This window comes from Eucyclogobius newberryi, unplaced genomic scaffold (assembly GCF_026437365.1).
Source record: "Eucyclogobius newberryi isolate DKJ021-1_F unplaced genomic scaffold, fEucNew1.0.hap1 SCAF_1, whole genome shotgun sequence".
Lineage (NCBI taxonomy): Eukaryota > Metazoa > Chordata > Actinopteri > Gobiiformes > Gobiidae > Eucyclogobius > Eucyclogobius newberryi.
In genome coordinates, this window is record NW_027315723.1 from 16,821,830 (window position 1) to 16,966,008 (window position 144,179).

At 42.8% G+C, this 144,179-nt stretch overlaps 1 protein-coding gene across 1 annotated transcript; it reads left to right on the forward strand.

The window, feature by feature from the left end:
• The first annotated feature begins 24,122 nt into the window (after positions 1-24,122).
• On the forward strand, positions 24,123-116,678 carry syndig1l (synapse differentiation inducing 1-like). Its single transcript, XM_072439796.1, has 4 exons — positions 24,123-24,294; positions 44,624-45,200; positions 83,097-83,234; positions 116,225-116,678. The coding sequence occupies exons 2-4, from the start codon at positions 44,700-44,702 to the stop codon at positions 116,381-116,383; spliced, it is 798 nt and encodes a 265-aa protein (XP_072295897.1). The 5' UTR covers positions 24,123-24,294; positions 44,624-44,699; the 3' UTR covers positions 116,384-116,678.
• Positions 116,679-144,179: the final 27,501 nt, after the last annotated feature.

Below are 144,179 nucleotides of genomic sequence, written 5' to 3' on the forward strand. Positions count from 1 at the left end.
ATTTTTTTTAATTTTGCAAAAAAATTATAAAAAATATTTTCCCAGAATAGCACATTATTAGATGTATAATTTCACTTCCTGTTTGTAATTGATGACATCACACTAGGAAATTACCAAGCAAACACTGGGGCAAAACTCATTTAATTTATATATTTGACGAATTAAAATATATGTGAGCGATTTTATTTTTGTTGAATTAATGTTTAGAGTTTAAAGTTGTTTTTTGTGTGTAAATTCTTCATAAACTTTGACTGGAACGAGTGTCCCTGGTGTGATGTCACTTCCTGTCATACAGATTTTCTTTTCTCCACAAATACCTGCTCAATTGGTGTAAAACTATCATATGTACAACAGGTACAAATACACCAAATAAAGTCAGAAATAGAAAATCGTAAAAACCTGTCATTCGCACTTTAAAATCCGGATTTCAAGTCATTAAAACTCCTGTTGATCTTCCTTTTTTGCAGTGTAAAGAGTGCACGGACGAGTGCATTTCAAACTGGTCGTCGTGCGGTCATGGGGCTTCTGGGTGATGGAGAGTGCGTCTTCGCGTGTCAGGGCTTGTCTCGTGTACTGTACATGATGGAAGATGGATCATCGCGTACAAATCCCTCGGAGGGTTCAAAAGTGGACTCGCTCGGTTCAGGATTCCAGAGTTCACAGGTGAAAAGAATTCACGTGGAAGACGGCGGCGCATCTCAAACAAACTGTGACCGGGGCATCGGGCTGCGCTCACTCGTGCCCACGCACCATAAATACTACCCATCGATTGTGTTGTAGAGTTTGATGAGGTCATGACAGATTGGAAGAAATATCCACAGTTATAATCCACAATTGTTGAACCTGATCATCATTAATTAAAGGACACGTTTTATACATGACCTGGATTGTTATTGGCCTTTAAACATTCTCTTGACAACCTTTGCGTTGGCTTCTTCTCAGGATCAATCAGGATCCTGTGTTAGCGCTCCATCTACTGGCAGCAAAGGGAATTAACAAGAGGTAAGTAAATAAAATCTAGTGTGCAGCCGACATGCTAATACAAACGTGCAGTTGTTTTTTAATGATTTGTGGACTCAAAACGAGTACAGGAGACCTCTGGATCTGTATGTGCAGGAAAAGTATGTTTTCATATATTTCCGTGTATTTATATGGTAGGAAAAGTTTAAACAGTAGTCATCTGGACATTTTTGTTTTTATTCTTTTATTTTCTTAAACAAGACATTTCGAATGTCATTGTCTTTCTGAGAAAATGATTTGAGAAACGAGCAGAGAAACTCCTGAGCTTTATTAGCCCTGCCCAGTGGGAGGAGTCACTGAAACTAGTCTGCCAGTCTCACCTACAGCTCAGTTTGGTTCTATTGTTAAGGCCTATTGTTGGGGTCTATTGTTGTCCCTCTCTTCCTCTCTCCTCCCTTTCTCTCTCCTCTCGTCTCACTCCCAGGCCTTCCTTCCCTTTATTCCTCTCTCCTCCCCTCTTCCTCTCTCTTTCCGTCTCACTCCCGGGCCTTCCTTCCCTTTCTTCCTCTCTCCTCCTCCCTTCCTCTCTCCTCCCGTCTCACTCCCGGGCCTTCCTTCCCTTTCTTTCTCTCTCCTCTTCCCTTCCTCTCTCCTCCCGTCTCACTCCCGGGCCTTCCTTCCCTTTTTTCTTCTCTCCTCTCTTCCTCCCTCCTCCCGTCTCACTCCCAGGCCTTCCTTCCCTTTCTTTCTCTCTCCTCCTCCCTTCTTCTCTCCTTCCGTCTCAATCCTTCCTTCCCTCTCTCCCTCTCTCCCCTCACTTCCTCTCTCCTCCTCCCTTCCTCTCTCCTCCCGTCTCACTCCCGGGCCTTCCTTCCCTCTCTCCCTCTCCCCCCCTCACTTCCTCTCTCCTCCTCCCTTCCTCTCTCCTCCCGTCTCACTCCCGGGCCTTCCTTCCCTCTCTCCCTCTCCCCCCCTCACTTCCTCTCTCCTCCTCCCTTCCTCTCTCCTCCCGTCTCACTCCCGGGCCTTCCTTCCCTCACTTCCTCTCTCCTCCTCCCTTCCTCTCTCCTCCCGTCTCACTCCCGGGCCTTCCTTCCCTCTCTCCCTCTCCCCCCCTCACTTCCTCTCTCCTCCTCCCTTCCTCTCTCCTCCCGTCTCACTCCCGGGCCTTCCTTCTCTCTTTGATTCTCTGTCTTCATAGTGTCTGATGAACATTGGAAGGACTTAAAGGGCACGTTCTGCTCTTTATCTCCACCAGCCTGCAGCCTGTCTTCTGTACATCACACGCACAATGAGCCAAACGACGCCCGTCCCTTTAATAAACTAACTAACTGCGTGTTTGGAGTCACACAACGGTTCATCAGCGACTACAAACGACTCTCGCTCCAGCTTTAGAACCGTATCATTAAACGAATAACGCTCACTTTGAGTTCAGAAAACATCTATGTGTTTTGTTTTTTTCATATTAATGAGCTTTTGACCAATTATTTTCCAACATCATTAGCTTACTCAGAGATGTATTGTCACGTTCCATCCTTCGCGGTCGCTGCATCGGACTGTTGTGGTAAAGAAGGAGCTGAGTCGAAAGACAAAGCTCTCAATTTACCGGTCGGTCTACGTTCCTGCCCTCACCTATGGTCATGAGCTTTGGGTAATGACCCAAGGACAAGATCATGGATACAAGCGGTCGAAATTAGTTCTCTCCGCCGTGTGGCTGGGCGCTCCCTTAGAGAAAGGAGGAGAAGCTCAGTCACAGGGGAGGAGCTCGGAGTAGAGCCGCTGCTCCTCCAGCTGAGGCGGCTTGAGCATCTGTTCCGGAGCCTCCTGGGCACAAACATGTTCAAAAGTTTGGCCTTATGTAACATTCATTTAATAACATTTTATCTATTTTTTGCTAAAAAAAAAAGACAAAAACAAACTAGTTTCACTTGCTTGTCGCCATGGAGACAGATATGTTTAATGCCATATGGTGGAACATACCTTTAATCTTCATTTCAATAATGATAACAGAAAGAAACATTATTTCCTGTTTCAAAGAAATAAACGTCACATTTTAGTACAAAAGAGTTAATAGCAGTTGCAAAGCGCTCCTGAAATAGAACAAATGCCTCTGTGAACGGGCGTGGCCTTGATGTGGCGCAAACGTCACACAATGTGCTGTAAGTGTGAGCGAAAAGGAAACCGTGAAAAGAGATTGGTTCTGTTAATTGCTGCATCTATTTATAATCTTTTGGCATATATATGGATCATTTAGCGTGTAAAAGACTGTGTAGCTGTGGGACTTTTTACACATAAAATGCCTTAGTTATAATCAGAGTTGGGGGAAACGCTTTAGCTGGTTAGTTTGCTGGTTAGTTTTGTGCTGCGTTAGGTTCAACATTTTTTAAATCAGTTAGTTTTGGTTACGTCATCATCTCTTTGCCGGTCTCATCTCGTCACCGCAATCAAAGAGAAATCAACTTTAAGATGCACGTTTGGAAAAACTCCTTCTCCTTTGTTATAGCCACAATTTTGTATCTGGAGAGTAAATGTAGGTGACAGGATGTGGTGTGTTTGATCTAAATGAACAGTACATACTAAAACAAGTGCGTTCTGTTGTGGTGCGTCGCTGCTTGAGGACAGACCGGCACGTGCTTATTGTATCTGTCAACATGAAAGATAAATGATGCTCAAATGCATTTACTTTGCTTCTTTATTTGATATTTTAAGGATTATGTTACTGTGTTTATAGGAAAGCCAAGCGGCCAGGCTCGTGTTTGCATCAGTCGTGTTATAGAACAGTAATGGCCGTCTCGTGTTCGGAGGAGAAACTTCCAAACCAATTAAGGTCTCCCTCTGTTTTGCTGAGCGTGAATGAACAGCGCAAAGGGAAAGTTTATACAACCATGTTAATTACTGGCAACGCAAGAGTACTCTAACACGTTACTTTTATAACAAAGTAGCACAGTAACGTAACACATTCATTTTCCAGTTTAAAAAAAAACGTTTTTCCAGTAACGCTACCCAACACTGATTCTAAAAAAAGAAAAAGAAATTAAGAAAACATTGATAATAAAACACTTTTCTCGATTTTAAGCTTTTCGCGTGCACGGTTTTGCCTTAAATACAGACAAACCAAATCAGACGTTGTCACATTAGGACATCAGCGTGGTAAACTTCTCATGTAAATCAGAATCTTTGGCTCCAGAGTGTGTAATTACCACAAACGAGCTTCACAGTTGACCCTCTGACCAGCTCCTGATGAATAATGTATGAATTAAAAACCTCTCCGATGCTAATGCTGTCGCTCCATTAGGCGGTGAAACCTCTTTGACACCGCGCCGCGCCCCTGAAACAATGTCTTGTTAAACCGATCAGACCCACGCCTGTTACCATAGCGACACGTGTGACAAGTCCATTCCACGCCCGTGTCACGGATGTGTTCAAGCACCACTGTCCGTTATCAGAGCGTCACAAACGGCACGGCAACAGCGTCCGAGCGCATTAGAATGTCCGTAAATGTTCTTTTTGTAGTGAATGTGGTTTTAGGAGGTGCGTAATGAGGTTTGTGTGTTGTTTCAGTGTCCTGTACCTCTTTAGTCTCTTGTACGATGAGCACAGCAACATCTACAGGTTGAAAAGACACACAAACCTGCTCCTGTGACAGACATAATGTGTATGTAACTGTTATACAGGCAAAATGTTCCTCTTGAAACATTCATTCAACCTGTTTAAAGGGCCCATGACAAGTTTGTACAATTTTCTAATTTTGACTTTTTTTGGTGTGTTTGGACCTGTTGTACAAATTAAATATAGTCTTATACCAATCGAGCAGGTTTTGTGGAGAAAAGTTGAAACATCTTCAGAAATCGACAGGAAGTGACATCACACAAGAGAAACTAATTCCAGTGAATGTTTTGGCATAAAAACAGATTTACATTAGATTAGTTTTTTTCTTAGTATTATCTTAGTATGTCATCAATTATAAACAGAAAGTGTAATTATAAACCTAAAACATAAGCTTTTCTGGTATGATTTGTATTTTATTTTAGCATCATTTTAAATATAAAACTTAACTGCATTTTAGTTCAACGAGTCGACCGACCTGTAGGGGGCGCTTTAAATAACGAAACAATTAAAAGGGAAACAACTAATGTCGAAGTTTAGTCTATACAGACTGCGGGAGGCGAGGATCGTTCTCAAGTTCTTTATTTGATGAAAACATGGAAAAACAGGCAAAACAGTAGCGTGTTGTTCGTCTTGCAGCTGAGATTGGACTCTTCACAAGATTTAGCTGTGTTTTATATCGCTGTTGCTTGGGTCTGATAAAAATGGCCTGACCTTCGCTTTGACGTCCGCTTTAAGATTGTTTAGACTAGTCCACAGATGATTAGAAAATACACAGAATAGTTAAAATACACAGAATAGTTCATTGTGACCCATATGCAGCAAGATCGTCTTGACTCATGATAAGTAGGACACAGACATGACAATAATTTGATCAATATCCACAATTCCCCCTTTTGATCACATCCACATGTGATCACACTAAAGAGGCGCCAGACACAACCTCACAAAATAACAGAACGTAAACCCCCCAAAAACATATTAAATGTTTAAAAATCAAATCATTATATAATCAAGCAAATCCTTAAAAAACGTTTAATAAAAATCGGTGTGAGACAAGGAGCATCCCCCGTTAGCGTAAACACATGGTGGGATGTAGTAATCAGATTAGTCAGATTCAGGAAAAAGTATTGGAGTCTTGTCACTATCAGAGTTAGATTCGTATTTGGCAGAGTAATAGCATGTGTAATCAGGGTCAAAAGATAAGCAGGTTGTCTAGTAAGAGCAGATGCAATCAAGCGTTCTATAAGTGATCTAAGACAGCACAGCATCCAATCATAATCAATACACAGGCAATAACAATAATATTGGTGAAAAACAGAAACAGTGCCAGCCCAAGGCCCAAAGATGTGGTATAACCAGGGAGACCACAAGGGGCAAGGGTGGTGGTAGATGGTTCTGGCTTGACATGGGTGGGCTCATATTCATCATTTGAGGTATTTGAAATTGGCCAGGTTGGTTTGGGGCCATTTGGTGTTGACCTCTTTGTGTTTTCCCTATGGGGCAGTCTCGAGCCCAATGTCCAGTTCCAAAGCAGTTAAAGCACTGATCAGGAGTCACTCGTCCAGCTCCTGCCCCACGTCCTCTTCCATGAGAGAATGTATTACGTTCACGTCCTTGATTGTAGATGATTTCTGAAGCAGGTGTGATGTTCTTTGGTCCTGTGGCGGATGGGACGGCCTTTGGTTGTACCATAGTGGGTTGTACTTGTCCCAGGACCATTTTAACCGCCATAGCAATCTGTTGGGCACTGTCTGACACTGGATTCTCTTCTGTTGCCACAGTCATTACCTTGGCAGACTTATTTTCCTTCTTTTTATCATTCACCTCTTCTTGGAGCTTTTTGAGTTGTAATTTGATCTTTGCCATTTTCATTTTTTCCATATCCTCTTTCCGTCCCTTTTTTCCCTTCAGGTACTTAGCAACGTGATGTTGGCAGTTGGCATCAAACTCTTTTTCTGTCTTTGAGTAAAGACCAACAACATCAGCCAAATGAGCCTGGACACATTTAGGTAGTCCTTTTACCAGAGTAGAAAAGAACATGAGAGTGTTGCCAGTACCAGGTTGTATTGGTTCTCCAGTTGCATCATGGAACTGTGCTTTAGCTCTTTGCTTATATGTAAAGTAGTCTTCATCATTTTTCATTTCCAGAGCCAACAGTGCGTCAGGAAGGCAGGTGGGATACATTCCTTTAAGTACCTGAGTTAACTGAGCCTTTAGGGTGGCAAATTATGTGGATGCTCTAACTGGAGCATGAATCTGTTTGGATACTTCAGAACGGATCCTGGCCGCCGTATTCTCATCTGTTGCTCTTATAAGAATTGCAGACACATCTCCCCAGCAAAGTGTTTCTCTCGCTGTATTCGTGGTTAATGCTCTGAGGAAGGCCGGCGCACCTTGTGTCAGTTCGGGCAATTTTAACATCAGCCCTTCTAGATCTTTCAGTGTGAATGGTTGGTACACTTCTTGGTTACTTGCAGTCATTCAGAGAGGTGCAATGAGAGGAGGAGCTTCTTCAGCGCTAGAAACCTCATCATCTTCTTCCTTGGTACCTTTGTGGACGAGAAGCGGGTGAAGTTCTCCACTCAGGAAAGCGTCATCGTATCCATGCTCATCCACCATTCCTGTGAATGCTCCCACCACATATTGATTTGGTGTTGACACAAATGGGTCTAAACCCGTTTTCTTCTGTTGCTCCACTCCTCTTTGAATGTGGAGTTTCTGCTGTGCTTGTTGCTTACTTTTAGCTTCTATTAGCCCAGTTCCTAGGACTGTGACTGGTTCCCCCTTTCGTCCAAGCTGTTTTTCTTGTTTCCTGCGTAGCTCAGCCGCCACTTCCCGTTCCTTTTCTTCCAGTAGTCGTTGTAATCTTCTTTCTTCATCTGTGTCCGAAGCCAATCCAGGTGGGGACCATGCATTGGTGGCAAGTTGTTCTTTTTGAGCCACTGTTTGCTCGAGCATGAATTTGGAGATGTGATTTTGGCTGGGAAACCAATGTTGTCAGAGCTAACACCTGTTACTTCAAATCCTGCATCTGTCTTTGTTCTTGAGTGGGTTCTGACGGGACCATAGTCAGAGGACCCGAGACTACAGCATGTTTCGATGGCAGCAGTGGTATGGTTCTGGTTGTACCTCTTATCAGAGATGAATCCATGGATGAGTACTGCAGGGGAGGAACCGCTGGAGTAGAAGTGTGGGGAGCTGGTTTTTCTTGTTCCGTTTCTGTCATAACACAGCTCTTAACGTCCTTTGTGATAAATATTATTTATCACAAAGGACGTTAAGAGCTGTGTAAATGCGCAGATAAGAGAGGGATGTCTCTAAAACCGACAGATGGCCTGGTGTCTGCCTTGTACGTCTCCTGTTTGACAAGAGAGACTTTTTATCCCAGACATTACTTTATGATTTATGAAAATTTCCCATAATGCTATTAGAATAATTCGCATTCGTGAGCGGACGCCAAAAAGCCTCGGCAACAAGACCAAAATGTTCAATATTAAATTAGCAATTTTAATACACCAACAATAAGGACAATGAAGTCAAAGCAAAATCACTATTTTTATTTATATCCTGTGTCATAAAAACGTGTAGCGACAGGGGCATAATCGTAATTCAACAAACTACGAGGCAAAGGAAGTTGTGTCAGGAGGAAACCCGCTGAGAATAGCTCTTCATATTCAATTCGATAATAAAAAGAAAATATAGCCGCAAGCGGCAATGATCGGCCCTCGCCACACCGCCGCCACACCGCCGCCACGCCGCAAGAGGAGGGGGCGCTAACGTGCCCCAATTGTCCTTTTATTACGCCTACTGCTGAATCTGTGACGCTGTCACATCTTCTCCCCTTTGTTTTACCATCAAAAAGCTATTTTATTTTGAATTCTTGGCAAAATGTGCGGCTTTGCCGCACAGACACCGTGACTCTTTGAATAAAAATGTGAATATCTTTTGACGGTTCACCCCTGAAGATGAGTCTCACCAAATTTCAGGTTAATAGGGCTAACGCCCTGGGAGGAGTTTGTGAAAGTCTAAAGTGTAAACATGTTCTGGCAATTTCCCCATTGGAATAACATGGTAGGTTTTGGTCATCGCTACGGCAAAACCAAAACAATTATGACATGGGTCTCATTGACTTTTTTGATGGGGATGCCAAAATTGAGTTGTGTGTCAAATTTCATAAAATTTCGCAAAACTAAACATTTAACCTCCATATAAAATCTGTAGGGGGCGCTGTGGTGCCAAATTAATTTATTTCACTTCAAGTACGTTTAGCGCAAAGAGTTTAACAACTGATTCTAATTTGACGCAATTCGGACTTTATCTGCGCAAACGGCAGAAATGTTAAATTTGGGAGATTTCTGAAATTCTAGCTAAAGTTTGCGGCTTCGCCGCTCAGAGACCGTGACAGATATCAATGTAATTTGATTAACTTTTGATGTCCCACTCCTCAGTAGCATTTTCACCAAATTTCAGCTTTTTAGAGCCAACACCCTGGGAGGAGTTCGTAAAAGTACGACGTTTGGAAAAACTCCCGAGTCCTGCTTAGCCATTTTTGAACCAATATGGCCAACGTTTGGTTGGGTGGACGGCGTTGCCGTAATAATATTTTTTACTTCTCTTGTCACCATCTACCTCTGCGCCAAATTTCATGATTCTACGATCAGATTTCTTTTGGGTCATTTCCTATCTCTCAATGCATTTTGGTACATTTGGGAGCGCTGACGCGCCAATTTTTTTTATTTTAGAAAAGAGAAATAGCCAGAATGTAGAGAGGCACGATTTTTAGAGGTGTGCAAATTTTTGTGACTTTTCGTCAATGTTCACTGGGTGAAAAATAGGGGGGTTGGTCCCGAGAAGAAAGAAAGAAAGAAAGAAGAAAGAAAGAATAATATTCCGATGCGAAAACAATGTTTCCCATTTTTCAAATATCATAAACTATACATTTTTGGAAAGCGCTCGCGCTTTCCTACCTCATGGTGTGGGTCCCTGGTCACTGACGGGTACTTTCGTTAATTTTGAGTGGGCTCCGCCCACTTTGTGTTTTTGGCCCTCTATACAGTAATAATGTTCAATTTTTGCATTACATGCTTATATGCACGGAACATGCAAGAGATGGGGAACGTATTCGTGAGCTACTTAGGGCAAATGAGTGCTTTATATGGGGATGACGACCGCTTCGTGGTTGTCATCCCAATGTAAAGTGCTCGTTTAGTGCGCACTTTTGCACGGGCTTCGCCCGTTTACAACGTAATGTTCCATTTTCCCACTACTAATTAGTATGCACGGGGCGTGAATGAGTGAAGGAGTGCGTTAGTGAGTGTTTGGAAGTGGGCGAGCGCTTCGCGCTCGATTTCGTGCGCACTACGTGCGCACTTTCGCAGCCGTGCTTCAGGCCGGCCTTACGAGATTAATAGGCCTCTCGCCAGCTTGTGGCGCTCGGGCCTAAAAAGTGCCTCCGGAAATAAATATATAAAATGAAGAACAAAGACGTTACAAAGACGTAGAGGAAGGAGAGGCAGGAAAACGAGATGCCTGAGAGTCTGCAGTCGCCTCATGAGAAGATATTACCGTTGCTACTCAAAAATGACATGTTTTAAATTGTTTCAGAAGCACAATATATGGATTTGGATGAGCTGTGGGAGGAATAATAAGGTGGTGAAAGGAGGAGATACAAACCACAGATGTTAAGACGTGAAAGCTCCTGACCGGGCATGGAGGGTCCCACGAACATCCAGCCCCCTGAGACTGTACGCTAGCCTTAAGGAAGGAGGCCGGGGACTAGTGAGCGTGAGAGCCACTGTCCAGGACAAAACACCCAAGATCCACGAGTACATCGAGGACCGTTTGCGTCCTATTCAAGAGCGATGGCGTTGTTCTCCTCTTAAAAGGCACTGAAGGTCAAAGGCCTTTTTAAACAAAGCACATTTTCATGATATTTGTACCTTCACGACCTCACGAGAATCCATTCAATCCCCTCCCCTGCCACGCCCGAGCTCAAACGCACCGTCCCGTCGGAACGTTTGGGGCCAAAGTCGATCATGGCAACTCGTACGCTCCAAAACACTTTTTATTAAAGAGGAGTTAAAGAGGCTATTTTTGTTAAAAAAGAAATACTTTAAACAGGAATGGAGGGTTAAGGTTCAACCTTCCTGTTGTTTATAATGGAATTTTGAATCCGTGGAGAGGTCGACGTCCAGGGTCTTCGGATGCTAATCAGTTACACAGGGAGGAGAGAGTGAGCCAGGGAAAAAAGGGAGGACTGATAGTAAACAAGAGGCTGGCTTGATAGAAAACAAAGAGGTGAAGTTTCTGATGATGGAACAAACAACTTTTTCTTTTTGTTCAGGAGGGCCCGCCCGGTGGAACAGAATAAATATCTGAGTTCCTGGTCTAAATTTGCAAGTTGACAATGAATCTTGGATAAGAGTCGAAACGTCAGATGAAACAACTGAACCTTTTTCTACAATGGAACACTCCTGGACTCGTTTTATTAAATTAGCTTCAGGTTTGAAAGAGGAATTGTCAAGACCCAACACATGCCCAGCCTACAGTCGGTCAGACCATCCTCCAGACACCAGCTTTACTCCTTATATTTACCAAAAATAAATAATAGGATGGATTTGACCCTAACCCTAACCTTCACTCTAACCTTATCTCTAACCCTAACACCGAATGCATACACAAGACGCCAAAACTACAGGCTCAGACACAGCTTCAGCTTGACTTGATGCAGGCGTTTAAAGAAAAATAGGCCCTCTTCATAAAGGGTTTAAAGTTCTTTAGTTGGGCGGATGAACTTTTTATGCCATTTGTGTGCGTCCTTCTTTGATTCCTCACGCAACCTTTGGACCAAACAAAAGGCAGCATTGTGATTCGGACACCAAACGAACAAAAACAGGACAAAACCATCCAAACAGTCGACAGAAACGCACACTCTAATCCTGAAGTGATTTCGAACAGAACTTGCGCCGCCGTCGTTGACACGTCGCCCAATCGCGCCGAAGCAGCCGTCGGGAAAGTTACGCCTTTTTCCCGATCGCCGTGGCTAAGAGATGTCCCAGACTGATTATGTGTCGAAAAAGTGTGGATTCTGCAAGAAGATGAAGTGTCTTTCCCAAAACAACAACTCGAGCAGAAAGAACGTCTGACCTGGATCGACCGACGCAAACGGATCTGTAAATGAAATGGAGCTGGAGTGACAGACTGTATCTATAATTGAGATACACTACAGAACTACAGGATCGTCGGATGGTTCCAGAAGACAACTTACACGACAGAGCAGGGATTGCTTAAAAATATCTCTGTGTAATGCCATTCATAAAGGCTTGTTTGTGCCTATTCTTTTAGCGTGTTCAGCTTCTAACAGACTATAATGGAAAGACAATGATCCATTGTCCCAGCGCAGGGACGGGGATTTAGACCACAGCGAGGCGAGGGGATGAAGCTGGCAATACAAAAGTACTCTGGGACATGTTCTTAGTATCATTGTGGCGCAGAGTGTGCAGAGAACACATGGATTTGAAGACGTGCAATATTTACAGAAGTTAAAGGCTGAGAGTCGTGAGGGTGGGCAGCTGGGGGCTCAGGTCGGGCCTGGAACAACTGTAAACATCAACAAACAAATATGAATATGGAAATATTATGGTGTATGTAGTATATTTCTTCAACAAAAATGTCATGTCTCTGGGGGTCTCTGGGGGGCCCCTGTGCTCTACAAATGGTGATGATATTCCACCTCATTTTTTCTGTTTATTTCGCATAAATATTAACGTCCATCCACCTTCTTCCGCTTATCTGGGGCCGGGTCGCAGGGCCAGCAGTCTAAGCAGGGACTCCCAGACTTCCCTCTCCTCAGACGCTTCCGGAGATGGAGGAAAAAGCCCAGTGTAAAAGCCCAGGGTGTTCATTCAGGGCATCTGAGTTGTGTTTTACAGAAATGCATTAATTTAAATGTAAGAAACCTGATATTTCAACTATTTGTCGACCTTCGGGGCAATAATCAACAGATTATCGTTTATCAAACAAATAGTCGTTAGTTGCAGCCATAGTTACTATAGGTATTTAGTAAATGTGGTCAGTTTATTCCAGGAAACACACAAAACAAACAAGATAAAATACTCAGCATATTTGCAATGTTAAAGAAGCAAAGTCAGTCAAATACTGTATTTTCCGGAGCCAAAAATGTATAAGAGAAGAAAAAAACATTTGTAAGTTGCACTGGAGTATAAATCTCATTTTGGGGGAAATTTATTTGATAAAATCCAAGACCAAGAACAGACATTTCATCTTGAAATGTAGTTTAAAATAATAACAGATTAGAGAACATGGTGAATAGGTGTACGTATGCTAACGCTAACACCTTCAGCTACATGACGCACAGACAGAACTGTGGTGTCTGGTATGTTAACGTAACATATTAACAGTTATTCAGATAACTATAGCATAAAGAACATGCTAACAAGTTTACCAAAGCATCAGTTTTACCCCAAATCACTAAATCCATTGAATTCTTCTTCCTCTGTGTCACTTATAAACAACTCCACAAACTCAAGAAGTAGAGGAAGTGCTGATTCTTCTTCTGCGTCGCTTAGAGCCTAGAGCGCCCTCTTGCGGCTGTCATGTGAAAATAATTAATAACATCACAAATAAGTCGCTCTGGAGTATAAGTCGCACCTTTTTTCAAAGGTGCGACTTATAGTCCGGAAAATACGGTAAATCATTTTTCACATTAAGTTGTTTTTCCTCGATTTTATGAATGTCAATCCTGATTTTGGTCCAATCTTTTCTTGTTCAGATCAAATAATACACTTGTTTTTGCTACGGCCTTGTTTCTTTTCTTCTTTCTTTTCCACTGCGCACTCCAGCATTAAGACTTATTAGATGAAACGATTGTGTGAGTCAGTGAAAGCGGACGTCGCACCTAACACGATCCTCGCCGGTGGAAATGCATATTCAGAATTCCTCTCATGTCGTCTGTCCTTTTGCATTGTCCTCGCCGCTGAATCAAACCTTATCTGACGCGCTACATCCTCTCGTCTCTGTAACCTCATCCCTCCGTATGTACCAAGAGGAAATTGATTTTGCACATGCATTTATTACCCGCTGGTATCCGACGTGAACTCGTTCCAACTTTTAAACGGTTTTGAAAAGTAGCAATTCAACTTCACCGCTGTTGTATTCATCTCCAGCTCGTTGCAGTTTCTGTTGAGTGGGAAAAAAAGAAAAATAGATTAGAAACTTGAATAAGAAAGTCATTGCAGACGCAACCTCGAACCGACACTTATCTGGCGTATACTTTCATATTTTAATAGAACTTACGCAGGTGATGTCGACACAACGCTCGTTACTTCTTGCATATTGATTATTTATACCGTATTTTCTGAGCTATAAGTCGCACCTTTTTTCATAGTTTTGGCCGGGGTGCGACTTATACTCCAGTGCGACTTATATGTGATGTTATTCATTATTTTCACACTGACAGCCACAAGAGGACGCTCTAGGCTTCAAGTGACGCAGAATCTGCACTTCCTCTACCTCTGGAGTTTGTGGAGTTGTTTAGAAGTGACACAGAGGAAGAAGAATTCAATGGATTTAGTGATTTGGGGTAAAACTGATGCTTTGGTAAACTTGTTAGCATGTTCTTTATGCTATAGTTATCTGAATAACTGTTCATATGTTACGTTAACATACCAGACACTTCCACAGTTCGTTGTCTGTACGTCATGTAGCTGAAGGTGTTAGCGTTAGCATACGTACACCTATTCACCATGTTCTCTAATCTGTTATTATTTTAAACTGCATTTTAAGATAAAATGTCTGTTCTTGCAATTGGATTTTATCAAATACATTTCCCCCAATAATGTGACTTATACTCCAGTGCGATTTATGTTTTTTCTTCTCTATTATGCTTTTTTGGCTGGTGCGACTTATATTCCGGAAAATACTGTACTTTTCCATTAACTGCCCGTCTCTCTTTTTTGAGACGGACGTCGAGTGCTTTTCTGAAACTCGCTCGGACTGAATGCTGTGGTCGTGGCCTTGGAAAAGACACACGTTGCCGAGTGTGAATGTGAAGAGTCTTGCGAGTACTTAGCAAACGAAAGGCGAGCAAAACAGACGGCGATAACACGCAGCGATTAGCATTAGCCGCCAATGATCGCAAACGATGTCGAAGCATCTGAGCTTGATTGGGAAGTGTTGGCATCTCTAAAGCCATTTATCCATTTATTTAATCAATTAGAAGCCAAAACTATTGTTTTTTGTGACGTTCTAACAATTTTGTTTGCTCAATAAAGACAATAATCCGTCTGCACATTTGTCCTCATGATACTACTCTTTATTTCTGTTTTTTTCCTTCCACAGAGATACGTCGAAAACCTTATGAACTATAAAAATATTCATACATCACTATGTATCCAGCAGCCATAACCTTCAATCTAAATTTAATAGTCACACTGTGAAAGATTATAGCGGCACTTATATGTATTTATGAGCATAATGCGGGATAATGTCTGCACTTCATAGTTCATATTATGCCAAATGGAACTATATGAGCTTTTAAAATGGTACAATGGTACAACCTTGGATATTATCAGACAAAGTCGTGTGTCTAGCGATTAATGCATGTTTGATTCATCCAAAATTGTCTGCATTTGAGGCTTCAGGGGCCAAAAAGCAATAGCGTTTTTAGCTTCGCACGAGCTTCTCTTTGTGTCCTAGTTTCTATACACATAATTTCTAAACGAGACTGCAAAAGTTACAACCTCGAATTCCTGCGTTTATCCAATCGTTTGCAATCCATTTTTTATACATTGCATATCCGGCAGTGCCTATTCTTATGTTTTCATCTTTTCATTTGAGGACATTTACCTTCAACGTTAACGACTGGAAATGCTTCTATGTAACGGCCCACGAGAGGAGCAAAGACGGGAGAGGAGCTGTGAAAAGGGAGCGCCCGGCGGGGGGCTGGAGCGTGTGATCGTTATGAGTCACACCAAACGGCTCTTTTGGAATGTCCTTTTTTACCGGTTTTTCACTTTCCCCCTTTTACTTTTTTCCATGTGTTGTGTTCCCGAGAGTGTTTAACCGTCTTCTTTGTCGTGTAATAACATTGTTCATTATTACCTGACATTGTCAAGAACATTCTGCAGTTGTATTCTTTGCTCCGTTCGTGCTTGTTTGATGAATCCGTTTAAGACCCTGATGAATTTTCCAGTTTTGTGTTGTTATAGGTCTGCACTTTCAAAGTAAAGTTGCTTTTCATCACGATGATAACGTCACGTATGTGTAGTAGTCTTATTTTTCACACTAATAGCCCGACTTGTATACAGTCGCAACACCAGCACCGCCCTGTTTTGTAAGTGACAAGGAACTCAAAGAAGTATTTTGATCCTGTTCAGTCCATGGGCAGTACTGGTCACTCTGAAACTGTAAGACAATGTCTCAGGGGGCCTCTTTGTTTACTATCGGTCCTTTAATGGGCCAACAGCCTCCTATTGTCCCTGGCTCACTCTCTTTCTCCTCCCAGTGTAGCATCCGAATGCCTCTGGGCGTCGACCTCTCCAAGGAAACTAAACAAACTGTCCCTGTTAAATAATACTAACAGATCAGGCAGTGGCGGGAGGATGTTAAAAATGCACAGATGAGGGCGCTCTTGTGTGTTTTTAAAGTTAAGGAGTTTTATACATTTTGACAAACGCAACAAACTCAAAGCTTCACATAGAAACAATTGTGTCGTCTTTACTGTAAATGTGGCTTTGTTTTTTTTAAATTGTATGCTAAAAAAAAAGGTTATCATTTGTTTTTACACACAAACACCACAAAAGTGTGGTTGTGAATTCCTCGTCTGCTCCCCGTCTGCTCCCCGTCTGCTCCCCGTCTGCTCCCCGTCTACTCCTCATCTGCTCCCCGTCTGCTCCTCGTCTGTTCCTCGTCTGCTCCTCGTCTGCTTCTCGTCTGTTCCTCGTCTGCTCCTCGTCTGCTCCTTGTCTGTTCCTCGTCTGCTCCTCATCTGTTCCTCGTCTGTTCCTCGTCTGCTCCTCGTCTGCTCTTCCTCTGCTCCTCCTCTGCTCCTCGTCTGCTCCTCGTCTGCTCCCCGTCTGCTCCTTGTCTGTTCCTCGTCTGCTCCCCGTCTGCTCCTCGTCTGCTCTTCCTCTGCTCCTCCTCTGCTCCTCGTCTGCTCCTCGTCTGTTCCTCGTCTGCTCTTCCTCTGTCTGGCTCTACAGTCTCTACAAATGGAGGAGCGTCAGTCCTGGACCATCTGTTGCCTGTGGGAGGAAGATCTCTCTTTCACTGTGGTTCTCCTCCAGCTTTACATTTTCCTTGCTGAGACTGATTGTCTAAGGACAGGGGGCGCTCTGGGACAGGAGGTCTCACTCTGGGACAGGGGGCACTCTCCCAGAGTGAGACCTCCTGTCCTGGATAGGGGGTCTCACTATGGGACATGAGGTCTCACTCTAGGACAGGCGGTCTCACTCTGGGACATGAGGTCTCACTCTAGGATAGGGGGTCTCACAATGGGACATGAGGTCTCACTCTAGGATAGGGGGTCTCATTCTAGGACATGAGGTCTCACTCTAGGATAGGGGGTCTCACTATGGGACATGAGGTCTCAATCTAGGACAGGCGGTCTCACTCTGGGACATGAGGTCTCACTCTAGGATAGGGGGTCTCACTATGGGACATGAGGTCTCAATCTAGGACAGGCGGTCTCACTCTGGGACATGAGGTCTCACTCTAGGATAGGGGGTCTCACTATGGGACATGAGGTCTCACTCTAGGATAGGGGGTCTCACTATGGGACATGAGGTCTCACTCTAGGATAGGGGGTCTCACTATGGGACATGAGGTCTCACTCTAGGATAGGGGGTCTCACTCTAGGACATGAGGTCTCACTCTAGGACAGGGGGTCTCACTCTGAGACAGGGGGTCTCACTCTGGGACAGTTCTCCATTTGCTTGATTTCTGTGAACGAGGAAACTGCTGTTATGATCTTGGGCTTACAAAAATGATTTGAATTGAATATATTTGTTTGACACCATGTTCGGAGTTTGTGGTACTTTCTGCTCTTTATGGTATTACGTAAGCCACAAAGTAATTTCAGAAAACAGTTTAAACACTTTGAACCTCTCTTTCCTCCTCCTTCGTCTTAGCATCATTTCCATATCAACCAATCCATATTATCGTTGGAGTTTATATTAGTCATTAGAATTTCACATTAAAAGATTCCATTTAATAATTAATAGGATTTGAGACGTGATGTCCCCTGAAGCTCTTTATAGGGCCCAGTTGAATACGAGCGCGCTGCTTCGTTAGTATGAATGACTCCAATATGGCCGCCTTCATTATCTTCTGGCATCATGTGATCACGGTTTTAATTTGGCTCCACTGCACCTGTTCAGCAGAGACACTTCTTTAATAGGCTTTTAATGGAGAAGTGAACCACCAGTGCTTTCTCTGGCGCTTCTCTGTCGTGTCGCTTTAATTCAGAGCCTTTCCATGGATCTTTAGAAATAGATGCTGGTAAAGTCTGCTGAGTTCTGGATCTGGTTAAGATATGCAGTGATTTTCATTGTCGGTGCATTTCCACTGTGAGAGACGGAATCTAAAAAAATAAAAAAAAATAAAAAAAATCAAATTGTATGATTTCTAAATTATTTGTGTGTTGCTGCTAGAACACCTGGGAAAATCAGTTTGGTACAGAAGCCTTTGTTTCCAGTTACAGAGGTCAAATGTCTCCTGTAGTTCATGACCAGGTTTGCTCACACTGCAGCAGGACTTTGGTCGCTCCTCCACACAGATCTTCTCTAGATCTGACAGGTTTCAGGGCTGTTGCTGAGCAACACAGAGTTTCTGCTCCCTGCAAAGATTTTCCATTGGATTTAGGTCTGGAGACTGGCTAGGCCGCTCCAGAACCTTGCTATGCTTCTTATGGAGCCACTCCTTGGTTCTCCTGGCTTCAGGCCATTGTCGTGTTGGAAGACCCAGCCACGCCCCATCTTCAACGCTCTGACTGAGGGAAGGAGGTCGTCATGGCCACATCCATTCTGTCCTTAAAACAGTGCAGACATGCGCTGACCTAAGCAGGAGAACCTTCTGTGCGATGCATGATTTTAAACCATGACGGCGCAGTATGTTACCATAGTAACCTTTGAAACTGTGGTCCCAGCGCTCTTCAGGTCATTCACCAGCTCCTCCTGTAGTCCTGGGCTGATTCCTCACCTTTCTTATCATCATTGAACCCCACGAGGTGAGATTTCATGTAGCTCCAGTCCGATTGTCTGGTGTTCAAATACTTATTTGCAGCAACAACATACAAATAAATTCGATGAAATCCAGATTTTTCTTTTTAGATTCTGTCTCTCACAGTGGAAATGCACCTACAATAAAATGTCAGATCCCTCTAGAACAGGGGTGGGCAATTATTTTCCTCCGAGGGCCATATTCGAATCCAGGCAAGTAGTGGAGGGCCGGCCCATGATCATTGGTGTGAGAAAAAAAAAATCAAAAAAATTAAATATTAAATAAAATATCGGGGCCCCATCCTGGAGCCAGGCCTGGGATGGGTGCTCCATGGTGAGCGCCTGGTGGCCGGGTCTTACCCCACGGGGCCCGGCCGGGCACAGCCCGAAAGAGCGACGTGGGGCCGCCCTCCCGTGGGCCCACCACCCGCAGGAGGATCCATAAGGGGCCGGTGCAGAGAGATCTGGGCGGCAGTCGACGGCAGGGGCCTCGGCGACCAGATCTCTAGACACAGAGACTAACTCTGGGGACATGGAATGTCACCTCGCTGGGGGGGAAAGAGCCTGAGCTTGTGCGGGAGGTTGAGCGATACCGACTAGATATAGTCGGCCTCACCTCCACGCACAGTTTGGGCTCTGGAACCCATCTCCTCGAGAGGGGCTGGACGCTCCACTTCTCTGGTGTTGCCCGTGGGGAGAGGCGGCGGGCTGGTGTGGGCTTGCTGATAGCCCCTCAGCTCAGCCGCCACGTGTTGGAGTTTACCCCGGTGAACGAGAGGGTCGCGTCCCTCCGCCTTCGGGTGGGGGACAGCAGTGCAGAGTACCCGGCCTTCTTGGAGTCCTTGGGAGGGGTACTGGACAGTGCACCGACCGGGGACTCCGTTGTTCTACTGGGGGACTTCAACGCCCACGTGGGCAATGACAGTGACACCTGGAGAGGGGTGATCGGGAAGAACGGCTTCCCCGATCTGAACCCGAGCGGTGTTCAGTTATTGGACTTCTGTGCTAGCCACGGATTGTCCATAACGAACACCATGTTCAAGCACAAGGGTGTCCATCAGTGCACATGGCACCAGGACACCCTAGGCCTGAGGTCAATGATCGACTTTGTTGTCGTGTCATCAGACCTCCGGCCGCGTGTCTTGGACACTCGGGTGAAGAGAGGGGCAGAGTTGTCAACCGATCACCACCTGGTGGTGAGTTGGATCCGCTGGCGGAGGAGGAAGCCGGACAGACTTGGCAGACCCAAGCGCATTGTGAGGGTCTGTTGGGAACGTCTAGTGGAGCCCTCTGTCAGTAGGGTATTCAACTCGCACCTCCGGGAGAGCTTCTCCCATGTCCCGGGGGAGGTTGGGGACATTGAGTCCGAGTGGACCATGTTCTCCGCCTCCATTGTTGATGCGGCTGCTCGGAGTTGTGGTCGCAAGGTCTCCGGTGCCTGTCGTGGCGGCAACCCCCGAACCCGGTGGTGGACACCGGAAGTAAGGGATGCCGTCAGACTGAAGAAGGAGGCCTATCAGGCCACTCTGGCTTGTAGGTCTCCGGAGGTCATCGACGGGTATCGGCAGGCCAAGCGAGCCGCGGCTCGTGCTGTCGCAGAGGCAAAAACCCGGGCCTGGGAGGAGTTCGGGGAGGCCATGGAGGAGGACTATCGGTCGGCACCAAAGAAATTCTGGCAAACCGTCCGGCGCCTCAGGAGGGGGAAGCAGTGTCTCACCAACACCGTTTACGGTGCGGGTGGAGGCCTGCTGACCTCAACTGGGGATGTCGTCGGACGGTGGAAGGAATACTTTGAGGATCTCCTTAATCCCTCAGTCACGTCTTCCGAAGAGGAAGTAGAGACCGGGGACTCGGAGGCTGGCTCATCCATCACCCAAGCTGAAGTCACTGAGGTTGTTCGCAAACTCCTCGGTGGCAGGGCTCCGGGGGTGGATGAGATCCGCCCTGAGTACCTAAAGTATCTGGATGTTGTAGGACTGTCTTGACACGTCTCTGCAACATGGCGTGGCGTTCGGGGACCGTGCCTCTGGACTGGCAGACCGTGTCCCTCGGGGTGTCCTTTGGGGGGTGCTCCGGGAGTACGGGGTCCGGGGCCCTTTGCTCAGGGCTGTCCGGTCCCTGTATGACCGGAGCAGGAGCTGTGTTCGCATTGCCGGCAGTAAGTCAGACCTATTCCCAGTGCATGTTGGACTCCGCCAGGGCTGCCCTTTGTCACCGGTTCTGTTCATAATTTTTATGGACAGAATTTCTAGGCGCAGTCAGGGGTCGGAGGGTGTCCGGTTTGGGGACCACAGGATCTCATCTCTGCTGTTTGCAGACGATGTTGTCCTGATGGCTCCATCAAACCCGGACCTGCAACATGCACTGGGACGGTTTGCAGCCGAGTGTGAAGCGGCTGGGATGAGAATCAGCACCTCCAAATCCGAGGCCATGGTTCTCGACCGGAAAAAGGTGGCTTGCCCTCTCCAGGTGGGTGGGGTGTCCTTGCCCCAAGTGGAGGAGTTCAAGTATCTCGGGGTCTTGTTCACGAGTGAGGGAAGGATGGAGCGTGAGATCGACAGGCGGATCGGTGCAGCGGCTGCAGTGATGCAGTCGCTGCATCGGACCGTTGTGGTAAAGAGGGAGCTGAGCCGAAAGGCAAAGCTCTCTATTTACCGGTCGGTCTACGTTCCTACCCTCACCTATGGTCATGAGCTTTGGGTAGTGACCGAAAGAACAAGATCGCGGATACAAGCGGTCGAAATGAGTTTCCTCCGCCGTGTGGCTGGGCGCTCCCTTAGAGATAAGGTGAGGAGCTCGGCCACACGGGGTGAGCTCGGAGTAGAGCCGCTGCTCCTCCACGTCGAGAGGAGCCAGCTGAGGTGGCTCGGGCATCTGTTTCGGATGCCTCCTGGGCGCCTCCCTCGGGAGGTGTTTCAGGCATGTCCCACCGGGAAGAGGCCCCGGGGAAGACCCAGGACACGCTGGAGAGACTATGTCTCTCGGCTGGCCTGGGAACGCCTCGGGATCCCCCCGGAGGAGTTAGAGGAAGTGTCTGGGGAGGAGGAAGTCTGGGAGTCCCTGCTCAGACTGCTGCCCCCGCGACCCGGCCCCGGATAAAGCGGCAGAAGATGGATGGATGGATGGATGGATAAAATATCACTTTTCTGTCAAATATAGGCTATTTGAATCTATTACTTAATTAATTTCACGTCATATTTATTAAGGATACAAGTGCAGACAGATGCCCGAGGGCAAAAAAAATAAAACATTACTTGGCATGTTTGGCGGGCCGGATTATAAAGACCAACGGGCCACATGTGGACCGCGGGCCGTAGTTTACCCAGCCCTGCTCTAGAATGTCTAAGTGGTAGAATCACAGGATGTTCAAATACTTTCCTCCCTGTACGACAAACAATGGAATAATCATTATTTTACACATGACATTCTGCGATACATCACTTTTTTTAAAGAGCCAAATAATCATAAAAATATTTTTTTGTTGGACCACGATCTTCATGGACTTAAAATGAAGTGAATGATGTTTTTAGTCCACTTCATATTTCACCTTCATAAACAGAAGTATTTCCAAAGTGCTCCACAGTTTTCAGCATTTGCTCTTCCAAAGCTTTAAATGTAAATATATTATAAACCAAAAATAATGAATGCTCTAAAACAGTGGTCCCCAAACTTTTTGACTCGAGGGCCACATTGGGTTCTAAAATTTGACCGAGGGGCCGGGCCAGGAAAATATGGTGTGTTTGTGTGAACAAATGAATTACTATAAATTACACGCAAGATTTGACCTGTAACTTGTAACAAAGCAACAAATGCAAGGCTCAATGTACAAATTGTTTTTCAAATGCATTAAATAATGATTATTTTATTACATTTCAGTTGAATAAACACAGCAGGAAAATTGACCGAGCAGTGCGCAGCTTAGACGGAACAGTGAAATCTCTTGGGGAAATGTGGACATTACAGGCGAAAGGTAGTGACCGGCCAGCCACAGTATCATGAGTTTGACTACGACAATTGCTAAAAAAAAAAAATATATATATATATATATATATATATATATTTTTTTTTTTTTCAAATTATTTTTTTAATATAACTTGGACAAGCTTGGCGGGCCGAATTGAAAGGCCCAGCGGGCCGGATGCGGCCCGCGGGCCGTAGTTTGGGGACCACTGCTCTAAAATAATAAATAGTGATTAAAAAAACTGTAGAAGATAATAGTGATTTTAGCACTGTCATAAACTATTTATGTCAAACATACTAATGTAACAACACTGTATGTTTTTTGTTTTAAGTAAAAGCAATGCATTGTGGGTCATTTGAAGCACTCCGAGGTGGCCAAAGATCCACAGGTGCATCCTCGGTAATGGAGGAGTCGAGCTGCGAGGGACATGAGGGCTTTACTGGACACGTTTCTGATGAAGTGGAAGTGCTTCAGTGCAAGAGGCCACTCCCCTCAGGCAGGAGGCCACTCCCCTCAGGCAGGAGGCCACTCCCCTCAGGCAGGAGACCACCCCCCTCAGGCGGGAGGCCACTCCCCTCAGGCAGGAGACAACCCCCCTCAGGCGGGAGGCCACTCCCCTCATTACCGCCAGACTTTATTCCTCAGACTTTTCCTAGTCTGAGGACTAGGAAAAGTCTGAGGAATAAAGTCTGGCGGTAATGCAACAATTGGATGCCAACCGCCATAAAACAACAACAACAACAACAACAGCCACTCCCCTCTGGCAGGCCACTCCCCTCAGGCAGGATGAACAGTTTCTTTCCCCCTGCCGTTGGACTCATGAACACTTCTTAAACACTGTCACTTTAACCATAATTTAATCACTCACTGTTAACTTGCTGCACTACATAATAAACTCAACACTACATTTGTGCACATAGTAAGCCTATTTTTATTTTTATCCTTAAGTAGATTTTAATTGTTTTTCTTTTTTGCCTTATATAGGCTGTTTTATCATTGTTCATTGTTTTATGTTGCACTGAATCACCCAAACTTGTGTTTGTGAATTCTGTTCATTGACAATGACAATAAACTCTCCCTCTCTCCTCCCCTCCCCTCTCCGTCTCTCTCTCCCTTTCCTCTCCTCCTCATCTCTCTCTCCTCCTCCTCCCTCTCCTCCTCCTCTCTCTCCTCCCTCTCTATCCCTCTCCTCCTCTCTCCCTCTCTCTCCCTCTCTCTCTCGCGGAAGGCACCGTAACTTTACCGTAGCAGACCACATCTCCTTCAGTCTGAGTGGACGCGCCGGGAGCACTTAACGGACAAAAGACCCGCGGTTTCTTCGCGGTTCCGCCGCTTCACGCGCCCGCCTCACGCGCCCGCTTCCAGCGAAACCAGTTCGCTGAACATGACTGGAGTTTTTGGCTTCAAATATACGCGTTCTTTGTGACATTTCTGGGCAATAAACGCAGTAGAAATTATAATGATCAGGCGGAAAGGCGCGACAGTTTGCGTGTTTCAAGAAATAGCGGGATATGTAACAACTCAAAGGTAAGAAAACGCACTTTTCACGCATTATATTTGCGCTTTTTCCACCGCGTCATTGTCGCGGCAAACGGAATGTATTGCAATTCAAGTATAATCCCTGTGAAACACGAAGACGTTCAAGATGTTTAGTTTTATCAACGAGACGCGTTTTCCGCCACGTTGCCAAATGCGCTCCTTCTACAAGATCTTTATTCTCACACCTGTCACGTAAAAAAAGAAAAGAAAATGTATATGAAATAGTCAAAGCATCAACATCGTGTACAACATCAAGTATGGCTCAATAAATGACTGGATGAGATATTTGAAGGGGAGTTTTACGCACGTCCTGGCGCCTTTTAGGTCTTATTGCTGTGTTAAACGTGCAACAGGGGTCAGTGCCTCGTAAATCTGACCGTCACTTCAGATGATGACCACGTTCCTGAGCCGCCAGTGCTGGACTGCAATGGAGCAGGAAGCAGGAGATGTTTTTTTGAGAATTGCCCGCAAAATGATCAGCTGTCACGCCATCAAGCAACACGATCAATAATGTCATGACAGGAGGCCAGACCTGTCAATCACCTGGGATGGATTTGTCCAACAACAAAGTGGGTTAGACCTGGTTCAGGACGAGGTAGATCCTGCTTGAGACTTTGGTTAGTTCTGATGTAGACAGTGGTGAGTCCAGGCTTTAGAGCTGGTTTTGCCCAATTGACTCCTGAATTTGACCTGTTGAGAACTAGATTAGTCTAGATTAAGTCCTGGTTTAGCCCACAGTGTGATGTTTTATGTTTGTTCGTCCTGGGGCGTGGTTCAGTCAAGATTTAGAACTATTTAAACTCAGAGTTGGTTCTGGTTTGGATCTGGATTAGTCCTGCTTCGCTTTCATAGACTTGGGTCAGTTCAGATTTAGACTTGTTTTAGTCTTGGTTTAGACCTGGTTCAGTGTCATCCTTTAGACCTGGTTCAGGACTAGGTAGATCCTGCTTTAGGCCTTGGTTAGTTCCATTTGGGTTAGTTCTGATGTAAACAGTGGGGAGTCCAGGCTTTAGAACTGGTTTTGCCGAATTGACTCCTGAATTTGACCTGTTGAGAACTGTATTAGTCTAGATTAAGTCCTGGTTTAGCCCACAGTGTGATGCTTTTGACCTGTTAGTCCTGGGTCGTGGACTGGTTAGTCCCGGGTCCTGGTTTAGAACTGCTTAATCTCAGAGTTGGTTCTGGTTTGGATCTGTATTAGTCCTGCTTCGCTTTTGTAGACTTGGGTCAGTTCAGATTTAGACTTGGGTTAGCCTTGATTTAGACCTGGTTTTGTCTTACTTACTTAATTTGTTTAGGGTAAAAGCTTGAGCGATATGACAAAACGAAAATAAAGTGTGTTTTTTGTAGTTGTTTTTCTCTCATTGATCACCCCCAATTTTTGATTCTGTTTTATCTAGTCCTTTTCAAAACCAAAAGATTCAGTATTTATTCAGTATTTGTTCAGTATTTATGTCCTAAGCGTAAATGCTACTGACTTTTAATAATCAGTGCAAATTAACACAAACATACACATTATCTGGACAAACACGTGCTTGTCCTGACAGAGGATTGGCTTTGGACCTCTCAACACTGGAAATGTCAAGACAAATTTGATTTAGATTAGTTTTAGATTTAGTCCTGGATTACTTTTAGTTCTCCCCGGTAAGTCCTGGTTCCATCCTAACCCGGTTCGGGCCCGGTCCTGGTTAAGACCTCGCTTTGACTGACTTTGAACTTAATTATTCATATAAACCGGCCGGCTGAGATTTCCAACGGAATATTTGCACATGAAGTAACACGTTCAAGAGTGGACAATTGTAGTACAAGGTTACGGCCGTTTTTTTCGCGCGGTCCGACCTCGCAGCGACGACAACGTACGTGACACGTACGAAATCATTCACGATGTACTTATCAATTTCGGCAATAGGCATTGCGATTGCCCCGCATCGGCCTTGGGGGACGTTTTACGCGGCGCTTTGATGCAGCTTGCGCGAAAAGGATGAAGAACTCGGGGGTTAAGCCAGTTACCGACTTCATCTGGCGTGTGCGGTGCAGTCGGCGGCGGAGGCTTATCGGTGGCGCCAGAGCAAAGGGACAACCAGCAGCAGGCTTAAGAATGTGCTACAAGCTCCGGGTGAGAACACGGGTTTCAAAGGGCAGTGGGGCAGTGTTTATGTGGACTCTTTGGACACGGCCGAGCGAAACATTGACTTTTAGTCAAGGAAATGTAAGTCCAATGTCTGGAATGCTTTGAATTAGGGTTGTGCAACTAATCAGCTTCTAATTAAGAATAAGACTCAATCATTTGGGTGTTTTTAATCAAGAGGCCCAAAGCCATTCCTCAGTCAGTAAAAGCTGAGTTCAGACTTTGGAGGATGAAATTTGCCTCTTTTTTTTGTTAAATGACACGAGGAATGTCGAGATTACTGAGTGAATCGATAATCGTGATTATTCAGATCACAATATAACAGTGAGAACCAAGTAATAACTTAGCTTTTCCTGTTCAATATACAGCCCAGAAACTATGATTTATTTTATGGCTGTGTTTGTCACATTTAGGTTTATTTTACATGTCAGACCACGGGAATGTGATACAATTAAAGAGTTCACTGTAGATTAGTCACAGTCTCAATAATCGTGTTAAATCATGATGTTTTTCCCCACAAAAATCGTAATAATAAAAGTTTGAATCTTTCTTTCAGGAAATTTAGATTTGTTTTTATTAATAGAATTCTTTTTTTTTGTTAGTTTGTCCAGTTCTACTTTTAGGGTTTATACTAGTACACATACTACATACAACTGGGACTAAACCAACTACAACTGGAACTAAACCAACTACAACTGGAACTAAACCGACTACAACTGGGACTAAACCAACTACAACTGGAACTAAACCAACCACAACTGGGACTAAACCAACTACAACTGGAACAAAAACCAACTACAACTGGGACTAAACCAACTACAACTGGGACTAAACCCACCTTTTATTTATTTTATTTTGTTTATTTTTATTCCATTGATTTTAGTGTGTTTGTTTGATTCAATTTTCTATTTGATTTTGTTTTTATATCTTCTTTTATTACTTTTATCCTATTTATGCCTCTGTAGTCTTTTTCCTTGCTGTGACGCACTTTGGAACCCTCTGGTTGTATAAATCGTGCTATATAAATAAAATGGATTGGATTGAATTACAACTGGAACTAAACCAACTACAACTGGGACTAAAACAACTTTGTTCCTTCAAAATTGTGTTTTATATTTTGTCAGTTAATATATTGTGACTTGAAAAACAATTACGAATAAACACTTAATCTTGACATCTCTTAATATTACTTTACTAAATTACAAAATATATGACAGAATTTATTTATATTTCATGTTTTATCTTATTATACTTTCTTTTTTTAATTATTTATTCCTTGTTATATATATATATATATATATATATATATATATATATATATATATATATATATATATATATATATATTTATATTTTGCTATTATATTATTATATTTTATTCTTGTTCTTTCACCGAAGAAAGTTCCTGGTTTGTGAATCTTGTTTTTATTCTCTGACAATGGCAATAATCCTTTTTTCTGAATCTGAAATAATAAATAAACAGAAATAATCATAATTCCCGTGTCATTCCCCGCGGTCGGTGCTTTCATCGTTTCTCGTGCCTTTGCACACGTCACCGCTGCAGTCGTTCTCCGCTGAAACCATTCCTTTCCGTTTAATACGATAATTGAGGCGAGTTGCAAGGGCAGAGTTAACGTTCAGCTCGGCCTCTGCACAACGGTGATTCAAGGCCGCTTACTTCCTCGTTCAAGGTGTAATCACTCCGTCTATTTTTACCCTCCATCCATCATCGCGAATGACAAGTTGACATTATCTGGTTGTGTACACAGCCCAGCAGGCGGCCCCGGAATTACATAACGGAAAGATGAAGTTCAGAGTCCAACGGCGGCGGAAAGGAGCGATGGGGAGGGCCCGCTGAGGGGGAGCACGCAGTTATTCATTATTATTATATTTTTAAATATCCACTTGCAGTTGAGTAAATTTCAAGCCATGCATTTGTACTTTACATAGTTAGTTTGTTACTTTATTTAGTGTTTTTTATATTTACGTGTATTTGAATTGTCTCATTTCTCGCCGTTAAAGGACCTTTTGGCGCTTTTAACCATGTTTTGACCTTGTTCCTCATCAAAAACACACCTGGAGTAGCATTTAGCTTCAGTCACGCTAGTTTGAGGAATCCTGGAACAGTTGTCGCTGCAGCTCGATCACTGATGTCTCTTCGGTAACTGACGTAGCTCTGATGTTTGTTTGTTTGTTTGTTTATGTATTTGGTCAGAACAATACACGTTAATGAACATACTTCATGCACAAGTCCATAAATTACAATCGCTCCGTGCTTTTCTGTCGTCTCATCATGATCAGTGCAACTGCGTGCCGGGACCAGGAACTAAAACGACAGCGTGTTCTCTGAAATCTGTATCTTAAACTGTTTAGTGGTGGCGCCATCCACTGGTTGCAAGGGGAAATGCCACAGTTTGCAGTGTATTACATTTTCTTTTTCAGTTCTAAAACACGACATGCCTAACTTACGGTACTCAAGAGCATGTTTAAAGGTTAATACAAATATAAATGATGCATAATATTTAACCTTTAACGAACAACTCTGCAGTGTCTGCTCTGATTGGCCGGAGCTCAAATTATATATGTATTGTGTAACTTAATTGACCTTTAAACAGTTCAATTCATCAAGTTTAGTGCAAAAGACTTTTCTACAATTGCATGAGAAAGTAACAATTGTAATCAGTAATAATTGAGTGGTATTTTTCATTTATATACCAATTTTACCGGCACAACTTATTATCCATGTAACTGTACTTTTACTTGAGAACTCATTTCCCGTACTCTTTCCCCCACTGCGGGCGATGAACGTCATGATGAATAATATTTTTGTTTCGCCACATCAGCCACCCACATCCAAAATGAATTATTTATGTTTTACGCCTCCAAAACGGTGCCTTTTCCCCCTATCTACATTATTAGAAGAAACATATTTACATTTCTGATGTTTCTCATGTTGGCAGAGTGGTTAGTAATCTAGCTGACCTGGCCCAAGGATCTGTGAACGGTGTAGGTCACGCCAAACGGTTCAAACTGAAACTGAAGACTAAAGCTCGAGGTTATCGCAGTTTCATTCCCAACCGTCTAATGTCAAGGATATGTTCCGGTAAATAACCACCAGAGGGCGCTTCGAGGCAGTTAGCGCATCGACCAAAATGGGAGAAAATGTGCAACTAGGAAAACAAACATGGTGGCGCCCACGGCAGTTTTAAGATCTGATTTTTTTTTGGTTCGGAAGAGAGCTGAGAAAACAGAGTGAAAAAAATAATGTTTTGAAGCGTTCACTCTTCACTACTGCCCCCAGTGGTCAGCGCACGTACTGTCCATAAGCTGTGGTCAGACAAATGTATCAAAAGTGCAAAAATGATGAGCCTTGACTGAAAAGAAACAGGCTCTTTCTCTGTCTCGCCCCCATTCCTCCCATTCCTCCCCTTCAGGCCCGCCTCTTCAGACCTCACCCGCCTCTTCAGACCTCACCCGCCTCTTCAGACCTCACCCGCCTCTTCAGACCTCACCCGCCTCTTCAGACCTCATCCGCCTCTTCAGACCTCACCCGCCTCTTCAGACCTCACCCGCCTCTTCAGACCTCACCCGCCTCTTCAGACCTCATCCGCCTCTTCAGACCTCACCCGCGTCTTCAGACCTCACCCGCGTCTTCAGACCTCACCCGCCTCTTCAGACCTCACCCGCGTCTTCAGACCTCACCCGCCTCTTCAGACCTCACCCGCGTCTTCAGACCTCACCCGCGTCTTCAGACCTCACCCGCCTCTTCAGACCTCACCCGCCTCTTCAGACCTCACCCGCCTCTTCAGACCTCATCCGCCTCCTCACCCGCCTCTTCAGACCTCACCCGCCTCTTCAGACCTCACCCGCCTCTTCAGACCTCACCCGCCTCTTCAGACCTCATCCGCCTCCTCACCCGCCTCTTCAGACCTCACCCGCCTCTTCAGACCTCACCCGCCTCTTCAGACCTCACCCGCCTCTTCAGACCTCACCCGCCTCTTCAGACCTGACCCGCGTCTTCAGACCTCACCCACCTCCTCACCCGCCTCTTCAGACCTCATCCGCCTCTTCAGACCTCACCCGCCTCTTCAGACCTCACCCGCCTCTTCAGACCTCACCCGCCTCTTCAGACCTCACCCGCCTCTTCAGACCTCACCCGCCTCTTCAGACCTCACCCGCCTCTTCAGACCTGACCCGCCTCTTCACACCTCACCCGCCTCCTCACCCGCCTCTTCAGACCTCACCCGCCTCTTCAGACCTCACCCGCCTCTTCACACCTCACCCGCCTCTTCAGACCTCACCCGTCTCAAAGCCCAGAGCCACTCGAGCGGAGAATCACATCTTGGTTTCATTTCCTTTGTCCGTTCTCTGTCTCTTTACCCGTTTCTCTCCCCTCTTGTCTCCTTGCTCCCTCTTCTTTATCTCCCATCCTTCCTCACTCCCTGTTTTCCTCCCTCTTGCCTGTTTCTTTCTCTCCCTCCTCTGTGTAGTTGTCCCTTTGCCTCTTCACCTTGCCCTCTCCCTTTCTTTCTTTCTTTCTTTCTTTCTTTCTGTCTCTCGCTGTTTCATTTCTCTCTCTCCATATTCATCTTTTTTTCTCTCCCATCGCCTTCTCTCCTCCCTCTCTCTCTGTCTTTCATCCATATGTGCTCTTCTTCTTCTGTCTCTCTCCCTCTCTTCGCCTCCTCTCGCTCGTTCTGTCTGCTCTGTCTCTCTTCTCTTTCTCTGCTCTTCTCTCTCTTCCTCCTCTTCCTCCGCCTCTTCTTCCTCCTCCTCCTCCTCTCATGTGTGTTTACTCACAGTCGCACATGGAGAGAACACAAACGCCCACAGATGCAGATATCCTAGTGTCGGATAGCGCTCGTTACCTCAAGGTTTTCGCGCCGCATTTTGGCCGCCTCGGCATCATCTCCAGCCACTCTTTCTCTGAAGCGAGCTCCGGGTCACGAGCTCCGGGTCACGAGCTCCGGGTCACAAGGCCGCTTGTCCCATAAGTCAGAGATAGGCCGTACGATTGGAGTAGAATGAGTCGAGAGCGAAGCATTTCCATTCGTCAGTGATCAGCTTCAGCCTTCCTACTGCAGAGGTCCACGGCCAATCCTCGGAAGAGGGAAAAGAAGAAAAGGCAATCAACAGAATTATGAAATATTGTTAAGTAATAAGTAGTCAGAAGCAGAGGATAGTGCTCAAGCTGCCATACTTCCCCCAGCATAGTTGCTGCTAGGGCAGCGTAACTGAAACGGTAGGCTTTATATTTCTGTTCCGAACTGTCCTGACCATAAGCCATTTCAAAGAGGAACATTTTAAGCCTGGTCTTAAAAGAAGAGACTGTGTCGGCCTCTTTAACATGGGTCGGGAGCTGATTCCATAACACAGGTGCTTGGGAGCTAAACGCTCTACCTCCTACCTCCTTTTAGAGACTCTTGGCACCACCAGAAGGCCAGCATTTTGAGAGTGAAGAGCTCTGTTTGGATGATATGGTTCTATAGCATCTTTGAGGTAGGATGGGGCCATGTCGTTTATGGCTTTATCACAAGATCAAGTCAGAGTAGGATGAATATGTTTTTTCCGTTCATATTTGCTTTTTGTGGTCTTGTTTTCACCGGAGTCGGACCGGAGAAACATGGCTTCACTTTTATGTGTAACACTTCAAACTACCCGCCTCCTCCTTTCACGGTTCGAAGATTATTCCCACATTTTTTCCTTCTATATTTCAGGAATGTTTTTGTTATTTCTCGCCGCCATAAGCACGAGCCACACGTGCGTCCGCTCACATGTCCACGCCTCCTCGTCGCTCCTGCCTCTGCCGATTTCTCTGGTGGTCTTTCGCTCTCATCCGTCTGGCCTACATCGGAGAGCTTTCTGTTTAGTAGCTTATCCACGTTTGAATTCCCATTTGCCTAGAATAAAATCCCAGCCACACACACACACAAACGCTGAGTAAACGAAGTGCGCCGCATCAGTTTTGGAAGCATGACAACCCCGGAATGATTTCACGGTACATCCTTCAGTAATCCTCCGTCTACTTGAGCGTTTGTGCCAAGAGTCTGTGAAGGCACAGAACGGAGCTAGTTAAAACGGCTTCTTACGGTCAACGCACGACTTTCTCTCCGGCGCTCCTTTGGAAAGCTGTATTTCACGAGAACTGTAGCGTTAGGCGCGTTCTGATGTGTCAGGGCCGCTTTAAATGTGCCTTATTGTGTTACAGGATTATTGAAGCTTTTAAACATGGCTAATAAGAATATATTTAAAACAGTGATGAGATTGAGTACACACATTACAAATTGTATGTATCGTCAGGGATGTTAGAGATGTTCAGTTCTGTTGGAATAAACTCGTAAATGAAGTTCAAAAACAATTAAGACAGATGACAAAGATGATACAAAACAATGCAACAAAATACAAACTACAATACATGCGGACTAGGGATGTCAAGAATATTATATACAGTGAACCCTCGTTTATCGCGAGGGTTACGTTCCAAAAAGATCCCGCGATAGACGAAATCTGTGAAGTAGAAACCTTTATTTTTTAGTTATTATACAATGAAATACTCCATAAAACATTGAAGCTCACGCGCGCGCTCTCACCGGCCTCGCAAACTTCAATTTGGCAAGCGGTTTTACGTACGTGTACATAATAATCCATAACGTTATTGACACACAGGTAGAGAAGACGCGGAGAGACTGTTTAGCCAATCAGAATGCAGAACACAATGCATGATGAAAATCCGTGAAGCAGCGAGACCGCGAAAAGTGAACCGCGTTATAGCGAGGGTTCACTGTATATTATATATTTAGGTCACAGTATGAAGTAAATATAAATATGAAAATTGTATTAATCGATAAGTGACAATTTTCAAACTAAAATATCGTATTTTTCGGACTATAAGTCGCACCAGCCAAAAAATGCATAATAGAGAAGAAAAAAGCATGTATAAGTCGCACTGGAGTATGAAATGCGGTTGCAAGTGTGAAAATAACAAATAATATCACATATAAGTCGCTCTGGAGTATAGTATAAAAACATTTTGCTAAAAAATATATAAATGTAATGCAATTTTTTTAGTTTGTAATTGAAGACATCGCAGAAGGAAATTACCCAGCAAACACTGGGCCAAAACCCATCTAATGTCACAATTTATTTAATTTGACAAATAAAAATGTATGAAAGCAACTTTATTTTGTTGAATTAATGTTTAAAAAGTCAAAAAAGTTGTTTCTTGTGTAAATTTTGCATAAACTTTGACTGGAATGAGTGTCCCTGGTGTGATGTCACTTCCTGTCATTTTCTACAACACTTTCAACGTTTTCTCCACAAATACCTGCTCGATTGGTGTAAAACTATAATTTGTATACACAACAGGTGCAAATACACCAAATAAAGTCAAAATTAGAAAATCGTAAAAAGCTGTCACAGGCCCTTTAATACTCTCACTTCAGTAGTAGTCGTTTACTCTTTGACAACTACTTTGTACTCCTATTTGAATAACATTATTTTGAGTGACTGCACTCTTACTTCACCCTCCTGTGAGTGTTCGCCGGAGCGTTTTGATGCTGGTAAAAGCCGGGTATTGCACTCCGGGGGGCGCTACGGAGCGTTTAGCTTCACTGGTGCGTTTCAAAGTGGCGCCATTACCAGGAGTCATTCATTAGCGCCGCGTTTAGCAGAACACACAAATGACTGATTAGCCTGTTTGGAAGTCACGCTCGAGCCAGTTCAGCCCCCGCAAAGTCTGACAGTCTGTTTTTACCCCAAAGAGATCGAACTACGCACGGTTCAGTGATCCAGAGAATTGTGATTTTCAACGACACTTTTACATTAGCAGCTGTTTTTAGGAGTCGGGCGAGGCAGGGTTTAGAACCAAGAGAAGTCTAAAGCAAAAAAAGTTAAAAAAAAAAGAAGGATTTGAGAACAATTGGTTGAATTTACTTTACTCGATTGACTTTGGAATTCGGTATATTTCGATCTCAGACACTTTTACTGTGTTTGTCGAGTGATAAAAGCTTTACAATATTAAAAGATTTGAACTTTTGTGTTTCTTACATACAGTTCCTTCTGATATGATTTAGTTTTTATCCTCATTTGTTTGGTGTGTCCTTGCAAAACACCAGATATAGCTACAGTTATAGTTATTATTCTAATGGTCCAATGATATACAATTATAAATCCGATGACACGCCAATGTCTCCTCAATTGTGTCATCAAAAAGAACCATTAACTAATCGCGCTTGGGAGAGATTCAATGGCAGCGCAATTTATCAAATGATAATTGTGATTACAGTTATTGCTCCGGTCGATTATAAAAAAGTAGTGGGGGGAAAAAACGAATTGATTACGTTTAGTCCTGGACGACGAGGAGCTCGAAACCTGGAGCGAAGCCACTCGTCTGTTTGAACGTGACTCACCATAAATTATACTAATCCGTTTCCATGAGTAATTGTTTCAAAATAGCATGGATTCAGTTATTAGCCAAATGATTATGATCCGATCTAAAGCGGCAGAAGCAAAGAGTGTTGAATGTAGTGATCCGTCCTCACAAAGCGGTAGGGATTCTGTGGAAAGAAGGCCACATTGCACTCACTCATGGTTATTGGTTTGTGTTGTGTCATGTACAATATTTGAATATGTTGAGTGAGCTGGAATGTGTTGGTTGGTGCTTGCAAACATTGTATGACTGTAAGTAGATCTTTTAGAGCTCCATATGACTGTCTGAAACATAATTTTGGACATTTCTGTCAGAGTTCACTTCAAGCACTTGTTTCAGTAGATGCAATGCGTGCGGGATTCCTCAGGGCTGCCCTTTGTCACCGGTACTGTTCATTGTTTTTATGGACAGAATACATTTATTTATTTAGCAGTCATGGATTAGTGGGTGTCCGGTTTGGGGACCACAGGATCTCATCATGCACTAGGACGTTTTGAGTTGAGTGTGAAGCGTCTGGGATGAGAATCAGCACCTCCAAATCTGAGACAATGGTTCTTGACCGGCAAAAGTTAAATAAAAGGTGTCTTGAGGAGTCCCTGACCCAAGTGGAGGAGTTCAAATATTTTGGCATCTTGTTCACAAGTAAGGGAAGGATGCAACGTGAGATTGACCGTTGGATCGGACTCCTCTGGTGAAGAAGGAGTCGAAAGGATTCAAGTGGTCAAAATGAGTTTCCTCCGGAGGGTGTCTGGACGCTCCCTCAAAGCTCATTTAGTATGCTCCCCTTTCACACGTAACTAGCTCTGTGGGTTTACAGCAGGCTTTTAGATAGAGACCCGTCTTCCCGTATTTTGGACGGGGTATTTTTAAATGTGGACGGGCATTTTTTTCTTAGTAAATCTTAGAAAAAAAGGGAATATTATCATTAAATCGGGCCGGGAAGCATTTGACAATAGTCCGCCATTACAGTTTACTGTTTAAGTGAAAATGTGCATGCTGCGCGCTGATTGGTTGACGAAATGTGTGTGCTTGGCTCTTATTGGCTGCCGAGCCATGGTCCGGAGAATGCCGAAGCTACTCGTTTTTTTACCTTGTCGGCCCCCGTACTTTTGTCCGGGGTGTTTTCAAATCCTATCTAAAAGCCTGGTTTACAGCGAAAGAAAGTGAATTAGTTTGATTTATAAAAATAGCAGTGTCAGTATTCCCAACACTTCTCCTGACCATGCTCCTGGCTCATGCTCACGACAGGTCAGAGAGCTCAGGTTTAAGCTCGGGTCAGAGCTTAAAGTCAAACATTCAACCGAAACCGCGCATTTGATCCAAACATTACGAACATTAAACTTGCTCCGACAGTTACATCCGTACATATCGCACTCCTCAGCACTTGTGAGTCTGTTACTTTTTTATGACCAAAGCATTTTCCCTCTGCACAACTGCACAATTCATAAGGCCACGAATCCCAGTGCGGCGCCCGGACCAAAGGCCGCGCCGGCTGCCTGGAACAACAACTCTGTGCGTCAGCGGATTTACAAAGAAAGAACCGAGAGGAAGAGGTCCAAGCGACGCACAACACATGAAAAAATAAAATACATATTCAGCCAGAGGTTCAGGAAGGTGTTTAATTCATACTGCAAAGAATCACAGATGTAAGCAAACGAGCGGCGAGCGGCGCAGCGCGGACGGAGGAAACACCCTCGAGGCAAGTTAATAAATGATGGGGAAAGAACATAAAAAGTATTGTATAAGCAGATATAGTAAGATTTATGTCATGGATTCTGGGGGAAATGTGGAGAATTATATGAACACCACTTTGTTGCTTCAAAACCACTGCATAATAACAAGTACTTAGTTAAAGTTGTTTTTTAAATCATTTTTCATGTTTTCATTTTTACATTTTTATTTAAAAAGAAAACAAAAACATAAAGCAACAAAAACAAATGAGAGGGGTACGTGATTTTAGTTTTATTTATTCGTTTTAGTACATTTTTTTTATTTTTTCAAAAAGAAAACAAAAAACAAAAGCAAATGAGTCAAGACCAGAGAGAGAGAAAAAATCTGGTAAAAAATAAATAAGAATTTAGAACATTTGTGGCATCAAATTAAAAAAGAAAGTTAAGGTCCACAAAGTCCTAAATTTAGTCAAATATCTGTTCATTCTCGTCAAGCCCTCGTGTGGTGTTTTCCGCGTCATGCTGTCGGTCCTTAATCGTTTGTGTCAGTTTGTGTCGTCCACTTTATTTGCCTTTTTCCAGATGTTCCAAAATTATCCGTTTATTGTGTCAGTTTTAAGGCTCAAATACATCGTTCTGAAACTGAGTTGGATGCAATGCTTTGTTCATTTCTGTCCAGTGTTTTTGTGCAACAGAACAGTTCCAAAGAGCAGTTGCTTCCTTATGGTTCTCATCAGATGAAGCCTTTACAGTGTGCGGCCAAAATCATTCATGCTCAATTTTTCACAAAGACCTGTCTATGGACTAAAACATTCTTCAACTGGAAGAAATAAACGCATTGGTGTAAAGTACAAATACTTACGTTGCTGTAGTTGAGTAGATTTTTTTTTAAATGTGTAAATTGTGTATTTGCAATTGAGTAAAGTTCTAGTCCCAAAGCACTATTGTTCAGAGCTTAAAGAACATGCACATCATGTGTTAACACAACTTAAATTTAACTTTAAACTATTGATTTAATTATGTTTCGCATAAAAAATTCGATCTATATCGATCATCTATTTTAAAAAGTACAATTTTGCCAGCAGTATACTTGTAATTTAGTACATTTGTAGTCTTGTAAGTGTGGTTTTACTTGAGTACAAATATTCAGTACTTTTTCCAACCACTGAATAAAAGCCCTGCAGGTGTTTAATGAAATATAAGTCAGAAAAGAACAACTTCTCAAGACATGTCGACGGCAGACGCTCCACCAAATGCAAACTTTACAGCTGTAAAAGTGCAAATGTTATGAACCTGAACTGTAATGAACCAATCTGTGAGTCCAGCTGCCGCGCTGCCATTTTACATCCTCCATAATCTCGTCATCCTCCGCAAATTCCTCCTCTCTAAGCTTTATGAAAACTGCGTTAAGCCACTCAGACGGGATTGGGGCCCGGCCCGAGATATAATCTGCTTTTGGCTTTTCGATTAAAACGCAGATTATTCACAGAGAAGCGTCGGGTGACAATTCAGAGCAGCAGATCAAATTTAGGGTTTTGTTTTGTCCTCGCTGCGATGAAATGCACAAGAACAAAACACGACTTTGCCCCGGCACAGATATATCATAAAGTCTTAGAAATGAGACCACTGCACGCTTTATGGTTTTACTGTACGTTTTATTGTCGAGAACCTCAATTCATCAATTAATAATCAGGATTCTAGGGTTTGTGCTGCTGCAAAGACTTCATGATGAACTACGTCTGTTTTTCACATTTAAGAAGTTAAAATCAAGTACAGTGCCATTAAATGATTTAACCAACTTGAATTCAGATGGTTTAAAGAAGAAAAAATGCCTTCTTTTACGTCATGGTCTGAATTCAGTTGGAGACTAGAATGGCACAGTGTGTTTGGGAGGTGTTTGCATATTCTTCTCGTGTCTGGGGGTGGGGTTTTCTTCAGCTAGGCTTGTCCTGCAAATAGGAACGTAACCAAATCCCTCCAAAATCCCTCTGTCCGATATTATCTGGATATATAACACAATACAACACAATACAACTATTTTAAAGAGGATAACAGAATTGAAGATATGCATTTCCCCCTCTTTCTTTGACGATCTTTTGGTACTATTAATATTGTCGTATTCCAAAGACTGAAAATAATGACAAAGGATGATGTTTTTTTTAGCTGTTGCTACAAAACAAGACAATATTTCAGTTATTGTTATCTAGCTATTGTTGTCTAGCTCAAACAATGCTGCTAAAAAAAAAAAAAATACTCGGATTAGACAAATATTCTGTTTTTGCAGTGTGTGTAAGAATTCAGTCAATATTTTATTTTTTTTAATCTATTTATTTTTAGCGATGAGCTTTGGCAATTTGGTGCAAACCTAAGGAGCAATAATAGCATTCAATTGTCTTAAAAATAAAGTATCGAGACATTAATTGTAAAATAAAGTATCGCCATAGCAATACAAAATGTACAACATAGAATAATGTAGTTTGGCTTCTGTTCCGTCCGTGCTGAGTTAAAATGGCGGCGGCAGATGATAAATACTGACATGATTTTATTATTTGAGCAGACACTAGACATGGTATCTCTGTCTACAACAAGTGGCTCCAGCGCTGCCATAGCAACGCTCAGATAAGGAAATCGCATTGTGCAATTCCCCAAACATGCTTTCATACACGAGTGGGCTATGAGACGTTTACAGAAGATCAAGGCTTCCGGGAACAAATAGTGACAAAGCGGAAAGACAGACACTGCTACAAAAGTACATCTAATCTATCTGAGTTTAAATGATTTAGAGGTGGAAAATGTTGACAAAAAATGGGCAAATAGTGGAAACAAATATTGGAGTATGCCACAGACAATATTCAGTTACATCATAAAAGTTTTGTTATTGAGGGTTAAGTGCTGCACAATGCAATAATTAAACTGTAAAATGAACCACAACAGGCAGAATGATCGCTTTATGCGCTTCATGTTTCAGATCATTTATTTGCATCTTTTATATTTTTAATCATTTTGCAAAATAATTTAATATATCACCAAAACAAAAAACCTAATATAAAAATTGTTTGGGGCTACTGTTGTTGTTGTTTTGTTTGTATTTTTGCTTTTTTGAACTAAATGTCTAAATAAATTAAATAAAAACACGCCGCGATCCCGAAAGGGAACAAGCGGTAGAAATGAATGAATAAATAAAAAACAATGACTATCATGGCCCACACCTGGATTGTTATTATTATATAGTTTTATATTTTAAATTGTTTTAAGCTAGATTGTTTTCCAATAAGGTAATTAAATTGCACCTACCTCTTTTATTTCATGTTTTTTCATTAAAAAAAAAAAGGATCTTCTAATCTAATCTAATGGATTGTTTATTGACGTGAACTGCACAATACTTATATAGTATATTGCTTTATTGTTTTAACTACTGTAAATACTCCCTAATGTGTCTATTGCCCTTTGGGACGGCTGGGGATGTCTTCTTTATTAACACCGACATTAACATTAACATTCATTAACATGCACATAAATACATATTTGACTTTAGTAATGACAGCAAGGAAAATGAGATGACAGACCGTGTAGCGACCTCTCTGACCTTCACATGTGCTCTACTCTGAGTATGAAGAGATCTGAAGAAGAGGAGGAAGTTTGTTCTCCTGCTGCCGCGGTGGAGATGGAGCAGAGGAGGCAGGGTTCTGCTGCCGCGGTGGAGATGAAGCAGAGGAGGCGGGGTTCTGCTGCCGCGGTGGAGATGAAGCAGAGGAGGCGGGGTTCTGCTGCTGCGGTGGAGATGAAGCAGAGGAGGCGGGGTTCTGCTGCCGCGGTGGAGATGAAGCAGAGGAGGCGGGGTTCTGCTGCCGCGGTGGAGATGAAGCAGAGGAGGCGGGGTTCTGCTGCTGCGGTGGAGATGAAGCAGAGGAGGCGGGGTTCTGCTGCGGTGGAGATGAAGCAGAGGAGGCGGGGTTCTGCTGCGGTGAAGATGGAGCAGAGGAGGCGGGGTTCTGCTGCTGCGGTGAAGATGGAGCAGAGGAGGCGGGGTTCTGCTGCTGCGGTGAAGATGGAGCAGAGGAGGCGGGGTTCTGCTGCTGCGGTGGAGATGGAGCAGAGGAGGCGGGGTTCTGCTGCTGCGGTGGAGATGGAGCAGAGGAGGCGGGGTTCTGCTGCTGCGGTGGAGATGGAGCAGAGGAGGCGGGGTTCTGCTGCTGCGGTGGAGATGGAGCAGAGGAGGCGGGGTTCTGCTGCTGCGGTGGAGATGGAGCAGAGGAGGCGGGGTTCTGCTGCTGCGGTGGAGATGGAGCAGAGGAGGCGGGGTTCTGCTGCTGCGGTGGAGATGGAGCAGAGGAGGCGGGGTTCTGCTGCTGCGGTGGAGATGGAGCAGAGGAGGCGGGGTTCTGCTGCTGCGGTGGAGATGGAGCAGAGGAGGCGGGGTTCTGCTGCTGCGGTGGAGATGGAGCAGAGGAGGCGGGGTTCTGCTGCTGCGGTGGAGATGAAGCAGAGGAGGAGCTTTTGAGACGATTGGTTGAGAGGAAAAGTAGCAGGCTGTGATTGGATGACAGTTTAAGCCTTTTCGTTTTTCCAGGCTTGGTGCCAACACAAACATAATGTCATACTTTGGACAAACCTCATTTTTGAGATTTGTTTGATAAAGTTTTCCTGATAAATACTTGATCAAAGTCATGAACGGTTGATAAAGAATTGCGTAAAGTCTGACATGGTTTCTCTTTCTAAATATAAGTTCAGTGAAATATTAAATACTTTTCCACTTTTTCCACCTCTCCCACTTTTACTTCTGTTACTTCCTCCCACTTTTTCTTCTGTTACTTCCTCCCTCTTTTACTTCTGTTACTTTCTCCCTCTTTTACTTCTGTTACTTCCTCCCTCTTTTACTTCTGTTTCTGACTCCCACTTTTACTTGTGTTACTTCCTCCCACTTTTACTTGTGTCACTTCCTCCCACTTTTTCTTCTGTTACTTCCTCCCTCTTTTTACTTCTGTTACTTCCTCCCTCTTTTACTTCTGTTACTTCCTCCCTCTTTTACTTCTGTTACTGACTCCCACTTTTACTTCTGTTACTTCCTCCCTCTTTTACTTCTGTTACTTCCTCCCACTTTTACTTCTGTTACTTACTCCCACTTTTACTTCTGTTACTTACTCCCACTTTTACTCGTGTTACTTCCTCCCTCTTTTACTTCTTTTACTTCCTCCCTCTTTTACTTCTGTTTCTGACTCCCACTTTTACTTGTGTTACTTCCTCCCACCCTTACTTCTGTTACTTCCTCCCACTTTTACTTCTGTTACTTCCTCCCACTTTTACTTGTGTTACTTCCTCCCACTTTTACTCGTGTTACTTCCTCCCACTTTTACTTCTGTTACTTCCTCCCACTTTTACTTCTGTTACTGACTCCCACTTTTACTTCTGTTACTTCCTCCCTCTTTTACTTCTTTTACTTCCTCCCTCTTTTACTTCTGTTTCTGACTCCCACTTTTACTTCTGTTACTTCCTCCCACTTTTACTTGTGTTACTTCCTCCCACTTTTACTTGAGTTACTTCCTCCCACTTTTACTTGTGTTACTTCCTCCCACTTTTACTTGTGTTACTTCCTCCCACTTTTACTTGTGTTACTTCCTCCCACTTTTACTTCTGTTATTTCCTCCCACTTTTACTTGTGTTACTTCCTCCCACTTTTACTTGTGTTACTTCCTCCCACTTTTACTTGTGTTACTTCCTCCCACTTTTACTTGTGTTACTTCCTCCCATTTTTATTCGTGTTACTTCCTCCCACTTTTACTTCTGTTACTTCCTCCCACTTTTACTTGTGTTACTTCCTCCCACTTTTACTTGTGTTACTTCCTCCCACTTTTACTTCTGTTACTTCCTCCCACTTTTACTTCTGTTACTTCCTCCCACTTTTACTTCTGTTACTTCCTCCCTCTTTTACTTCTGTTACTTCCTCCCTCTTTTACTTCTGTTACTTCCTCCCACTTTTACTTCTGTTACTTCCTCCCACTTTTACTTGTGTTACTTCCTCCCACTTTTACTTGTGTTACTGACTCCCACTTTTACTTGTGTTACTGACTCCCACTTTTACTTGTGTTACTTCCTCCCACTTTTACTTCTGTTACTTCCTCCCTCTTTTACTTCTGTTACTTCCTCCCTCTTTTACTTCTGTTACTTCCTCCCTCTTTTACTTCTGTTACTGACTCCCACTTTTACTTCTGTTACTTCCTCCCTCTTTTAATTGTGTTACTTCCTCCCTCTTTTACTTCTGTTACTGACTCCCACTTTTACTTCTGTTACTTCCTCCCTCTTTTACTTCTGTTACTGACTCCCACTTTTACTTCTGTTACTTCCTCCCTCTTTTACTTCTGTTACTTCCTCCCTCTTTTACTTCTGTTACTGACTCCCACTTTTACTTCTGTTACTTCCTCCCTCTTTTACTTCTGTTACTTCCTCCCTCTTTTACTTCTGTTACTTCCTCCCTCTTTTACTTATGTTACTTCCTCCCTCTTTAAATTGTGTTACTTCCTCCCTCTTTTACTTCTGTTACTTCCTCCCTCTTTTACTTCTGTTACTTCCTCCCTCTTTTAATTGTGTTACTTCCTCCCTCTAATACTTCTGTTACTTCCTCCCTCTTTTAATTGTGTTACTTCCTCCCACTTTTAATTGTGTTACTTCCTCCCTCTTTTACTTCTGTTACTTCCTCCCTCTTTTACTTCTGTTACTTCCTCCCTCTTTTAATTGTGTTACTTCCTCCCTTTAATACTTCTGTTACTTCCTCCCTCTTTTAATTGTGTTACTTCCTCCCTCTTTTACTTCTGTTACTTCCTCCCTCTTTTACTTCTGTTACTTCCTCCCTCTTTTAATTGTGTTACTTCCTCCCTCTTTTACTTCTGTTACTGACTCACTTTTGTCGTGGCATTTCCAGTTAAGTGGGAATCCCGTTCATTTTCGTGGAGAAACAGAAAAGTCTTGCTGCTAAAATATGATGTAACGTAGATTGATTCGTGTAAAATGTTCAGAATGTAGTTTTTTCTGGGCGGCTGGTAAATGACTCGACTGTGCCACGATTACGGCGCGGTGCCATCGAGAGCTGCTAATCCCCGCCGCACCGATGTCTTCTGATAAGCCTAATAGGTGAGATAACCGTCCAATCATTCACGGAGACGGAGCGATAAAACGCAGAGGTTTAGGATCGCGTGCTGTTCTCCGTCGGCAGCGTGAAATGTCAGAAACCAGGAACAAATGAAGCTCAAATTGAATCTGTGAAGCCCCTTGACAGGCGTGACAGCGGGAAAACGATGCCGGAGTTGCTAAGAATGCGCTCTTTGATCCTGTCAAAAGCGCTACCTGCTGCATCTCAACTGCAATTAGGTCAAGCGATTATGACCGAAATGAGAATCTCGCTTGTTTTGAGTAGAATGATAAAGACGATCAAAGAGATTCTAAATATGAACCTGACTTCCTGGTTGAGTAAAGGTGCAAAACAATAAAACAATGTGCTGAAATGTGCCAGAAGGTTTCACAGTACGGCATCACACTTCCATATATTCAATTACAGGTATGTTTTACTAGATTACAACAAAAATTAACATTCTTCACCATAAAAGTGACACATAAAACAACATATGCAAAATCGAGCTTTTAACCAAACATTGTTCCCCCTTCAGAAACATACTCGGGTTGATATTTGAGTTCGTTCACGCTTGTCGTTAACTCCGGTCTCGCCCTGAGCATCACAAAAACACGTGGTTTCAATTTTCTCAGATTTGCGGGTCAAAGGTCGAGATCCGGACGTCTCCTTTGCTGTTTTTAAGTCCATCGTCACAAGACTCCTTCTGAATGTTTCTGCCTCAAATCAAGTTCATTACCGCTGTGTGCTACATTAGCGTGTCGGGGAAGGCTAGTTTTTGTCTATTTCCTCGTGGTAATTCCCTCTGCTGCCAGTAGATAGAGTGTGGAGCTATAAAACAGGACACCAAAGAGCGTGTTTGAGGGCCATGAACAACGCAATGTAATGTTGATTTAGAAGAAAAGACAAAATGGAAACGTTGCTTGAAATGACTGTACAAAACCTCACTTCCTGTTTCGTTTCTCTTCCAGGTCGCAAAGCTGTGTATGCTGAAGAAACTCACCGTCACCTCGCCAGAAGTTTAAACCGACAAACTTCACTGCCGCCATGGAGAATTTAAGCGAACTGCAAAACCCGCTGCTGGACAAAAACACCAAGCACATGGTAAACGGATACGGCGGGGATGTACCCAACAACCAGTACCAGGAGAATATTATCAACTACTTTGCCGGCAGCGGCGACGTCGGAAGCACTAACAAAGTCGCTAACGGCGCGGTGGTGAGCGCCGGCGGCTACAACACGAACGGTAGGATCAAAACGCAACAGCTTTTGGACGCCACCTCGTTGCATCTGGCCGTGGAAGCCTTCTACAGACCCAACTTTATATTGTACAAAGAAGAGAGCGGGAGCATCAAGGCCAAGGAATACAAAAGCGAGTGCTGTGAGACCACGTTTACGGAGAAGAAAAACAAAGAGGCCTCCGCGCCAGCAGGGGGCGACGCGGCGGGAGCGGAGGACACCCCGAGCAAGCCGGCGGAGGACGGCGAACACGTGAAGATCCAGACGGTGTCGTACGAAGTGGAGGAGGACGAGTACGTGGAGTACGAGGTAAGATGTGACTTTCGCTGGTCGATTGAATGAATGTGGATTAGGGAAGGCAATTTTGGGGAAAACACAAATGCCTCATATTTATGACATTATCTTCCGTTTATATATTCAAACGGTATTTTAACAATATTTGTCAAGAATCTGCAAAAATGTGCCTGTGAATGTCGTGGTTGTGATTTGAGCATCACATAAAACCTGAAGGGAGCATTAAGTCCACAAGAGGGCAGAAATATCACTTTTTTTTCAAGCATTTTTTGGCAATTATAGTAGACATTTTTGTCTCTTTTTGCTGTAATTTCCTTTTTAATTTAAAAAAAATATATAATTCCTTGTCCTTTATTAGGCTGGAGAGAAAAGTGTAAAATGGGGATGAGAGAGAAGGGGGGGACATGCAGTAAACTGTCGGAGTCGGGATTCAAACTCATGACACTGCAGCCGGCTGCACTCGGAGCCTGACATATGTGCTGTGCCTTAACCACTCCACCACCGGGCAGAACTTGCTGTAAACTTCCATATTTTAACTATAGACAATACTCTAGATCATCTAATTTTGCTTATTCTCCAAAACAGCAACTGTGATTTTGATATCTTCCCAATTCTAATGAGAATTAATCCTGTTCATGGTCTGAGTTTACATCCAGCAACGTTGTCTTATTCTGGTTACAAAAGTATTTAGTTTGCTTACTTTATACTGATTTTATTACCACAATGGTAATAAAAAAGGACATTTTTCAGACAATAGAATGTAATTTTCAATGCAAAATAATAGCGATTATGTCCTTGTAGTCTTTTAGTTTGGATGTAGATGAAGACTGATTGTTCTAAAACAGATTCTGAAAGGTACAATTTTATTCTTTTGAGCCTTTTTGTGATAAATTGGAAAATATTGTACTTTTTTTTTTAACCTTTTGTTGTATTTTCTGCATAATTGATTGCCTATCTTGGTTTAGTATTGATAAGTATCAGGGTCTTGTTTTTTGACAAAGGAAAAAAAATCTTGATCTAAATTTCCAAAATTAAAAACAAACACCAGTTTTCATCAACATAAGATATATTTATGTAAAAGTTCTGTCCTGTGAACCATGAGCTCATTTGCATTCTCTGTATTATAATCAGAATTCTATTTGTATGTTTAATATTCAATTATAATAATATTAGTTTTGTTTTCCATGTGATCTTGAGCCAAGTATTTATATTTAGACCTTAGAAATACAAAGGAGCTCTTATGTTTTAACTCATACAAATGTAGAAGTGACACAGTTCTTAAAAGTTCAAAAATTCCAAAAGTGAGCTTGAAATTAAATTAAAAAAAAATAAGTTGGTTTTGCATGAAGGTCACGATCGAGGCCTTGGGCGTTTTTCACATTTTCATTCTGTTTTCTTTAAGTTCAAACTTCTGTGAAAAAAGGGCAATGACATGTTTTTTCAAGGTAAAAAGCCTTCTCCATCTGTGACCGTGCAGTGTGACCGTGCAGTGTGAGCGTGCACCGTGCAGTGTGAGCGTGCACCGTGCAGTGTGACTGTGCAGTGTGACTGTGCAGTGTGAGCGTGCAGTGTGAGCGTGCAGTGTGACCGTGCAGTGTGAGCGTGCACCGTGCAGTGTGACCGTGCAGTGTGAGCGTGCACCGTGCAGTGTGACCATAAACAAAGCATAAACAAATCAAAATGTCAAAAAAGAATGAACAATATGTAATATAATCAAGAATACACTTTATCAGTAAATATTCTCTCTAGGAGCTTCAGTCACCATATTTTAACTTTTAAAGTGTCTCTGACAGGTGTTTACTATTTTCTAATTCAGACTATTTATACCTGTTGTACATATAAATGATAGTTTTACACCAACCAAGAAGGTATTTGTAGAGAAAATGTTGAAAAATCTCATTCCAGTCAAAGTTTATGCAGAATTTACACAAAGAAACACATTTTTTGACCCTTTAAACATTAATTCAACAAAATAAAGGCGCTCTCTTTTATTTGTCAAATAAAAAAATGGTGACATTAGATGAGTTTTTCCCAGTGTTGCTGGGTAATTTCCTAGTGTGATGTCATCAATCACAAACAGGAAGTGAAATTATAAACATAAAATATGTGCTATTCTGTAATAACATGTAAATTTTTTAGCAACATTTGAAATATATTTATCTTAACTGCATTTTAATTCAATGAGTCGTCCGACCTGTAGGGGGCGCTTTAATTGGTTGATAATGTATTTAAATGTCTCAGTGCCGCTGATCCTGTTACGAATGTGTATTTTCCGCGGTGTCGATAACACGTCACTCATGGCTTCACTGACACGATAGAAAACATAAATCCATGCATACGTTCCTTTTCCTACAGCCAGAAATCCTGTTTGATCCACTGACCTTGACCTCAATCGCAGACGGACGCAAAAAAACCGTCAGTTGGATTATAGAAACACGCAGCCCGTCGTTCGGGGAGACGAGGTGGTCCGCCAAAGGTATTACGCGGCGCGGAGGCGGAGCACTCCAGAGGACTTTGAGGGGATTTGAACAGGCGGAGTAAGACGTGGAGATGGACCAGTCGTGTTCGGAGCTAATGGAGCGTCTGACTCTCCATGAGCGCCTCCACGAGCTCCGCCGCGCCGCCTCCACGAGCTCCGCCGCGCCGCCTCCACGAGCTCCGCCGCGCCGCATCCACGAGCTCCGCCGCGCCGCCTCCACGAGCTCCGCCGCGCCGCCTCCACGAGCTCCGCCGCGCCGCCATCACGAGCTCTGCCGCGCCGCCTCCACGAGCTCCGCCGCGCCGCCATCACGAGCCGTGACGAGGCCAAGGTCAGGCTGGTTATGCGAGCTCACAGATGCACCGCTCAAGAAGAAGAGAAAGAAATGCCGTTTTGGTCCTGGAGTTGTGTTTTGAACAGGTTTCTAAACGTGCTCTCTTTATTCGACTACAGTGATCCGTCAATTAAGTGAATTAAATAATATAATAATAAAGTTCAAACAATATTGGTCCACGGACGGATTATTTAGCTTGGAACAGGCATGAAACATCAAAACTATGAGAAAAAAGCTCTAGAATAAAACCAAAACTCAAAAGATGAAAATATTAATTTTATTTCAAGTACTTTAATCTATTTTGGTAATACTATTTATGATTTAAAGCGCCCCCTACAGGCTGGACGACTCATTGAACTAAAATGCAGTTATGGTAAATATAGTTTGAATTTTGCTAAAAAATTATACAAATGTTATCACAGAATAGCTCATGTTTTAGGTTTATAACTTAACCTCCTGTTTGTAATTGGTGACATCACACTAAGAAATTACCCAGCAAACACTGGGCCAAATTATTTTGTTGAATTAATAATGTTTAGAGAGTCAAAAAAGTTGTTTCTTTGTGTAAATTCTGCATAAACTTTGACTGGAATGAGGTATGATGTCACTTCCTGTCATTTTTCTACAGCTTTTTCAAGCTTTTCTCCACAATTACCTGCTTGATTGGTGTAAAAACCTGTCATAGTCCTTTAAAAGCTGCACTATGTAACTTTTCTGCTTGTCTTCATGGAGATGTTACTGCTTTACCCAAAATGCTTCACAGAATGACCTTAAACGTACCTGTCTCGCGTTCATGTCATTGCAAGTGTTTTCATGACTAAAACATGAAAGTGCAGTCTCACGTCAAGCGGGTCACGTTGCCCAAAGGCTGCATTAATTTACTTTTTCATTGTTTTGCTCCGACGCTTTATTCCCTCGCTCGGAAATGGCCGTGCAGTTTGTAAAGTGTGTTTTACAAATTTATTTTTAGATAGGAAAATGGAAATACTAATGTCAAAGTGACCAAGAATACGGAACATGTCCATTTTAAGTTGTTAAATCATAAAATAATATAATAACTGTGCAACAAAGGCGGCATATCGAGGAAGGAGGAAGGGAGAGAGAAGGTATTTACTGTGTGAAAAGCTTGAGAGTCGATTGGAAGCGAATGGGCTGTGATTGGCTGACGGCGGCGGAGAGGAAACGCAGTCGTCCGTGTCGCAGAGTTCATCGTCGTCAGGGCTAATCGTGTTTAGGAGTTTGTTTATTATGCGAATGTGTGCGCCCTGTGCCACGGAGCTTTCCACTTGGATACTCCTCAAAGGTTAAGTGCATCTGCATAAGTTTCACTGTCTGTTCGCTTGAAATGAGCTTGTGCGTGAAGCGGTGCACTGCAAAAAAACAGGGTTGAATTCACAATCTTTGGTTGATGATGTTTTTTTGTGTGTGTTTTTTCACTGTAGACTGGATACATGTATTTTTTTCAATATTTTAGTTTTACATTTTTTAAGAAAAGATAAAGTGCATTTATTTTTTTTAATTTCCAACTATATAATGGCCAACTAAATAAATAAAAAAATCAGTTTTGCGGTTGAATAAGAAGAGGAGGAGGAAGAGGAGTGTGAGGAGGAGTAGGAGGAGGAAGAGGAGGAGATTCAGGGCCGTTGCACATCTGCACAGTCTCATCCCAAAATGTATTTCATAAACTGTATCGGAGAAAACCTGAATGTTCTCTTTTTTTGAAATAGGAAATAAAGTGTTGAGTTTTTGCAGTGCAGTTGTCTAGTCTGACACAATACAGCGACGAGCGGGCGGGACAACAATACTCCCAGGGCCTCATTATGCTCTTTTACAGCTGTAGGGCCGACTCCAACACGCCACCTCTGTCACACACACACACACTCACGCACGCACGCACACACACACGCACACACACACACACACACACACACTATCATCATTTAACAGGGCTCACTATATAAATGATGCAACGCCACGCTTTTAATTGCCATCCACATGTTTCTAATTGTGTACAGTGCAGTGGAGTTAAAGGGCGGCGACGACGACTGGAAGAGACAACTTGTCAAGAAAAATCAACTGGCTCAAAATATGAACCAAAGTGTCTCAGTTGGTTTTGGAATTGATGTGGAAAGCGTTCATATTTAAAGTCGCACTGTGTAAACGATGTTGAGTCAGGAATGTGTGTCATTCAAATACAGCTGTTTTTATTGCTCAAATTTAGCTTGAAAAACATGAAACTATCAGGTGGCAGAATCGTACACGTTTACGCTGATCTTTAAAGGCCTGTCTGGGGTTAAAAGTGTAAAAAAAGAAATAAATAAATCATAATTTCATATGTAAATGGATTTGGAAATGATCTCGTTGAGCTGACGATGTGGCAACAAATTACGGTACTTTTTGGACTTTAAGCCTCTACTTTTTTCCCACGCTTTGAGCCCTGTGGCCCATACAATGCGGTTAATTTATAGGTTTTTACTGGCCAACGACAGCCACCGGGGGGCACTCTAGCAAGAAGCGCACCCATTTGACTCACAGTAGAGGAAGAGGTCAGTGGACTGTGGAAGCACTTTATTGTAAGCTTCAAAACGCTGTGTGTTTTATTACAATCCGACTTATATTCACGGACAAATGAGTCTAATGAGGAAGTGAATCTAGACGCGGCAAAACGCAAAGACACATGTGGAGCGCGGACATGTGGTATCCAGGTCTGCAGTTTAGAACCTGCCGCAGTGAAATTAGACTTTCTTGGCCCGACCTGACCCCTGCATAAAGCAGATGTGAAGACACAGACACAGGTAAATCAGCTCACAGAGTCATCAAGGACAGAGGGGACAGAGGGGACAGTAGGGACAGTGGGGACAGAGGGGACAGTAGGGTAGTAGATGTCTTCTTGACAGTTTTATGTACAATTTATTTTTTCTTTGTAAATTTTGTTGGAGCGGCTTTTATTCAGGAGCGCTGTGAAGCCCGAAAAGTACGGTGATCATTTTTTCCCCTCGTATTGATCTCAATTTTCTGATGAATACAAACGGTATCGACTTTGTAATAATTGTCATTTAAAACACACACCAAAATAGGAAAATAAGTAATTTCTAGATAAACTCAGAGCAAATCACAGAAACAATGACATTGTGTTTATATTCGAAAAAAAAAAAAAAAAGTGTTCAAGTAAAAATAACTCTATTGTCTTATTTATGCTGCAAATGGCCAAATGCCCCAGCAACCAGCGTTAGTCGTTCTCCTCGAGCTCAAATCGGACCAAACACAAACTGTACAGTCACAACAACGTCTTCAAACACGGCGAACCTCGTTAGACTGACAGCAGCTGTAACACGCTAGAATGAGGGACGGGACAAAATCTTAGAAGCAAAAGATAACATTTGTGTAAAATGTTCTTGTGAAGTGAAGTGTTTACATTTGTCTCACTGACGAGTTACTGGGATTTACATCGGGAGCAACAGCAGCAGAAGAGTCGTCTGCATCTGCATTTACAAGTGTCAAAGCTGCATTTAAGCATCAAACCGTTTTACATTTCTTACATATTAAATTAAATGTTGGTCGGATGAAAGTTTTTTGATCAGAGGGACGATGCTTTACGCAGCGCAATATAACGTGTCTGCATTAATTACACTGCTGAGCATCAGTTAAGTCTATTCCACACTGTGCCTTCTCTGCATCAAGCCGTCCTTGTAAAATTGATGTTTGACGTGATAAAGTGTGTTGTATTCCTCCAATCTGACACTAAACTGGTCCAAGTCCAATTCCCCGAGGTCCTGGACGTGATCGGGAGGAAATGCACGTTGTTAACTGTCTCTCATGGTTTGGATAACGTATTGAGAAAGGGCATCTACAGTTTATTTTGTGCCTCCTGCTAAAAACCCTAGAGACGCTCCATTGAAAAATTAGACTCTAATTTGAGCGGCGCGCGGCGTGATTCCGGCTGTCGGATGCTCATATGATTCTGCTGGTGTAGATTGTCCGGTTAATATTCAAGGCCATCCCTGCGTGATTGCTGCTGAGCTGGTACTGTGCTGGTGTAACCGGGGTTACGCCTCTTGAGACGCTTTCAATTCAGAGCTAAAATTACATAAATACAAAGCTGGATCACACAATAAATTTATGTCAAAATTTCATTCTCGTGGATCCAATCTTGTGTCTCGTCCCATCATAAAAAATAAGTTTGATGACTCATTACTGATCTAAGGGCGTTCGAAAAGAAGATAAGTTTGTTATCTTAAGTTCGGGAGCAGGACCACGCCCCTTCCTGCGGCTACACTATTTAAGCATCCAGATCACACACATCAGCGTTCATGACTTCGTGCCCCTCCCTCTCATCTTCTTCTAATTATTATTCAAATAGATGTCCTAGACATGGGTATCGAGGTCCGGGAGCCTTGAGCCCTCATCGCCAGAAGCCTCAAAACGGCATCCACTTCTGTACATTTGTGTTGTTCATGTTTCTCGCTTGCCAATAAACACTTTGCATCGTAGCTGGGGTCTTGGTCCTTGCTAGTGAAAGGCTCTCATACTCTTATACTGTGTTAATAACTAAAGTGTTATTCCCAACACTGGAGCCACAACGCCGCAGGAACAGTCCACACTTTTGCCAGGAAAAAGCCAGAAAGTGTATCCAAAGTCTTGCTGCCAAATGCATCATTATTGTTCCGCAGTCGTCCTACTTCACTGTGTGGGCCGCACTTGGCCCGGAGCCAGCGCAGAGTGTTGGGGCCGTGGAGTTTCCCATCGGCTGAATTTGAGTTATTTGTGCACCGTGCGGTTTGAACAGCTCCGACTTTGATTTACAACCTCAACACGACAGATTCTCCAGTTTCCTTTCCTTCACAACAAGGACGCAAACAGAAGAAGCTGAAGCAGAGCCTCGTGCAGGAGGACGACCGTGTGACCGAGGACCGTAACCGGGGGTGACACAGAAGGTCAAATCTGTGGCACTGACGATTATATATATATATTAGTCTACCAGCTGCTTGCATTCATGTAGATATTCAATTCCGGAATGTCCCAGAGTGTGGCATTAAACCTATCTACCTTGCACTGATTCAATTACAGGTTCTGATTCAATTTGCTGGTTTTATTGCTCAACGAGACCTTGAAACACACACATTCTTACTCCTGTGAGCGCCCTCGCCTCTCCACAGACCGCTCGGCTCCATGGAGACACGCAGCCCGCTGTACGTTTAATGCCACATGGCGGAACATTCCAGGCAAAGCACTGCCATCTATCAGAAAGGTTACATCGAGGGCAACTTACAACAGCAGTTCAAAATGAGAAAAAAAAAGAGTTTAAACCAAGTGTAAAGACGACCGGACAAATCTCAACAAAATCACGACTGCCCGGCCGGTGTTTCCATGGCAACGCAGCCGCACCGGCATCTGGTCATGTGCAGTTTGAAGAGGGGTCCAACAATGCGGCTCAGAATGAGGGAGTGACGGGGGGAAAATGACAACAACAAGGACATTATCGCAGTTATCCGAAAGTGCGAGTTTGTGCCGTTCAATTACGAGCCAATAGCTCGGATAGAACCGTCGCCCGCTTCTCCGTCTCACTTTGGCGAGATATTCCTCCCAAAACCTTAATCGATTCAATCAGCGCGGCACTAAAGTCTAATGGGTTTCGCGTCTGATTCACCGGTGCCTTCTTTTTACGGAGAGAACGGCCTTATTTCTAATCATCTCTCGCTCGCCGCGTGCAAAGATACAAAGGCTACAAAAGCGTTTGATTTCACACAATCTCCGCCGCCGCTTTCATCGGGCGGGCAAAAGCTGATGTCGTGGCTTTGATTAGAGGAGGAATAATCTAAACAGCACGATCTGACTAATCCGATTAGGCTATATCCCCAGCCAGGATATTGGACTTAAAGGCAGGTATTGTTCGAGATGCAATCAAGGTGGATTTATTAAATACAAATTACACAGACTAATATAATAACCTGTTTTGTATCTGATTAAGTGGACACACACTGGATTTAAAAGACACACATATTATGCAAATTGACTTTCTTTTCTCTTGTTATCAAACTACATCGTACTACTTGTATATACTGTACTTTAGTTGTATTCAGCTTGTGTTTCATTGTTCACGAGGTGGCCTTCTCCGAGCCGCATGAAACACTTCAAATTTCCCGTCGACCGTCAAAACACGATCATTACGGCACAGCTACATCATGAAGTTGGCAAGCGAGGTTATTTTAAACGTGTGTAATTCCCTCTGCAGCCAGTAGATGGAGCTGAAGCATAGTTACTCTGGCATCTCTCAAGGACAAACGACAACAAAGTTATGCTGTTTTTTGTTCAGACATTTGTATTCTAATAAATGAAATGCCAACGTAAAGGGGGAGCATGCTTAAAGGCCAGTACAATACAGATAATGCTCAATATTTGTCCTTTAAAGCCAGAAATCATCAGCATATTAAGCTGTCAAATGTTAATTACATTATAGTATGTTTATATCAGTATGTCGGGGTGCAAACTGCAAACATAAATCTTGACGAGGAAGCGCCTGACTGAAAATAGTGTGGTTTTTAATCCATTTGCCTATGCCAATGCCTTTGCTTTGGCATCTTAAAAAACGCGTCCACATATGACTTCATATCTGAGGTGATCCCGCCTCAGGGTCTCACAGTGATTTATGGACTCTATTTACGGACAGCGCCGAAGACCTCCGCAGCCCCCCTCACCATCTTAGACTCCCCCATGTTCACTGTGGACTCCCTCCGCTTTTTTGGCACCACCATCACCCGGGACCTCAAGTGGGAGCCCACCATCAGCTCCCTCATCAAGAAGCCCCTCCCTCATCAAGAAGGCAGGTCGGACCACAGCCGACCCTTCTCACCCTGGACACGAACTGTTTGAGCCACTCCCCTCAGGCAGGAGGCCGCTCCCCTCAGGCAGGAGGCCACTCCCCTCAGGCAGGAGGCCACTCCCCTCAGGCAGGAGGCCGCTCCCCTCAGGCAGGAGGCCACTCCCCTCAGGCAGGAGGCCACTCCCCTCAGGCAGGAGGCTACGGTCCATCCGCACCAGAACCTCCCATCATAAGAACAGTTTCTTTCCCTCCACAGTTGAACTCATGAACACTTCCTAAACACCTTGCACTCACTGCACTGTCACTTCTTAATGCACTACATAACTTTATATTTTATTATGTACATATCATGCCGTTTTGTAATCATTGTTCAATGTTTTGTTGTTTGTGTTGCACCGTATCACCAGGACAGGTTCCTATGTTTGTGAGTTTTTTGTTCATTGACAAATGGCAATAAACCCTTTTCTGATTCTGATTCTGATTCTAATCTCCACCTCAAATCACAAATCTGAGATATTTGAAACTTAGGTTTTTTTAGGCGTTTTGAGTGGGAAATTGAAGAATTGTTATTGTTGTGTCACTTTCTCAGCATTGCATAGTCCCATCGCTGCCCCATCGCGGTCCTCTCGCGGCCCCAACGCGGCGCCAAAGCGGCATCATTGGGGCCCCATCGGTCCCATCGCAGTCAGCGTCTCGTTGTGAACGGGAGGACTCCGAAATCTGCCGAATCACCGCACTGCGTTGCTTTCTCGAAGGTCGGCAAATTAGCCAAACGTGTATTCGCAGTCACGGCTCTGCGCATCTGCATTTGTCGTGAATTTACAAATTAAGCTCGATAGATGCGTCTTCTAAATCGGGTCAAAGTGGGACCCGGACCGGGGGATTAGCCGATTCGATTGGAAGTTCCTGTGACCTCACCTTGTTCCCTTAAGAGGCGGCACTACACTGCCTCTCTCCACACGCGGGATTACCGGCACTCCCATCGTGTAAAACGCAGACGGTCTGTAAAAAACGGGACGTGTCGTTAGAAATCACAGCCTTGAAGAGCCCCGCTGCCCCCCCACTCCCCCTCTCTCCGCCCCTCCATCCCCCCAGCTGCTGCTTTTTGACCTTAAGAGCACAAGATTAAAGGAGAGAAGGTTTTCTGTCTTCAAAGACCAAACTAGAGAGAGCGAAAGAGAGAGAGAGAAAGATGGGGGGTAGAGGAGGTAGAAAGTAAAATGTAAAGGACAGAGCGGAAGCAAGAGAGAGATGCAAAGGGAGAGAAGACGAGGAATACGATAATAAGATAATACAAATAAAAAAGAATAATAAAAAGAGAAACGAGAGAGAAGTAGATCATTATGTTGCATTTTGTTCATCGTAAACGGCGCCGTCGATCTAAAACGAAAACTAACACCAAACCACCTTAAAATAAAAGCAATATTTTAGAGTAAAAGTACCTCAGTTCCGTTGCAATGCAGTCCAGGGAATCATAAGCTCTGGAGAAAGTCTGGAGAAATTAATATTGTCTCTGAGGAGAACACGTAGCTGACGCTAAATTAAGTAGCTGAATAAGTAGCCATCTGCTTGGCAGCTGATTGGTCGAAAAAGATCAACATTGCGCTGCTGAAAAAGCCTAACGCCCCCTGCGCGGAGCACGAAAACTAACCATTTCTAACAGCTTAATGTGTACTTTTAAGGTAACGAATACTGTTGTTTGAAGCACGGAGGGGCTCCTTCGTAACTTCAACTTTCTATAATGCAAAAAAACGCAAATTTGGGGAAAAAAAGCTAAAACCCTCTTTTTCTCCGTTTGGCCGACTTGTGGCGTTTTTTTGGGTGGCGAGTCACATTTTATACAAGCACTACAGTACTTGAAAATAAATAAAACCTGTACTTTTACTTGACTAATTTGTTAACGAAAATGAAGAGAGAGTGAAGAAAGAAGAGAGAAAGATTCACCTTCATGATCCGGCCTCGGTTTAGTCTTCTTAGATTTGGTAGTAGAAAAAGCTTCAGTTGTAGTCATCTGGACTCAGTTAGAAAAAAATAGACGTTTCGACTCTCATCCAAGAGTCATTGTCAATAACAGAATTTAGGTCGGGAACTCCGATATTTATACTCTTCTGTGGTAAGTCCAGCCCATTGGGCGGAGCCTTCCTGAAGTAGAAAGAGTTGTTTGTTTCAGCAGAAACTCCCCCCTTGTATCTACCGAGCTAGCCTATTCAGAATTTTAATGGGCTATTAGAATCCTCTTTGTCTTTGTGAGACCCTGGCTCAACCACCCTGAGAACCTGATTAGCATCTAAATGTCCTGGTCCTGGTCATCTACCTCTCCAGGGGTTCAGTATACCATTATAGACTACAGGAAGATTGAATCTTAGCCCTCCATTCCTGTTTAAAGAAGGTCTTTCTTTTTTAACAAAATAGCTTCCTTAACTCCTCTTTCAAACCATCTTTTCTCCCTGCTTAAAACCTTCACCTCACCGTCTTCAAACGAGTGATTAGAGGCTTCAAGATGGAGATGCACGGCACTCTGAGGTCCTGAACTTGTATTTCTTCTGTGCTGATAAAGCCTCTTGTGTAGAGGCTGTTTCGTCTCACCTATGTAACGTTCTTTACAGCTTTCTTCACTGCATTGGATCGAATAAACTACATTGCTCTGTTTTTGAGTCGGCAACTTGTCCTTAGGGTGAACCAGTTTTTGTCTTAAAGTGTTTCCTGGTTTAAAATAAACAGGGACTTCGTGTTGTCTAAAAATTCTCTGCAGTTTTTTCCGACAGGCCAGAGACACAAGGGATAGAAACACCCTTCCTTTTCTGTTCAGTTTCCCTTTTGTCCTGCTTCTTGGTTCTCTTCACTCTGTTGAGAGCCCAAGCGGGGTAACCACAGGCTGAGAGGGCATTTCGGACATGTTTTTCCTCTTTCTTCTTGCCCTCTGAGCTGGTGGGCACACCTTGAGCTCTGTGTTGTAAGGTTCTGATCACACCCAGCTTATGCTGTAGTGGGTGGTTGGAGCCAAAGAGCAGATACTGGTCCGTGTGTGTAGGTTTCCTATATACTTCTATTTGGAGTTTCCCGTCCTCTCCTCTGATCGTGGAACAATCAAGAAAGGCCAAGCGATTCTCCTTAGAGTCTTCTCTTGTAAACCTGATATGTGGGTCCACAGCATTGATGTGATCAGAGAAGGTTTCCAGCTCTTGTTTCTTGATTGTTACAAAAGTATCATCGACATAGCGAGGCCACAGTTTTGGGGCTATGCCTGAGAATGAGGACAGTGCCTTCTTCTCAAAGTGCTCCATGTACAGGTTGGCCACTATGGGAGAGACGGGCGAGCCCATGGCACAGCCATGAATCTGTCTCTAAAATTGTCCCCGGAATTGAAAGTAAGTGGTGTTCAGACAGATGTCCAACAGTTTACATATGTGTTCAGGTGTCAGTTTGGTCCTTTCCTGTAGGGTGGTGTCTTCCTGCAGTCTGATCCTCACTGCTGCTACTGCATCAGAAGTCGGAATGCAGGTGAACAGGGACACAACATCATATGAAACCATGAGGTCATCTGGGTCCAGTTGGAGATGTTTCACTTTATCCACAAAGTTGTGCGTGTTTTCCACATGATGTTCCGAATTCCCCACAAGTGGAGCCAATATAGTTGTTAAATGTTAAAAATGTTGTTATATGATGTTAAAAATTTCTACTATGGAACACGCCTGGACGAATGAGGGATTACACCGACATATTTCTTAGATTTGGGTTTAGAAGTTCAAACCGTCGTTATTCGGTCCTAAATTGGGTCCGTCTTGGTCCTGACGTGGCCTTGATTTGGTCCTGTTTCCGGTCCTTGTTTTGTCATCTGGTGCAGGATTAGTTCGGATGTGGATCGGACTGGCTTTTTGGTCGCAGAGTGAGCCCTCCTCTAACGACAATCAATCTCTGTCAAACATAAGTGAAATTATAAACCTAAAAATGTTCTGTTCTGTGATGACATTTTAAAAAAAAATCAAAATACAAAATATATTTATCTTAACTGCATTTTAGTTCAATGAGTCGTCGAGGTGCTTTAAATTAGAGTAGTAGCATTGACCGTATTCCGGAAGTTGCTGCAAGCGTCGCCCTGAATTGTGTCCCCGCTTCTGCTTGTATTAACGAGTATAAACATAAGCCATTTTGTTTGCTAATGAACATGGGACATTTTGTGTAAATGAATTAACTTTAGAGCACATTTTCCTCTTTTCCCTCGTTCGCCGCTCGACCTGCAAGTGTCACCCCGACATAGCCGACCAGAAAAACACCAAATGCTGATTTTCTTTTGGCGGTTGTTCACGCAGAGTCGCCCTCGGACCTCGCCCTCTGTCTGAAGCGCTCGCGGCGGCAAAAATGCACATTCCACATGCCTCTTTCAGAGCTTTTTGTGAGTGTGACATCAGACGGAGGGGCCCCCGCGGTGAACCAGAAGAGGCTCCGCGAGGGGCTTCGACTCGTCTGTCCAAACACGGGCTCCGCGCCGCGTCCCCCCGCTCGCCTGTGTGTCTGCGGAGGCGGGTCGGTTGCTTTCCGGTGAAAACCATGTCAATATCATCACGCGTGTAGTTCAGCGGGTGAGAAGGTTTGAACACAGCTGTGCGGAGAAAAAACAACATAAAAATGGGCCATATGACAAAGCTAATATTGGGCTGTTTTATTCATATATATGTTATCTTTTCATCTTTTGTTGGTTTACAGCTTTTCCAACTGCACCAACGTTGTTTGCTATTTCTGTCCAATGTCTGCTTAGATGTCCACATTAATCATGGTCTCTCTTATCTTATTACCATATTTTCCGGAAGTCGCACCAGCCAAAAAACACACTGGAGTATAAGTCGTATTTTTTGGGGAAATGTATTTGATAAAATCCAAGACCAAGAACAGACATTTCATCTTGAAATGTAATTTAAAATAATAACAGATTAGAGAACATGGTGAATAGGTGAACGTATGCTAACGCTAACACCTTCAGCTACATGAGGCACAGACAGAACTGTGGTAAGTGTCTGGTATCTTAACGTAACATATGTGACCGACCGTGGGAAAAGCAGAAACAAGTCACCTCGGAGACACTTTGAGTTATTCTGAAAGTGTGAATTCAAAGCTTTCCAATGATGTCTCACTCATGCACATCTGATCATATTTGAGTAAGTTGTGGTCATTTGAATGTAAACAACTCTCAAACCCATTCACTGAGAAAATGCGCCTGAGGATTATTAAATTACATTTTGGACATTTTAAATCACAATATCCTACACGTTGTACCTCTGATGGGTAAAATGCAGTTAAGATAAATGTAATTTAAATTTTGCTAAAGATCATAAAAACGTCATCACAGAATAGCGCATATTTAAGGTTTATAATTTCACTTCCTGTTTGGAATTGATGACACTGGGCCAAAACTCATCTAATGTCGCATTTTTTTCAATTCGACAAACAAAAATATATGAGAGCGATTTATTTTGTTGAATTCATATTTAGACACTCAATATACATAAACTTTGACTGGTATGATGTCACTTCCTGTCATTTTCCAAATATTTTTTATGTTTTCTCCACAAATACTACAAATATTTATACGTACAACAGGTGTATACCAAATAAAGTCAAAATGAAAGCATCGTAAAAACCTGTCATGGGCACTTTAAGAAAGTAGAGCAGTGGGTGTGGCACGGGGAGCGGTGAAGACCTGGAATGACGGCACAGTGGCGTCTTGTCCGCGGGAGAATACTCAAATATGTATGAATGACTACAACTGAATACAACTTCCAGTGGTTTAATAAGACGGGGAAACAATCGTAATATGATTAAAAGCTCCTAAAGTCTGTGTTTCTGATCCACTGTGTGGTGGCATCAGCCCTCCTGTACGGTGTGGCCTGCTGGAGCAGCAGCATCACAGAGAGGGAGAGGAAGAAGCCGGACAAAGCTCCGTCCTGGGCTGTGCTCTGGACTCGGTGCAGGAGGTGGGAGACAGAAGGGTCCTGGCTAAATTCACATCTATGCTGGACCATGAGAGTCGCCCCCTGCAGGACACTCTGTCCGCTCTGGAGAGCAGCTTCAGTGAGAGACTGATCCACCCTCGCTGTGTGAAGGAAATGTTTCACAGGTCTTTCCTTCTGCTGCTATCAGACTCTACAACTAACACTGTTAGCCTTGAATGCGTGTATACTGTCATACCCATGTGCAATACTGACTTAATCATGTGCAATACTGACTTAATCATGTGCAATACTCTGACATACCCATGTGCAATACTGACATAATCATATGTAATACTGACATAATCATGTGCAATACTGTCATATTCATACGCAATAATGTCATATTCATGTGCATATAATTGCTGTAAATAAGAGTGTTTACTTTTGCCACTCTTTTCATTATTATTTTTGTCTTGTTATTTTATTTTTTATTTCTATTCCTTATTACGAATATGAGAGGTTTTGTCTTTAAGAGTTTTGTTTATAAGAGTTTTTTTCTATTAAGAGTGTTTTTTTTTTGTTTCCTATAAATTATCTGTTCTTTTCTTCTGTATCTACTTGTGTTGCAACACCAAAATTTCCCCATTGTGTGGACAAATAAAAGCGTATCTTATCATACATTAATGTGGAGCAATCAACATTGCAGTTGAGGTCCTCCATCCGACAGAAACGTATGAAAAAGGAAAAAAAAAGATTTTTTTCACTTTTTTCAAGGCTGTTTAGCCTTGATTTAGTCTCGGTTTTGTCTCTGTTAAGTTTTTATTGTGACAGAATGTAACTATTAGTATTAAATTGAATATAACTGAAATAATGGTGTTGAATACTATTCAAATAACACAATATCAACATTGCAATATTTAAAGTGCCCATGACAGGTTTTTACGATTTTCTACTTTTGACTTTATTTGATAGTTGTACACCAATCGAGCAGGTATTTGTGGAGAAATGTTGAAAAATCGGTAGAAAATGACAGGAAGTGACATCACACCAGGGACACTCACTCCAGTCAAAATTTATGCAGAATTTACACAAAATAAATCACTTTTTTTTAACCCTCTAAACATGAATTCAATAAAATAAAGTCGCTCTCATATTTTTATTTGTCGAATAAAAAAAAAAGTGACGTTAGATGAGTTTTGGCCCAGTGTTTGCTGGGTAATTTCCTAGTATGATGTCATCAGTTACAAACAGAAAGTGAAAATATAGCCGCAAGCGGCAATGATCGGCCCTCGCCACGCCGCCGCCACGCCGCCGCCACGCCGCCGCCACGCCGCAAGAGGAGCCCCAATTGTCCTTTTATTACGCCTACTGCTGAATCTGTGACGCTGTCACATCTTCTCCCCTTTGTTTTACCATCAAAAAGCTATTTTATTTTGAATTCTTGGCAAAATGTGCGGCTTTGCCGCACAGACACCGTGACTCTTTGAATGAAAATGTGGATAACTTTTGATGGTCTTGAAGATGAGTCTCACCAAATTTCAGGTTAATAGGGCTGACGCCCTGGGAGGAGTTTGTGAAAGTCTAAAGCGTAAACATGAAAGGTTTCGGTCATCGTTACGGCAACGCCATAACAATTATGACATGAGTCATTGACTTTTTTGATGGGGATGCTAAAATTGAGTTGTGTGTCAAATTTCATATAATTTCGCAAAACTAAACATTTAACCTCCATATAAAATCTGTAGGGGGCGCTGTGGCGCCAAATGAATTTATTTCACTTCAAGTAGGTTTAGGGCAAAGAGTTTAACAACTGATTCTAATTTGACGCAATTCGGACTTTATCTGCGCAAACGGCAGAAATTTTAAATATGGGAGATTTCTGAAATTCTAGCTACAGTTTGCGGCTTCGCCGCTCAGAGACCGTGAGAGGTATCAATGTAATTTGGATAACTTTTGATGTCCCACTCCTCAGTAGCATTTTCACCAAATTTCAGCTTTTTAGGGCCAACGCCCTGGGAGGAGTTCGTAAAAGTACGACGTTTGGAAAAACTCCGAAGTCATGTTTAGCCATTTTTGAAGCAATATGGCCGACATTTGGTTGGGCGGACGGCATTGCCGTAATAATATTTTTTACTTCTCTTGTCACCATCTACCTCTGCGCCAAATTTCATGATTCTACGATCAGATTTTTTTTGGGTCATTTCCCATCTCTCAATGCATTTTTGGTACATTTGGTGGCGCTGACGCGCCAATTTTTTTTATTTTAGAAAAGGGAAATAGCCAGAATGTAGAGAGGCACGATTTTTAGAGGTGTGCAAATTTTTGTGACTTTTCGTCAATGTTCACTGGGTGAAAAATAGGGGGGTTGGTCCCGAGAAGAAGAAAGAAAGAAAGAAAGAATAATATTCCGATGCGAAAACAATGTTTCCCATTTTTCAAATATCATAAACTATACATTTTCGGAAAGCGCTCGCGCTTTCCTACCTCATGGTGTGGGTCCCTGGTCACTGACGGGTACTTTCGATAATTTTGAGTGGGCTCCGCCCACTTTGTGTTTTTGGCCCTCTATACAGTAATAATGTTCAATTTTTGCATTACATGCTTATATGCACGGAACATGCAAGAGATGGGGAACGTATTCGTGAGCTACTTAGCGCAAATGAGTGCTTTATATGGGGATGACGACCGCTTCGCGGTCGTCATCCCAATGTAAAGTGCTCGTTTAGTGCGAACTTTTGCACGGGCTTCGCCCGTTTACAACGGTAATGTTCCATTTTCCTACAACTAATTAGTATGCACGGGGCGTGCATGAGTGGAGGAGTGCGTTAGTGAGTGTTTGGAAGTGGGCGAGCGCTTCGCGCTCGATTTCGTGCGCACTACGTGCGCACTTTCGCAGCCGTGCTTCGCACGGCCTTACGAGATTAATAGGCCTCTCGCCAGCTTGTGGCGCTCGGGCCTAATTATAAACCTAAAAATGTATGTGCCATTCTGTGATAACATTTTTATAATTTTTAGCAAATTTCAAAAATATATTCACCTTGACTACGTTCTAGTTCAATGAGTCGTCCGACCTGTAGGGGGCGCAGGTTCCAAATACCATACGTTGCCGTCGTGGGCGTACGGTCGTCAAATCTGTCATGCTTTTCTCCCCGCGCGCGCCCGCCGCTCTGCTCCGCGCGACGCTAAAGGTCCGATCGCTTACGATGGGGTTATCTATCGCCCTCTAATCCAACCAGACACCGGCATTTATCCCTTTATTACCCCCCCGAACGCCGCCGCCTCCAGTTCACCGCCCGCATATTGTTCCTTTGACATGTCGAGCTCCCAAGGCGGGCCCCTCGTCACCTCGTCCTCCCAAACGACTCTCCGATATCCCATTTCTCATTTAGCAGAAAGCGCGGATCGCCCGTCTCGGATCATTTCTGTGGGATGGATTTTCTTCTTTGGGTGCGTGTGTGATGAATGTCAAGACATAATGGGACTCGTGACATCTTTGAAGAGAGGACGCTCTAGCGTTTGTGGAATAAATTCAAGTCAACGCGGTGTCCGATTGCCCCGCGACCTTGGCTTTTTGAGATGAAGTGCGCGCGAGTGGTCGAGTGTTTGTGAAGACGTTCGGCGAAAGTGCGAACAAGAAACAGGCGCAAAAAATATTAAAGATAATCAGCTTCTCACGGAACCGCGGCACGTTCAAGGACGAGCTGCGTCTCACGGCGCTAGCGACGGCCTCGTACGTGGCGGTTAAACACGTGTTTGTGAAAGCGTGTTTTTAAACTGCTGATCACGCCACGTCCACGTCGTTTGTCCTGGTGTTACTCGTACCAACGCTCACAATCGTACTGGAGATGAACTCTGAGCCCGGGAAGACGAGCTTCAGCTTTCACGCTTCAGACAGTTGGAACAAGCTCAAGTGTAAGGTTTTATTTAACTGTTGACTTAAGTGTATAAATGTTGCACTTATGAGGTCAATTTGACTTAATTTAAATCGATTTGAGTGGAATAAAAATATCAGTCCTGTAGGGGGCGCTTTAAATGTACAAACTTTAAAGTGCTTCAATAAAAGAATAAAAAAATGATCTTAATCACTTTAATAAGAGGGTTTTTGTCGCTTCTACAACGTAATCTAGTAAAAATGGGTGAGGAACCCGTCGGCGCAGATGCAAAAAGAAAAAAGTGCTGATTTTCGAAAGAATCAAAAACCTTCAGAGACAGAAAACTCCACGAAGCCTTAACCTTGCCTGGGATTGAAAGCAGGACCTTCTCACATTGAAATTGAAAGCATGAATCATTTTGCTGGAGCACCATTTTCCTTTAATAATCGCTCCCGCTGTAAAAGATTTGCTCATTTCCCTCTTTTCATTTTCTCACAGAAGCAGCTCTTTTTCCAGTGCTCAGAATGTGACGAGGTGCGATCAGAGCACATCTCCGTCAAAGCGCTTTCTCATGTGTAACAATGGGAATGAAGCCCCCCGTCCCGAGCCCAGCGGGGGGCCTGATCCCACCCGCTGCCTGGGATGGAGTCATCAGACAGCCGTCCACACACAGCCGTCCACACACAGCCATCCACACACAGCGCCACCTGCAGACTGCATGAACCCGATGCTCGGCACTCAAACTGTGCCGAAACTGAAGATTTTATTCTGCTACTACTACTACCACTACTACTACTATTACTACTGCTACCACTACTACTACCACTACTACTACCACTACTACTACTATTACTACTGCTACTACTACTACTACCACTACTGCTACTACTACTACTACTGTTACTACTACTACTACCACTACTGCTTCTACTACTACTACCACTACTACTACTATTACTACTGCTACTACTACTACTACTACCACTACTGCTACTACTACTACTACTACTACTACTACTACTGCTACTAATACTACTACCACTACTGCTACTACTACTACTACTGCTACTACTACTACTACTGCTACTACTACTACTACTACCACTACTGCTACTACTACTACTACTACTACTACTGCTACTAATACTACTACCACTACTGCTACTACTACTACTACCACTACTGCTACTACTACTACTACTGCTACTACTACTACTACTGCTACTACTACTGCTACTGCTACTACTAGGCAAGGCAAGGCAAGGCAAGTTTATTTGTAGAGCACATTTCATACACAAAGTGCTCCACACAGCAGGGAAAATGCATTAAAATCACAAATAAATTACAGACCACACACATAGCATTCCAGACACTCCTTCCCATATTTATTTGACATTGCAGCATGACAGGCGTCTCTGGGATGGACACATCACTTTTAGATTGATTCTTTCCCATATAAACGCGCTTTCTGCAAACTGCACACGTCTGTGCTGAGCGTATGTTTCTTTTACGACGACTCTCTCGTCGACGCCTCCACCTGATGTGTGGCACTTTGTATCTTTACCTCTCGTCTGCCCCTCCCTAGATTTAGCTTTAGCTAAACTAATTGTCTCAGACAAAACTCGACCAAAGCTTTAGTATTAAAACCTGGCTATTGGTCAGTGGGCTCTTCCAGGTCTTTACAGTAGGCTAAAGGGGCTTCCACACCGCCGCGGCCGAAGCGTCCAGTTTACATTCAAAATCTATAGAAATCGCTCCGCGTTATCCGCGGAGCAATTTCTTCATTTTTGCGGCGCGATTGGTGCGTTTTCTTACGCTCTCGGCGCTTTGAGCGCGCATATGAGGCGACCGAGGCGGCCGATGCGGCCCGCGCGATGTGCTCAGATATGTTGAGGTCTCTGCAGCAGATGCGCCGCAGCCGCCACAGCAGCCAATCAGAGCTGACGCTCCAGTGACGTACGTTAGTACGTATTTCCCCTTGCATTTCCGGTATTCCCCGTGGAATTCCCCATGAAGAGCCACTTTTTCCTTGCTCGTCAACAATGGCTGACGAAAGACTGATTGTGGCCGTGTGTGGGAGAAAGGAGTGGTGGAACGGTGGAATACAGAGACAGAAACAAACCAAAAACGCAAAAACAACACTCGATATCTGCAATTTTACACAATGAAAGGCCACACAGACAACAACTCCACTGCTTATGCGACAACACCTCTACTGTGCAAGTGCGCAGACAGCTCGAGCGCTCCGTACGCGTGCCTGTGTATAGTGCCCGGGGCGTCGAGAGCGCGCGTCCACTGCGTAAACCTTTCAAATGTACACGCGCTCAAATTCTGCGTTGGGCGCGATTAGGCAGCGGCAGTCTGTACGTAGCTTTAGTGCCGACTACTGCTGCTGCTGCTACTGCTACTGCTACTGCTACTGCTACTACTACTACTACTACTACTACTACTACTACTACTACTACTACTACTGCTATTACTATTACTACTACTTCTTCTACTACCACTACTCATAGATGATTGGCCTGATTCCCAGGGTGGGCGTAGCAGGCCTGTGTTGAGGAAGTAATGAGGAGTAAAAATATTGATGCCGTGATGCGCTAATGAGCACAGACCATTGAAATAAACACAGAGCCATCTTTGGTCCATTTTCCACATCTTAGAAAGGTGAATCATGGGAGTTGTAGTTCATCATAGTGTCACAGATCTGGTGTTGTTCTGTTCTATGGAGAGGTGAATCATGGGAGTTGTAGTTCATCCTGGTGTCACAGATCTGGCGCTGTTCTGTGGTATGGAGAGGTGAATCATGGGAGTTGTAGTTCATGCTGATGTCACAGATCTGGTGCTGTTCTGTGGTATGGAGAGGTGAATCATGGGAGTTGTAGTTCATCGTAGTGTCACAGATCTGGTGCTGTTCTGTGGTATGGAGATGTGAATCATGGGAGTTGTAGTTCATTGTAGTGTCACAGATCTGATGCTGTTCTGTGGTATGGAGAGGTGAATCATGGGAGTTGTAGTTCATCGTAGTGTCACAGATCTGGTGCTGTTCTGTGGTATGGAGATGTGAATCATGGGAGTTGTAGTTCATTGTAGTGTCACCGATCTGGTGCTGTTCTGTGGTATGGAGATGTGAATCATGGGAGTTGTAGTTCATTCTAGTGTCACAGATCTGATGCTGTTCTGTGGTATGGAGAGGTGAATCATGGGAGTTGTAGTTCATTCTAGTGTCACAGATCTGGTGCTGTTCTGTGGTATGGAGATGTGAATCATGGGAGTTGTAGTTCATTGTAGTGTCACAGATCTGGTGCTGTTCTGTGGTATGGAGAGGTGAATCATGGGAGTTGTAGTTCATCGTAGTATCACAGATCTGGTGCTGTTCTGTGGTATGGAGATGTGAATCATGGGAGTTGTAGTTCATTCTAGTGTCACAGATCTGATGCTGTTCTGTGGTATGGAGATGTGAATCATGGGAGTTGTAGTTCATTGTAGTGTCACAGATCTGGTGCTGTTCTGTGGTATGGAAAGGTGAATCATGGGAGTTGTAGTTCATCGTAGTGTCACAGATCTGGTGCTGTTCTGTGGTATGGAGATGTGAATCATGGGAGTTGTAGTTCATTCTAGTGTCACAGATCTGATGCTGTTCTGTGGTATGGAGAGGTGAATCATGGGAGTTGTAGTTCATTCTAGTGTCACAGATCTGGTGCTGTTCTGTGGTATGGAGATGTGAATCATGGGAGTTGTAGTTCATTGTAGTGTCAAAGATCTGGTGCTGTTCTGTGGTATGGAGAGGTGAATCATGGGAGTTGTAGTTCATCGTAGTGTCACAGATCTGGTGCTGTTCTGTGGTATGGAGATGTGAATCATGGGAGTTGTAGTTCATTCTAGTGTCACAGATCTGGTGCTGTTCTGTGGTATGGAGATGTGAATCATGGGAGTTGTAGTTCATCCTGTTGTCACAGATCTGGTGCTGTTCTGTGGTATGGAGAGGTGAATCATGGGAGTTGTAGTTCATGCTGATGTCACAGATCTGGTGCTGTTCTGTGGTATGGAGAGGTGAATCATGGGAGTTGTAGTTCATCGTAGTGTCACAGGTCTGGTGCTGTTCTGTGGTATGGAGATGTGAATCATGGGAGTTGTAGTTCATTGTAGTGTCACAGATCTGATGCTGTTCTGTGGTATGGAGAGGTGAATCATGGGAGTTGTAGTTCATCGTAGTGTCACAGATCTGGTGCTGTTCTGTGGTATGGAGATGTGAATCATGGGAGTTGTAGTTCATTGTAGTGTCACAGATCTGGTGCTGTTCTGTGGTATGGAGATGTGAATCATGGGAGTTGTAGTTCATTCTAGTGTCACAGATCTGATGCTGTTCTGTGGTATGGAGAGGTGAATCATGGGAGTTGTAGTTCATTCTAGTGTCACAGATCTGGTGCTGTTCTGTGGTATGGAGATGTGAATCATGGGAGTTGTAGTTCATTGTAGTGTCACAGATCTGGTGCTGTTCTGTGGTATGGAGAGGTGAATCATGGGAGTTGTAGTTCATCGTAGTGTCACAGATCTGGTGCTGTTCTGTGGTATGGAGATGTGAATCATGGGAGTTGTAGTTCATTCTAGTGTCACAGATCTGATGCTGTTCTGTGGTATGGAGATGTGAATCATGGGAGTTTTGGTTCATCCTGTTGTCACAGATCTGGTGCTGTTCTGTGGTATGGAGAGGTGAATCATGGGAGCTGTAGTTCATTCTAGTGTCACAGATCTGATGCTGTTCTGTGGTATGGAGAGGAGAATCATGGGAGTTGTAGTTCATCCTGTTGTCACAGATCTGGTGCTGTTCTGTGGTATGGAGAGGTGAATCATGGGAGCTGTAGTTGCGTGTAGAAGGCAGCTGGCAGTCTTTCCGAGCAGCTGGCAGCGTGGAGAACATCTCTCCAGGACATTTCTGGGAGAATGGGCCTCCACCATCTGCACACACCGCTGTAGAATCTGAGCGAAAACACACATTCTGCTCAGTCATTTGGTTTGAGTAAAGAAATAGACAGAGCACTTTACAAAACCCAAGTAGCGGGAATGTAACTTAAAAGACATAAAACACTGACAGAAGAGATGCATCGGTCTAAACAAAATAAAAACATAAGCTGAAGAGCACTGGGACGACCTGCAGCTGATGGGCCACAACTATTGTATTATTATCATTATATAATACTACATATTATAGGGTCAGAATACTTTTCAGAATACTAAGTCAAGTATCTAGCATCTCAAAATGTCCATTATGTCTTACTGTATTCAATTCAGTGATGAGTTACGCTACAAGCAAGGGACGGTCCGATAACGAGTGAATCACACTTTGGGGTTTAATAATGGCTTTCTGGGGAAACATTTAGTTTGTCTGTGCTGACGGAGAAGATGTGCCTGTTCCATTTGTTATGTGAGGCTCAGTAATGACAGCGATATGAGCCTATTAATATTCAATTCAATTCAATTTATTTTTGTAACACTCGAAATTACAACAGCAGTTTCCTCCGAAGGGCGACAGTGAGAATGGAATAAATAATGTTCATAGGGACTTGGCAGTGTCCCAGCATCCAGTGTCCTAGACAAATGTTCCAGGGTCCCTGTCCTTAGACTTAGACAAACTACCAAACCACTTTGGGAAAAAGTATAAACCTGTAGGAGTTCCACATTGAACATGAGGGACATGAGGCAGACTGAGTGGAGCTGGAGCCACTCAGGAGGAGAACCAGTTCTTCAGGAGGAGAACCAGTTCTTTGGGAGGAGAACCAGTTCTTCAGGAGGAGAACTAGTTCTTCAGGAGGATAACCAGTTCTTCCAGGCAGATGAAGAACCGTTCATAACGAATAGAGACCGTTTTTCCAGGGAGATGGGAGCATCTGGATCCACAGGTTTGCATGTGGCTGAAACATTAATGAACCAACTACATGATACAGTATATGGAATAAAATATAAAATATTGTTGATATTAAAAGTAGTCATTATCAGAGGATAGTGCCATACTTCCCCAAGCATAGTTGCTGCTAGGGCAGCGAAGCTGAAACTGTAGGTTTTATATTTCTGTTCCGAACTGTCCTGACCATAAGCCATTTCAAAGAGGAACATTTTAAGCCTGGTCTTAAAAGAAGAGACTGTGTCGGCCTCTTTAACATGGACAGGAGCTGATTCCATAACACAGGTGCTTGCTAGCTAAACACCCTACCTCCTACTGTGCTTTTAGAGACGCTTGGGACCACCAGAAGGCCAGCATTTTGAGAGTGAAGAGCTCTGTTTGGATGATATGGTGCTATTATATTAATTCTTACCTTTTCTGCATCATTTCAACCCGTTCTGCACCTGAACAGCACATTTCTCCACCCTTACATCTCCTGCACACTCACACAGTCTAACTCATGTTCATTTGATGCACAGTGTGGAGCAGATGTTCTTTTGTGCGTCTCTAGATCTTCTGCTGCTCCACAGGCATCGTCAGCGCTAACGTGCGCCGGGCCTTCACATGTAGCTCGTTAAGAAGCCGCGGAACGCAAACCTGACACCACCACGGCCAAGAGACAGAACAAATATTTTGTTGATTAATTCACACAGACGGCTCCACAGAGGGAGGGTGAGGGAGAGAGGGAGGGAGGGTGAGGATGGGGAAGGAGGGTGAGGGAGGGAGGGAGGGTGAGGGAGAGAGGGAGGGAGGGAGGGTGAGGGAGGGAGGGAGAGCTGTTGCTTTTAGCAGTCTGGTCAAGAGATTTTGACCAGATTGTAACTGTTTTTCCTCCTCATTTACCTCCTTGTATTTAAAGGGTTTTCAAAAGTGTCAAAAATGTAATCGATAGATACTAAACCTAGTATCAAAACTCAATATTAATTTGACCAGGTATCGATACTACTGTATTTTCCGGACTACAAGTTGCTCCGGTGTATAAGTCGCACCTGCCAAAAAATGCCCAATAGAGAAGAAAAAACATAAATAAGTTGCATTTTTGGGGGGAATTTATTTGATAAAATCCAAGACCAAGAACAGACGTTTCATCTTGAAATGTAGTTAAAATAATAATAAAATAATAACAGATGAGAGAACATGGTGAATAGGTGTACGTATGCTAACGCTAACACCTTCAGCTACATGAGGCACAGCCAGAACTGTGGTAAGTGTCTGGTATGTTAACGTAACATATTAACAGTTATTCAGATATCTATAGCATAAAGAACATGCTAACAAGTTTACCAAAGCATCAGTTTTACCCCAAATCACTAAATCCACTGAATTCTTCTTCCTCTGTGTCACTTCTAAACAACTCCACAAACTCCAGAGGAAGAGGAAGAGCAGATTCTTCCTCTGCGTCGCTTCGAGCCTAGAGCGCCCTCTTGCGGCTGTCAGTGTGAAAATAACAAATTAAGAATATCACATAAGTCGCAACCTAAACTATGAAAACTTATAGTCCAGAAAATATGGTAAATGAAATCACATAAACAGGATTTGACCTTTCCTGAATGATGTATTGTCTAAAAAAAAAAAAGGTGATTATCAATCGTCGATCCTGTTCTTTTGAGTATGAAATGTTTGGCAACACTAATTAAGAGAGTTTCGCGCATGTTTGAGTAATCGTTATTCTCCGACTCTCAGTTATTTGCTCAGTTATTTCCTTCCTAAAATTAAGCAGCATTTTGTAGACATTGTGATACAAATTACATAAAAAATTCCTTGTTTAATTTTGTCGTTTTGAATCAATAACGTGATGTAAAATGTCCAAAAATATTAAATCACGATCCATTGTCATAGATTGTTACTGTAGCGCAGACAAAAGCCTTCTCTTTTACAGTTAAAGCAACGCCTTTTATGGCTGCGTTTTTTTTTATTTTTTATGTCTAATTGGGTTTATATCCTGCAGAACGTATATGCATTGCTGTAAACGTCTTGAAAAGTTAATTTCGTGCCGTACTGCAACTTTAATGGCCCCCCACTCATTAATGCGCTGGTGCATTCAGCCACATCATTGAATTCCCTTTGGTTGAAAACGGCGTCTTTCCGTCTCAGCTTCAAACTCTAAACACTTTGAGTTTTCTTTTTAAACACACCACATTTTCACATCAAACAGAGGCAGTAAAATACAGTCGAAAAGGCCATTCTTTTATCGTGCATAGTAGAAATAACTCAAATTGCGTAATTGAATGTAGCTTTTCTGGCGCTCGTCTCTGAGACGCTTTGCCTGTGTCTGTATCCATGGCGATATGCAAGTCAAATCTGTGCTAACAACAAGAATGAATTCCCCCCCCGCCCCCCCAGCAATAAAACAGGATAGATACGGTCAATGCCATACTGCGGAACATTCCAGGCAAAGCAGCAGTATCGTCACGGAGACAAGCGTCCAGCAGCCAACGTTACATGTGTTTGTAGTTCTAGATGATCTTGGATACATAATGAATGGAGAAGTATCAGGGGTATTGCTCATGCTTGGCTTAAAAGTTATTTAATTGACAGCGATCAGTGTGTGCTCATAAATAATGTAAATTCTGAAAAGAACAACATTAAACGTGGAGTTCTTCAAGGCTCTGTACTGGGACCCAAATTATTCATAATCTATATACCGTATTTTTATACATATTATATAAATCGCACTGGAGTATAAGTCGCACCAGCCAAAAAAGCATAATAAAGAAGAAAAAAACATATATAAGTTGTACTGGAGTGTGAAAATAACAAATAATATCGCATATAAGTCGCTCCGGAGTGTAGGTATAGGTATAAGTATATAAGTCTAAATATAAGTATAAGTCGCACCCCGGCCAAAATTATGAAAAAAGGTGCGATTTATAGTCCAGAAATTCGGTAAATGACATGCAAAGTCTTAAAACATCTACATTGCATCTTATTTGCTGATGACACAAGAACTTGACCATCTCTTGGATATAGTAGAAATGATCAATAAATCTGAACAAAACAAAATATATATTTTTGGAGAGAGAAAAATCAACTAAAAAAGTCCCATAAAAACTGGTAGTATGGAGTTATAAAGAATATATTCAGCAACACTTCTGGGGATTAGTATAGATGACAGTGAACTGCACCGGATATTTGTATTAATTATATTGTATTTGCTGTCTCCTGTTTGTCTGCACACGACACTCGCGTCGAGATCGAAAATATAACAATATTTCCAGTCCATTTAACTCTAGCCAAACCCAATGCGTGACACAAAGATACGTTAAAACGCTGTGTAGAGGGGCCCTAAACGAACCCTAACACTGACGAGAAACCAGCTTTAGCCATACAAACTGAATCACTAAACGTCTTTTTGTGAATTACTGAAATCGACTTTGTGTTTACAAAGTATAATTCAGGTACAATTTAGAAGTAGAAGACGTGTTCCAAAGAACTCTTTATCAACTCGGGCTGGGGGATCAAGGCCGGTCGAAACATGGCCAGTTTCTCCCTCTAGCAACCATTTTATCCTTGAAACCAGTCGAAAATACAACAAACAAGTCCAACAAGCTACAGCGACAAAACTAAATGAATCTAAACCAGTAAAAACGACAAGATTAATCCCGAAGTCGCTTGAAGTGATTCAGATTGTTTTGTAGTGATGGGTTGGAAACAGCTTTGCCACTTCCCGCACGGATCGTATTAGCATTCTTCAGATCTCCAAAAGCGCATTCTCCCATTAAATTTCCATAATCTTTTGAGGCCCGCTGTTTTTCGGCAGTTTGTGTTTGATGTTTTCACCACGATGATGACAGAATCTCTCTCTTATAATGTTTGCTCTTCTGTTCCTCCACCGACCTCGTAGAAACATTAAGATTCCACTCGTCCCGCCCAGTGAGGAAGCGCTGACCGGACACGTGCTGATGGAGTGGGAAGATTCTTGTCAAGTTTCCACATTTAATCACTTATGCTTGTCAATCATGGTTCAAAGTTTAGGTCAATGAGGATCGTACCGTCGTACATTTGGCGGCCGGGAAAAAGGTCATCACAAGATGACAAACTGCACAGACGACAAAACTGACCATGGGAAAAATCACACACGGACTCAACACCGAAACGGACATATTTAAAATAATCTGGAGTAAATGGGACAATTATTCTGAAATGTATGCGCCTTAAGCTTTCTTTTTTCCTTTTTATTAATTGGATTATTATTTTTTTTAAATGAGCCAATCTGTTTTCTCTAGCCCCGTCCCCTTGTAAGTTTTTCTTTATTTTTCTGTCTTGTTTTTTTTTTCATCTTCCTTTTTTTCAGTTTGAAAATAATAATTTATAATTTATAAAAAATAAAAAAATAATAAAATAAAACAAAAAACATAAATATATTAAATGTAATAATATGATAATAATTACAAAAATAAAATGATGATTAGGCTGAGCAAAATAATATGTATGTTTGCCGTAACCCAACCGACCCGCTATGAAACTAGCCGACTGAAGAAAAAAAAATCTGCATTTTGTTGAAAAAACGTCAAAATCTTTTATTTTTCAATTATTTCGCCGACTCACCGACCGGACTTTCCTGAACCACCGTGTCAAATATTTTTATCACGCTGGTAAACCTGACTTTCATTTCAAAGGACTGATAACGTACTGCGCACCGCATGCGCGTCTTCATTTTCAGTCCTCCACATGCGTCTGTTACAAAACAGAGAGCGCTTAAGTATCGTTATATTGCCTTTTACTAGTTGGTTTGCCCTTGTCGGCGCCACTGAATTGTCCATAGTAATGTCAGGCTCTGTCAGGGTGTGAAATTTGACTTACGCAAATGCATTCTGGGATTGAAACACGCCCAGCAGCGTCATCACAACAAACATGGTGGCGCCCGTCTCCCCCGCATGTTCCCCCCGCTCGCCTTAGCTACCAAAATAAAGGATAACGGCGTACAAAAGGTCGATTGAAATGTCTTAAAATCGTGAGATTTAGTCTCCTGATCGGGTTGATAGAGACGTTTTTCGTCATTGACTGTTGAAGCCTGACCCCTGGTGGTCACTCCGACTCAAAAAATGACAACATTTTGATCTTTTTTTTTTTTGCCTTCAAAGTAAAAAAAAAATAAGAATTTACCTACCGACCGAGCCACTTGAAAAATGTTGACTCGGGTTACAGCAAACAGACAATTTATTTGGGGTAGCCTTACATTTAATTTGTTACAATATGACCATATTTTTTAGGGTAAACTGAACATTTTGCCAGTGAATGGATTCTTGAAGAACTCTGTCAAAACGCATTGGTATCAGATCATATTACATCAGTATCGGATCATATTACATCGGTATTGGAACATTACATCGGTATCGGATCAAAACGATAATCCCCGGTATCGCCCATCGCTGGTGCTGCTTTGAAAACACTGCTTCTCTCGTTGTAGAGTTGATTTGAGTCAGAAATGCTCATAATGAGTCCGGAGTTGATTTATGAAAAAACAGCACAAAACTCCAGCTCTTTACCTTTGACGTCAAGTGTTTTTGAGGCTATGAGAGAGATCGCAGAAGACAGCCTTATAAACATGATTAATGAAACTAAATACAACTCTGGGTATGTCTTTGATGAGGGGATATTGTAATTACGTGGTTAAAAGCTCAGAAAAGTCTATTTTGCACCATGTGTGCACTTTAACATATAGATTATATTGTTGTATTTTCAATTTCAGCCTTTTCTCACCAGATGCACAACTTATTTAAGATGTGAAGCTTCAGTTACAAGTTCAGAAACATCTATTTAGACTCATTGTATTAAGCTCTTTTCACATTTCTTTTCCTCTCTTTGTACCTTCCTTCAGACCGTTTCACACCATCTCATTTTGCTTTCCCTCATCTCAATAATGCGCGTGCTTCCTCTGTCAAACAGCTGCGGGGTGCCTTGCTTAGAGGCACAGCGGACCGCCGCGCGTTAGCTCTCGCTTCAGGGGGGAAACGTGCGGAGCGCAATAAAACGCTGCCATTATTGTCGTCTGCGTCGATATCGCGGAGGGAAAATGACAAATGCACATGTCCTCGGGCGACGCGTGTTTATGAGACGAGGTGCGGCGCGCGCAGAACAAACGGATTCAGAAGCGTGTGAGACGAAAGGGGAAAAAAAGGGGTACGAAAGGGGTATGAAAGGGGACAAAAGAGGATGAAAGGGGACAAAAGGGGACCGAGGACGTCGTCAATCGCGGAACAGGAGTTTTCAGTTTCAGCTGCAGGTTTCTTGTACTGCGTAGTTTGCCGAGGCCCTCGTTGGACACGTGCCAGTCTGCTGTTTGTACAAAATGGTTTCCCGCACTTTAATCTCAAACCGCGTATGGGTTTGTGGTGCGCCGTCGCCGTGGACCTGCGTAGTGATATTATTTATGTTTTATTTCCCCCGAGCGGAACATTGTCAGGTTCATGTTCTGTAGAAACCGCTTGTTTGGACAAAAAAACGTGATGTGGTGTTGGTCGTCTTTTTTATGTTCTTTAAAACATTTTGTAATTGTTCTCTTTGGTCCCCTTTGTGTTTTTACATTCAGTTTTGACATTTGTTATTATTTATTGAACTAAAGCATTAACCATTACTATAAACACTAAAACCGTTACTTAAGGAGAAAAAAAGCTGTATGCATAAGATAAATTCCTCCAAAAACATGTGCACGCATTGAACTTCTCCACGGAGACAAGGCCAAGTTACAGGTCAGATCTGTGGAGTGGCGAGTTCGCAATAAGAATGCCAAGGTATTTTTGAGCAATAAAAACATCTGTATTCGAGGGAATGCAAGATGACTGGAATGAGTGTCCCTGGAGTGATGTCACTTCCTGTCATTTTCTACAGATTTTTCAACATTTTCTCCACAAATACTTATTGGTGTAAAACTATTATTTATACGTACAACAGGTATAAATACACAAAATATAGTCAAAATGATAATGCTAAGGCTGCCCCAAATAAATTGTCTGTTTGCTGTAACCCGACCCACCATTTTTCAAGTGGGTAGGTAGGTAGTTAAATTTTTTTTTTTTACTTTAAAGCATAAAAAAATCCAAATTTGTATGTAGAATTTAATGATAATTTGCCAATGAAATTAAGTTAATATTATCCTTTATGAAAAGAGATGCTACCGTAAATGTACAAAACAAAAAAATGAATAAGTCCACCCAATAAACTATTTTTGTACAGGACAAATTATTTTATTTTTGGCCATTTTCATGTCGTAGAATCGTCGACGTCTTGGTCATCATGACAAATTCTGCATTATTCAGCCACTATCAAATCCCGTTTTTTCTATTCTGCCAGTGACACGCAGTGACCGCCAGGGGTCAGGATTCAACAGACAATGAGTTGAACGTTCTCCGCTCGTGTTAAGTTTCACTTTCATCTCTTTTTCGGCTTCGTAATATTTTTAGCGAGTTCCAGTGACACAAAATTATTCAACACGGCACTTTTTTGAAAAAACAGTCGGTGAGTCGGCGAAATTTAAGAAAAATAAAAGAATTTGGCATAATTTTGACAAAATGCGGATATATTTTTTTTCAGTCGGCTATAATTTTGACGGCTCGGTCGGGTTACAGCAAACACACATATTATTTTGCTCTGCCTAATGATAAAATTCTTTCAACCGACAACAATCGCGTCTTGGCACCAACTCCTGAGGCTGTTGTGAAAATATAATCCCGCTTTCGGTTATTTACACTGACAGAGAAGACGTCTGTGTTTCCTGCAAATCGGCCCACGTCGTTACAGAACCACAAAACCAGCGTTTTCGTCTTCACTGGTGCGACGACTTTACCGAGCCTAAGCCATCTCGCCTGTCGTTCCGTGATTACAACCTTCTCCTTTAACTGTTCTCAAGCGCTTTCTGGATTATCCTTAAAAGAACTTCCACTTGAAGCCTCGAAATCTGCGGCGGCGAAGACTCCGGAAAACCGCGCGAACAAAACTCGCTTTGAGGAAAGGCGACGTTAAAGCCGCCATTGCGCCGCACATGACAAAGTCGCTGCTCGGCTCCGTGCGAGCGCCGCTCCCGTCCAGAGGCATTAGGTCTGAAAGTGACGAATGCTGCGTGGAGCGTGAAATGGGTTCATATAAACGCCGGGCGGGAGGCGGGAGGCCCTGAACCGCGCCCGCTTCTTAATGCCATCTGTTGTTTCGTTTTTACATTTCTCTTTTTGGAACGGTGAAATGTTTGAATCTCGCATAGCTCCAAAATAACGAGAAACAAATGATGCGTCACAGTAAAACTGCAGAAAGGAAAAGGAAAAAAAGAGTGCACTGGCATTATAAAGGGAGCAAATGATCCGGAGCTCAGGCGAGACATTTCGCCGGCTCTCGCAGAAGATGCCTTTTTTGTTTTGTTTGGGGGAAAATGCAGATTTTTGTCTCGCGGCCGTTCAAGTCGAAAATCGCTTTTTCTGAAAAACTTTGGGAGTGAATATCCAAAAGAAATGAATGAAATTAAATGACTCCTCTAAGACAATTCTTCCACATGACTTTAACTTCATGAACTGCTGTGCGTCTTTTGTAGATTGAGAAGTAGAAGTACTACTGATAGTACTGCATGTGGCGACGGAGCCTGTATTTCTGTATTATTAGATTCATGATGTTCATCGCATTGGCCGACGAGCGTTAACGGTCGATATCAAACTTTGACCTCCACTTTGGAGCGCCGCTAACGTAATAATCAAAGCACTTTTGAGGTTGAGTTAAAGGAGTTCTGGTTTTTATAGTTTGTCGTCACGTCTCCTGTCCTTTTGCTCAGTTTTATTTTGAAAATCACTCATCTTGTTTCTGTTTTCTAATTTACTTCCTGCTTTTGATTACAGCCCCGCCCCTAATGTGCTACACCTGTTTCACCGTTCACTTGGGTCGTCCCTTCCTCGTTTGGCAGCGTGTCTTTTCTTTGTGTCCTTATGTTGAATGTCTGTTACGTTTTGACTTTGGGTCTGTTTTTAGAGCCAATCTTGCGTGACGTTTGGAGGCTAATGCTAACTCTCCCATTGAACATGTATTGGAGCTAACTTATGGAACAGTGCTAGCTTTTATGAAAGTTCTGTTCACAAACACTGGAAGAGTCTACTGTTTTAGTTTTTTTTTACTTTTTTCTTTGTCATTAAACTGATTTAGTTGCTTCTTCAAACTGCGTCAGACTGTGACTCAGATTTGACTCGATCAGAACGTCTTTGTTCATGCAGCGTGAACAACCTCCTCTTTTCAAAGTCACTCAATCACTAGTTTATAATATAATCTTAATTTGATGAAATCTCGTAGTGAGAACTCTTCTTTGTCAGGTTATTGTCTTGGCAGGTTTTTTTATATTCAAGCTGGATAAGAGTAATGCCATACTGTGGGACATTTCTCTCTCCCCAGAATAATAAACTCGGGTATAATAAACCGTCATATTTAGAGTTTTAGTCACATGGCTTTCTCTTGCTGATATTTCTAGGACAGATAATATATATGTGCATGATTTAAAATAGTAAATCTTTGGTTCTTTTATCGTAATAAAGCCTGTTTTACCCTTGACGCTCGTAAACGTCTGGTCTCGGCCACTTTTATGGCTCTGTTGGATTATGGCAGGCGCTTTATATAAATGCAGCTGCAGAATGTCTGAACTCATTGGATTCTGTGTGTCACTGAGCTCAGAGTCACAGCAGGTTGTAGCAGGCTCAAACTCCACTGTGAACTCTGCCAGGCCTGGAGGGCCTCCTTTGGTGCAGGAGCTTCACACGCTGGATGTTTGTGGTGAATAAAGTCATATGTAAATGTGTGCAGAGAGCGGTGGGTCATTATGTCTGTGAACTGACTGGGAAAAGAGAGATTTTTCCTAAGCTGCTCCTGCATGGACTTGAGGTTGGGAGAACTGGTCTTGCTTAGAGGTTTTGCACTATATGTGAACTGTTTTTATTTGGTTCTTTATTGTGTAAATGTCTTTTAGATTTATGTGCTTTCATATTTTTCACTTTGCCCCAGGTCATATCAAGCTCAAATGGTTAAATAAAGGTTCATAAATAAATACAATCCATGGATAAAATGGTGAATACAGGCTGCGAAATAGACAGGGGCCCGGGGCCCGCAAGCATTTGAATCTCCGGCGGGCCCGCGGTTTGAAATAGGAGGGGGCCCGCCATGCTCCTCCTCGAAAAAAATCGAGATTTAACTAGTAATTTGGCCATATTCGGGGCATTTTCATCGCTTAAGTTTCGTTTTGACAGACATGCCCACTTCGCACATCTTCTCGCCTCCCATTGGCCGAGCGGCGCCGAACGGCGTGCTGCGTTCGTGTTGCGTTCACATGTCCTCGGAAATGCCCGGTCTAATTTTCGGGGCAATGTATATCAGTTAGTAGTTTATTTTGTAGGACGTGATTTCATATATTCCACAAGATCTCCTTGTGTCAAATGCTGTAAACAGTATTTATTTGTATCTAAGAAACATGATTATATTGAATTAAACAGTTTTAAATCATGATCTCTGGTTTATATGATTCAGTATTTGTGCTCTTCATATCAAATAACATATAAAAGTACTTTAAATTGTTTTACATGCTAATAACCAGGTTTAAAACAACACATTTATCTTGTTCTTATGACACCGCGATGCCGCGTGCGCTTGTGGGCCCCTGAAATTGCTTGGGGCCAGGCCCCTAACTTTGAAAATCTATTTCTCAGCCTGGAATATAGTGAAGAAAATAAAGACCTAGTTCAGGACAGCGCACATACCGGCTTTGCTTCCTTGATCACTAAAAGTTATTTCTGGACTCGTCAATATTTAACCTTTTAATAATCATTACTTTATATCATTTATGAGGAGCACACTGATGAACTAAAATATAAAATACATGCATTTTATCATTATGTTTTAAAGATGTTATTGCTCGAAGGCTTTATTAGACAGGAAAAGAGAGTGTGAAATGGGGGATGGAAGAGAGGGGAATACATGCCATGTCAGAGTGGGACTCACGACACTGCGGCCGGCTGCACTTGAGCCTGGCATATGTGCGCTGCGCCACTCAACCACCGGGCAGCGCAAAACACAGGCATTTCAAACTATAGAAAAGTGTTTACCACAAAACTCTATTTACCCATGAATCATATTTCCATGACATGCCTGGACGTCACATGACATTGGCTTTTATCACAGCACACATTATATTGGCTTTACTGTTCACATTTGCACAAGGCCAAAGCCATTTCCGTGTGAATGAAACACAACAAGTCTGTTATGGATGAATATGAAAGGTCTATTCAAGAATGTGTGTTTCCTTGATCATAAGCAACAGGGTTTTCAAAGTATTTATACTATTCTGGTTGGATTGGTTAGCGTAAAGTCTATATTAGTAATTACTTATGTTGATTTGTTTTGTTTGCGTATTTTATTTCCCCACTGTGGGAGAAAAAGGTTAAGGCTTTTTTGCTCTGTACAGTTTTTTTTTTTTTTTAAACTAAATTCAATTAAATAAATAAGATTATACATATTTTATTGTCTGTCCCAGCAGGTGACAGCAATTTCTCACTGCACTGCGTTTTATTGAGCACACTATCAAAGGATGGAGGGATATTGGTAAATTGATGTGAGAACAGTCGGTTTTCTCTCAGTGCCTGTCAAACCGCGACCTCAGAGGGGAATCAAGGAAATAATTCAATACCTTTTTTATGCGATTCACGACACAAAACCAATGATTTTATTCCATATTTTTATCTTTTCTTTCTTTTAAATGTGTTCACAAGTCTCTTCCTGCGAGTCAAGGTCGAGTCTCAAGTCCGAGTTTCTCCATGAGTTATACAAATAAAAACGATTCCGCAAAAATGTGAAATTGATGTAAGGCCTATTTTAAAATAACCAGAGAAATTGGAACGTGCTCTGGCGCCATTAACTTCCCCAAAACGCCTAAATCCTCCCTTACAGATAAAATACAAGCTTTTAGTTTCTATCATCCTAAAGTGTCCAACTTTGAACTTGCAGCTCTTCTCCTCCAGGATTAAATCATTAGTGTGTGATGGGCGGACGTCTTGGTAATGCATGAACCGCAAACTGTATCGCTGCTAAAATGCTTGTTAGCGTCCTTAGATTCTCTGAACACTTCATCCTCTCTGTAGCGCTCGGACTCAGACTTCTGACTCGAGAGCAGGGCGTGTTGTAGCTTAAGCTGTGGCGAGTGGCAGCGCAGCTCTTCAGTCCGTGTGCGGTGCCGCTGCGTGTGTCCGCCGGCGAGAAATGAGCCGAAAGCATAAACGCTTGTCACGTTTAGAAGTGCGTGAAAGTCTTCTAACGCTCATGAATCCCAAGTAACGAGTCCGAGTCCCCAAAGGCACAAGGCTGGGTCAATTCGCAAGTCTCTAAGAACAGGGACAAGAAAAGAAAGAAGAGTAGGCGATCTCATTTCAATCTACAGCAAATCCTCTTTCAGTAAAACGCACTCTGACATTTTTTTATCGTTTTTTAGTAAGAAGTGGGAAATGGTTATAAGAGAGATCCATTTCAAATGTAGAAACCTTTGTTAGAACTATACATTCTAACTTGCTTCTCGTTTGTTCTTCTTCAGACGGACTGCTCCAGCGACAGTGAGAGCGAGGACAACTTCATCATGGTTCCTCCTCGGGATCACCTCGGTCTGGCCATCTTCTCCATGCTCTGCTGCTTCTGGCCCTTAGGCATCGCGGCCTTCTACTTCTCACAGGGGGTAAGAGTCACGGACGCTAAAACACGACGACGCGCACACAACGACACGCGCTCTGGCACAAACTGTGAGTCTTTGGAGTCGTTTCCGTCACACGTGGACGGAACTACATCTGTTTGTTGACAAATGAGAGGAATTGTCTTTTGTCAACCGTCTGTTCAGAGGAATCAAACACCTCTTTTGGCTTGAAAGGTTGGAACTCTGTTAACCCCGAGTTGATAAAATAAAAATACCACTTAGGTTTGATTGCAGACATTTACTGATATGGATTCCACTTGGACTTTTTTACTTTATGACAATCTCATTTTGGAACTGTCAAGACACAACATATGCTCAATTTAGTCGCACAATATGTTTTAGCAGCTGCTGTACTCATGCTTATATTTATCTTACAACAACAAAAAAAGAAAAAAACACAAAAAAAGCAGGTTTTCGCTTTGTTGATTTTATTGTTAGCACTTATAATGCAAGTAAAACCGGCCAAAACTAGTCACAGCTTCACAAATAGCCCAGCTTTTCGCTCCAGAAACAGCTTCAGTTTTAATTGGAAGGCATTTTCATCGGGCGCTTTAAGAAAAAACATGTGATTAATCAGCAGTTGATGAAGAGAAATCAAACTATAGCTTGTACTTGAGATGATGAATTAGATGATGAATGCAGATTTTGGAAGAAAATAAATTGAATCAAATACTTCAGGCTTGTTTATGGCAGATTAAAGCTGCATTGCCTGATTTTCAAACCGGAAAATGAGGAAGTCTGTATATAAATCTATCCAACTAGATCCCAGTGCTCACAAAAGGAAAGAAGAACATCATGATGATGAACAGCCAAAGAGCTGTCAGTCATTTATAAAGCGGTTTACGACTTACTTCCCGGGTTGTGATCTGTAAAATACTTTATTATTAGGTGACAGACTTGTTTTGTAGAATTTCAGCACCACGGATAGCTCACTCTAAAAACAGACAGCCAATTTTGCATACAATCCAGTTTTTTGTGTCACTTTCTTTCCACCATCTGTCGACGCAAGAAAAAACAAGATTGACGTAGAAAGACGTGACGGAAATAATCTGTTTGATAACATTTCAGCACCACGGACAGCTCCCTTGAGAAACGTGAAATTTGTGTTGTCAAGTTACTAAAATCTCAAACTCTCTGGATACAAAGGAATAGATGTAATTCTCAATGCTGATTTGATAATGATGAAATGTCCTTTTTGGTCAATGTTTTGAACATTTACAACCCAAAATAAGTGACATTTCTACATTAAACCATGTGGTCTTTTACTAGTTCTGATCAAGCCCAATATCATTGTAAAACTGTACTGCAAATGCCACATTTTATAGATTTTTGTAGTATCAATACTTGCTCAAAGGAGTAGCTAGTTTTGATACTAGTTTTAGTATTGATTAGTGTCTAATTTCCAATACTTTTGGCAACCCTACGTGGAATCATTTTTATTTTATTTAGTTGTTACTCATATACAGCAACCACTAAACTCCACAGTGCAGTACACTAAACTCCACAATGCAGTACACTACTTTTAGATTGAGAGTTCCCTGTTTACTTAAAAATACTAGGCTTTACTGTTCATTATTATTTTATTTGTTATTTTATTTTAATCATTTGTAAGCAAACTGTGACTCAAGGCAAACATGATTCGGTCAAATTTATTAATTCATTTATTTATGCAGCGTGCATGAACAATCATCTTTTTAAAGTCACTCAATCGCTTGTTTCAAAGTCTCAAATGTGCACTATATATGTACTTACTATATTTCTATTGGAACAAGCAAGTGCTAGTGCAAGTGTTTATCAGTCAGGTGTTCCCTCATCAGGATTTGTGTTAGCACACTGGTATTGGGAACCATGTTATTACATCACGCTTAAACAAAAATGCATATGTATATTATATATTTAAACCCTATATAAAGTGCTAAATAGAGTTTAAAACAAAGGGAAAGAACACAATTTCAGCACCATGAACAGTGTACACTCCAATCATTTTGATCATCATGCAAAGGTTGAATACATTCTGCAATATAATTATCAATGTTTGCTTGCAAGCACACTTTTGTCGTGTCTCTGAGCAAAACATTTCAACTCCACCCTCGTCACTGGAATATGGGAGGTTGCAACTGGAAGGGCATCTGGCATAAAAACAAAAACAAATAACCTTGCCTAATTACTTTGTGGCAACTCAGAAAAGAAAGTCAGGAGCTAAAAGTAAGACAAGGGCTAAAAAACATGTCTTTCCCTGTGTCTAAAAATACTTCAGCACCACGGACAGCTCAGTCTGGAGAAGTAGTCTGATGCTTGTCTTGTGTTCGGATCGAGAGAAAATTTGAAAATTCCGTTCCTACATCACCATTACGATGTGTTTATGATTTGGTAAAGGGCGCCACAAGGCATTTTTATTATTATATGGTTTTATCATTGTTGTATTGTCTTCGTTTTGTGTCATCCCTAATTTAAATATATGAATATGCAACTAGCTACTGTCACATCATTAATTATCTCAGTTTAAGGTTAAAGTGATTGATACTGGAAAAAATAGGCGCACTTCTCTAATTCAGATCTGTTTTAATTTTGGCAACAACACAATAATTGTATGTTGCCTCAGTCCAAATATAGAGCCGTCCAGTTTGTGAACAGAACATCCAACTCCACACACCAGCGCTAATGGATTTTCTTTTTTTACAGGACTTTTTTTTGCCCATACGCTTTATTAGACTGGACAGTACATCGGGAAATGGGGACAAGAGAAAAGGGAGGACCTTACAGCTCACGACGCTACTCAAATGGAGGGCATACTTTTTATAATCAGCAGCTTATAAACTATTTATTTTACATACTAAATATATATACATTTATATTGGCACCTCCAACCTCTACCATCTACCCATAAATAAATCCCACAAAATCCATATTTATCAACATTTTGTTGGACAATACTGCTAAATCAGCAAACTCCTGGCCATTCAAAACATGTAGTTACAGCCATAGCTCACTTATTTCCAGTCAAATGAACCATTCTCTGAACTCAAAAATGAAAAAACATGCCTAGAATTTACATTTTAAGATAAGATAAGATTAGATAGCCTTTATTTGTCCACACAATGGGGAAATTTCGATGTTGTAACATAATAGATACAGGAGTAAAAGAACAGATAACTTATAGGAAGCTTTAAAAAACACTTTTAATAGAAAAACACTTACACTAAACAAAACTCCTTTAGACAGAACCTCTCATATTCTTAATAAGGAATAGAGAGAAAGAAACAAAAATAAAAAGATAAAATAAAGATAACATAACATAAGACAAAATAATAATAATAGTAACAATAATAGTGGCAAAGTAAACACTCTTATCTACAGCAGTTTAATAGGTGCGATTTGGAAATGTGATTTTCCTCTGTGTGGAGCTTGTTTCCTCTTATAATGACAGAAAATCAGGCATCAGAGACTAAAACCAGTGTCAGCTTCACAAAGAGCCCAGGCATTTTAATACTACAAAAGGTTCAGAACCACTTCAGTTTGAAAAAGGGCTCGTTTTATTCAGGATGATTAGGGAAAAATAACCAGAATGATGAGGAATGAATTGGTGAACTTTAGAAAGGGGTGATTTATAGACAAATGTCTATAACAGATCAAATCCATGTTCTTATTTTGCTTCCTTGTTAAAATTAATAGGACAGAATGTTTACATCAGTACCAGGCGGTGTGTCAGTCCTGAAGAGTCGTATTAGTGCACTACAGTAATATCGCCTCTGGGTCAACCGAAAATCCAAAAGTGACCAGTCCAGATGTATTTCTTCTCTTCTATTTTGGAAATAAAGAGGTGTCGATGAATGCCTGCTCTCAATATTAAAGATTAAAAATAAGTTTTAACATTTTCTTCCCTTTTTATTTTTTTTTTCTAATGTAACTTTCAGTCCAGACAAATTAATTAAAAAAAAAAAAAACTATCCATCCACACAATTGAAAAAGAGAACAATGTGTTTGTTTTAAGTCCTCGCGCCAGTGTCGTCCTCCCAGGCCTTGTGAGGCAGCCCTCCAAGGGCCTGTGAGGCAGCCCTCCCAGGCCTTGTGAGGCAGCCCTCCAAGGGTCTGTGAGGCAGCCCTCCCAGGCCTTGTGAGGCAGCCCTCCCAGGCCCTGTGAGGCAGCCCTCCCAGGCCCTCACTTCTCAAATAGTGGAGGAACGAGGCTGGAAACAGATGATGTTCCAGGTGGCCAAACGTTGTGTCACATGGCCCACGGAAGACTGATAGCCGGATGAAGAATCCTGTTCGTGACGCCAATTGTCAATTTTTAATTGAAAGACTAAATGAATAAAAAGTGAAACTTGAGCAGAGTTGTCTTTAGTCCCATCATGAGGAGTGCCCAAAAGTAAAAATCTGTCCCTCAGTGAAGTCAAAACAAGAAACGCATTTATACCAAACCAGGAGGCGTGAATGCCACGTTTGCAGTAAACAAACCAGTAACACCAGTAAATGAGGACAAGGCCTTGACAGTTCAGCTTCAGAACAGATTAGTTGTTCTTTGTCCTATAATAACAACATAATGTTCATCTTCCTGTGATATGACAACATTTACTATCTGGACATTGAGTTTTTGAAAGACAAAGGCGGCATGACGTTCTTCCATAATACAACACACTGACACAAATATGTTTTTAGTAGCACCCCAGATCTTATGCTCTCTTCTTTCTGTTCAAACACAGCCATAACTTTTCCCCACAATGTCCAATATCCATTTAGGAGCCGGACGTAAAATCCACACTGGGGTTTATTGACCTTTTCTGGGATTTTTACGAGTTCAGATCAGAGCACGGCGCATTACACGGCGACATCTTCAGGATCCGCCGATAAACTGCGCGTAATGATGCGACTTATAGTTTTACTGATGTGGGTGGCTCATGTTTTCGGAGCCCTCGGTGAAGCCAATTAGTCTTGGCATTCAAAACGGCGTTGACATTTACAGACGAGGCTTGATTTGTTGTGAGAAAGTGCGGCGAATCGGACCAAAGCGTTTGCTGGGGAGAGAGATCTTCACAGAACGAGCTTGCGACCAGTTTCATGGAAAAAGGGCGCGTTTTGAAAGCGTTTCGCCGATATGTCTTTAGACGGCGAACCGCAACGGCCATAACGGACGGACTAATGGATTCTCAGTGATCAAGGCTTCATCAGTGCACTCTCTGAATGAGCTGAAACAAAACAACATGGCTACTGTTTAAACAACTTGAGCTCAACATATTAAAGATATTGGCTGCGTCTGAATGTGGCAGAGGGCGCTATGTAGGTCTCATGCCATTTTTAGCACCGTCCAAATGTCCAGCAGCTGAAAAACGAATGCATCGTGATGGTTGTAATGATGGTCACTGGGTCGATATAGACCACAATGCATTGCGAGAGTCGGAAGAACAACAGCGACTTTAACTGGACACAACAGACTGAATGAAGCAGGAGAGCTGTTTAAATGAACTGTCAACTCCAGAATATGAACCAAACACTTCCTAACCCTTAAATAAACTGTTACACCGAAAGGTTGCTAGCGTTAGCCGTTAACCTTAGCTTGAGTCACTGTTACAGGCAAAAAGTTGGTTAATTCAGTCTGTTGGTCTGGTTGAATGTAAGATCCAGGCCTTGTGTGGGGATTAATAGTCAATAAATATGTGTCAGATGGATGTGACCAATATGTATTACAGATGTCTATTTTTATCTGAGTTTTGCAGACTTTTTTCACCCGGACGCCAGAGTCACGTGACCCGCGGCAAGGAGAAAGTATTTAGCTCAGTGTCCAAATCTCTTCTTCTGTTACATTTGATTGAAACTGAAGTTAATAAATGCAAGCTGGATATATTTAATGACATAAACATTTCTTTGTAGACCTGCACCAGAAAACTTCCATAGTACCTAATTATTTTACTTTAAACTGTATAAAAATGTGATATATAAAAAGTGGATTTGACGTTTGGGTACTTGACATACATTCTGTGTTTCCATGATTGAAAACACCATAAAAGGCAAATGTGGAGTTGGTTTATTTGGCAGTTGTTCTTATCAGAAGCTGGAGCGTTTAGAGCGAAGAATCCGTCGCCGAGGATTCAGTCAATTATCTTGTCAGGCGCCAATTTGATTCTTCCGGAGTAATTATGTGGAAGTGATGGGTGAGTTTAGGCCTGAGAGGCGCCACTGCTGAACTGCTCGCCACCACAGCGAGAGGGGGAGAGAGGGAGGGTGAGGGCAGAGAGGGAAGGGGTGAGAGGGAAGGTGAGGGGAGAGCGGGAAGGGGTGAGAGGGAAGGTGAGGGGAGAGTGGGAGGGAGAGGGGGAGAGAGATGAGGGGAAAGAGGGAGGGTGAGAGGAGAGAGGGAAAGGATGAGAGAAGGATAAAGAGGGAAGGGGGGAGAGGGAAGGAGTAAGAGTGAAGGAATGAGAGAAGGGTAGAGAGGAAGGGGTGAGGGGTGAGAGAGAAGGATGTTGTTGTTGTTGTTGTTGTTTTATGGCGGTTGGCATCCGAGTGTTGCATTACCGCCAGACTTTATTCCTTAGACTGTTGTTGCTGTTGTTATTGTTTTATGGCAGTCGACAGCCGAGTGTCGCATCACCGCCAGACTTTATTCCCCAGACTTTGTCGTAGTCCTAAAAGTTGTTCTTCCAGTGCTTTGACCTCCAGTGCTTTGACAAAGCCCAAGAGGTCATGATGGAGAGAGAAGGGGTGAGAGGGGAAGGCAGAAATCATAATGTACGTAAAGGTAGACAAAGCTGTTCTCTGGAACATTACATTCAAAGCTTCACGTCTCCATGGAGACGAGCAGGAGTCTTTTGTCTCTGTTCTGTCAGAATACAGTTATTTTACAATCAAAGGAAAACATGGTGCAATTTCATAATTTGTCACAATTTTAGATTAGATCAGTCTTTCATTTGATTGATATTTTGACAGTTCGGACACAAGTAATTCTTTATCAGTGATAAACAAATGTAGAACAAACTGTAACTCGAATGTAAAATTACTGCTCGGAGTTCAGAATGTGGTACTTTGAACACAGAATACTTTACTAAATATTCTGTGAGTAAACACATGTGCGGAGCATTCTTCCCGACACGTGTGACAAAACGAGCCGCCTCCATCACAAAGTCAGAGTGTGTGATTCCTCTCGTTTACTGCAGATAACAAACACTCAGTTTAGCCCCCGTAATGGACCTGACCGATCGATGTCGCCTTCGGAGGACGCGCTTCACCCTCCGCGCGCCTGACGGCCTTTTTCTGCTTGCACTAAACCCTGTCTTTAATTCCACACGGACATCTTCGTGCCGAACATCGCTCCACCAAAGTGATCATGGCTAGAAGAGCGTGGAAATGGGGAGAGGATCGGTCGCTGTGATTGGAAAGCAAATTCACATTCAATTACGGCGGCTAATGGGCTCTGAGTGGTTTTGTTTTGCAGCGCAACAAATGTTTTCCCCCGACACAGCTGCGCCTGGAAGTGGCAGAGCCGGGAAGAAGGAGAAGGAGGAGGGGAGGAGGAGGAGAGGAAGAAGGAGAAGAAGGAGAGGAAGAAGAAGATGGAGGAGAAGGAGGAGGAGGAGAAGGAGGAGAAGAAGAAGGAGAGGAAGAAGAAAGAGGAGACGAAGAAGAAGGAGAAAGAGAAGGAGAAGAAGAACACTAAGAAGAAGACTAAGAAGAAGAGGAAGATTAGGACTAAGAAGAAGGAGGAGGAGGAGGAGTAGAAGACTATTAAGGAGAAGGAGACTAAGAAGATGACTAAGACGAAAAAGAATTGGAAGACTGAGAAGAAGACTAAGAAGAAGCAGACTAAGAAGAAGAATACTAAGAAGAAGAAGACTAAGAAGAAGAAGAAGAAAATGTTTTTCATTTATTAATGTTTTGTTTTTTCAGGGTTATGCAAATGAGCACACCCTGGAGCCGTGTCGTAGATCACAAGTCAAAATAGATTTGTGTTTTTGTGCCTGGTTAATTCTCACAAACACAGACTTTAAACAAATTTGTTGAGTTGATTCCTAAGGATTTTTTGTCACTTTTATTTGTATTATTTAGTATATTTCCTTTGAAGTAATAGTACTTTAAAGTTCCTTTTCCCACTGTGTAAATCTACAAGTGACAGAAGCTTTATTTTGAAGTGTTAGATTTTAGTTAGATAGATTAGTTTTCTCATTTTGGGGCAGAATCAAACGATTTTTAAATGTGTCCAGACAGTTTGTCTTACTACAACAAGCAGTAGATTACCCAAATACTTTGTGTATTCTTCTTTAATTTACTTCAAGAATGTTTTGGACTACTACTCTGTACTTCACTGGAGTAATATTTAAATTGACGATGATATTCTCTCTGTCTGATCAATTCACCTCTGAATAACGCTACTTCACTAACCAGCCCATATTACTGAAGTACAAGTAAAACATTTCAGAATAAAAAATACAAAATTGTTGTTTCTTCTATATAGACAACAACAAAAAGAAGAAGACAACAAACATTCTTAATCATATGCCAGTTATAAGAGAAATTGTCTGGACTCACTTGTAATTTGGAACTGATTCAAGTGGACAAACTAATGCACACAATCGAATACTTCCAATGGATGAAACCACAAATCATAAAGAAGAACATGTAAGTGAAGTAAATGTGACAGAGAAGAAACACAAGATCCAGTTTCAGACACAGATCCTCATGAGATCACGAGCGGAAAATCATGAAATATTGGGCCAATGGTTCTAAGTACAACGCGAACAACAGGGGGGACCAAGCACAGACCTGCCCCACCCCTCTCTATAATGTCAATGAGTCCGTCAAGACATTTTTATTTGTATTTTTATTATGAAATCATCTATTTTAAATTTGCTTTAATTATTCAATTTGTCGACCTAAAACGTGCACTTTAGACACTGCAACACGAATTAGAAGAAAATAAAATCAGCAGCTGCATAAATAAGGTAATATTTACTTAAAATCAAGCAGTTTTATGGTTTTATTAGTGGTAATAGAAGTAGAATTGTCTAAATGGAGGTATGCCTGCGTGATATTTTGCAAGTAAAATACCGTATCTCCGGAGTATACGTCGCACCAGCCAAGAAATGCATAATAGAGAAGAAAAAAAACATATATAAGTTGCACTGGAGTATGAAATGCAGTTGCAAGTGTGAAAATAACAGATAATATCACATGTAAGTCATTCCGGAGTATAAGTATAAGTATAAATATAAGTATAAGTCGCACCCCGGCCAAAACTATGAAAAAAGGTGCGCCTTATAGTCCGGAACATAGGGTACCTTGAAAAGCCTAAATTCCACTTCGGAATTAGAAATAAACTAAACCCTGGACCAAACAAGGACTAAAACGGGACTGAACAAGGACTAAAATGTGCTTGATTTATGACAAAATAACCGCAAAATGTGAACGCAGCCATAGTGCACCTTTAACTTGTCCTCCTTTCTGTTCTTCGTGTGTGGTTCTCCGGGACACGATGCTCTTTCCACTTCTGTAGCGGCATTGTTTCGATCACTTCCTCTTGAGATCGCGGTGAGAAATCTTTATTTGAACTGCTCCCGTCGTGATCGCGGAGCTGCAACAAACAAACATCTGCTCGTATTCTGCGTTTAATCTCTCAGCGCCTCCTACGGGGCGGCTCTGATTACATTATTTGCACAAAAGTGAGAGAAGGAACTATTAAACGACATCCATTGCAGTCGTTTTACAGAAGTATAACGTAATAAAGGAGTTGCGCTGCGTCCTGTGACCGGGGAGTTCGGGCTCGGCTCAGAAGATCCTCCTCTAACGCAATAACAGATGCAATACAAGAAATCCACTCAAAATCTGATTTTATTCTGATTTATCTGCTTACTAACAGCAAGTCTGACTGAAGGAAGACAGACGGAAAACAGACGGAAGACAGATGGAAGGAAGACTGAAGAAAGACGTAAAAAAGACGTAAAAAAAGACAGAAAAAAGACGGAAGACAGAAGAAAGACAGAAGGAAGACGGAAAGAAGACTGAAGAAAGATGTAAAAAAGACAGAAAAAAGACGGAAAAAAGACGGAAGAAAGACGGAAGACAGAAGGAAGACGGAAGGAAGACTGAAGGACGACTGAAGGAAGACTGAAGGACGACTGAAGAAAGACGGAAAAAGACGGAAGAAAGACGGAAAAAGACGAAAGAAAGACGGAAGACAGAAGGAAGACGGAAGGAAGACTGAAGGAAGATGAAAAAAACGTAAAAAAAGACAGAAGAAAGACGGAAAAAAGACGGAAGAAAGACGAAAGAAAGACGGAAGGAAGACTGAAGGAAGACGGCAAAAAGACGAAAAAAATACAAAAGAAAGACGGAAAAAAGACAGAAGAAAGACGGAAAATACGGAAGAAAGACGGAAGGCGGCAGCGGCAGAAAAAGTGTGGTTGGAAGTATAACTTTCCCTGGCTGAAATATACTTAATATAAATACTATGAATTGTGTATTGTCTATTGCACTCCTTTTACAGAAGACATAATCCGTCTTAAACAGTTTAACCTTGTTTTTACTCAAAAGTGTGTCGAGGTTTCCTTTGAGAGTGTCACATTATCCACGGGTTTCAGAGCGATGAAAATCTACACCCGATTTACAACAAAATACTATTATGTCATGAAAATATTGCATCAGGGAGCGTTAATCCATGAATAAAAACTTCTTCCTTCTCCTTTCGAGCCGTGTGACCTGCAGAGTGTTTTATAAATGATGTGGCCCATTTTTAATGATGTTTTCTACAATCAATATTTGAATACTTGCGTCTATGTTTTTTTTTTATTTTATTCTAGTGATGCTCAAATCTTAAATAAAATAACAAAAATAAATATGATGAATAAATAAATACATAAAAAATAAATACATAAATTAATAAATAAATAATTCAATATGTGTTCCTTAATAAAAATAAATGATACATCTGCTTATCAAATTGCACCTTTATCTCTGTTCCAACATCCACACTTTCCCCGTGACTAAAAGCGCTCCTCGTCATCTCCAGCTGCTCCTAAACTCTGCATTTCTTTTTCCGAGAACAAAAGTGTGTAATCAAGGATCTACTTCCACAGAGTGCGCTGCGTTTGGAGCGTGGATCCTCTGATTAATGCCTCTTTACACGGCGCAGTGACGAGAGGCGCTAATTAGGCCCAATCCTGCCTTTCTGCGCATTCCTTCCTCCACCGTGTTTGGCAGATGCATTGTATTTTGTGCCGTATCTGTCTCCTCTCGTCGGGTAAATGACGCTAAAATGTTTTCCCTTATTCCGGCTTTAATTGGTTTGGAGCGAGCAAGATTGTGCTAGAAAAACCCTAATTATAGGTTCGGCTGACAAAACACAACGTAGTAAACATTTCCGTGGGTGAATTGTAATGTTCAGATGGTATTTAAGATACCGATATACATCTAATGCATTGTAGCTATTAGCCTTAAAGCATTTATTTAATTCTGGGTATTTTATATTATTCATTAACATTAATTCATTCATTTATTTTTGTATTCAGTCGGGTGAAGGTGACCTGGGCAGCACACATTATTACAAAAACACAGTTACAGAGACATTTACGCTAGAATGAAAGCACTAGAGGAATAACGGCAGGAACTACATTTGAAAGCATAAATAATGTCCGTAGGATATGCCCTTTCTTTATTAATCTGTGTATTTTTTCTTTTGTCGAAGTTTTAGTCTATAAATAGACTGCAAGAGACGAGGATCGTTCTCTTGGTCTTTATACGTTGCACACAGAGAAACGGGTTAAACAGCATTGTCCTGATGCTGAGTCCGTCTTCCCAAAGTTTAACTGGTTGAAATAGCTGTGGTTTGTGTCTGATATAATGTCATAATGTCAGGTTTAGGACAGTTTGTACAAGTTCACAGATAATGAGGAAGAACCCATTAACAAAGTATTGTGTCCCATATAATAAATATTACACAGATATAAACAAGATAAATGCATGAAATCTTGACAATTCCCCTTTTGATCACATCCACATGTGATCACATGAAAGAGGCACCAGACGCAACCTCCCAAAATAATAAAATATAAACCCCCCAAAAAACACATACATGTTAAAAATCAATGTAAATCATTGAATACTTCAACAAAACCATAAAAGCATTTAAAGAATAGCCCGTCATGGACATAAAGGTGTGAGACGAGGAGCGTCCCCAGTTAAACACATGGTGGGATGCAGTAATCAGATTGTCATTGTCAGACTCAGATTCTTGATTGTCAGAGTAATAGTCAGCGTGTGTCATCAGGGTCAGAAGATGTGCTGGTTGTTTAGTGTTCTACAAGTGATCTAAGACAACACAGCATCCAATTTCAATCAATACACAAACAGTTCCCGCTCAAGGCCCAAAGATGCGGTGTAACCAGGCACACCGTGAGTTATCAGCAAACATCGAGCAAACACCAGACTTTTCCGCTAGGAGCATGTCAAGAGCAATGCGGTTTTGCCAAGCCATAAGTGAGGAGGCAATAGTTCTGTAAGTCCTTCTAATGCGTCTATTGTAAAGAAAAAACAATATTTGCTGATTATAATAAATGTAGCTTATGCATCGAACATTAATATTAGATGTCACCCAACTGAATTAAACAGATTTAAACCCAGCAGCTACTTCATCTTGTGCTTGACACTCATGTGGGACGCCAACGGGAGAACTGATATAAACATCTGGGTTAAATGACCCTCAGGGGCTGTTAAGAGAACGATTGTACAGAGTAGAGTGAGGATTCTGAGGTAGTTTATGCAACGTAAAGAAGGATTAAAACATATTCAGTCCAAAGTATAATCCCAATTTTTGTTAAATTTGTCTATTTTCAAGTTGAGTCCAGAAGTGATTTTTTTTTAATGATGTTATGGTATTAATCGTCAGAGCAGTCTATTTCTGTGTGAGAGTAAGGAATATGTATATTTTTCTAGCAGAGCGAAAAGCCTTCAGAGGAACGAGCTCACACATTTTCACTTATAGTTCGCCGTATATATGTCATGATGGGGATGTAAAGAAGACATATTGTGCTTTTGTCTGCTCCGCTACATCGCGCTAATATGTGACCCCCGTAGAAGTTATAGTTTGTGAGAGTTTAAACTGCAATATTGATTCTAAACGACTTAAATAAGAGCGAGCGGCAGACTTGTGCTAAAATGGCCACGAGACTCCGCCGACTCCTACGTGAAGACCTGGACTGACGGATCAATGGCGTCTCGTCCGCAGGAGAATAAAGACTGCTCAAATATGCATGAATCTCAAAGTCAAATAGGACGTTTAATGACGAGGAGGAACAATTATGGTATGGTTAAAAGCCACTGAACGTCCATTTTTGCATAATCGGTTTCCTTTGAATATTTGATGCCTGGTACTTTATGCCATTAGAAATCCATGAACACCACATTTCTGAAACATAAATATAATATAACTATAGATAATAGATAGATCTAAATGGATAACTACTGCAGTACTAGAGAGAGGGAGGCGTCTTGCCCAAGGACACATCAGCAGCATGGCCTGGGTTAAGGAGTTTAACCTTTTGCTTATCGCTTTTATCTCGCAATGTTTTTTTAAACTGCTTTTCACATCAAAGTGCCCCCTACAGGCCGGACGACTCGTTGAACTAAAATGCAGTTAAGATTAATGTAGGTTGAATTTTGTTAAAAAATTTAAACAAAATGATAACAGAATAGTATTATTATTATTTTTTGGTTTATAATTTCACTTCCTGTTTATAATTGATGACATCACACTAGGTAATTACCCAGCAAACACTGGGCCAAAACTCGAATGTCAATGACAAATACTTTATTACAAATTACAAATACTTTATTTTGTTGAATTCATGTCAGTCAAAACATGTGTTTCTTTGTGTAAATTCTGCATAAACTTTGACTGGAATGAGTGTCATTTTCTACAGATTTTCTACAGATACAAAGTTTTTTCCACAAATACCTGCTCGATTGGTGTAAAACTATCATGTAAGTTTACAGCAGGTATAAATACGCCGAATAAAGTTAAAATTAGAAAATTGTGAAAAGTCATTGGCCCTTTAAAGCAAAACTCAAAACCTAACCTTTTATTATTCCACTGAATCCACTTGACCATCGCTTGAGTGACCGCAGACTTTCCGCAGCATTAAACGTGCGAGAGGAGCTCAGACCACACACGGCGCTGGCGGAGGTCCTGCGGCGCTCGGGGTCTTTTCCGTTAGACTGAATATTCACCGGACGCCGCCGCAGGCCTTTTCTGTGAAGTGGTCAAAATGTGACAAGACCAACAGACGATCAGACGAGCGCGGGTCAAACTTCCCTTTTTTTAAAGACATTTTGGCCTGTAGGCTTTATTGGACAAGACAGTGCAGCGTGGAATGGGGACAAGTGAGGGAAGGACATGCAGGACTCGCGACCCTTGACCCTGTGTGCCATCAACTCGACCAACTGAAGCCTGTTTGATTCAAGTCTAAAAAAAAAAGTGAAATTTGAATTTCACTTTTTTTCACTTTTCACTGTCAGTTTTCAGTCAGATCAAATTTATACAAAAACGAAATAAGTGATCCAAAATCCCCTCTGTCATGATTTGTTGTTGTTGTTGTAATTAATATGTCCAGCAAATTAACCACAACATGTTTTTCAGATTGAAATGTCCCAAATATGTGCAAATTTGTCAGTTTTTACACAAAAATCGTCTTATTAATATGAAAACATTGCATATTAGAAAACGTGTTATGCATGTTTTTTCTTACTTTTATGTGAGTAAACGACAGGAGAAGTTTAAGAAATATTTTAAGTTTTTTCCCCCTATTATTATCCTATTGTTTCAAGGCAGTGCAGTGAATTGAAGGTGTACTTTTCTGGTCGGAGCTCTGCTAACTGCTCGTCTCTATGGAGATATTATTTATTAGTTAGAGTTATTCCTTTGTCTGGAATGTTCCTACAGCATGCTACATGCGCATGCTGTAGCTTTGCAAGCCCTGAGCGCGTTCACTCTCGCGTCGCGTCAAGTCCACACAGCAGGACGTGGCTTTAGTCGGATCACACTTTCATCCAGACGCTGAGGGAAGTAAAGGAGTTTGTCTTTAAATGCTTTGGAGCTTTCCATCAGAGCACACACACGCACACACACACACACGCACGCACACACACACACACACACACACACACAGCCTCCAGAGCAGCGCGTCCATATAAGAAGATGAACTGTAGCAGACAGGAAGCGGCAGGTTTACGGCGACCTGAGGGGGAGGAGGGTTCAACGAAGATATCAGGACTCAAGAAAAGGCACAGTTGCTTTTGTCATTCTGTCAAATTATAAGGTCAAAAATGTGAAATTGACGCGTGCTATTTGCTCCAACGATCCCTAATACGTCATTGATCATATCCATGCAAACAAAACTGCGATGTTAATATGTTGATGGACTGTGCGAGCAAATGTGACACGTGAAAGACCCGTCTGCCCATCCTTCCGGTCTTTGCAAACAGAGCGCCTTCATTCCACTCGTGGTGACGGTTAGCATTAGCATCAAAACGTACCAAGGTCGTTCACTTTCACGCCACACTTGCCCCGCCACACTCGCCCTGCCACACTCGCCCGCCACACTCGCCCCGCCCCTCCTCCAAGTCCAGGAGGAGGGGCTTCGAGACGACAGGCGGTTTACTGAATGCCAGGCGTGTTCACTCTGGCCCCAGCACCGTCTTTTACAAGTATAAGTCATCATACCAGCTCGAGTGTTTCATAGATTGTTTTCACACTGACGACAAACAGGTACAAGAATTACAGCGGGGTAAGCAAAAATACAATATACAGTAAAAGATTAAATAATGATAAAAGTAGAAACAACACATTTTTTTGAATAATGTACTTGGGCCTCAAAACCCCCACCATGGACACAGTGGGTGGATACCTGGTGCCGGGAAAAATAATCTAACCGCTCCAGAGATTAAAGCCTGGCCTAATATCTAACTTCAGGACTCAACTTAAAAATAGATTAATAAAAAAATAAAAAAAAACAAAATGGGACAAATATTCAGAATTTAATATGCCCAAATTCATCTTTTTGTTATCTTTTTTTTCTTATACCACTGTTGATTTTGTGTGTGTGTTTTCTTTTCTTCTTCTTTCTGTTGTTGTTGTTGTTGTTGTTGTTTTGGTTTTGTTAATCTGTGTTGTAATAAAAAATCTGTCGTGGCGGCAACCCCCGAACCCGGTGGTGGACACCGGAAGTAAGGGATGCCGTCAGACTGAAGAAGGAGGCCTATCAGGCCACTCTGGCTTGTAGGTCTCCTGAGGTCATCGACGGGTATCGGCAGGCCAAGCGAGCCGCGGGTCGTGCTGTCGCAGAGGCAAAAACCCGGGCCTGGGAGGAGTTCGGGGAGGCCATGGAGGAGGACTATCGGTCGGCCCCAAAGAAATTCTGGCAAACCGTCCGGCGCCTCAGGAGGGGGAAGCAGTGTCTCACCAACACCGTTTACGGTGCGGGTGGAGGCCTGCTGACCTCGACTGGGGATGTCGTCGGACGGTGGAAGGAATACTTTGAGGATCTCCTTAATCCCTCAGTCACGTCTTCCGAAGAGGAAGTAGAGACCGGGGACTCGGAGGCTGGCTCATCCATCACCCAAGCTGAAGTCACTGAGGTTGTTCGCAAACTCCTCGGTGACAGGGCTCCAGGGGTGGATGAGATCCGCCCTGAGTACCTAAAGTATCTGGATGTTGTAGGACTGTCTTGGCTGACACGTCTCAACAACATTGCGTGGCGGTCGGGGGCACAGTGCCTCTGGACTGGCAGACCGGGGTGGTGGTCCCTCTGTTCAAGAAGGGGGACCGGAGGGTGTGTTCCAACTACAGAGGGATCACACTCCTCAGCCTCCCCGGGTAAGGTCTATTCCAAGGTACTGGAGAGGAGAATCCGACCGATAGTCGAACCTCGGATTCAGGAGGAGCAGAGTGGTTTTCGTCCCGGTTGTGGAACACTGGACCAGCTCTACACCCTCCATCGGGTGCTCGAGGGTTCATGGGAGTTTGCCCAACCAGTCCACATGTGCTTTGTGGATCTGGAGAAGGCTTTCGACCGTGTCCCTCGGGGTGTCCTTTGGGGGGTGCTCCGGGAGTACGGGGTCCGGGGCCCTTTGCTCAGGGCTGTCCGGTCCCTGTATGACCGGAGCAGGAGCTGTGTTCTCATTGCCGGCAGTAAGTCAGATCTGTTCCCAGTGCATGTTGGACTCCGCCAGGGCTGCCCTTTGTCACCGGTTCTGTTCATAATTTTTATGGACAGAATTTCTAGGCGCAGTCAGGGGTCGGAGGGTGTCCGGTTTGGGGACCACAGGATCTCATCTCTGCTGTTTGCAGACGATGTTGTCCTGATGGCTCCATCAAACCCGGACCTGCAACATGCACTGGGACGGTTTGCAGCCGAGTGTGAAGCGGCTGGGATGAGAATCAGCACCTCCAAATCCGAGGCCATGGTTCTCGACCGGAAAAAGGTGGCTTGCCCTCTTCAGGTGGGTGGGGAGTCCTTGTCCCAAGTGGAGGAGTTCAAGTATCTCGAGCGTGAGATCGACAGGCGGATCGGTGCAGCGGCTGCAGTGATGCAGTCGCTGCATCGGACCGTTGTGGTAAAGAGGGAGTGTTCTTTCGCCGTGTGGCTGGGCGCTCCCTTAAAGATAGGGTGAGGAGCTCGGCCACACAGGGGGAGCTCGGAGTAGAGCCGCTGCTCCTCCACGCTTCTTCTTCTTCTTCTTCTTCTTCTTCTTCTTCTTCTTCTTCTTCTTCCCGACACACACTGTAGTTGTTTGTCTTAGACCCCAGACTTCATTCTTTAGACTTTATTTCTTTATTCTTTATTCTTTAGACTTGCTACTCCGCCCGTACCCGTCACAGAAGCTTTGGAGACGACGAGGACGTTCTCGTAGCTTGGCGGCATCGCTGCCTTTATGGGCGAGCGTCTTCGGCGCCTTGAGACTTGTAATTATTGTTTTACGCAGTTCAGAAGTCGGTTTAGCGGCAGACTTCTCTCCAATTAAAACCGAGCGAGTTAATGAGCACGCGGAGAGAGAAACCAAGCCACCGTGCGAGATTGGAAAAAGCATGCGACGCGGTAAATTGTTTTTAAATGATTTGCCGGTTTGTGATCTACGGGGGACAATTTCACAAACGTAATTTTCAAATCATTATCTTTTATTCACCTGTCTATATAATAAATAACTATAATTTACTTCTAGACAAATGTGCGCTGTCACAACACGATATGTAAGTTCAGAGAATGCGATTTAATTCCAGTTTCTGATTTATAAAGTACATTATTTAAACACACATTTTGACATTTTTGATGGATTGGAATTGGTTTTAAATAAATGGATCAATGGATAATATAAGCTACACAAACAAAAAAAAACTTAAATACAGTATGGAGAGCATATAGAGATGTTATTGCTTTGCTTAGATGGTTCCACAGTAAGGCATTAAACTGTCTCTATGGAGACAGTGGGACGTTACACATTTCAGTGCTTAAATCCTGGTGTCAGAGGTCCTGGTCCTGGAGCTGGCTCTGGCCCTGGTCCTGGCCCTGGTCGTGGTCCTGGAGCTGGCCCTGGTCCTGGTCCTGGCCCTGGACCAGGCCCTGGTCCTGGTCCTGGAGCTGGTCCTGGCCCTGGTGCTGGTCCTAGTCCTGGGCTGGCCCTGGTCCTGGAGCTGGCCATGGTCCTGGTGCTGGTCCTAGTCCTGGTCCTGGCCCTGGTCGTGGTCCTGGAGCTGGCCCTGGTCCTGGCCCTGGACCAGGCCCTGGTCCTGGTCCTGGAGCTGGTCCTGGTCCTGGTCCTGGCCCTGGTGCTGGTCCTAGTCCTGGGCTGGCCCTGGTCCTGGAGCTGGCCATGGTCCTGGTGCTGGTCCTAGCCCTGGACCAGGCCCTGGTCCTGGCCCTGGAGCTGGTCTTGGTCCTGGTCCTGGTCCTGGTCCTGGTCCTGGACCTTGCCCTGGTCCTGGAGCTGGTCCTGGTCCTGGTCCTGGCCCTGGTGCTGGTCCTAGTCCTGGTCCTGGCCCTGGTGCTGGTCCTAGTCCTGGCCCTGGTCCTGGTCCTGGTCCTGGCCCTGGTGCTGGTCCTAGTCCTGGGCTGGCCCTGGTCCTGGAGCTGGCCATGGTCCTGGTGCTGGTCCTAGTCCTGGTCCTGGTCCTGGTCCTGGTCCTGGTCCTAGCCCTGGACCAGGCCCTGGTCCTGGCCCTGGAGCTGGTCTTGGTCCTGGTCCTGGTCCTGGTCCTGGACCTTGCCCTGGTCCTGGAGCTGGTCCTGGTCCTGGTCCTGGCCCTGGTGCTGGTCCTAGTCCTGGTCCTGGCCCTGGTGCTGGTCCTAGTCCTGGCCCTGGTCCTGGCCCTGGCCCTGGCCCTGGTCCTAGTCCTGGCCCTGGCCCTGGCCCTGGTCCTAGTCCTGGCCCTGGTCCTGGCCCTGGCCCTGGTCCTGGTCCTGGTCCTGGCGCTGGTGTTGGTGTTGGTCCTGGAGCCTGTCCTGGTTGCGATTATTTTTTTTGTTGGAACCTTCTGACACTATGTAGATTTCTCAGCCAATTAGAAAGAAACTTTCAGCTTTGTTGGCCCACCGGTTAAAGACACGGGATTGCGGGATTGAATTTTTTTAATTTATAGATTAAGTTTTTTTTCCTTCGTCTCCTAACTACTACAAAAACTTAGGGTTAGGGTTATTTATTTTATAGTCAAACATTGTCTTTGAGCAGACGTGTTAAGTGGAACAAACTGTAATGCAATGAAAAAAGCGTCTAGCATGTCCATTGTCATTCTCCATCTGGTTCATTCACGCGTTAGTTCAGGTTCTGTGGCGCTGCGAACTCCTGGGTGCGGCGAACACGGATCTATTCTGGGTGGGAGGAGACAAAGTTTTAAGTCAACCACCCCCAGAAGCTGCTCACCTTCTGATTGGCTGAGTGTCAGAAGGTTCCTACAAAAAAACTATTCACGTCTTGGTCCTGGTCCTGGTCCTGGAGCTGGCCCTGGTCCTGGTCCTGGAGCCTGCCCTGGAGCTGGCCCTGGCCCTGGCCCTGGTCCTGGCCCTGGCCCTGGTTCTGGCCCTGGTCCTGGTCCTGGTCCTGGTCCTGGTGCCTGTCCTGGCCCTGGTCCTGGACCTGACCCCGGTCCTGGAGACAGACCCGGAGCTGGTCCAGGAGCTGGTCCCAGTTCTGGAGCTGATCTCAGAGCCGTTCTGTGGGACGCCCCGGTCTCTGTGGCGCTGTTAGATTTGTCTGTGTCCGCGGCTCGCCTCTCACGCTCACTCGGGCAGAACCAGACCTAAAGCCCAAGAGCGAGATAGGACTCTTAAGTCCAACACTGCAGGAACACCGGGCTCGCTTTTATGTGGCAAAACATTTTACAGAAAAACCAGACAATGAACAACAAAACATCAAAAAGCAGCTCAGAATTCTATTGTGTCATTCGTCTGCACCAGGGACGTAACGTTTTTCTCATGATTAGTGAATTTTGTTTTCAGTTTTCGAATTATGAAACATTTTATCTTTGGAGTGAGAGAGGATTTTGTGTCTGAATCTGAAGCTGTGCCATTATACTTAAACATATACAAAAACTATATCCTATTTTTCCCCCCTGTTTATCATGTGGTGGTTGAACATGAGCAGCAGATGTGACATAGGTCGAGGTAATCCCGCTCCTGTTACCTAGCAACCATATCATAAACATGTTCCTCCTCTTCTCTTCTTTACTCGTTCCTCTTCTCTTCTTTACTGGACCCTCCTCTTCTCTTCTTTACTCGTTCCTCTTCTCTTCTTTACTCGTTCCTCTTCTCTTCTTTACTCGTTCCTCTTCTCTTCTTTACTGGACCCTCCTCTTCTCTTCTTTACTCGTTCCTCCTCCCACTCCTATATTTGGTTCATTTTGTGTCATCCATTTCTTCGTTATAGCCTTTTTCTACTGCCAAAAGTAAAAGGAATCCATTTATCATGTCTACTGCTGGAGTTTATCGTCCCAGTTCCGAGTATCTGGAGTGTTTTTATTCCTCTCAGTCCCAGAGTTCTGATCAGCTGGACACGCCCAAAACACACAATAATGATTGTTTACTGACAACTATATTTTATGACAACAGTTTTTTCCTCGTGAACTTCTAAAACTCAGATTTATTTCCAAACTTGAAGTGTATAATATTATAAGTAGCGCTGCGTGTGGACAGTGTCCTTTGGAGAGGGGTTACTTTTACACTTGAAGTAAATCGGAAAAGAAAAAACCAAGACATCTCGCTGTAAAAGTGAAAAAGCGTTTATTCCAACTTGTTTTGCCCGACAGCAAACCATAAACTTGTCCTTTCTTCATCTGTTATTACAAAATACCCTTCTTTCTCCCACTATATTTCACAAACAGGTCCCCTTGAAAGTCCCGGTTTCATTTGTACACAAAGTACTCCAAAGTGTTTTACGGCACGAGCGATTCCAGTGTCCAGATCTTTCTGTGTTAAAACCGAATCCCTGTCGCCGGCCGAGTCCAGGCTCCCGACTAGTGCTTCTGGCTCGCGCTGTCGGTCAAATGAACCACGACGGCCGAAGGTCAAAGGTCAGGAACGCATTCGCAAAAACAACGCTCCGGCTGTCGTCCTGTAGCCTGGTCCTGCCAAACACGTCAGACTGAAGAGAAGAACTATGAATATGTGTATGTTTTACAAGAGCTTTCAGTTATTTGCTTTGGATCAATATCAAATCAAATCAAAACATCAAATATGAACGACACAGGAAGAGGTGATGTAGTACGTTATCTGAAATAAATGCGAGCTAAATCATTTTAAAGGACACATACTGTATTATGCATTGTTACCGTCGTTGAAACGTGTTTTTTTTGTACCTTTGCTTTGGCATCATGTTTCAGAGCTTAAAAAAGGCCTATCTACAGAAAATACATATTAACGTGTGTTCGGTTGTGCTCACTCGTACGTAGCATACCGTAAAAACAGCACAGCAGACTTCCTGTTCTTTACCGTTGACTCAAAATCCAGACAAAATGGAGCGAGAAGCCCTCGTAAACAGGGCTCGTCGAACTCGCGTGAACGGAGCTAAACCGCTAGTCCAGGTGTGTTTTTGATCACGGAACGATGTTAGAACAAAAAATAAGAGGCGATTTTGCACAATGTGTCCTTTAATGCCATTCAATTCAAACAATACTAAGAAAACCGAAAAACGTAGAAGTTAAATAGTTAGTCTGCGCTCACTTTTCGAAAAACGGGACGCCGGCGGGGGGGGAGAAAGAGAAAGAAAACACATTAGTCACAGCTGGTACTTCTGCGTAACGACCAGTGCCCGCAGTGTAATTACTCTCTTATTACACCCACTAACATGACAACTCGCCCGGTCGAAACAAGACGATCATAATTTCGCAAAGAGCAGCGGATGAAGTCCAGACTCCGGCAATAAGATTTACCGCCATTTGTGTGTCGGCTCTGGCTCCCGTTTACTGGAAACTGCAGATGAAAATGAGCCCGTGTTTTCCGCCCATAATGGACTCGGATTTACAGTTTGGTTCGAGCGGTTTGGACAAAGATCAAGGATTATTGTTTCTGTTCTCGATGTGTTAGAATACAGCATGGGTAAAACAACAGTGGAAATAGACACAGTGCGTTATTGATGTTTGGACCCACGTAAACTTCAGAAAACTGTTCAAATCAAGATTATTTTCAGAATTCAAATTTCGTCGCAATTTTTTGCCTTGAAACAGTACAGTTCATATTATATCTTTGTATTTACCTATTGGTTTTTTTGGCAAGATTTTGTCTTCTCATTTTATTTTTTCAGCTAATGTATTTACTATAAACCATAAAGCGTGTAAAATAATTGAAATTCATCTGCATCTGTCATTTGCAATCAAATCTTAAAACAAAATTAGGATTACAATTTTAAGGTCAGACACTGCAGGTGATATAGAAAGAATATTACATTTGCAAAGTTTTTGTATCATGTCATTTTTTCATATAAATATTACATTTTATGTGTAAAAAATGGGAAAATAGGGACAAATTAATTAATTATTTTGTATTTATTTTTTTGATATATGGAGAGATTTTTCTTTTTTTAGATAAATAGATCTGACAATTGACTTACAAATTGAAAAATTGCCTCTTTTTTGGAGTAAAAACGTGACTACATCAGGTTTAGGCTTAGATATACAATACATTTTCCTGTAGGATTTTGTTTCCCTCCGCATGATATTCTGTTTGACGTCAACAATCGTGCACTTCCACCTCAGTTACATCTGTGTCTCGGTTCTAAGCACTAACACGCGCCGTAAACATCTATTACCTGCAATCCGCCCTCTCTCCTGCCCCTCGAGTGCTTTCACTGTATCATTTCTGGGCTCTTGAAGCTGCTGCCATTTTTCTGCTCCATTTGCACGTGTCATGTTCTGCTCTGAGGCTCCACGGCAGCAGTGGAAAAGGCCCGAGAGCTGCCGGCTCCTGGTGTGGACCCAAAACACGCTGCAGGTGATGAAAGATGACGTTTATACTGCAAATTGTTGTTCAGAGGCTGCGAGAAAAGTGTTTTTTTTCATCATGGCGGATCCTTTTCAGAAAAACATGTTCTATTTGCGTTCAAAAGTTACAAAACCTGCAAAACACGAGTATATAAAGATGCACCGTGTAATGTTTCTTTGCCTGGAATGTGCCACAGTACAGCTTTACACGTATCCATCGTGCATTTATTCAGTTTGAGTTGTTTTGCTGCTAAAATACCTTAAAAAAACATTTGTGTTCTTCCTGTTGGTGGACTTGTCTCTCCACAGAGCTGACCTGTACATTGACCTGTTGGCATCATCTTATTTGGAGACGGATCATTTTAAAGCCGTACTGTGGAACATTCCAATCATCTTCAAACCAGAAACATTTGATAGTGCATAGTAGAAAAAGCTTCAGTTGTAGTCATCTGGACTCAGTTAGAAAAAATAGACGTTTCGACTCTCATCCAAGAGTCATTGTCAATAAAATAATTTATTTATGGTTTGAAAGAGGAGTCAAGGAAGCTATTTTTGTTAAAAAAGAAAGACCTTCTTTAAACAGAAATGGAGGGCTAAGATTTTATCTTCCTGTTATTTATAATGGGTTACTGAACCCCTGGAAAGGTAGAGGACCAGGACCAGGACATTTAGATGCTAATCAGGTACTCAGGGTGGTTGAGCCAGGGTCTCACAAAGACAAAGAGGATTCTAATAGCCCATTAAAATTCTGAATAGGCTAGCTCGGTAGATACAAGGGGGAGTTTCTGTTGAAACTAACAACTCTTTCTACTTCAGGAAGGCTCCTCCCAATGGGCGGGTCTTACCACAGAACAGTATTAATATCGGAGTTCCCGACCTAAATTCTGTTATTGACAATGACTCTTGGATGAGAGTCGAAACGTCTATTTTTTCTAACTGAGTCCAGATGACTACAACTGAAGCTTTTTCTACTATGGAACACGCCTGGACGAATGAGGGATTACACCGACATATTTGATAGTGCAGTTAATGTTATCTAATCTACCCTTTCACAAAATCTCACATTCTATTTTATTCATTTTATTCATTTTATTCATTTTATTCATTTTATTCATTTTATTCATTTTATTCATAATTGAAGATTTATATAAATAGAGAAGGGAAATTGGGAAAAAAGTGGGTAATATTTTGAAATTTAGATAATATTGAATCTGCTTCTAAAGATGTTTTATTATTTCATGGAATTTACTTGATCCATAGATTTATTTCTTTAAGGCCATTTTCCCTAAAAAGACCAACACTTAAAGTAGCTACAAACACTTTTAGAAACATATTTAATTCCAAGCCTGATTTATTAAAGTTTTAACTCCCAAAAAAAATTGCTAATTGGAATTTGCAACCATTTTCAGATGTAGTTTACTCAAAATTGTGATTGATTTTACAGACGTTTCACATTTGTCTGAGACTTAAACCTAAACTAAAGCATGTTTCTGTTGGACTGATGTTGGATCGTTTTCTCCAGACAAACACTGAGCTGATCATTTTGTGTCGACATTTCCCAGCTTTAGAGGAACGAAAGGAAGAAGCAAGACAGAGAAAATGAAAAGCGAGACGGCGGAACAGAGCCACGAGCCGAGCCGTAATGAGCCGAATCAGCAGCGACGAGCGTGTGCTGCGTTTCACTGAAGAAGAGAAGCTTTGTCTGCTGTGAAAACAACAAACAAACAAACAAACACAGTAAATCAGACAAATCACGTACAAGACAAACAGTGATTGTTCATTCTGACTAAATCAATTGGAAACAGTTAATACATTCATGCAATCTCGCTACACTTTATCATAAATACACATTAATCAGCCTTAATAAAGCATGTACAAAGACTTAAAGTGCCCATGACAGGTTTTTACGATGTTGTACATGTAAATGATAGTTTTATACCAATCGAGCAGATATTTGTGGAGAAAACATTGAAAAATCTGTAGAAAATGACAGGAAGTGACATCACACCAGGGACACTCATTCCAGTTTATGCAGAATTTACACAAAACTGTTTTGACTCTCTAAACATGAATTAAAAAAAAATACAGTGCCTTTCCTTTAAGTCTATTTATTTATTTATTTTTACATTTGATGAGGAGTGATTTTTGGGTAATTCCCAAGTGTGATGTCATCAATTACAAACAGGAAGTGCAATTATAAACCTTAAAAAATGAGCTATTCTGTGATAACATTTTTATATTTTTAGCAAAATTCTAAATATATTTATCCCAAAACTGCATTTTAGTTCAATGAGTCGTCCGACCTTTAGGGGGCGCTTTAATTCATAATAAACAAAAGGGCTGAAATGTGACATAATAAAGGCATTTTAAGGTATATATTTTTGTATTTTTCTGCATGTTTATGACCAAAATGTGGATATAAGATTACTTTGTCATTGTCTTAATTGTAGTGCTGTCGTTGCTTCCATCAGAAACATGTACTTTTGGGACTTTGTATCGTAAAAAATTTTAGTATTCAACAAATAATTATCACATTCTCCCCAAATTCACTGCTCTAAACAAGCACTGCATGTCACCAAACAATTTAGTCAAATATACTGACACGAAAAAAAAATACTCATTGCGATATTGTTTATTGATATGGCATTACACAATAGATATTTTGATGGCTGACCCTTAATTAATACACTAACCCTTTAATTAAGTAGTTACTGAACCTGAATTGTCCTTAAGATGTGGTTATCATAAAGTACTAAAATGACATCCAAGTTAAAGGTGAACGTTTCATCACACCTCCATAATCTATGTCACTGTATTGCGCTTCCGTTATGTGGTACTCCGAGTATTTCTTGTAGTATAAAGCGCTATAAAGGGAGAGTCATAAAACACGCTATAAACATTAAGTGCTCTCGAGTTAACTGGGTCAAAATAAAGCAGAGCGTTCAAAGCGTCTCGGAACAAAGCGCAGTTTAGAGGAGCCTATAGCGCTAGCAGGATTAGCACGCTACACACAATGCTACACACAATGCTACACACGATGCTACACACAATGCACCACACAATGCTGCACACAATGCTACACACAATGCTACACACGATGCTACACACAATGCACCACACAATGCTACACACAATGCTACACACAATGCTACACACAATGCTACACACAATGCACCACACAATGCTACACACAATGCTACACACGATGCTACACACAATGCTACACACAATGCTGCACACAATGCACCACACAATGCTACACACAATGCACCACACAATGCTACACACAATGCACCACAAAATGCTACACACAATGCACCACACGATGCTACACTAGATGCTACACACAATGCTACACACAATGCACCACACAATGCTACACAATGCACCACACAATGCTACACACAATGCACCACAAAATACTACACTAGATGCTACACACAATGCTACACACAATGCTGCACACAATGCACCATACAATGCTACACACAATACTACACACAATGCTACACACGATGCTACACACAATGCTACACACAATGCACCACACAATGCTACAGACAATGCACCACACAATGCTACACACCATGCACCACACAATGCTACACACAATGCACCACTCAATGCACCACACACTGCTACACACAATGCACCACACAATGCTACACACAATGCTGCACACAATGCACCACACAATGCTGCACACAATGCACCACACAATGCTGCACACAATGCACCACACAATGCACCACACAATGCTACACTAGATGCTACACACAATGCACCACACAATTCTACACACAATGCACCACACAATGCTACACACAATGCACCACACAATGCTACACTAGATGCTACACGCAATGCTATACACAATGCTGCACACAATGCACCATACAATGCTACACACAATGCTACACACGATGCTACACACAATGCTACACACAATGCACTACACAATGCTACACACAATGCACCACACAATGCACCACACAATGCTACACACAATGCACCACACAATGCTACACTAGATGCTACACACAATGCTACACACAATGCACCACACAATGCTACACACAATGCACCACACAATGCACCACACAATGCTACACACAATGCACCACACAATGCTACACACAATGCACCACACAATGCTACACACAATGCACCACACAATGCTACACACAATGCACCACACAATGCTACACACAATGCACCACACAATGCTACACACAATGCTACACACAATGCACCACACAATGCTACACACAATGCACCACACAATGCTGCACACAATGCTACACACAATGCTACACACGATGCTACACACAATGCACCACACGATGCTACACACAATGCACCACACAATGCTGCACACAATGCTACACACAATGCTACACACAATGCTACACACAATGCTGCACACAATGCTACACACAATGCTACACACGATGCTACACACAATGCTACACACAATGCTGCACACAATGTACCACACAATGCTACACACAATGCACCACACAATGCACCACACAATGCTACACACAATGCACCACACAATGCTACACACAATGCACCACAAAATACTACACTAGATGCTACACACAATGCTACACACAATGCTGCACACAATGCTACACACAATGCTACACACAATGCTACACACGATGCTACACACAATGCTACACACAATGCACCACACAATGCACCACACAATGCTACAGACAATGCACCACACAATGCTACACACCATGCACCACACAATGCTACACACAATGCACCACTCAATGCACCACACACTGCTACACACAATGCACCACACAATGCTACACACAATGCTGCACACAATGCACCACACAATGCTGCACACAATGCACCACACAATGCACCACACAATGCTACACTAGATGCTACACTAGATGCTACACACAATGCACCACACAATGCTACACACAATGCACCACACAATGCTACACTAGATGCTACACGCAATGCTACACACAATGCTGCACACAATGCACCATACAATGCTACACACAATGCTACACACGATGCTACACACAATGCTACACACAATGCACTACACAATGCTACACACAATGCACCACACAATGCACCACACAATGCTACACACAATGCACCACACAATGCTACACTAGATGCTACACACAATGCTACACACAATGCACCACACAATGCTACACACAATGCACCACACAATGCTACACTAGATGCTACACACAATGCTACACACAATGCACCACACAATGCTACACACAATGCACCACACAATGCTACACACAATGCACCACACAATGCTACACACAATGCACCACACAATGCTACACACAATGCACCACACAATGCTACACACAATGCACCACACAATGCTACGCACAATGCTACACACAATGCACCACACAATGCTACACACAATGCACCACACAATGCTACACACAATGCACCACACAATGCTGCACACAATGCTACACACAATGCTACACACGATGCTACACACAATGCACCACACAATGCTGCACACAATGCTACACACAATGCTACACACAATGCTACACACAATGCTGCACACAATGCTACACACAATGCTACACACGATGCTACACACAATGCTACACACAATGCTGCACACAATGTACCACACAATGCTACACACAATGCACCACACAATGCTACACACAATGCACCACACAATGCACCACACAATGCTACACACAATGCACCACACAATGCTACACACAATGCACCACACAATGCTACACACAATGCACCACAAAATACTACACTAGATGCTACACACAATGCTACACACAATGCTGCACACAATGCACCATACAATGCTACACACAATGCTACACACGATGCTACACACGATGCTACACACAATGCTACACACAATGCACCACACAATGCTACAGACAATGCACCACACAATGCTACACACCATGCACCACACAATGCTACACACAATGCACCACTCAATGCACCACACACTGCTACACACAATGCACCACACAATGCTACGCACAATGCTGCACACAATGCACCACACAATGCTGCACACAATGCACCACACAATGCACCACACAATGCTACACTAGATGCTACACTAGATGCTACACACAATGCACCACACAATGCTACACACAATGCACCACACAATGCTACACTAGATGCTACACGCAATGCTACACACAATGCTGCACACAATGCACCATACAATGCTACACACAATGCTACACACGATGCTACACACAATGCTACACACAATGCACTACACAATGCTACACACAATGCACCACACAATGCACCACACAATGCTACACACAATGCACCACACAATGCTACTCTAGATGCTACACACAATGCTACACACAATGCACCACACAATGCTACACACAATGCACCACACAATGCACCACACAATGCTACACACAATGCACCACACAATGCTACACACAATGCACCACACAATGCTACACACAATACACCACACAATGCTACACACAATGCACCACACAATGCACCACACAATGCTACACACAATGCACCACACAATGCTACACACAATGCACCACACAATGCTACACACAATGCACCACACAATGCTACACACAATGCACCACACAATGCACCACACAATGCTACACACAATGCTACACACAATGCTACACACAATGCTACACACAATGCTACACACAATGCTACACACAATGCACCAGGGAGATACGGATCCGGCAGTGGCATTAAATATAACTGACCTAAAAAACAGCACGTGGAAATCAATGGATCTGATCACGGACGCCGATGGAGGGAGGGGACTAAACCAGGCCAAGAGCGAGTCCAAACAAGGCCACGTGCGAGTCCAAACCAGGCTACGTGCAAGTCCCAACCAGGCCACGTGCGAGTCCAAAAAAGGCCAAGAGCGAGTCTAGACCAGGCCAAAAGTGAGTCCAAACCAGGCCAAGAGCGAGTCTAAACCAGGTCAAAAGTGAGTCTAAACCAGGCCAAGAGCGAGTCCAACCCAGAACTAAGCAAGGTGAGAGCGAGTCCAAACCAGGCCAAGAGCGAGTCTAAACCAGGCCAAAAGTGAGTCTAAACCAGGCCACAAGTGAGTCTAAACCAGGCCACGAGCGAGTCAACGAGTCAACACAGATGTTTCTGTACACTATGCCAGCACCAGGTTATGGTGCTCCATGTATGCTGTCCCTGCAGCATCTTACACCCTGTAGTTATGTGCAGGGACCTGATGGTCTCAGGGCCCCCTTTGCACAGCCTACACCTTGGGTCTTGTCTGGTGTGGTAGATCTGGGCCTCTATCGCGCTGGTGTTCAGGGCCGGCTCCTGTGCTGCCATGATCAGGGCCTCTGTGTCCTCCATACTGCAGGTGGTCTTGTGGGTCGCTTGAGGGTTCTGTGCAGTATTTGTAGCACTGCACTTTTCTGAACTGAGATGTCTGATGTTTTTCTTTAAATAAATATGTTTGAAAGATTTAAATAGTGAGGCATTTTGTTATCACATCTTAAATTGCCTTGACAAGACTTATGAATGAACATATATTTTTTTAAGCATTACTTAGGCTTTGTAACTACCTAATTAAGGTCAGGGTATTAGTTAAGTAGTTACTAAGCCTGAGTAATTCTTAATTAACTATTTGCTCACTATAGATTATTTCATTTGTTCATTTTTTTGTGTAGTTTTTATAAAATGTTACTATGTTAATGTATGCGATACAATGAAACACGTGTACGTATACCATTTTCTGCATTTATATATATATCCTTGTATTATTCAGTATTTATCTGGAGAAGGCCACACAATTTCAGCAGTTAGAATGTGACGCACGTAAACCCACTTCAATTATCGACAACAGAAACAGACAAAGAACACTTATTGCGACTTGTTTGGCAAAGATCCCATTGAGAAAGATGCACTGGTAAATCACAATCATCAAATGCGTTAATCTAAATGGATTTTCTCACACATTCAGCTTCTTCTTTGTGCTTGTTTGTCTCCTCCTCTCGCCCTTTTCGACGGACTGTTCCCCGCTCCACTTCGCCTAACGTGATCATTACCTGCAGCCTGACAGTTCTGCTCTAATTGTCGTCCCTCTCCACGAACCGCGGATTCTTCTGGATTCGCCGAAACCTTTATGTCAATGTTATTTTTGAAGTTTTCTTTTCTCCCTCTGCTACTGTATCAAAAACAGCCTGTCTAATTATAGTTCAGGGTCTCTCGTTTAAAGGTACGCTATAGAAATTCGTCAGGCATGCTACCTGCTTGTTTCCATGGAAATTGTACTGTTTTGCTTGGACTTTTCCACGGTATAGCTTCTAATACATCTCTCTTGCATTTAATTAACCTTTGTGGGGTATTTTTTGCTCAAATACGTCTTGAAACACGAGCTTTCTTACTGTGTGGGCTCGCCTCTCCACAGATCTGACCTGTAACGTTGTCTGGTACAAGAAGGTGGGGCTCTTCGACCAGAAAAGTTACATAGTGTACCTTTAGAATTCTGATTTACTGACATTGCCATCCCACTAGTTCTTCGGCCTCAAAACTCCCGCCATGGAAACAGTGGATGGATACCTCTGATAAGTGATTATCAAAAAATGGAAATTTAATTCTGACTTAATCGGAAAATTTACTTATTTGACAGACTTTGGACTTGGACAGATATGTTTTATGTCATGTGCTGCTTTTGTTTCATATTTTATTTATATATGTATATCACATGTTTCTGACTCTCTGCCTCAACAATGTCCTTTGCACTTTTACAATTACTAGGATTTTTATATGAACTGTAATTTTGTATGACTTGGACTAGGACTTGGACTTGGACTTGGACTAGGACTTGGACTAGGACTTGGACTTGGACTAGGACTTGGTCTTGACTTGGACTTGGACTTGGACTTGGTCTTGACTTGGACTTGGACTTGGACTTGGACTTGGACTTGGACTTGGTCTTGGTCTTGGTCTTGGACTTGGACTTGGACTTGGACTTGGACTTGGACTTGGACTTGGACTTGGACTTGGACTTGGACTTGGACTTGGACTTGGACTTGGACTTGGACTTGGACTTGGACTTGGACTTGGACTTGGACTTGGACTTGGACTTGGACTTGGACTTGGACTTGGACTTAGACTTGGACTTGTACACTACTTGGTCTTGACTTGGACTTGATCTTGACTTGTACTTGATCTTGACTTAGGCCTGGTCTTGACTTGTCTCCAAACCACATGCTCCAACCTCTATATTTAAAAACACAAAGACACGTTACAAAAGACTGAACCTGAACTCTTGATTCTAATCCCATTAACTGCTGTAATCATATTTAGCGAGCCTTAATTTGTCCAATCATCTTTTCTCTTGCCATTGCTCCTAAAACCATCGTAAACAGCTTGTGCAATTACCCGCCTTTCGGTAGAAAATAGGTCACTCTTTCTCTTGAGGTCTTTGAAAAGCACATCTGACTCTTTGCTCTTGTACCCCCCCCACCTTGTTTTTCAGACCACCAAAGCCGTGAACAAAGGCGACTTCCCGTTGGCCAACATCGCATCTCGACGGGCCCTCTTCCTTGCCGCGCTCTCCATCACCATCGGCACCGGAGTCTACGTCGGTGTGGTCGTAGCTCTGATCGCCTACCTTTCCAAACCGGGACACATATAGCAGGAGGTTTTTTTATTTCACCCCCCCAAGCTGTCGCCAACTTCCCGGGAATTCCGAGACGGACGACGATTTGGGGTAAAGGGAAGTCCATTGGGAATAGTGTGGACCTTTTGTTGGTCGGTGTACAATTTCGCATCGCTCCGCAGTTGTTTGACTTTCGCCGGCCGCTCCCCGAAGACGTTCTTGTCAGCTAAAGTTAGCCACGCGACGGAGGAGAGGTCAGCGACAAGGACGAGAGCGAAGGGAATCCGGGAACACTTTGTGAAGAGGAGAGTGATGTTCCGTGTTCGAGTCGGTCACACAATTCCCGATGGATGTACCTAAGACGTTTCCAGTACTCGAAATGGGCCTAAAACAAACAGACATAACTGTACAGTCTGTTGTCCTAAAGGTGCACTGTTACTTGCTCGGTGGAGGTTCGCTACCTGCTCGTCTCCGTGGACACGCTACAGTGTCGCCTGGAATGTTTCACAGTGTGGCATCGGTCAATTACGTCGTCTTAATACATTTTGTCTTTGTTTTTTTTTTGTCAATGTTAGATTTTTGCAGACTAAAAGTTATTAAAAAGTAATCATGATGACAAACCTTGACTAAATTATACAGAATCGACATGAACTTAACGAAGATATTGACATAGTTTGATCAAATAAAATATATAGTTTCTGATGAACTAAAACTAGACTGAATCTAAAACTTTAGCCAGAAGATCAAGAGTAACACTAAACAAAAATAACACTGCAAAGCTGCATTAAACTTATCTACCTGTGGAACATTTCAGGCAAAGGTATTACGAAGCAGGTCGCGTAGCGTTCATCCAAAATGTTCCATTGTGGACCTTTAAAATAGACTGTAAGGGAAGAGAGCTTTGACTCCTGCACAAAACGGATGTAACTCCTGTCCTGAACTTGGCCAGAGCAGGACAAAAACTGTATGAACTCCTCAAAATGGACCTTGTAAATTCCTCCATGTTTCAAAGATGTGTAATTTGAATTCAAACGTTGTCCATAAAATGTGGTTTTTGCCCCCCCCCCCCCAGCACATGTGATCGTTCGTTGTTTATGTTTGTCTTTTTGTGGCTCTTGTGTCAAAAGCACCTTAAAATAGCACTTGGAAGAATGTGTTTTGTGTTTTGCTGAATTAAAACGGTCCTGACATTGTTGTTCTCATTGCCCAAAACCGATCTCAAAGTCTGATTTCAAATGGTTATTCACGCTTCTTACAAACCAATCCAAGCCGGGTCATGTTCAAGCTCGTGTCCACAACAGGAAAAATACACATCCATTTCAGAGTGTGGTCAGAGTGTGGACAGTGTGAGAAAGTCGTAAGGTCACTTCACACGTTTATAAACTAGTGTCATGGAATTAGACATACACCGATGCTATTCCGTAACACATTGAGAACACAATTCAACTTAGAATATGAAACGACACAGAAATATCAGACATTTGTATGGCAAGCTTGTGAGAAAACGCGGGGACTGATCACGCAAGCTGTTGTAAGCAGCCTGCGTGATCCTCCTGCGTCTCACCCCGTTTTTTCCCATGCTGGTTGGTTTTATTAGATATTCTGGAATAGGCGGGTCACATTTCTCATTGGTCAGCTTCACATCAAGGCACTTGGTATTTTTCCGTAGAGATAAAGCCTGCAAGGTGCATCTCCCCCCCTGGGGCAACATTCTTTGGCCCATCTTTACGATACCTTCACAAACAAATGCAGTTTGTCACACACCCGTTCTTCTCTTAGACTAATGATGCAGATAAAATATCACTATTATGCAGATAAAATACATGACAGAAATATAATCATATATTCACACTTTATCACAACTAGTGCTTAGGTTCATATGTTCGCCCTTTTGTCTCCTCTCTAGACTCAGAATGTGACTTTTGAACGGTTTCATTGCGTAAAAGGATCAGCGTTTTTCCAAGTGCAAGACAAACAAAGAAAAAGAAGAGTCTGCGCGTGCCACCGAAAGGAGCTTGAGTTTGAAAACCACTGGCCAATCCATTCATCACTTTCCTTTGCTTGTCCCGGGCCAGTTTGTGGACCTAACAAAAGCTTCAATTGAAAGAATCTTGCTTTTTAGTAGTTTGGACTGAAGTTTGAATTTCTTCAGTTATTATCTTATTTTACTATTATATTTTTTTGTTTTATTGTTATTTTTTATTTGTTTTGTATTATTTTTATATTATTCATTATTTTATTATTTCTATATTATTAATTATTTTATTTTTATATTATTAATTCAATACAATTTTAATATTATTCATTATTTTATACTATTCATATTATTTTTATATTATTCACTCTGTTTTTACATATATTAATTTATATTATTCAATCTTTATTCATCATCATTATTATGTGTTTTTAATATTAATTGTTATTATTATTTTTGTCATTATTATTTTGCCAGTTTTTTTTAGCTCAAATAAAACAAAAATGGTTAAACATTTCACTAAAATAATCGTGCTACGGATCATTTAGCTTAAAACAATGAAAAAGAAAAGTTAAAATAATGTCATAAACTCACATAAAACACTGAAACAAATCAATTGAGTCATATAAATGGAATAATTTAAGTTTTCACATTTCTCTAGTGCGGCCTCGGTCTGGAGCCAACGACGATCCATCATTTCAACGGCCAGACGCAGACTAACATTTCCCCCCGGATCGCTCACACAGACCTTATCAAGTATTGTCCCTCGCTGCTCCGCAAGATGGATCGGTTTTGCTGCTCATCGTAAAAAAAAGTCCTAAAGTAAAATTGATCAGGCGGTTGAGTGTCGGTCATATTTTCAGCATAAACGCGCGTCTACATTTCGCAGAGAAGTTTCAATTTGTCTCTGCTTTAATTACATCCATGAACGAACAGGGCCGTGTCGTTGTTTTCAAAGGGCCTATTAATATTTTTCCCTTTTTGCGTAAATTACAGTAGCGACAGATGTTGGTTCAAACGGCGTCGACTCCCTGTGGCATTTTACACTTAGTTTTCCCAGCGCGGACCGGGCATTACTCATACCTGACATTATGGTGCGTGATTAGCTTTCCTTAATGGCTTTTTCTGAAGGAACGTGTCGTCTCCAGTGAATTGGCCTAAAATGGCAAAAGCACATTCATTTTAATAATAAGCCGCTTCTGAAATACCCGCTGTAAACAGGTTTGCCCTTAATACTTCAGGGGTGTTTGTCAACGCTTTGCCGGACTAAAACTGCAGTCGTTTTTTAAAATGTATTTCTATTTCCATTTTGTTTTGAGCAAGACAAAGATCAACCAGTCCCATATTATTTTACAGCATATTTTCATTTGTTCAGGCCAGTGCAGCGTGTTAATGAAGAGGCATACAACATACACTTAGGGATGTCATGATTATTCGGGTCACAACATAATCGTAAGGACCAAAAAATAAATAATCTTGACAGTTTTAGAAGCAAGAATTAAGGATTTTGTATACAATATTTTGCCCAAAAATTGAATTAAATATGTTTTTTCATGTGGCTGTTTTTTAACTTAATTTGTTTTTTTCATGGAAGTTCAATTTTGAGGAACAGACCGAGAAAATGACAGAAAATTTAAGATTTGGTAACAGTCTCAATAATCGTGAATAATAATGTTTTTTCTCACAGTAATCGCAACACTAACATTTGATATTGTAACGTCCCAACATTCCATTTGATCCTGGGAATGCATTACATTTCTGCAGTCGCTGTCCTCGGTGCTTTTTTTTTTCATTCATGTACTTTTATCTCTTTAAAAGTGTTTAATAAAGCAGCACAATGTTATAATAACTACTCCTTAATTTGCCTTAACTGAGCATGAGCAAAGACTTAGCTAAGCATGAGCAAAGACTTAACTAATCATGAGCAAAGACTTTGCTAAGCATGAGCAAAGACTTAGCTAAGCATGAGCAAAGACTTAACTAATCATGAGCAAAGACTTAGCTAAGCATGAGCAAAGACTTAGCTAAGCATGAGCAAAGACTTAGCTAAGCATGAGCAAAGACTTAACAAATCATGAGCAAAGACTTAACTAATCATGAGCAAAGACTTAGCTAAGCATGAGCAAAGACTTAGCTAAGCATGAGCAAAGACTTAACTAATCATGAGCAAAGACTTAGCTAAGCATGAGCAAAGACTTAGCTAAGCATGAGCAAAGACTTAGCTAAGCATGAGCAAAGACTTAACTAATCATGAGCAAATTCATGTTTAAAATTAGCCAAAAAAATGACTTAATTCAGAATGAACAAACAGTTTATTAAGCATGATACAGGCTTAGTAACAACTTAATTAAGGTTAGGTGTTAGAGTATTAGTTAAGTAGCTACTAAGCCTGAATCATGCTTAATAAACTAACCTTTGTTCATGCTTTGTTAAGGAAGGAATAAGTGTAATTATTATAAAGTTTTACCAATAAAGCTGCAAACCTGTCAAATGTGTTAAATACGTATTATTTGTGTGAAACATCTAACCATTTTTAACTTTAGCTAACAATAAGATCAGTAATTAATCAAACAATAATCTGTGGGTTTTAACTCAAATGCTCAAATTTTAAGATGATTTCACAAAACGGTTGTGACGTCAGGCGTGGAAGTCGAGCAGCAGTTTTAACCCGAGTTCTTGAGTTGTTGTTTTTTTTTAACGGGATTTTTTTCAATAATTTTTCAAACACTTTCCATCGTTCCCGAGGACCACGTGAACACGCCAGGAGTTCGGACGGCTGCAAACAATCTACAATGAACTATTTACCGTTCGTTTTTCATAAGTAAGTAAGTAAGTAAGTAAATTTTATTTATATAGCACCTTGCACAGACAGAGGTCACAAAGTGCTTCACAAAACACAGAATAAAACAATAAAAACACAAAAAACTTACAGTGAACAATACATATATAACAATATACAGTCAAATCAGTCCGTAAAACAAGTGCATTTAAAAGGCTTGACTAAATAAAAAGGTTTTAAGCTGACCCTTAAAAGCAGTAACTGAGTCCAGTGACCGTAGGGAGAACGGAAGATCGTTCCAGAGTCTGGGGGCAACAGCCTGGAAGGATCGGTCTCCTCTGGTCCGAAAACGGGTGCGAGGAACCAACAACAGTTTCTGGTCCAAGGACCTTAGTGAGCGAGAGGGAGTGTATGGTTTAATCAGATCGCTGATGTACGATGGGACCTGACCATTTAAAGCTCTAAAAGTTAAAACAAGAATTTTAAACTGTATCCGGTAGGAGACCGGCAGCCAGTGAAGGGCTTTTAGAATGGGTGAAATGTGGGCCCTTCTATTTGTGCGGGTCAAGATCCTCGCTGCAGAGTTCTGGACCAGCTGCAGACGAGAGAGTTCCTTCTTGTTAAGACAGGAAAACAAACTGTTACAATAGTCCAAACGTGAAGACACAAATGCATAAATTATAACTTCCAGGTCATTTTGAGACACCATTTTCCTGAGCTTCGAGATTTTCCTCAACTGAAAGAAACAGTTCCTCGTCAACAGCTTGGAGTGGTGCTCTAAAGACATGTCTTTGTCAAAGACAACACCCAAGTTTCTAAGACTTGGTTTAGCAGTCTGGCCTAAAACACCCAAGTACTGGTTTATCCCTGGAATGGCATCATCAGGGGCAATAATCAGAGTTTCTGTTTTGTCAGCATTTAGCTGCAAGGAGTTTTTACTCAGCCATTGTTTCATTTGCACTAAACAACTGACCAAGGAGTTCAGCTTCTGGATCTCAGAAGGTTTAAAAGAGCAATAGAGCTGAATATCGTCAGCGAACAGGTGATAGGACACATCACTAAACTCTTTAATGATCATTCCCAGGGGAATTATATAAAGCAGAAATAGGACGGGACCCAAGACGGAGCCCTGAGGAACTCCACACAACAGATCAGCTGAGTCAGACATTATTTGGTTTGCAGCAACACTAACGCTCCGACCGGATAAATATGAGGAAAACCAATGAAGAACTGATCCCGATAGTCCAATCAGGTCCCTCAGTCTGTTCAACAGGATATGATGGTCGACAGTGTCAAAGGCTGCAGACAGAGCCAACAGAACTAAAACCGTGCATTTCCCAGAATCAGCAGACATCATAATGTCACTGGACACTTTAAACAATGCGGTTTCCGTAGAATGATGTTTGCGGAAACCAGATTGAAAAGAGTCGTGAATGTTTGACTGATCAAGGAAATCGGACAATTGTTCAGAGACCACCTTCTCTAGGATCTTGGACATGAACGGGAGCTTTGATATGGGTCTGAAACTTTTGGGGTCTGTCGAGTCCAAGTTTGTTTTTTTCAGTAAAGGCTCAACTATGGCATGTTTAAATGGACCAGGAAACACACCAGTAGAAAGAGAGAGATTTACCATTTTGGTAACCCAGGGGCCAATAACATCAAACACTTTGAGGAAGAGCCTGCAGGGAAGGGCATCTGATGTACAAGAGGAGGGTTTCATCTTGGTCACCAGAGCTGAGATGTCTTCTAGAGTGACAGGCTTAAAAGAAGACCAGTTTTGGGAAACAGGCTCCACAGAAACAGGTTTATCAGACAATGGGAGTGGGATTTGGTCTTTGATCATCTTGATCTTATCGATAAAGAACCTGAGGAATTCATTGCTGTCAGCTTTGCAGAAAACAGGAGTCACTGGAGCTGAAGGACAAACAATAGAATTTATAGTGTCAAACAACACTTTGGGGTTTTTCTTGTTGGATGTTATTAGCTGACGGAAGTAATCAGATCTGGAACTTTCCATCATTTCATTGTAAGATGACACAAGATCTCTGAGGTGTAAACTATGGACCTCAAGACTGGAGGTTTTCCACAGACGCTCAGTTTTCCGACATAGTCTCTTTAGGTTTAGGATATCTTCATTTATCCAAGGACAAGCTTTTTTCTGTGATGACAGGGTGGATTTGACAGGTGCCACCTGATCTAAAATGGATAAACATTGGCTGTTAAATGAATTAATTAAACTGTCCACATCAAGACAATGAGGATCAAACATAGCAGAAAATTGGACGGCTGTATTTGCAGTGATAATGCGCCTCTGAAACCTGATGTTTGAGGGCACAGGCTCAGGAGAAAAGTTCAATTCAAATAAAACACAGCTATGATCGCTCATATGGACATCCTCCACACAGAGGTTAGCAACACTCAGGCCAAGTGAAAACACCGGGTCTAAAGTGTGTCCCTTTTGGTGAGTGGGACCTGAAACATGCTGCTCAAAGTTAAATGTTTCGGTCAAGGTTAAAAGATCCTTTGCAGGGCATGATGAGCCATCGACCCAAATGTTAAAATCCCCAAGAATTAAAACATTTTCCAGCTTTATAATAGAAGATAAATAGTCACTAAAGTTCTTTAAAAAGACAGCAGCAGGACCAGGGGGCCGGTAGACTAAAACACAGTAAAAAGGACTTGAAGAACCAACCTTCATCTGTGATTCAAAGGAAGTGAAAGTGTGTGAGTCGATGACTTTACACATGTAACGGTCCTGGGACACAACTGCCAGACCTCCTCCACGTCGACCAGGGCGAGGCATCGCAGAAACGGAGCAGCCAGGTGGGCAGAGTTCATTTAGATAAATAAACTCACCCTCTCTCTGCCATGTCTCCGTAAGACACATGAAATCAAGGTTTTGTCTTGTAAAAAGTTCATTCAAGGAAAACGCTTTGTTGGCAATTGAACGGGCATTCAACAAGCCGAGCCGGACCGTGGATGACGTCACGTCCATCGGTTCAGCTGAGCGCAGCGGGACCTGTCGAAGGCACGCGTTACGGTCACGTGATTCCCATCTGTTTCGCCGGTAAGCCGACGAAAACAAGGAAGCGGACGGTGGACCCCAGCGCTCATAATTCCAGCGGCGCGCGGGCTCCAGGAAAACAGCCGCCACATCCCGCGCAGGCTCCAGGACCGGTGCGGCCCCGATGGACCGTGCAGGCTCCAGGAAAGCAGCCGCGATGACACGGGCAGGCTCCGGGAAAACAGCCGCAATGACCCGTGCAGGCTCCGGGAAAGCAGCCGCGATGATACGGGCAGGCTCCGGGAAAGCAGCCGCGATGGCCCGTGCAGGCTCCGGGAAAGCAGCCGCGATGATACGGGCAGGCTCCGGGAAAGCAGCCGCGATGGCCCGTGCAGGCAGCGGGAAAGCAGCCGCGATGACACGGGCAGGCTCCGGGAAAGCAGCCGCGATGGCCCGTGCAGGCAGCGGGAAAGCAGCCGCGATGACACGGGCAGGCGGCGACGACGGCGAACAGCCGCAAACATCGAGGAGCGGGACCAGGCGCAAGCACCGAGCACGTCTCCCAAAACCCAGGCTCGTGTGCTCCGAACACAAGGCTCGTCTGCGCTTGACTTGCACACCAGACCTTGTGCCTCGTCTCCTCTGCTTCCTCCTCTTCACCGGGCCTCGGGACAGCAGCAAAACGTCAGGTGAGTTGGGTGGACAAACAAGGGGTGGCGGAAAGGCTTGTTTGTACCTGTCCCATGTGTCGAAAAGCGACTCCATCGTCGCTTTGATGCGGAAAAGAGCGCCACGGTCATAAACCCGCACAGCAGACACACAACAGACTAATGTCTGGGCTGATAAAACTGCATACGATGTGACAATCATCACAAATAAGCGGCATAACAGGAGTCGAGCAGTGGCGTGGCCGAACACAGGCGCCATCTTGGATCCGATTCATGTTCTTAAGGCAGTAAAATACAGATACAGCGCTGTTAAAATCGAATTAATTGGCTGTGAGTCTGACAAAATAGCCAAATTAGATGGTAAAAATGCATAATATATATATTTAAGGTGAATATTTCATTTATGTGAGAGTCGTTTTTGATTTAATCACAACTTTGTACTGCTAAGTGTACTTTGTGTGGATTGTCTCACATCTTTGGTTACTTCTTCTGATTAACTTTTTATTTTCCATTTTACTGGAAAAAAAAAACTAATTTGAATGTAATTTTATGCTTTCCTCGTCCGATTAGATCCACACTCAAACTGGAAGTAAAACATGTGGGGAAACTAGTCGAGTAAGAGTCCGATTTGAAGTAAATGTAATAATTAGAAAGACAAAACAATAAATACTGAACAAAATTTGGTATTTTCAAAGGATAAACACAAACATGAGAAGAAGAGAACCTGAGTAGCAGATACTGCGTCTGAAACCTCATCACAGAAATAAATGTAAATGAGTCATACCCCCCTTTGTACTTGTACTTTGTTACTTTACATTCTTGGCCGCTCTTCTCATCTTTCGCTACCTGTCTGTGAAGTCGACATGTAAATAATATCAATAAAACATGTTTAACTGTACCGTTGAATAAACGGAATGGCGAAGACGAGATTTTCTGACAGTAACCGCCTCGCTTTCCCTCCTTTGCTTTAAAAAAATGATCGATTTGAGCCCAAAATAACTGCAATCATGAGAGGTCTGTCCTTAAACGGCGGTGAGTCAGGGAGCGGAGGTGGTTCGGAGCGACGCAGAGGAGCAGCTGTGAAGATAAAGCTGGTTTTCAAAGCTCTGCACAGGACGCTTCATCACCCAACATAAGCGTGTGTGCGTGTGCGTGTGCGTGTGCGTGCGCGTGCGTGTGTGTGTGTGTGTGTGTGTGTGTGTGCGCTTTGCTTTACACATTTTTTACAATGCAGTGGCTGGTTCCTTTCGGTCCATTTTACAGATGCAGGCAGCAAAGTGCTAGACGGGTTTGGGGCGTGAAAAGGTCGGTCTGTGTACAAAAATGGCTCTGGACCAGCTGGTTGTTCTTAAAAAGGATCACAGAAGAGCAAGGGCCAACAGACCATCGTCAGCCCTCATCACTGGTTCAATGACTCGTGCGTAAGGGAGGTTCGCAGGTGGCAAAAAGGATAGGGCGTCGCGGCTACAACGGCGTCGTGGCTACAACGCCATGGTGGCCTTTTCTTCCTGAAACTCATCTTCTCCGCCTCTGTGACGTACGACTGTTGATAGAAGAGTGCGAACACGTGAGGCTCCTTTTTTCCTGACTTTTCATTGGTTTAACAGCGTCATGCGATCACTTGCTGACCAAAACAGAGAGTTGCGGCATTAGGCTAGCTGTGATGCTAGCTCACTCAGAAGTGTCTAAAATGTACAGTAAAAGTGTGGATAGAGGTGAAGAAGTTGGACAAATTCCCATGGATTTCTCAGAGTAAAACCTGAGTCCAAATGTAAGAGGAAAAGAGGATTTACACAGTGAGGGCATCATTTACGTGTGATGCACTTTAGCTTTGGTTGAAAGTAGTTCGTTTCTGCATGTTGATGAAAATAGAACGTTTTAGCCCAGTTCCAGTGTGTCCTGGTCTCCGTGTTTGCAGAAGTGTCAGTAAACAGACAGTTGTACCGAAGCACAGCCAGAATCATCTTTGTGCCACGTTTAAATTCTACTGGGCTCAAGTCCTGTCTTTCTGCAGTTCACACTTTTTGATTGAGATGCAAGTCCAGACTCAACAGCTCCACACGACGAGACTGAAGCAGCAGCAACAGCTTTCGCCTCGATACGACTGGACATTGCCAAGTCCCTATGATCATTGTTTACTCTGTTTGACTGACAAACCTGTCATATTAATCTTTGTGGCTTAAAGTATTTTACACGTACAATGATCACGCTTTGGGAGTTGACTCATAACACCACTTTCTGAGGCTATTGTGAAAAATGTATTTGACCAAAGAAGGCCTGAATTTTGCAAAATATTTTGTTTAATGAGGACAGTCCCAGTAATTACAGATATATGAATCATAAACCAGGTCGTCAAATCCACAGTCTGACAGTTAAACAGCAGTTAAAACTATAGCAGTTCTAAAATGTTGTGACGGGGTCGCGGGTGACTGGAGCCTGGCCTAGAGACTATGGGCCTCAGGCGGGGTACAGCCTGGACAGGGGCTCACAGGGTCGACACAGAGACATAAACTGCATTTCCATCACCTTATTTTTAAGGCCGTGGCTGCAGAGCCGCTGGGCGGTCAAATGGCCCAGCATTTTCAGGAACCGCGGCACTGCCATATAGCCTCATGGCTAACCCTAACCTTAACCTTAACCTTAACCTTAACCTTAACCTTAACCCTAACCCTAACCCTAACCTTAACCCTAACCTTAACCCTAACCCTAACCTTAACCTTAACCTTAACCTTAACCCTAACCTTAACCTTAACCCTAACCTTAACCCTAACCCTAACCTTAACTTTAACCTTAACCCTAACCTTAACCCTAACCCTAACCTTAACCTTAACCTAACCTTAACCCTAACCCTAACCCTAACCTTAACCTTAACCCTAACCTTAACCTTAACCCTAACCTTAACCTTAACCTTAACCCTAACCTTAACCCTAACCTTAACCTTAACCTTAACCCTAACCCTAACCCTAACCCTAACCCTAACCTTAACCTTAACCTTAACCTTAACCCTAACCTTAACCCTAACCTTAACCCTAACCTTAACCCTAACCTTAACCCTAACCCTAACCTTAACCTTAACCTTAACCTTAACCCTAACCTTAACCCTAACCTTAACTTTAACCTTAACCCTAACCTTAACCCTAACCTTAACCTTAACCTTAACCTAACCTTAACCCTAACCCTAACCTTAACCTTAACCCTAACCTTAACCTTAACCTTAACCCTAACCTTAACCTTAACCCTAACCTTAACCTTAACCCTAACCTTAACCTTAACCTTAACCCTAACCCTAACCCTAACCTTAACCCTAACCTTAACCCTAACCCTAACCTTAACCCTAACCTTAACCTTAACCCTAACCTTAACCTTAACCCTAACCTTAACCCTAACCCTAACCTTAACTTTAACCTTAACCCTAACCTTAACCCTAACCCTAACCTTAACCTTAACCTAACCTTAACCCTAACCCTAACCCTAACCTTAACCTTAACCCTAACCTTAACCCTAACCTTAACCTTAACCCTAACCTTAACCTTAACCCTAACCTTAACCTTAACCTTAACCCTAACCCTAACCTTAACCTTAACCTTAACCCTAACCCTATCCCTAACCTTAACCCTAACCCTAACCTTAAAATTAACCCTAACCCTAACCTTAACCTTAACCTTAACCCTAACCCTAACCTTAACCCTAACCTTAACCTTAACCCTAACCTTAACCTTAACCCTAACCCTAACCTTAACCTTAACCCTAACCTTAACCCTAACCCTAACCCTAACCCTAACCCTAACCTTAACCCTAACCTTAACCTTAACCTTAACCCTAACCTTAACCCTAACCCTAACCTTAACCCTAACCCTAACCTTAACCTTAACCTTAACCCTAACCTTAACCCTAACCTTAATATTAACCTTAACCCTAACCTTAACCCTAACCCTAACCTTAACCCTAACCCTAACCTTAACCCTAACCCTAACCTTAACCTTAACCTTAACCCTAACCTTAACCCTAACCCTAACCCTAACCCTAACCCTAACCCTAACCCTAACCTTAACCCTAACCTTAATCTTAACCCTAACCTTAACCCTAACCCTAACCCTAACCTTAACCTTAACCTTAACCTTAACCCTAACCTTAACCCTAACCCTAACCTTAACATTAACCTTAACCCTAACCTTAACCCTAACCCTAACCTTAACCCTAACCCTAACCCTAACCCTAACCTTAACCTTAACCTTAACCTTAACCTTAACCTTAACCCTAACCCTAACCCTAACCTTAACATTAACATTAACCTTAACCCGGCGCGGTCTAAAACAGTGCGGTCAAATACCGCAGCAGTTTCAGGAGCCGCGGCACAAAATAACATGGCAGTTTCGGCCGTGCACCGCGGCTCTGTAGACACTTTCGCATGACTAGCAGGAGGTGGGAATGCCAGAGTTAATGTGTTGCTTCAGGTAGATGTTGTTTCATGTGCATAACAGTTAAAGTGAATTTAGAAATGTGGAAACACTTTTAGTCGCACAAACTCATGAAGTGATAGTCACGTGAGCTTCGGAGTACAGCCCTGCACCAGACGCACCGGAGCGACACAGTCTGATGAACAACGTCTAAAAAACAACACATGTTGATGAAAATAGAACGTTTTAGCCCAGTTCCAGTGTGTCCTGGTCTCCGTGTTTGCAGAAGTGTCAGTAAACAGACAGTTGTACCGAAGCACAGCCAGAATCATCTTTGTGCCACGTTTAAATTCTACTGGGCTCAAGTCCTGTCTTTCTGCAGTTCACACTTTTTGATTGAGATGCAAGTCCAGACTCAACAGCTCCACACGACGAGACTGAAGCAGCAGCAACAGCTTTCGCCTCGATACGACTGGACATTGCCAAGTCCCTATGATCATTGTTTACTCTGTTTGACTGACAAACTTGTCATATTAATCTTTGTGGCTTAAAGTATTTTACACGTACAATGATCACGCTTTGGGAGTTGACTCATAACACCACTTTCTGAGGCTATTGTGAAAAATGTATTTGACCAAAGAAGGCCTGAATTTTGCAAAATATTTTGTTTAATGAGGACAGTCCCAGTAATTACAGATATATGAATCATAAACCAGGTCGTCAAATCCACAGTCTGACAGTTAAACAGCAGTTAAAACTATAGCAGTTCTAAAATGTTGTGACGGGGTCGCGGGTGACTGGAGCCTGGCCTAGAGACTATGGGCCTCAGGCGGGGTACAGCCTGGACAGGGGCTCACAGGGTCGACACAGAGACATAAACTGCATTTCCATCACCTTATTTTTAAGGCCGTGGCTGCAGAGCCGCTGGGCGGTCAAATGGCCCAGCATTTTCAGGAACCGCGGCACTGCCATATAGCCTCATGGCTAACCCTAACCTTAACCTTAACCTTAACCTTAACCTTAACCCTAACCCTAACCTTAACCCTAACCTTAACCCTAACCTTAACCCTAACCCTAACCTTAACCTTAACCTTAACCTTAACCCTAACCTTAACCTTAACCTTAACCTTAACCTTAACCCTAACCTTAACCCTAACCCTAACCTTAACTTTAACCTTAACCCTAACCTTAACCCTAACCCTAACCTTAACCTTAACCTAACCTTAACCCTAACCCTAACCCTAACCCTAACCTTAACCTTAACCCTAACCTTAACCTTAACCCTAACCTTAACCTTAACCCTAACCTTAACCCTAACCTTAACCTTAACCTTAACCCTAACCCTAACCTTAACCTTAACCCTAACCCTATCCCTAACCTTAACCCTAACCCTAACCTTAAAATTAACCCTAACCCTAACCTTAACCCTAACCCTAACCTTAACCCTAACCTTAACCTTAACCTTAACCCTAACCTTAACCCTAACCCTAACCTTAACCTTAACCCTAACCTTAACCCTAACCCTAACCCTAACCCTAACCCTAACCCTAACCTTAACCCTAACCCTAACCTTAACCTTAACCTTAACCCTAACCTTAACCCTAACCCTAACCTTAACCCTAACCCTAACCTTAACCTTAACCTTAACCTTAACCCTAACCTTAACCCTAACCTTAACATTAACCTTAACCCTAACCTTAACCCTAACCCTAACCTTAACCTTAACCCTAACCCTAACCTTAACCCTAACCTTAACCTTAACCCTAACCTTAACCCTAACCCTAACCTTAACCCTAACCTTAACCTTAACCTTAACCCTAACCCTAACCTTAACCCTAACCCTAACCTTAACCCTAACCTTAACATTAACCTTAACCCTAACCTTAACCCTAACCCTAACCCTAACCTTAACCCTAACCCTAACCTTAACCTTAACCTTAACCCTAACCTTAACCCTAACCCTAACCCTAACCCTAACCTTAACCCTAACCTTAACCTTAACCTTAACCCTAACCTTAACCCTAACCCTAACCCTAACCTTAACCTTAACCTTAACCCTAACCTTAACCCTAACCTTAACATTAACCTTAACCCTAACCTTAACCCTAACCCTAACCTTAACCCTAACCCTAACCCTAACCTTAACCTTAACCTTAATCCTAACCCTAACCCTAACCCTAACCCTAACCTTAACCTTAACCTTAACCTTAACCTTAACCTTAACCTTAACCCTAACCTTAACCCTAACCCTAAACCTAACCCTAACCTTAACCTTAACCCTAACCTTAACCCTAACCCTAACCCTAACCCTAACCTTAACATTAACCTTAACCCGGCGCGGTCTAAAACAGTGCGGTCAAATACCGCAGCAGTTTCAGGAGCCGCGGCACAAAATAACATGGCAGTTTCGGCCGTGCGCCGCGGCTCTGTAGACACTTTCGCATGACTAGCAGGAGGTGGGAATGCCAGAGTTAATGTGTTGCTTCAGGTAGATGTTGTTTCATGTGCATAACAGTTAAAGTGAATTTAGAAATGTGGAAACACTTTTAGTCGCACAAACTCATGAAGTGATAGTCACGTGAGCTTCGGAGTACAGCCCTGCACCAGACGCACCGGAGCGACACAGTCTGATGAACAACGTCTAAAAAACAACACATGTTGATGAAAATAGAACGTTTTAGCCCAGTTCCAGTGTGTCCTGGTCTCCGTGTTTGCAGAAGTGTCAGTAAACAGACAGTTGTACCGAAGCACAGCCAGAATCATCTTTGTGCCACGTTTAAATTCTACTGGGCTCAAGTCCTGTCTTTCTGCAGTTCACACTTTTTGATTGAGATGCAAGTCCAGACTCAACAGCTCCACACGACGAGACTGAAGCAGCAGCAACAGCTTTCGCCTCGATACGACTGGACATTGCCAAGTCCCTATGATCATTGTTTACTCTGTTTGACTGACAAACTTGTCATATTAATCTTTGTGGCTTAAAGTATTTTACACGTACAATGATCACGCTTTGGGAGTTGACTCATAACACCACTTTCTGAGGCTATTGTGAAAAATGTATTTGACCAAAGAAGGCCTGAATTTTGCAAAATATTTTGTTTAATGAGGACAGTCCCAGTAATTACAGATATATGAATCATAAACCAGGTCGTCAAATCCACAGTCTGACAGTTAAACAGCAGTTAAAACTATAGCAGTTCTAAAATGTTGTGACGGGGTCGCGGGTGACTGGAGCCTGGCCTAGAGACTATGGGCCTCAGGCGGGGTACAGCCTGGACAGGGGCTCACAGGGTCGACACAGAGACATAAACTGCATTTCCATCACCTTATTTTTAAGGCCGTGGCTGCAGAGCCGCTGGGCGGTCAAATGGCCCAGCATTTTCAGGAACCGCGGCACTGCCATATAGCCTCATGGCTAACCCTAACCTTAACCTTAACCTTAACCTTAACCTTAACCCTAACCCTAACCTTAACCCTAACCTTAACCCTAACCTTAACCCTAACCCTAACCTTAACCTTAACCTTAACCTTAACCCTAACCTTAACCTTAACCTTAACCTTAACCTTAACCCTAACCTTAACCCTAACCCTAACCTTAACTTTAACCTTAACCCTAACCTTAACCCTAACCCTAACCTTAACCTTAACCTAACCTTAACCCTAACCCTAACCCTAACCCTAACCTTAACCTTAACCCTAACCTTAACCTTAACCCTAACCTTAACCTTAACCCTAACCTTAACCCTAACCTTAACCTTAACCTTAACCCTAACCCTAACCTTAACCTTAACCCTAACCCTATCCCTAACCTTAACCCTAACCCTAACCTTAAAATTAACCCTAACCCTAACCTTAACCCTAACCCTAACCTTAACCCTAACCTTAACCTTAACCTTAACCCTAACCTTAACCCTAACCCTAACCTTAACCTTAACCCTAACCTTAACCCTAACCCTAACCCTAACCCTAACCCTAACCCTAACCCTAACCTTAACCCTAACCCTAACCTTAACCTTAACCTTAACCCTAACCTTAACCCTAACCCTAACCTTAACCCTAACCCTAACCTTAACCTTAACCTTAACCCTAACCTTAACCCTAACCTTAACATTAACCTTAACCCTAACCTTAACCCTAACCCTAACCTTAACCTTAACCCTAACCCTAACCTTAACCCTAACCTTAACCTTAACCCTAACCTTAACCCTAACCCTAACCTTAACCCTAACCTTAACCTTAACCTTAACCCTAACCCTAACCTTAACCCTAACCCTAACCTTAACCCTAACCTTAACATTAACCTTAACCCTAACCTTAACCCTAACCCTAACCCTAACCTTAACCCTAACCCTAACCTTAACCTTAACCTTAACCCTAACCTTAACCCTAACCCTAACCCTAACCCTAACCTTAACCCTAACCTTAACCTTAACCTTAACCCTAACCTTAACCCTAACCCTAACCCTAACCTTAACCTTAACCTTAACCCTAACCTTAACCCTAACCTTAACATTAACCTTAACCCTAACCTTAACCCTAACCCTAACCTTAACCCTAACCCTAACCCTAACCTTAACCTTAACCTTAATCCTAACCCTAACCCTAACCCTAACCCTAACCTTAACCTTAACCTTAACCTTAACCTTAACCTTAACCTTAACCTTAACCCTAACCTTAACCCTAACCCTAAACCTAACCCTAACCTTAACCTTAACCCTAACCTTAACCCTAACCCTAACCCTAACCCTAACCTTAACATTAACCTTAACCCGGCGCGGTCTAAAACAGTGCGGTCAAATACCGCAGCAGTTTCAGGAGCCGCGGCACAAAATAACATGGCAGTTTCGGCCGTGCGCCGCGGCTCTGTAGACACTTTCGCATGACTAGCAGGAGGTGGGAATGCCAGAGTTAATGTGTTGCTTCAGGTAGATGTTGTTTCATGTGCATAACAGTTAAAGTGAATTTAGAAATGTGGAAACACTTTTAGTCGCACAAACTCATGAAGTGATAGTCACGTGAGCTTCGGAGTACAGCCCTGCACCAGACGCACCGGAGCGACACAGTCTGATGAACAACGTCTAAAAAACAACACATGTTGATGAAAATAGAACGTTTTAGCCCAGTTCCAGTGTGTCCTGGTCTCCGTGTTTGCAGAAGTGTCAGTAAACAGACAGTTGTACCGAAGCACAGCCAGAATCATCTTTGTGCCACGTTTAAATTCTACTGGGCTCAAGTCCTGTCTTTCTGCAGTTCACACTTTTTGATTGAGATGCAAGTCCAGACTCAACAGCTCCACACGACGAGACTGAAGCAGCAGCAACAGCTTTCGCCTCGATACGACTGGACATTGCCAAGTCCCTATGATCATTGTTTACTCTGTTTGACTGACAAACTTGTCATATTAATCTTTGTGGCTTAAAGTATTTTACACGTACAATGATCACGCTTTGGGAGTTGACTCATAACACCACTTTCTGAGGCTATTGTGAAAAATGTATTTGACCAAAGAAGGCCTGAATTTTGCAAAATATTTTGTTTAATGAGGACAGTCCCAGTAATTACAGATATATGAATCATAAACCAGGTCGTCAAATCCACAGTCTGACAGTTAAACAGCAGTTAAAACTATAGCAGTTCTAAAATGTTGTGACGGGGTCGCGGGTGACTGGAGCCTGGCCTAGAGACTATGGGCCTCAGGCGGGGTACAGCCTGGACAGGGGCTCACAGGGTCGACACAGAGACATAAACTGCATTTCCATCACCTTATTTTTAAGGCCGTGGCTGCAGAGCCGCTGGGCGGTCAAATGGCCCAGCATTTTCAGGAACCGCGGCACTGCCATATAGCCTCATGGCTAACCCTAACCTTAACCTTAACCTTAACCTTAACCCTAACCCTAACCTTAACCCTAACCTTAACCCTAACCTTAACCCTAACCCTAACCTTAACCTTAACCTTAACCTTAACCCTAACCTTAACCTTAACCCTAACCTTAACCCTAACCCTAACCTTAACTTTAACCTTAACCCTAACCTTAACCCTAACCCTAACCTTAACCTTAACCTTAACCTAACCTTAACCCTAACCCTAACCTTAACCTTAACCCTAACCTTAACCTTAACCTTAACCTTAACCCTAACCTTAACCTTAACCCTAACCTTAACCTTAACCCTAACCTTAACCTTAACCTTAACCTTAACCCTAACCCTAACCTTAACCTTAACCCTAACCCTATCCCTAACCTTAACCCTAACCCTAACCTTAAAATTAACCCTAACCCTAACCCTAACCCTAACCCTAACCTTAACCTTAACCCTAACCTTAACCCTAACCCTAACCTTAACCCTAACCTTAACCTTAACCTTAACCCTAACCTTAACCCTAACCTTAACATTAACCTTAACCCTAACCTTAACCCTAACCCTAACCCTGACCTTAACCCTAACCCTAACCTTAACCCTAACCTTAACCTTAACCTTAACCTTAACCCTAACCCTAACCCTAACCTTAACCCTAACCCTAACCTTAACCTTAACCCTAACCTTAACCCTAACCCTAACCCTAACCCTAACCTTAACCTTAACCTTAACCTTAACCCTAACCTTAACCCTAACCTTAACATTAACCTTAACCCTAACCTTAACCCTAACCCTAACCTTAACCTTAACCCTAACCCTAACCCTAACCTTAACCTTAACCTTAACCTTAATCCTAACCCTAACCCTAACCCTAACCTTAACCTTAACCCTAACCTTAACCCTAACCCTAACCCTAACCCTAACCCTAACCTTAACCTTAACCTTAACCTTAACCCTAACCTTAACCCTAACCCTAACCCTAACCTTAACATTAACCTTAACCCGGCGCGGTCTAAAACAGTGCGGTCAAATACCGCAGCAGTTTCAGGAGCCGCGGCACAAAATAACATGGCAGTTTCGGCCGTGCGCCGCGGCTCTGTAGACACTTTCGCATGACTAGCAGGAGGTGGGAATGCCAGAGTTAATGTGTTGCTTCAGGTAGATGTTGTTTCATGTGCATAACAGTTAAAGTGAATTTAGAAATGTGGAAACACTTTTAGTCGCACAAACTCATGAAGTGATAGTCACGTGAGCTTCGGAGTACAGCCCTGCACCAGACGCACCGGAGCGACACAGTCTGATGAACAACGTCTAAAAAACAACACATGTTGATGAAAATAGAACGTTTTAGCCCAGTTCCAGTGTGTCCTGGTCTCCGTGTTTGCAGAAGTGTCAGTAAACAGACAGTTGTACCGAAGCACAGCCAGAATCATCTTTGTGCCACGTTTAAATTCTACTGGGCTCAAGTCCTGTCTTTCTGCAGTTCACACTTTTTGATTGAGATGCAAGTCCAGACTCAACAGCTCCACACGACGAGACTGAAGCAGCAGCAACAGCTTTCGCCTCGATACGACTGGACATTGCCAAGTCCCTATGATCATTGTTTACTCTGTTTGACTGACAAACTTGTCATATTAATCTTTGTGGCTTAAAGTATTTTACACGTACAATGATCACGCTTTGGGAGTTGACTCATAACACCACTTTCTGAGGCTATTGTGAAAAATGTATTTGACCAAAGAAGGCCTGAATTTTGCAAAATATTTTGTTTAATGAGGACAGTCCCAGTAATTACAGATATATGAATCATAAACCAGGTCGTCAAATCCACAGTCTGACAGTTAAACAGCAGTTAAAACTATAGCAGTTCTAAAATGTTGTGACGGGGTCGCGGGTGACTGGAGCCTGGCCTAGAGACTATGGGCCTCAGGCGGGGTACAGCCTGGACAGGGGCTCACAGGGTCGACACAGAGACATAAACTGCATTTCCATCACCTTATTTTTAAGGCCGTGGCTGCAGAGCCGCTGGGCGGTCAAATGGCCCAGCATTTTCAGGAACCGCGGCACTGCCATATAGCCTCATGGCTAACCCTAACCTTAACCTTAACCTTAACCTTAACCCTAACCCTAACCTTAACCCTAACCTTAACCCTAACCTTAACCCTAACCTTAACCTTAACCCTAACCTTAACCTTAACCCTAACCTTAACCCTAACCTTAACTTTAACCTTAACCCTAACCTTAACCCTAACCCTAACCTTAACCTTAACCTAACCTTAACCCTAACCCTAACCTTAACCTTAACCCTAACCCTAACCTTAACCTTAACCCTAACCTTAACCTTAACCCTAACCTTAACCTTAACCTTAACCCTAACCCTAACCCTAACCCTAACCCTAACCTTAACCCTAACCCTAACCTTAACCCTAACCCTAACCTTAACCTTAACCTTAACCCTAACCTTAACCCTAACCTTAACCCTAACCTTAACTCTAACCTTAACCCTAACCCTAACCCTAACCTTAACCTTAACCTTAACCCTAACCCTAACCCTAACCTTAACCTTAACCTTAACCCTAACCTTAACCTTAACCCTAACCTTAACCCTAACCCTAACCTTAACTTTAACCTTAACCCTAACCTTAACCCTAACCCTAACCCTAACCTTAACCTTAACCTAACCTTAACCCTAACCCTAACCCTAACCCTAACCCTAACCTTAACCTTAACCTTAACCTTAACCCTAACCTTAACCTTAACCCTAACCTTAACCTTAACCCTAACCTTAACCTTAACCCTAACCTTAACCCTAACCTTAACCCTAACCTTAACCCTAACCCTAACCTTAACCCTAACCCTAACCTTAACCCTAACCCTAACCTTAACCTTAACCCTAACCCTAACCCTAACCCTAACCCTAACCTTAACTTTAACCTTAACCCTAACCTTAACCCTAACCCTAACCTTAACCTTAACCTAACCTTAACCCTAACCCTAACCCTAACCTTAACCTTAACCCTAACCTTAACCCTAACCTTAACCTTAACCCTAACCTTAACCTTAACCTTAACCCTAACCCTAACCTTAACCTTAACCTTAACCCTAACCCTATCCCTAACCTTAACCCTAACCCTAACCTTAAAATTAACCCTAACCCTAACCTTAACCTTAACCTTAACCCTAACCCTAACCTTAACCCTAACCTTAACCTTAACCCTAACCTTAACCCTAACCCTAACCTTAACCTTATCCTTAACCCTAACCTTAACCCTAACCCTAACCCTAACCTTAACCCTAACCTTAACCTTAACCTTAACCCTAACCTTAACCCTAACCCTAACCTTAACCCTAACCCTAACCTTAACCTTAACCTTAACCCTAACCTTAACCCTAACCTTAATATTAACCTTAACCCTAACCTTAACCCTAACCCTAACCCTAACCTTAACCCTAACCCTAACCTTAACCTTAACCCTAACCTTAACCCTAACCCTAACCCTAACCCTAACCTTAACCCTAACCTTAATCTTAACCCTAACCCTAACCTTAACCCTAACCCTAACCCTAACCCTAACCTTAACCTTAACCTTAACCCTAACCTTAACCCTAACCTTAACCCTAACCTTAACATTAACCTTAACCCTAACCTTAACCCTAACCCTAACCCTAACCTTAACCCTAACCCTAACCCTAACCCTAACCTTAACCTTAACCTTAACCTTAACCTTAACCTTAACCCTAACCCTAACCCTAACCTTAACCTTAACCCTAACCTTAACCCTAACCTTAACCCTAACCTTAACATTAACCTTAACCCTAACCTTAACCCTAACCCTAACCTTAACCTTAACCCTAACCTTAACCCTAACCCTAACCCTAACCCTAACCTTAACATTAACCTTAACCCGGCGCGGTCTAAAACAGTGCGGTCAAATACCGCAGCAGTTTCAGGAGCCGCGGCACAAAATAACATGGCAGTTTCGGCCGTGCGCCGCGGCTCTGTAGACACTTTCGCATGACTAGCAGGAGGTGGGAATGCCAGAGTTAATGTTTTGCTTCAGGTAGATGTTGTTTCATGTGCATAACAGTTAAAGTGAATTTAGAAATGTGGAAACACTTTTAGTCGCACAAACTCATGAAGTGATAGTCACGTGAGCTTCGGAGTACAGCCCTGCACCAGAAGCACCGGAGCGACACAGTCTGATGAACAACGTCTAAAAAACAACACATGTTGATGAAAATAGAACGTTTTAGCCCAGTTCCAGTGTGTCCTGGTCTCCGTGTTTGCAGAAGTGTCAGTAAACAGACAGTTGTACCGAAGCACAGCCAGAATCATCTTTGTGCCACGTTTAAATTCTACTGGGCTCAAGTCCTGTCTTTCTGCAGTTCACACTTTTTGATTGAGATGCAAGTCCAGACTCAACAGCTCCACACGACGAGACTGAAGCAGCAGCAACAGCTTTCGCCTCGATACGACTGGACATTGCCAAGTCCCTATGATCATTGTTTACTCTGTTTGACTGACAAACTTGTCATATTAATCTTTGTGGCTTAAAGTATTTTACACGTACAATGATCACGCTTTGGGAGTTGACTCATAACACCACTTTCTGAGGCTATTGTGAAAAATGTATTTGACCAAAGAAGGCCTGAATTTTGCAAAATATTTTGTTTAATGAGGACAGTCCCAGTAATTACAGATATATGAATCATAAACCAGGTCGTCAAATCCACAGTCTGACAGTTAAACAGCAGTTAAAACTATAGCAGTTCTAAAATGTTGTGACGGGGTCGCGGGTGACTGGAGCCTGGCCTAGAGACTATGGGCCTCAGGCGGGGTACAGCCTGGACAGGGGCTCACAGGGTCGACACAGAGACATAAACTGCATTTCCATCACCTTATTTTTAAGGCCGTGGCTGCAGAGCCGCTGGGCGGTCAAATGGCCCAGCATTTTCAGGAACCGCGGCACTGCCATATAGCCTCATGGCTAACCCTAACCTTAACCTTAACCTTAACCTTAACCTTAACCCTAACCCTAACCTTAACCCTAACCTTAACCCTAACCTTAACCCTAACCTTAACCTTAACCTTAACCTTAACCTTAACCCTAACCTTAACCTTAACCCTAACCTTAACCCTAACCTTAACTTTAACCTTAACCCTAACCTTAACCCTAACCCTAACCTTAACCTTAACCTAACCTTAACCCTAACCCTAACCCTAACCCTAACCTTAACCTTAACCCTAACCTTAACCTTAACCCTAACCTTAACCTTAACCCTAACCTTAACCTTAACCCTAACCTTAACCTTAACCTTAACCTTAACCCTAACCCTAACCCTAACCTTAACCCTAACCCTAACCTTAACCCTAACCCTAACCTTAACCTTAACCTTAACCCTAACCTTAACCCTAACCTTAACCCTAACCTTAACCCTAACCTTAACCCTAACCTTAACCCTAACCTTAACCCTAACCCTAACCCTAACCCTAACCTTAACCCTAACCCTAACCCTAACCCTAACCCTAACCCTAACCTTAACCTTAACCTTAACCCTAACCTTAACCTTAACCCTAACCTTAACCCTAACCCTAACCTTAACTTTAACCTTAACCCTAACCTTAACCCTAACCCTAACCTTAACCTTAACCTAACCTTAACCCTAACCCTAACCCTAACCCTAACCCTAACCCTAACCTTAACCTTAACCTTAACCCTAACCTTAACCTTAACCCTAACCTTAACCTTAACCCTAACCTTAACCTTAACCTTAACCCTAACCTTAACCCTAACCTTAACCCTAACCTTAACCCTAACCCTAACCTTAACCCTAACCTTAACCTTAACCCTAACCCTAACCCTAACCTTAACCTTAACCCTAACTTTAACCTTAACCCTAACCTTAACCCTAACCCTAACCTTAACCCTAACCCTAACCCTAACCTTAACCCTAACCTTAACCTTAACCCTAACCTTAACCCTAACCCTAACCTTAACCTTAACCTTAACCCTAACCTTAACCCTAACCCTAACCCTAACCTTAACCCTAACCTTAACCTTAACCTTAACCCTAACCTTAACCCTAACCCTAACCTTAACCCTAACCCTAACCTTAACCTTAACCTTAACCCTAACCTTAACCCTAACCTTAATATTAACCTTAACCCTAACCTTAACCCTAACCCTAACCCTAACCTTAACCCTAACCCTAACCTTAACCCTAACCTTAACCCTAACCCTAACCCTAACCCTAACCTTAACCCTAACCTTAATCTTAACCCTAACCCTAACCTTAACCCTAACCCTAACCCTAACCCTAACCTTAACCTTAACCTTAACCCTAACCTTAACCCTAACCTTAACCCTAACCTTAACATTAACCTTAACCCTAACCTTAACCCTAACCCTAACCCTAACCTTAACCCTAACCCTAACCCTAACCCTAACCTTAACCTTAACCTTAACCTTAACCTTAACCCTAACCCTAACCCTAACCTTAACCTTAACCTTAACCTTAACACTAACCTTAACCCTAACCTTAACCCTAACCTTAACATTAACCTTAACCCTAACCTTAACCCTAACCCTAACCTTAACCCTAACCTTAACCCTAACCCTAACCCTAACCCTAACCTTAACATTAACCTTAACCCGGCGCGGAACCCTAACCCTAACCCTAACCTTAACATTAACCTTAACCCGGCGCGGTCTAAAACAGTGCGGTCAAATACCGCAGCAGTTTCAGGAGCCGCGGCACAAAATAACATGGCAGTTTCGGCCGTGCGCCGCGGCTCTGTAGACACTTTCGCATGACTAGCAGGAGGTGGGAATGCCAGAGTTAATGTGTTGCTTCAGGTAGATGTTGTTTCATGTGCATAACAGTTAAAGTGAATTTAGAAATGTGGAAACACTTTTAGTCGCACAAACTCATGAAGTGATAGTCACGTGAGCTTCGGAGTACAGCCCTGCACCAGACGCACCGGAGCGACACAGTCTGATGAACAACGTCTAAAAAACAACACATGTTGATGAAAAGAAGTGTCAGTAAACAGACAGTTGTACCGAAGCACAGCCAGAATCATCTTTGTGCCACGTTTAAATTCTACTGGGCTCAAGTCCTGTCTTTCTGCAGTTCACACTTTTTGATTGAGATGCAAGTCCAGACTCAACAGCTCCACACGACGAGACTGAAGCAGCAGCAACAGCTTTCGCCTCGATACGACTGGACATTGCCAAGTCCCTATGATCATTGTTTACTCTGTTTGACTGACAAACTTGTCATATTAATCTTTGTGGCTTAAAGTATTTTACACGTACAATGATCACGCTTTGGGAGTTGACTCATAACACCACTTTCTGAGGCTATTGTGAAAAATGTATTTGACCAAAGAAGGCCTGAATTTTGCAAAATATTTTGTTTAATGAGGACAGTCCCAGTAATTACAGATATATGAATCATAAACCAGGTCGTCAAATCCACAGTCTGACAGTTAAACAGCAGTTAAAACTATAGCAGTTCTAAAATGTTGTGACGGGGTCGCGGGTGACTGGAGCCTGGCCTAGAGACTATGGGCCTCAGGCGGGGTACAGCCTGGACAGGGGCTCACAGGGTCGACACAGAGACATAAACTGCATTTCCATCACCTTATTTTTAAGGCCGTGGCTGCAGAGCCGCTGGGCGGTCAAATGGCCCAGCATTTTCAGGAACCGCGGCACTGCCATATAGCCTCATGGCTAACCCTAACCTTAACCTTAACCTTAACCTTAACCCTAACCCTAACCCTAACCTTAACCCTAACCTTAACCCTAACCTTAACCCTAACCTTAACCCTAACCCTAACCTTAACCTTAACCTTAACCTTAACCCTAACCTTAACCTTAACCCTAACCTTAACCCTAACCCTAACCTTAACTTTAACCTTAACCCTAACCTTAACCCTAACCCTAACCTTAACCTTAACCTAACCTTAACCCTAACCCTAACCTTAACCTTAACCCTAACCCTAACCTTAACCTTAACCCTAACCTTAACCCTAACCTTAACCTTAACCTTAACCTTAACCCTAACCCTAACCCTAACCTTAACCTTAACCCTAACCCTATCCCTAACCTTAACCCTAACCCTAACCTTAAAATTAACCCTAACCCTAACCTTAACCTTAACCCTAACCTTAACCCTAACCTTAACCTTAACCCTAACCTTAACCTTAACCCTAACCTTAACCCTAACCCTAACCTTAACCTTAACCTTAACCCTAACCCTAACCCTAACCTTAACCCTAACCTTAACCTTAACCCTAACCTTAACCCTAACCCTAACCTTAACCCTAACCCTAACCTTAACCTTAACCTTAACCCTAACCTTAACCCTAACCTTAACATTAACCTTAACCCTAACCTTAACCCTAACCCTAACCCTAACCTTAACCCTAACCCTAACCTTAACCCTAACCCTAACCTTAACCTTAACCTTAACCTTAACCTTAACCTTAACCCTAACCTTAACCCTAACCCTAACCCTAACCTTAACCCTAACCTTAACATTAACCTTAACCCTAACCTTAACCCTAACCCTAACCTTAACCCTAACCCTAACCTTAACCCTAACCCTAACCTTAACCTTAACCTTAACCCTAACCTTAACCCTAACCCTAACCTTAACCCTAACCTTAACCTTAACCCTAACCTTAACCCTAACCCTAACCCTAACCCTAACCCTAACCCTAACCTTAACCTTAACCTTAACCTTAACCCTAACCTTAACCCTAACCTTAACATTAACCTTAACCCTAACCTTAACCCTAACCCTAACCTTAACCTTAACCTAACCTTAACCCTAACCCTAACCCTAACCCTAACCCTAACCTTAACCTTAACCTTAACCTTAACCTTAACCCTAACCTTAACCTTAACCTTAACCCTAACCTTAACCTTAACCCTAACCTTAACCTTAACCCTAACCTTAACCCTAACCTTAACCCTAACCTTAACCCTAACCCTAACCTTAACCTTAACCCTAACCTTAACCTTAACCCTAACCCTAACCCTAACCCTAACCCTAACCTTAACTTTAACCTTAACCCTAACCTTAACCCTAACCCTAACCTTAACCTTAACCTAACCTTAACCCTAACCCTAACCCTAACCTTAA

Excerpts from the sequence above, each read along its gene's own strand:
- syndig1l (XM_072439796.1), top strand. The coding sequence starts at position 44,700 with ATGGAGAATTTAAGCGAACTGCAAAACCCGCTGCTGGACAAAAACACC. Across the intron at positions 45,201-83,096 it reads ACGAGTACGTGGAGTACGAG|ACGGACTGCTCCAGCGACAG; the intron begins GTAAGATGTGAC and ends GTTCTTCTTCAG. Across the intron at positions 83,235-116,224 it reads CCTTCTACTTCTCACAGGGG|ACCACCAAAGCCGTGAACAA; the intron begins GTAAGAGTCACG and ends CTTGTTTTTCAG.